This window comes from Amphiura filiformis, chromosome 11 (genome assembly GCF_039555335.1).
Source record: "Amphiura filiformis chromosome 11, Afil_fr2py, whole genome shotgun sequence".
NCBI classification, from domain to species: domain Eukaryota; kingdom Metazoa; phylum Echinodermata; class Ophiuroidea; order Amphilepidida; family Amphiuridae; genus Amphiura; species Amphiura filiformis.
In genome coordinates, this window is record NC_092638.1 from 5,140,513 (window position 1) to 5,284,691 (window position 144,179).

The following is a 144,179-nucleotide window of genomic DNA, read 5'->3' on the forward strand; positions in this document are numbered from 1 at the left end:
ACCAAACTTTTCGCCAAAAAATGAGATGAGGCAGCGTTATCCGCACCCTTGATTTCAGCACTGATTTCCTGTCAGTGGCGTAGCATCATAAGGGCACCTCCAAACGATTTGAAAATTTAGAAAATACCGTAGGAAAATTGCCAAAAAATGGCTTGTGCCCTCAATCAGGCCTGGTGGCCCAATCATGGTCGGTGCCGCCCCCATGATGGTTGGTGCCCATACCACAATATGATGGTTTATGCTACGTCACTGCTTTCCATCACCCATTGTTTAAACAGGGTAAGAAGCTGGGTATGTTGAGAGTAAACATACAAAGGTCAGCGGCGCTCTGCATAAAGCTTGTGTGGTCAAATTTTGTATTTTCTGTTATTTGAGAGCTGCATTGTTACTGCTAAAGGACGTGGAAGGTGTGTCAGAAATGAATTTGATCCAAAATGTAAAGAATGCATTGTTTATCTGTAAGTCTCTTTGTACTATCAACTGTGTAGGGCTGCACTGGCAATTTATCAAGAGCAGAATTATTTTCAATCAAATGGAATTGAATTGAACTACAGTGTCAGTGTCATGGTAACACCACTATTGCAGTGAATTATGGGACCATCCTCTGGATTTAAATCTTGTGATTTTACAATGACAGTTAAAAGCTGTTAAAGGCTCATTCAGCAATTCACAACTTGAAGGTTTTTGCCCCTATGTTAGTATCATAGATGTGGTAACATAGCCTGCTATAGTTTGTTCGGCTTATAATTGGCAAATATTATTTGGTTTTTAGTACTGTGCACGTCAATAAAGTCCCAACTAAATTCCCATAAGCATGCGGCAGTCATGCATTATGCCATTCTATATCATCTACATGATGTTACGTTTCTTATTTTTCGCCAATTATAAGCCAAATAACCTATAGAGTTTAAATTGAAAGCCGCTTATTAAAGACAAAAGATATCACATTGTACCTGAAGCTGTAATATTTCTGGAGTATAATTATGTTATTTCTTATCGCACAGCAAGCCTGCCAGATACTGAGGATATCAATTTACACTTTCAGGGCAGGTTGTTTACATGTTTTATGGAATATTGCAATACATGATATATTGTGATCAAATCCACCTGTATATGATAATATATCCAATTGTTAATCAGTTGGTTAGACAAAATATTGTGTACAGAAACTTGCTGAATGGGCCTTTACAAGGCTCTTGAGAAAGTGTTTATTGTGAATGATTATTGTAGCTATTTTATTTGACATGACAGTGTAAGATTGTAAGATTAGTTTGTAGGTGATAATTTATTACTCAGTAGTCAGCTTGTGTCATCAAAATTACGTTTGTTTTTATGACACAGACAATAAACGAGATACAAGAAATTATTATTGCTGTAAATCATTTATTTTTTAAAATAAAAGTTGTGTGTTCAGTGGGCTATTCCAGTTGAAATCCATACACCCCCTATGGAAGACATGACATTTATCTTCCACACAGGGAGTGTGAATTTCAAATGGGATTACTTGAGTGGGTGATTCCATTGAAATCTACACCCCCTGTAGTCAAGAGATTTCAGTTCATAGGCACTACAATCATGCGAATTGTGTTAAAGTTATCATATTACAGAGGTGATTCTAGCTATGGAGCCATTTCAAGAGCACCCCTTATTTTGTAGCTAAGGTCATTGAACTTTGCACAGGCGGTCAAGTTCAAAGTTATTCATACTTACAAGTTCACAACCCACACCATCGTCATCCTCTGGCCATGAGGATTCAGAAAAAATATACTTTGACCTATCTATGACGTATGGTTTATGGAGTTATGGGCAAAAGTGTAACATATGTCTAAATTTGGCTCAGCAGGGGGCGAAAATGAAAATGGATCTGATTTTGTTGAAAATGGTCTTAAATTATTCATCTTGTTACAAGAAATGAGAAAAAGAATAGTTATAACTATCAAAGAGTGCTTTACAATAACAAAACTGCATTTATATAGTGCCTTTAATACGAAACACCTCAAGGCGCTTTACAGAGAATATACTAAAGTACTTAACTTACAAAATAATAACTTGAATTATGCAGCTATATTACAAGACGCAATTTAAAATATTAGTTAAAAGACAAAATGTATGTACAAAAATTAGTTAAGAGATGAATATACGCATGAAAAATACATTAAAGAAACCAGATAACTGACCATGCAGGAATTCGATGTCGCTCAATCAGGAAGGAGGAAAATCTGGAGGCAAACACGATATGGAGAGCGCGCAAAAACAGTGAAATACCGTGACTGAAAGCGAAAACCACAAAAATGCAACCAGAAAATACACTAATAAACGACATCGAATCCTCAGCAGAAAAACAGATACATTATAAAATAGTAACCAGGTAACACAACAATTGTCAAGGTCAAATTGACTCTATATAGAATTCAATACAATTTAGTGGATATTGTCTTATTTTGCTTTATTACCATGGCAACGAAACATCCTACATAGGGGAAACTATTCTTTTTCTGAGTTCTCATGGCAAAACAAAGAGTTTGAGACCATTGACAACAAAATCGGAGCAATTTTCATTTTTGCACCTTGTGGAGACAAAATTCGATGTATGATGTAACAATGTTACCTATTTGCCCATAACTCCATAACTGTAAGTTGAAGGTATGAGGGGATATTGTAGCCTATATTCAAGATACTGAATGCTTAGACTTACTTGTGTTAACTCTTTGAATTTTGTGACTGCAATTGTAAGAAACCATGCAAGAATTGCATTGAAGTAAGAAACCATGCAAGAATTGCATTGAAGGAGTGAAAAACGAATGAAATAACAAAATTATAGAGTGAAATTTGAGTAAATTTCACCCTTCCTAGAATGTGCAATTTCACTTCATTGGAGGGATCTCTGTATAGGAATCCATAAAAGAGTCAAATTGAAATGCAGAGTGCAGGCTTTCATTTCCTTTGGAAGGAGGAGGGTTTCAAAATATATCAGTGACCATGGTAACCGGAGTAATTGTTTTGTTGAAATCCCCATACTCTTTTAATGTAAAAGAGTGAACCAAACGAGTGAGTATTTATGCACTCCAAAAGGAGTGAAAATCATTTTAAAAGAGTGATGACATTTCACTCTTTCAAGGAGTTGTCCCTTTATGGCTGCTTAAAAGAGTGGACATTTCACTCTTGGATGGACATTCACTCTTTCACTCCGAAATAATAAAAAATAGTAAATTTTACTGCAAAAGAGTAAAATGTCAGTTCTTTAAGGAATTCTTTAAGAATTCTTTAATGAAAACTCATTTTGGAGTGGCTCGGGAAAGAGGGAAATTTCACTCTTTTGGAGTGATTTTTCAAGGAGTTCACTCGTTTACATTAAGAGAGTAAATAATGACATTTATTCTCGATTCGTCACTCTGCCGAATTCATAACGAATTATGTAAAGGCAACCAAGTATTTTTGGTATATCTTTTGACAATTAATTGTGAGGCATGCGTCTTTATTTAGTTTTCTTTTTTTTTTCTTTCTTATAATAATAATAGATTTAGCTAATTTAACTTGCATTTTAAGATACTACAAATATTATATAATTAGTTCATCTATAAGACCCACGACTTTTAAGTCGTGCACATTATTACATTAAGATACATGTACTACTACAAATGGTAAATAATTAGTTCATCTAGAAGACCACAACTTTTAAGTCATACACATTATTGGCACATTAAAATGTAATAGATTTTACAATATTTTATATTTATGGACAATTCTTTTTTATTTCTTGAATGAATAACATAAACATTGGTACACGTTGTCTAATATCACTATATTATTCTAGCTGAAAAAACTAACGTATTATAAACCCTGGCTATAAACATTTTTTTACTAAAATCATTGCTAACATCTCTTGCATTCTCAACACCACCTGTATTTCATTTGACATCTCTACTCAAGTCATCACCAACATTATGTTTTACTTGCAACACTACCAGTATTTCTAATAACATTTCCACTACAGCCATTCGCTACTTGCACGGTTCCGCCATTATGCACTATGTGCGGGGAGAGCCTCGAACTGGCAGCATACATGAAAGGAAGAATTATGTAACCTTACACAGAACGTTATGACTAGTTCAATTCCCATTCATGTATGCTGCCAGTTCGAGGCTCTCCCGCACATAGTGCATAATGGCGGAACCGTGCAATAGCGAATTACCAAGAACCGTCACCAACATAATTATACGAGGGGGTATCAAAAAGTTTTAGAAATCGCACAGAAGTGAAAGAGCTATATCAATGAAATTTTGTCAGTGCTATCACTGATCCTTATGTACATTATGGTCCAAAAATGGTCTCATAAGTATGTTTACTTTTTTTACAGGTGGCACTAGATGCCAATAACCCGCTGCCCCAGTTACTGCGCATAAACTGCAAGATTAAGAAAATTGAGGCAAGCAGCGTTATTAAGATCCTGCTTTTGAAGGGTTGCAGTGCCTAAAAATCGATGATGAAATGAAAGTTATCTTCGATGGTCATGATGGTGATTGTGATATTGTCACTGTCGCTTTTTGGAAAAGGAATTTTTATTTCATCACAGATTTTCTGGGCACTGTAACCCTTAAAATGGAACTTAATCATGCTGCTGCATGCCTCAATTTTCTCCATTTTGCTGGTTATGCGGTTACATAGGCAGGTAGTGACATCTAGCTCCTGTAAAAAAAGTAAACATACTTATGAGACCATTTTTGCACCATAGTGTACATAAGGACCGGTGATTGCACTGACAAAATTTCATTGATATAGCTCTTTCACTTCTGGGCGATTTCTAAAACTTTTTGATACCCCCTCGTATTTCACGATTAACAGTGTTAATAACACCATCAATATTCCTAATATTTTTTACTAGGTGTCATTAACAGTTTTATGTTCAGCATCACACTAAACTAGCATTTTCTATAAACGGTTTCAATATCAGGCATGAATATTTTACTCTTTTTTTTTGCTGCTCAAATGTCCGTGTTTCATTTCTTTTTAGCCCGTTTTTGAGCATTTTTGCCATATTTAGCACTTTCGTAAAGTTCAACACTACTCGCATGAGGGGAGGCCGATCCAGGTTTTTGAAAACATTCTTGGGGGAGCCCCAGGAGCCGGGTAAAAATGAAGATCAAAATCGCTAAAAAAATCCCCCCATCATTTTAGAGGATGGATCCGGGCAGTAGGACCTGGATACGCTCCTGACTAGCATTTTTTAAATATTTTTATTACTATTTATGCTAGAATCATTATCAACACCAGTTTCATGTTTATCGTATAACACCAGTATTTTTAGTAACACTTTCTCAAGAATCAATTAACACCTACAAATGCTTTATGACGTTTCATGCAAGTCCCATCAGTATTTCAATAACATTTTACTAGAATCATCACCCGGAATCATCACCAACCATACAAGGACAAATTCACTCAGTATCTACAATAATAACATAAATACCTTTATCTTCCAACATGCGCAATAAATTACGATCAAATTAGTAATTTTGCTTGCTAAAACCAGTAAATTTTTACTTACTAATATAATATTTCGTCCATCTCGTCGGAGGACCGTCAGATGTGAGCATCTGATCCACTTTCCCGGGAAATTGGCTTCCGGTTGAGAGTAGTCTTACTTCCAGTCTTCAAAAGTGGGTCAAATACGTGACTTAGGAAATAAGTGCCCTCCTCTCTATTCATGGTCTTTGTCCCCCTCTTTCTGATCTCCATCGCTTCTCGTACTTCTCTAGACTTTCTGCTCACATCTGATGAAGTCCTCCGACGACATGGACGAAATATTAGTAAGTAAAAACTTACTGGTTTTGGCAAGCAAAATTACCGTATATGATTTGATGTACAAACCTGATGAATCTATTCACTGAAATTACAATCAGTCGAGTACCTTTAATTGCGTAATCTCCTTTGCATAAAGTCATTGCTATATAGTATGTACTATAAACATTGTCAAAAAATAAGCAGAAGCAAGTGCCAACGCTAGAACGCAGTTTAAAAGCCTTTTAGAAGTGTCTTTAATAAAACGGTTTAGGTCTAAAAAAAGAGTATAGCTTCAACCGCGTGTCATCGGTCTACAAAATTGCCCCGGAAAATTGCCTAACTGCCCAGATTCCATAATTTTATTCTCGACAAGATATTTGGAATTATGTAACAATGCCTCAATTTGGTTCGTTATTTTCTCCACTACTTTTCACCATAAATCATAGAGTGTCCGATAGGCCTATGCTATTGTGTTTGTGCTAAATGTACGGCAATCTAGTATTCAACACCGCTAATACACAGAATACACTACTTACTTTGACTTCAATGATCTCTGAGCTGGGACGGGGACACGTTCCCTTATATTTTTCCATGGGGACGTCCCCTCTAAAAAAATCTAATACTATACAATAAAAAAGCAATAACTGCCTTGCGCATCTTCCATTTTAGCTCGAAAAATACCGTGTTTTGGGCCAAAATAGGGTAAATTACACAAATGATATTGATCTAAGAAATATTAATAGTTTGTTGATAAAAACATACTTTTTTGTCAACATAAATTACATTCGTTAGAAATTATTTTTAAATTAATCCAATACTGATATACATGTTTTGCAACTCAATTTGCATCTGAGACAAAAACCGTCTCAGATTTGCATCCGACACCATCGGACCTTTGCAGGCATCTGATTGGAGGTAGTGTGAAAGATGTCTGATGAATAATGATGATATCGTACTCAACGTAGCAAAGTGAGGTACAAACAAATTAGATTAAAATAAACATAATATATTAAACTACATTAATTTAACAATTCTACATTCTTCAAACAAACTTTCTAACATTACTTTAAGTCCTTCATACCTCGCTCGACTCCAACTCCAGTTATTTTTAATCCCAATATGTCCAACTTACTGGACTCGGATATTTTGTAATTCACTCCACTTCAATTTGCGCGCATTTCATTTTGACATTTGACAAAATTTTTGAAAAACCCGCCTACAAATTTGTACATATTTGATGGAGAATAAACATCTTTAAGTAATTGTAAAATGAAAATATCAACAAATAATGTTTCTTCTCCTTAAACAAGACCAATGGCAATAACACTTTGGGTACTCCATTTTATTTCAATGCCAATGAGGTTAAGACAGTGGCAGTTGTTCCAAATCTACCCTACACAGAGTGGGCTGACATTCAAATTTTAGACGTTTTTTGGACAAACACTAAAATTGGGTATCGCTATAAAATGTGCCATAAAATCAAAAAGGTAAATGCCAATTTCTTGATTTTTTCACACAAGGGTCACTGATGGATATATCATATATAAAATGTTTTAAAACCTAAAAGGTTCAACTCGGTTCTTAAATAAAACTGGATTCTTTTCTCTATTGCACTTTTTTGACTCACCCTGTATTATGGAGCTCAGCTCAGTTCTGTTCAGTCAAATTTCACAATTTTGGTCTTGTTGCATATAAGCTGTAGAATTATCAAAAACAAATGACATATGATTTTTGAGTAGACATGTTTTGGCCAGAGGTCAAAAGGTCACATGGCCGTGAAAATTACTGCAAATCAGATGTCAAATGACATTTTAATCCTTGGTCAAGTCAGAGCTGCGCTAAAATCATATCTCATGTATTGTTTTTGTACCTTTGCAGTTCATATCTATGTAACAAGACCAAAATTGTGAAATTTGAATGAGTAGAACTTGGAATGCTCCCTGATATGCTACCCCTACCCCTATTTAGCAACTCAAATATCATCATTCTGCATACATACACGTCTTTAGCAGAAAATAATGGTAACCAATTGGAGATTGCTTGTTATTTGGTGATGTTCTAGAGGGTCCAAACAAACTACCCAAAGTGTTTAACAGTGGCTTTGATGTCATCTGAATGCCTACTTTTCCCAGGTTAACCCTACTGTTTTCTACATAATTATAGAGTCATACAGTAAGAAATAGCAAATAAGTAGGGATTTTGTGAAAATATACTGCCTGGGCGAAACATGCTATGATCTTACTGATATTTCAGCACAATAGTATGTACCCTAGTAAAGTTCTCCGAAAGTTCCAAGTCGATCCGAGAAAAAAAGTGTTTTTCGCCCCACCCTACTGTATAATCGGGTCTTAGCCTTGTTAGCCAAAAGCCGAAACTCGAATGTGTTCTGGTTTTCCAGTATATTCATCTATTGATTTGTTTCGTCTTCCTTCTTTCGTTTGGCACATGCCGTGTCTATTGCCATCTCAAGCTTCCTCTTTGCTGGTCCAAAGCTCGTGCTTGCTCGTCTTTCAGTGCCGGCTGCTGGTGTGAGGTTTTCGACATACCGTCGTACGGTAGGCTCAACGAATTTTTTAATTCCCTCCACGAGTGTGTCGTCAGCGATATACTCTTTAGAGTAGACATGGATAGAATGCGATTGAGCCGTTTCTTTGAAATTTATTGGTTTCTGTTTAGAAATGGAAGCAACAAAAAAGCAAACAGTTACTCGAAAAATATGTTGCCAATTTACATTTTGGCGACACATTCTGTAAATGTATTAATACACAAATAGGCTAGGCCTATATTTGAAAAAGGCGCAGAAGACGGCAAAGAAGATACAAAAGAAATGTTTAGGCCTAATGTATTTACGGTTCAGTGCGTTAAACAGTGTTAACATGGTTAAAGCAAGAAAAGTTTCAGGTTAACCTACAATCTTTGAAAAAAGTACTTGGAACACTTTGCACACCGTTTGTTTATGATCATGGAATGACGTATATTTTCTTTGGGAACAAACCTGACATCTATTACATGTCGCCTTAATTGACCAATGCAATGGGCTATTCCACTTGAAATGTACTGAAATGTACACTACCCCTGTGGAAGAATTTTGAAATATCTTCCACAGAAGGAGTATGTTTCTCAAATGTAACTGGTCATGGTTAATCATTTTGAAACCCATACTCTCCCTGTATTATGGTTTTACCTATTCCACAACTGGAGTGAGTAGTTCAAATGGAAGTTACCCAATTGTCTATTCTATTCAAAACTCATGCTCCCTCTTTGTTAATTCTTCCACAGGGTAGGGTGGATTTTAATTGGAATAGTTCAATTTACTTTATGGCCTACCGGACTCAAAGATCACCAAACTCCACCAACGAATTCAAAATTCTGCCGCCGGATTAATTTCGCTTACTAAGAAACATGATCACATTACTCCAATCCTCCATGATTTACATTGGCTACCTGTGAAATACCGCATTATATACAAAGTTCCCCCTCACATCCAAAGTATTCATGGTCTTGCATCTGTCTATCTTCAAGAACTCATTCAACATTATACGCCTCCACGTAGTCTTCGATATACAATTTCGACCAACCAGCTAATCACTTTATACGCAGTATGGTCATCGCTCATTTTCTATTGCTACCACTGAACTTTGGAAGAGTTTACCATTACATGTGAAAAACTTTCAGACTGTAAATCATTTTAAAACATCTCTGAAAACTTACTTATTTTTAAATTGCATAATGTTTCGTTATTTTGTTTTTATCTATATGTATCTTTGTAAAAGCGTCTAGGGACTTTGATGTTATTAAAGCGCTATATTATAAGCGTGGCTGATTATTATTTATTATTATATACAACATTGATTTTCCCTTCCCCTATCCCCATCATTGAATGTTTGAACATATTGGAAAACCGCTGAAGACATGACATTTCTTAACATTGTACGGGAGAGAGGGGTGACAGTTTTCCGTTCTTTACACGCAAGCGTTCCAAGACTTTTTGCAAGATTGTACATGTTGTAGGTCGACGTTTTTGGACATTCAAAGCTATTCAAATGCAGTTTCATCTGGTATTGTTGGCTCTGAACGAAATTAGTAACTTTTCCATTGAAAACTGTGTAATAGGATTCACCACAAACGTCTTTTTCGGCACCTTTATATTATAAGTTAACGATGTAGCAACAAACCATTGAATAATCTAGACACTACAGCTTCTGCGTTTTCATCACAAATAATAATGGTTTATGCCCGGGAATAAGGAATTCTGTGCAAATCTAATAGAGGACGCAATCGCAAAGACAATTCTCTTCATATTTTGCCGATATTCTGAAAAAAAAAATTAGTGTATTTCCCCGATCATCATTGTTTTGGTCTCGACGGATCTCTAGCGTAGCGTTAACAGTAAGGATAACAATAATATACACGCATTGCGACTGCTTAGTATGAATTGGGTATGAGGGGAATTATTTAAGAGACATGCAGATTATGCAATTTACAAATGGCACTGGTTGAAAACAAATCGGAGCCGCCAGAATATGATCACATACTCCATAGCCATGATAGCTTAATAACTTACTGTGACGTGCCCTGAGTAATGTGATTTGGTAATTTTAGTCTTTGTCAAAGACCTCGCGATCCTAGGGGGGCGAGCGGAGCGCCGAAGGCGCGACAGAGCGGCAATGGTAATTTAACTTTGTTTACAATAAGCTATTTCATGAGAGATATGAGAAAGAGGAAAAAGTTCAAGTGATCATGTAAGAGTTTATTATGTGTTATGACATGTTTTAGGGGAAACCCCTTTGGGTACAGTAAACAAACTCAATCATAGTTATTATTAATCATGGGGAATTCCCATATTGCTCAATCTAAGAACATGTTAATTGGAAAACCCCATTGATAAAATAAGGTGAATATGACAGAATGGTCTATAAATAGATGTGGGTTTTTGTTATTATAAAAACAAATGTTAACAGGTTTGCTGGACAGATATTTAATGATTATGAAGCGAGTGAGCTGTGTGATTAGTACAGCAAAGTATTCCCGAAGTTGAACACTGAATCAGCATTGGAGTTATATCGAAGGTGTCATATATATGTGTATTCGGCGCTGAACGAAGGAGATAGTGTGCAGTCATCCCGTAAAGAGGGATTTATTATTATCTTCGTCGTCATGCTGATAACTGATTCAATAAGCTTCTAAAGTAGCTTAAAGTCTGTCAAGTGAAACAGAAGGAGATATGTGACGTGTCATGTCAAAAGCAGACACTTTTGGGCAAGTTATCAATTTACACATATCTTAAATATAGAGAAATAATTGTGCTCCACAATGCCGTTTTCCCCAATGTAATCGGACTTTCCTAAGCGAAGATATTGAGTTCGTAAGTTATGGTATTATAAAATTGGAAATTGAGATATCGGCCTTTAAAAATATTATTGACAATGTTGTTACGAGTCGTACTGGACGCAAGGCCTAAATCACCCTTACCCGAACTCACACGAATGCACAACACGAATACACTGTTTGATTAAGCTGACAAAAAATTGAAGTTTTTAATTGAAAACAAAGTATGCTTGGTACATATAACAACAATATTGCATATACAATAAAATCACACAATCAGTTTTATTCTATCAGTACTTAACCAGCGGTCTTCTTGTTGGTGATCCTAGAGTTCTTACAATGTTCTGGACGACTGATGTAATATATCCTTATTCACTTGTCCTGCGAAAATCAGCGAAGTCCAGTGTACACTTGCGTTTATAAATATCCTTGCGTATGAAATCCTCACACGAAAATGATGCTGCTTTCTCCTATTACTTATCTTCTTGCGCTGCTTTCTCCAAAATATATCCCCTTGTGCTGCTTTCTCCAAAAATGGTGTTTCTTTCACCAATCACTTTTTTTCCAGGGAACAGGTTTCTTTAACACAGCTCCGCTGTTCTTGACAGATGCGTGGCCTTCACAAACCCAGCAAACTCCAGCAATTCGACAGAAGAACTTTAATCCTTTGATGAGGAAGAGCACTTTTGTGTGCTCGCAATATCCTTCGTTGCTGTATTAAAATAGCTCAATTATTGGCTATATAAACTGGTTAAAATGTACTTCTTTTTTGAAGCACAAAGACCATCACACACATGTGGAGTTTACAATCTCCCATGACATTCTGTGAAACCAAACTCCAAATCTTCACCTTTTATACACACAATCTAAACTGCTCAAATAAAGAAAGTCCGCAGTCATGTAACCTGTCCTACACCAAAACCTGATCTTGTTATGCCAATTTAATTGATAAGGTCGTGTGAAGAATCTTGTTAGCTCCAAGTTGATACCAAATTTGCTACCAAACACTCTAAATTCAGAGAGATTGATACCAGTATATGAAATTTGGTGCAGTTTCAAAAGTTGCAAATCAAAAACTGACCACGCGGACCTGTACAGCTGAAGCAGAGCGCGACCATTGACAAAGCCCGAAACAACCGCTAGGTCATATCGATCGTATCGTGCCCCAATTTTCATCGATAAAGCACTGTAGCAATTCATGCGTTTTAAATTAACAATTGAATGAAGCGCGCACTTGGGAAAGTCGACAGGGGCCATCGTGGGCAAGCAAGCTTGACCCAATTGCCACGCTAAGCAATTTCGACCGCGTGCATGGTTTTGATTTGCAACTTTTGAAAATGCACCAAATGTCATAAACTGGTATCAATCGTTGTTACTTATGAGTGTTTGATAGCAAATTTGATATCAAATTGGAGCTGACAAGATTCTGCACACGACCGTATCAATCAAATTGTCATTACAAGATCAGGTTTTGGTGTAGGACAGGTTACATGACTGCGGACTTTCTTTATTTGAGCAGTTTATTAATAGACCATTCTGTCACATTTACTTCCCGGGGGGTCTTTCCAAAATGATCTCCATTTCACAATCTGTTATCGGGCTTTCCCCTGGTGGTCCCGGCTGGTGGTGCAACTATGCACTGAAATTGAGTAATACGGAAAATCGCCTATGATATTAATAACTCTGATTCACTTTGTTTACAGTATTTAAGGTTTTCCCCCTAAAACATGTTGTAACACACAAACTCTTGCATGATCACTTCCAAGGTGCTTCCCCTGGTCTCATATTTCTCATGATATACTTTCAGCTTGTAAACAAATTTAAATAATTAAATTAAATTACTGGGGGCACATCACAATGTTGAGAGTAGGAATTACCTTGAAAAATGTCTCAAAAAATACAAGATGCCCAGTTATATTCCGGTCTGAAACTATCAGACAATACTTTTAACATTAATAACATCACAAATTCGCAACAAACCCAAATTGTGAAAAAATCACCCGGCAGATTTTTGGCTATTTCTCCATTTACGATCTGCCCAAAAATGTCTGCTTTTGACATGACACGTCACATATATGGAAATATTGTGTTGTGTGTATGCATAGTTCATGAGGTCCCCGGTTCGTTCGTTCCTTGTGGGTTTTTTCTATTCTTGTTCTATGTTTATATGACAGAATATTGTCCAATCATATTATACTTTTCATTAAATATTCATATTTTGTTAACTTAATCAAACAGTGTGTTTTGTTGTGCATTCTGAAGTGAATTTGGGTAAAAGGTGTATTTGGTCATTAACGACCAGGGCGGGATCTACCTTTTTGAAGGCCCTGGGCCAGGCCAAAATTCGGAGGCCCCACACTCACCGTGAGGAAGGCATGTACACTCAAATAGCCAAGTTTTGGTTTACAAATAGGAGGCCTACTATAAGATAAATTTTACTAGGATATTTTGCGCGCGAAGCGCGCGAAAAAATTTAATTTCAGACACTTTTAGCCCCAAATGATAGTTGAGTTTTGATGTGCTAAGGGGCAGTGCGCGCCACATTGTGCAATTTTAGCATATTTTTGGTCCAAATTGGGTTTTAGGCTAAAAAGAAACACGCACTATGGCCACATTTGGGGGCCCTGGGCCCGGGCCCATCTGGCCCAATGGTAAATCCGGCCCTGTTAACGACTCGTAACACGATACAAACCCGACAGAATATCACATATAATACTCCATATAGCCATGCTAGCTGAATAACTTACTCACCTCGTCTTCGCTCAAAAGTTTGACCGTTCCATCTTTCTCAAAGAAGAACGCTTCAGCCAGGGGTTCCTTCTTGCCATAATCAAGTCTGTGGGTCTTTAATCACAAGCCGTAAGTTGAGTTGATTACACATATAGAAAAGGTATTCAGAAGGAGGCCCCCGGGAAAAGGTATGGGCTCTTGATTTTGGATTGGTAGGTATGTGCGGCTGGGAAAACATACCTCAAGATTAAAATCGAACGATAAAAAAAAAAATATATATATACTAATTTTCGATTATTTCTGATTGATCAAATCCTGGCAAACAATTCCCAAGCATGAAAATGAACCTATTACATAGGGTCAATTTGCCAGCCGAAAGACACAATTGAGGGGGCCTCAAAGGCACAGGGCCTGACAGGGGCCCATCTAGCGAAGAGGGATGGGTGTCTATTCCCCCGCAATTGTGAGGGGTGGGTCTTTGGGAGCTGATGGCGTACCGGTAAAGGGGGGTCTTTTAGAGCTGCGCACAGATAAAAGAGGTCTTTTGGAGCTGCGAATAGTAAAAAATCAAGAGTCTCTCTTGGATTTCTTATTGAAAATCGCCTGAAAAACTAGAACTGTGAGGAATGAGCAATTTAGGGGTCTTTAAGAACTGAAATTATTTAAATCAAGGGTCTTTTGTAGCTCTGTTTTAGTAAAATGCAGGGGACTTTGGGAGCTGCGCGGTCCAAAAACACGGGTTTTTCGGGGAGCATACCCGTATGGTCATTTGTGTTGAGTGCCTCCCCCTCCCACAGGATTAAATCCGTAATCAAACACTACGACGAATCATGATGGCTTAGACCAGACTTCGTACCCTAATCTTTTCAACCCTGATGATTCACACAGGCCCGACGTCTTTAAGAATGTGTTTGATATCACGATGCAACCTGCAGTTACGTATAAACAAAAGTAGGTAGAGGTGGGGAGTGGGCTGGTGGGTTTGTGGGGAGACTACCCCTTCGGATAAATATTTTGGGGCAAAATCTGGACAGAAGAAAATACAATTTCTGTTCAAATAAAACAGCCTTTGTTGGATTCCCGTTGCCCTCATTTTCTAAAACAAAAACCGGGTTCTTGTCCCCTCAGAACGCCGAGGGTGGTCACGCGCCTTAATACTACAGATCTAATAATAATAATCTTGCCATTCAATATGGCATGGCCTATGGTGGCAAATTCGGCCCAAATATTTGCCAAGCTGATAGGAATTTGAATCAGGAGCTAAAATTATGTCGGGCGGGAAATAATGCTCCAGAAATGTTTTTTTTTTCAACCATAAAATCAGACTTCCTGCACTCGTTTACAGGTGAGCTGCAGTTTTCATTATATCAGTCTGTTCGGTACGATAATCACCTCTTGAGAATCTTGAGCCAATTAAGAGCAAATACCTAATGACTTCCAATGGGGTTAGGGCTAGGACAGTAGTGTTAGGATTAAGCACATTATCATACTAGTACTGAGCACTCACAGTGGCGTGCGATTAAAAAATCGCTGGTGGTCAAACGTTGGCAGCCTGCAAGTCAACTGGTTGCGATCTGACGGCTACATGCTAGCGACTTATATCGATTAGATATCGGCAATCGCTTTTCCGATAAGCGACGGAAGTTACATCGCAAATAAAACTCTTTGCGATTGCCATGCTTGGTATGCCTGGGGTAATATGATATGGGCACTAGGGTTAGAGTTAGGATTAGGTTTACTGTGTCGAATCGAACAAACGGAGGTCAACCTGTGTAAAACATGGATCAAAATAACTACAATGAATAGAAAGAAACATCACGAGCTGCTACTTACGATTACTACAAGATTATCCTTTTTGATATATTTTTTGTATTCTTCTTTCATCCCGCGTTTTTCAAGAATTTGTTTCTTGATTTCTTCTACATCAACCTTCTCTGATAGATTGCCCTTTAAAATGTAAAAATGTCAGAATAATAAATTGGTTGCGATTCCCATACGCCGTGATCGTACGCCCGTCTATTCAAAATCACTCTCCTGTAACGGAGTGAGGTCCCTTATTAAGTCAGTATTGACTATTCTGCACGTACGAAATAAACGCGCGAACAGCGCAAAAATGTGTACGATTTACAATATATTAAACACAGTCAAGGATATTAAACATGCGAAGGAAAGTCTAACTATATGTTAATACGATCTATTTTGTTTGTACGAAATCATAATAAGCAACAGTGAGGTACGAACATTTGGCTTCATTCATACGTGCGGTTCATATACGCGCAGATTGAAAAATGTGTGTCAGATCTGGCGTATAAAAAAGTGGCTGCGATTTGCATCTTCGATATAAACGTCAACTTGTAAAGCCCAAAAGACGTTGACATTGATATTATTGTACCATCACACGTGCACGGTTTATGCAACGCGACTAGTTTTCCCCACGAAAAAGCGATATAATGCATGTAGTGGTCCGTAATCTACCGAAATATATGCACATTATATATACATGTTAGCCCTGCATTATGCAGTTACTGTCCGTTTTTCCTATTCAGTGCACACACAGCGCTCCAATTGATGATTGACCTCTAGCTCACTCACTGTACTGTAGGTATAAGCAATAGGCTAGTTAGTGGGCTGGAGGGAAAACCCTTCACCCAATAACAGCCATAGCGGCTCACATGTGAATTATAATCTTCATCCTTAACATACTACAATTTGAAGTAAAAAATGTCACGGGAAAACTGTTGTCGAGCTGTTTTTTCCGAAGAGAGTCTTCCAAAATTTCATAACATTCGGACGTGTAATTTTAATGGCAAATTTTGCTCAACAGCTGACTCGAGATAGCTCCAACTTCGAACGAGCACCATCGTGTGATCGGTTTGATCAATTTTCGCCATAGAAGCTGTAAATAAATTTCAATTCTTTCTCTCTATGGTCATCTAAAAATGATTAAAATGCGATTTTGGGAATATTGTTGTCGAGCCCTCCCAAATATGGAGTTCTGACTGCCCGATAGGGAGCTAAAAAATGGAAAAACTGTTTCCAAATAGTGTGAAGACTAAAACCACAAGTCATTTACTTGTGTGATACAATCACAATAACTGTGACAAGTTTGACATGAGTTGTACCATCAACATGGCTGGATAACAATATGCAGACTTTTGTTCTCATTTCGGAAACAAAGGCCACGCTCAGTATTGTTACTGTGTGCTTGCTTTGTAATGGTGCATCCAACTGAAATTATAATACCTATTTCATCACAGCACATTGCGATATCGCACAGGTAAATCAGAAACATATGTTTATGGATTTAACCAGGGATATGAGACACATCCCTGATTTTCAATGAGCTGTTTTCAATGAGGTTTATCTTGGTGTAATGGGGGTTAAGTCCTGCAAAGGTCGTGGTGAATTCTGCTGTAGACATGACTGCATAATGGGTTTATAGTGAAAATCAAAAAGCCTGCTAAACATAAGACCGGGCATACGCCCTAGACCGTTAAATATCTTGTTAGTCGCCCTCCTGTGGCCAGATGTCCTCAGCACAAGCGTTGGTCTCGATCCCAGCCGGCTTGTGCTCCTTTCGTGACGGAGGAGCAAGTCCAGCTTGGAACGGAGACTAGCGGTATGTACGGCGCAAGGCGTATGGAACATCGCTCATAAATAATGGTATGGCGCCGGCTCCCATTACTTTGTAAACGCAATCTAAATAGCTCTAGATTCTTAGTCTCGCGCCCAGTGGTGGAACGAGTACAATGGGAACAATGGGAGCCGGTGCCATACCATAAACAACAACAAGGAAGGAGGTTTGGTGACATCGTCAAAACTAAACAAGAGTATTGCCGGTTCTAAAATAAGACCAATGTGAACAAGATTTTTGACAGGAAATTTGTCTGAATCAGTATCAATTTATTGGATCGGAAAAAAGAACCCCCGATACTTATCACTTCACTATCTTATCACACAATTTTGGTCCATCAACAAAAAGAAATTAGACTGATTTATACTGATTTGGATACTTCTTGATAAATAATACTATACTTTTGCAACTAGTACTAGTAGTCGAGTACGTGCGTTTTGTTCTTTTCCTATGTCCTTTTGTGTAAAGTTGCGTATGACTAACATTTTCGTGTTTAAAGTTGATGCCTAACATGTTGATAGGTAATAAATTCATAGGTGCCCTGTGGGAACCCTTGAGGGGGCGCAACACTAAATAAGCGTCCCATAGGATAACGTGTGATTTCGGCCTACTTCGAGCGCCATTCCTGGCGTCCCTGCAATACTTGGCAAAATAAATTTGGTATCAAATTAAAGCTGTGTTTCTGTAGATTCCAAAACTTTTGTCGGCATATATCGATGACCGTTGACTTTTTTCGCTATTTCGCGGTGCAAAAATATGGCCTAAAAATATACTAAATTCACCACTCACATTTCAAAATCGGAAGTTGTCTTCATCCGCCACAGAGAATTGCTTTTGAGATTAAATGTCCGGTTTTTTCTGCACCTTATCATTGAAGACACTTGTCGAATTCATATGAGCTGATTTTGAGTGATTTAAAGTGAACATGTCGGTAGATATGGTCGCTACAATCTTCTATTCACTATGGACTATATTAGCCGAATTTCGTTCTTACAGCAAATGCGTAGTGATTTAGTGTTACGCATCCTTATAAGGATTTAAAAGTTTTCAAAATCCACATTTGTCACTTGTTAATTAAACTAGAGAAAATTTGTAGCTCAACACCGAAGATTTCATGGCTCTGCGACTTTTCGTTCAAGAGAAATGTTGTTTTAAAGATCAGTGCCGAAACGCGGAAAATCGCATATTTCGACTTTTTCCCCAATATGCGAGAGTTTGTACAAAACTCACTAAACTGGTGACAGACAACAATTTAAGCACGTCTTTGAACCAAGTTTAATTTCTTTTCTAGATTATCTGTCTTGCCATTTTGTTTTGGAAAGCACTTGTTAATGAGTGTAAAGTATAAACACCCCCCCCCCTGTTTCAGTAGTAACAATTATGATCTTTTTTCTTATGCCTACTGAATATGCAGCAAAACAGCTTCATGCAGATTAACAATGTCTATTAACTTTAAAACCCGTTTTTGAGCCTTTTTGAAGATTTTTGGGTACAATTTCTAGACTTTGAAGGCGCCTGCTAGGCCAATAAAGCGTTTTTCCCAATAATAATTCATCAGGGTGACTTTTTGTAATACTTGTTTATCATCATGATTGAAATAGAACACATTTCATGAAACGCATTTCTTATTTTGCGCGAAGAATGTAAAAAGAACGCGTTCACAGCGACGGCCGTTACAAGGATTTAAAAGTTTTCAAAATCCACATTTGTCACTTGTTAATTAAACTAGAGAAAATTTGTAGCTCAACACCGAAGATTTCATGGCTCTGCGACTTTTCGTTCAAGAGAAATGTTGTTTTAAAGATCAGTGCCGAAACGCGGAAAATCGCATATTTCGACTTTTCCCCCAATATGCGAGAGTTTGTACAAAACTCACTAAACTGGTGACAGACAACAATTTAAGCACGTCTTTGAACCAAGTTTAATTTCTTTTCTAGATTATCTGTCTTGCCATTTTGTTTTGGAAAGCACTTGTTAATGAGTGTAAAGTATAAACACCCCCCCCCCCTGTTTCAGTAGTAACAATTATGATCTTTTTGCATAGGCCTACTGAATATGCAGCAAAACAGCTTCATGCAGATTAACAATGTCTATTAACTTTAAAACCCGTTTTTGAGCCTTTTTGAAGATTTTTGGGTACAATTTCTAGACTTTGAAGGCGCCTGTTAGGCCAATAAAGCGTTTTTCCCAATAATAATTCATCAGGGTGACTTTTTGTAATACTTGTTTATCATCATGATTGAAATAGAACACATTTCATGAAACGCATTTCTTATTTTGCGCGAAGAATGTAAAAAGAACGCGTTCATAGCGACGGCCGTTACAAGGGGCGCAACACTAAATAAGCGTCCCATAGGATAACGTGTGATTTCGGCCTACTTCGAGCGCCATTCCTGGCGTCCCTGCAATACTTGGCAAAATAAATTTGGTATCAAATTAAAGCTGTGTTTCTGTAGATTCCAAAACTTTTGTCGGCATATATCGATGACCGTTGACTTTTTTCGCTATTTCGCGGTGCAAAAAATATGGCCTAAAAATATACTAAATTCACCACTCACATTTCAAAATCGGAAGTTGTCTTCATCCGCCACAGAGAATTGCTTTTGAGATTAAATGTCCGGTTTTTTCTGCATCTTATCATTGAAGACACTTGTCGAATTCATATGAGCTGATTTTGAGTGATTTAAAGTGAACATGTCGGTAGATATGGTCGCTACAATCTTCTATTCACTATGGACTATATTAGCCGAATTTCGTTCTTACAGAAAATGCGTAGTGATTTAGTGTTGTGCCCCCTTGAGTATTAAAAGAAATATGAGGTCAGAGGTTATACATGGGTCAAAACTCAATATATTCCTCAGATCAGAAGGGTTCAGAAAGTTATCTAATGCCTAACATGTTGATAGGTAAAAAATTCATAGGTGCCCTGTGGGAACCCTTGAGTATTAAAAGAAATATGAGGTCAGAGGTTATACATGGGTCAAAACTCAATATATTCCTCAGATCAGAAGGGTTCAGAAAGTTATCTAAAGTCTAAAGTTATTAACGCCTTAGGGTTCAAACACATAAAATTTGTCCGATTTTGATTTAAAAAATTGTCTAAGATTTGTTGTCTTGTTATAATAATTCATAAAAAGAATAGTTTTCACTATGTGCGACATTCCGTTACCTATCGGCAACGCGGGGAAATACGACAAAATCAATTGGACTCAATGGACAGTAACTCATTTTGGTGTGTTACCATGGTAAAAAAAAACATAGTAGGTGGTGCAAACTATTTCTTTGTTGAATTATTATAGCAAGACAAACATTTTGAGACCATAACACTGTGTATACGTTCAGTCATCTGGGATTTGATCAATTAGTAGATAATTAAATCTGGTCAACCAGAAAAACTCACTTTTGGTCAGATGGAATCACCGACGTTTCGGCCAAAACCTTTGGCCTTCAGCTGGGTGGATGATTTAGAGTTAATCTGTCACATGGTTGGGATCGGGTCATCAAGCAACTTCCTCATCGATTGACCTCGGATGACCCTAAATCATCCACCCAGCTGAAGGCCAGTGCAGTAGTTGTAGTCCTTGCCCCTATAATATACATATCTTACTTGTCACCAATGCGCTATAATTTTTGAGAAGGAAAAATGCAAAAATGGGCATAAAAATTGGCCAGGGGTGTAGTACCCCCTTAAATAGTATTTCAGTAATAGAATTTATGCATGAGTGATATAACTGTCTTAAATTCGTGTAATGGTCGAAATATAATCACTCGATGAAAGACGTATTGTTCCATCTTTCACCTCGTGATTATATTTCGACCATCACACTCATAGACAGTTAATATTTGTATACTAATTGGTCGTAGGTAGGTCAAACCATTTGGACCCCTGTGCAAACGTTGACCCTAAATTTCTCGGAATGCTCAAGGGTACCCACGGGGCAAAATACACATCAGGTGTCAATATTAAAATTTATAAGACTATAGGTTCGGTTGATGGCAAAACTTCCCAAAAGTGCATTACCTTTGTTACTGATCCAATGAGTGTATACAGCTTGCGTATCTTAATGTGGTTTAAGATATCTTGCATTTCTTCGATAGCTTTATACGCGGGATCCTGTTTTTCAACGGCTAACTTCGCTATGTCATTCAGGATATGGTCAGTCATTTGCAAGTAATCCTCCATATCTTCTGGCCTGTCTTTGAGTATATCATCGATTATAGGATGTTTTGAAAACCTGTAAAATTTAAACGAATGAAACTCTGGAGAGTTACGATTTTTGTACTACACTGATTTTGCAAATGTGTCTGTGTATGCGTTGGTTTTTGCCTTCAATCGGGGATACATTCCATTTTTTTAACCTGTAATTGGGGATATACCGCCAGCCGGGGATATCCCCGATTTTTAAACGGACTCTATACAGGGTAACAGGGGATATAAAGCGTGTTAAGACACTCTACAGGGCAATAGGGGGTGATGTCTCCATTTGCCCTGTAGAAAGTCAGGAATGTTAGACATTTTCCTAGTCAACTGGGGAAGATCGGGCTCTATTATGTGCCAACTGGGTGTCCCCAGTTTCATGGTTACGCAACCTGTGTAAAATGTGTGTATCCCCGATTGAAGGGAAAAACCAGTGGGGGTGTGTGGATTGGGGTGGGGGGGGGGGTGTGTGTGTGGTTGTAAGAACGTACCGCGTATGAGGGTCTGTAGGTGTGTGGGTGGGATATGTAGTGATTGTTGTACGTGCGATGTATGAGGGTCGACTGTAGGTGTAGTGAGGCTGGATGTGGGGATGGTTGTGCGATCGTGTCGTATGAGGGTCTGTAGGTGTGTCGGGTGGGTGTGGGGTGTGTGGGTGGTTTGGCTAAGATGCCGCATAAGAAATGTATCCTATATATAAACGCATCCCAAAAAGAAAGTATCCAGTTTGATTTTGGTCCATAAATCAATGATGGGGTCTTCAATCAAGACCTACCAAATGTATGTTACAGATGACTTTATTCCGCACAGTTTGATATCTCATTTGTCCAAATCGATACAGAATTTATGACACAGTGATATTTTAAATGCAACCACCCCAATTTTAAAAGTTGCAATAATCCCTATTGATGTGGTTTTCCTGCTTCTCAAGATTCTTCATAAAGGTACACAATAACAGAGACGGTCTAAGACTGTTTGACTTCACTTCATGTGTTTTATTCAATACAGATACTCTTTTTCTCCTTCCTCAATGTTTTACCCTTCACACTTCACAGTCAATAGGCTATATGGTATGTCCTCCTGCCAGACATCTGCGGCGCATGCTCTTGATCTATCGCTACCCATATTGAGTAGCAGGACCAAATCAATAAGAACTTACTGCAACTTTTAAAATTGAGGCGATTGCATTCAAAAAGTCATTGTGTCATCAATTCTGCATCGATTTGGACAAATGAGGTAACAAACTGTGCGGAATAAATTCATCTGTAACATACTTATGGTAGGTCTTGATTTAAGACCCCATCTTTGATTTATGGACCAAAATCAAACTGGATACTTTCTTTTTGGGATGCGTTTACATATTGCAGTGTTCCAGTTCGGTGGTTTAGAGAAAGTAGTCAAATAGCTATTCACACTAACACCATCTTACGGGCCATCCTACACATGCATAATTTCGGCTAGCCAATTTCCCTAGACCATCTAGAAAGGACCCACTAGATAGCACAACAACCCCTGACAGCGTGGATGATCGTACTAACACACTCGTGGGGCCTATCCCGATGGACGAGATTTCCCTCAAACCCCGTTACTAGTGGGCCTCCGGTCTATTTTACTTAAGGAGTGTTCAGAAATACTTTGGTGGGGGGGGGCTGGTAAAAGGAGGGGGGGGCAAAAAAAGTTTTGGATCTTAAAAGAGGGGGACCAAAAAGTTTTAGGTGGTAGGAAGGGGGGCCAAAAAGTTATCCTCTTCAAAACCAAAATTTTTGCGCTTCGCGCGCATTGAGACTCTCTATATCACTTTTGAAATGGGCAAGTTTTGGTTTTCAGTGCTTTTGTTTGAAAAAAATGATGGCACTTAGTGTACACATTATCTATTAATTAATATAACATTAAAGATGATCAGCAACATGCAACATCTGGGTTGGTCTAAGAAATACTGGCACTTTTTATCATATAATTTTATATCTCTTCAAAGTATGCTACAAATATGATTATGTACCAATCTGATCAAAATACAACTAAATCAATAAAATAATTATTGCAAATAAATTGGATTTCTTTGCACGTAAACTGCACACTTCAGTTTGCTATTTCTCATTGCAAAATTATTTTGTACACATAGACCCATGGGTAGATTTACCATAGGGCAGAGTGGGCACAGGCCCAGGTACTACGGTTTTGGGGGGCCAAAACTGATGCCTGTGTACATTTGTGTGACCAAATTAATCTCATATTTGACCATTTTAGCTTTTTGCATAAATTAGTTCCAATTTTAACAATATTTGACCATTCAAGCTTCAATATGGCCAAATATGGCTGCGCATTTGTTCTATCATAATAGCCATGGATCCAAATTATGCTGGTGTGCATATGAACCTCCAAACAAATCCTCTATTATTTTCATTTATCCCTGTAAAATCAGATAAACACCCTGATTTGGGACAAATCGAAATTAAGTATAAAATGAAAATTTCCTTGTGCTCGTATTTCACGCGCAATTGTCCCACCGGGAATATTTCAAACATTTGCCTCCCTCAATGACATGTGACCCAGATACCACACCACTGGAAGCAACCCTATTAAGTATGTTTGTTATACGATAATGGGGGGGGGTCAAAAAGTTTTTCTGTCAAAAGATGGGGGTCAAAAAGTTTAGCGGTCCATCGAGGGGGGTCAAAAAAGTTTTCGAGCGAAAACTTTGAGGAAGACCAGCCCCCCCTACCAAAGTATTAATGAACACTCCCTTACCCTTTTCCTTAACTCCGCCACTGCATTTCATCGTAAAGGAGTAGCATCAATTTGAATTGATTTCACCTGAAGTTCCCTGAAATTGAAGCACGTTAAAATTGCGACAAGAAAATTACTGGTTTGGGCTTTGACTTACCGTTCGTTGTATCTGAAATACATGACCAAAACATCAGTGAACCTGGAGAAACAAATGAATATTAATGGTCAATTGTAATGATCGAAGCCTCGTTATCTGCATCTTATCCAGATGATGATGATGAAGATAATAATATTAGCAGTAGAGTTAGATCAATTGGTAAGGAGCTAGACTTTTAGGCCAATCAAATTAAGAAAAAGCAGGGCTTAACCCACCACTAATTGCAACAGAAACCATTTAATCACCATTCATTTCAGAAAAGTATATTACTACAACAACAACAACAACTACTACTACTACTACTACTACTACTACTACTACTACTACTACTACTACTACTACTACTACTACTACTACTACTACTACCACTACCACTACCACTACCACTACCACTACCACTACCACTACCACTACTACTACTACTACTTTCTGTAAATTGCATTGATCTTATGTAATTTATTGCCCTATATAAATCCGTGACAGGTTTATGATGACGACGACGACGCCGATAAAGATGATGAGCATTTTTCAAGTTTTGACCCCTGTGGAGGTCAAATCATGACCATCGACCTTTTTGCTTATAACTCCAGAAGGGTATATCACAGATATGTAAAAGTATACTTTTTCTGGATCGCCATGTCAAGCGGAATAATTTGAAATTTTTAACCTGCTTGTGAGCAGTTTGAATTTTGACCTCTGTGTGAACTTTGACCCGTCATATCTCAAAATGCTCAATGCTGACAGAGTTCCAGTAAACTTATTTTTGAAGTTAGTGGTCTTGAGAACCAATATTCATCAAAAACAAAACTATGGACACTAAAACAAGCTTCTGTGGCAAAATTAAGTTTGGCAGCCAGACTACTTTGGTTGCCATCCTGGAGGAAGTGAACCGATTATTATATATGTAACAAAAATAGCGCTTCCATAACAGAAGTGTAGGAGTAGTAAATACGTCTTTAGAGACGTCGCCACTTCCGGTTCCGGGTCAAAGGTCAACCCAGGTCAAAGGTCACGAGTCACTTCCGGGTCATGGGTCATGAGGTCAACCGGAAATGGTCAACGGTCAACCGGAAGTGATCAAAGGTCAACCGGAAATAACGCCATTTTGAAAGGTCAACCGGAAATGCCGCCATTTTGAGTCGAGAAAAAAATTGACTCATTTTACATGCTCATTGACTCATTTCCCTGCTCATTTTCCTGCTCATTTCGCTGCTCATTCACTCATTTTGCTGCTCATTCGCTCATTTCACTGCTCACTTGCTCATCAAAGGTCACGAGGTCCTGTCCGGGTCAAAGGTCATCCGGAAATAGCGCCATTTTGAAAAGGTCAACCAGATATGCACCCTCATTAATTCATTCATTCATTCATATTCAGATATGCTAATTAGCCACGCCCCATCATTAATATTCATATATGCATAAGCTCATGTATATTCATGTATATTTATTTATTTATTTTTTTTTTTTGAAAATTTTTTCTACATTTTTTCTACATTTTTTGGAATTTTTTTTCTCGACTCAAAATGGCGGCATTTCCGGTTGACCTTTCAAAATGGCGTTATTTCCGGTTGACCTTTGATCACTTCTGGTTGACCGTTGACCTCATGACTCGTGACCTTTGACCTGGGTTGACCTTTGACCCGGAAGTGGCGACGTCTCTAAAGGTGTATTTACTACTTGTAGGCCTAATATGTAGGGGTATATGTGTGTGTGTGTGTGGGGCGGGTGTGATGTGCAATATGTAGGCTTACTCGTACTTACATTCGCTCAATAACCATCACAACTCTGTGTTTGCAAGCTTGCTCATGATTATTCCATCTACTATTGAGCATCTTGGCAATATCTTTTGCTATCTGTAAAATAATATGAATTGTCATAATATAAATTTCCTGAAGAAAAACATTAATTTATTTGCACGTGGTTTTGCATACAATTTGTCAATACTGCCAGCCTGCCAGTATGTAGATACAGACTATACATTGTATTTGTAAAATGAAAGAAAAAAATGAAAAAGATTAACAAACTACCCAAAAAATCTTTCTTGTCCGAGCAACTCGGTAATAGGCACATACGCTGCGCATATTACCGAATTTTTAGTGTATTCACTTAAATGCTAGTCATGTTAAAACATTCACAACAAATGTACCCTTTAAAGAAGCGGGACAACGTGATACACGCAATAAGCGTCAATATCAAATACAAACCTTTGTACGGAAGCAAACTTCGGTAGTGTCAATGGATGACTGAGAGCCAATCTTCCTCTTGCATTTTTCCTTTTCGACTTCGTCAGGTACAATTTTGCGTTTACACGGTAGCACTTGCATGTATGAAATTACCCGATTGTGATTAAAATCGTTGGTAAGTCCGAGGTTGTTGCAATCGCGTCGAAGGTAGTCCCATTTGTCGACGTCAATGCCACTATCAGAATTGGATATTATCTGATAAAGAAACCGCTTCTTTTCGTAGTGGTCCCACCGGTCTCGCAAACCCTAACAATGAAAGGAAACAGTTGATTGAATCAAGCAATACATACACGCATGTGCAGCAGAATGAACCAGAAGAACACCTTCTTAGCTTTTCCATCACTATGAAAACACTTTGTTTTACATGAGTAGGCTGGATCCGTAGTTATCTAGTTGTTAATGTAATCGGAGTGCATATGAAATTGCAGTTTGCATCTTGAGGCTCGTTCGACACCAAAACTGACCTTGTTAACTCGCGGGGACGAGGACAAAGTAGTGTAAAAGGGCACATTGTTGCGCGCTTCGCGTACAATTGTCCAGGTTAAATCATTTTCGAAACATGACAGTGGAAATACAATAAAGCTGCTGAGATTTCTATTCTTAATCTAAACTAATCAAAACCACTCTCCGGAGACGGAGTGAGGTCGCTTAGTTACCAAGTATTTAAGATTTTGCACGTGCGGAACTAACGCGCAGACAAAACAGAATGCACAAAATGTGCCCGTTACAATATCGGCATATTAAAGACATTAGAGAGCTTGCGAAATGGCGTTACTTTAACTTTAACGTCTAGAGGATTATAGAGGATTATGTATTCAAAACCACGGTGGTTTTGAATACATAATCCTCTATAATCCTCTAGACGTTAAAGTTAAAGTTAAAGTAACGCCATTTCGCAAGCTCTCTAATCAAGGATATTAAACTTACGAAGGAAAGTCGATTCAAAATGCAGTTGCCCAAAGTCATTGAAACACAAGTCATGTTTCACCACTTTTTTACAGTAATTAACAGAACGCATTTGAATCACCAAGTGGAATCACAAAGTGGAATGGCCCCAAGATCTCACACCACTGGATTTCTTCTTTTGGTGCTATCTGAAATCAAAAGTTTTCACAAGTCTTCCTGCAGACCTGGATGAACAGGGCAGGAGAGACCTCTCATCGGTGTGAATGCCATGTAGAGGAGAGCTGAAATATGCATACAGAGGAATGGTGGCGTGTGGAAGACTAAGACTGTCAATGACCGTAAAGAAAGTGGTGAAACATGTGATTTTTATGTTCACGTTGTGTTGATTTTAATTGACTTTACGCATCTGCGGTTTTGTTTACTCGGCTCACAAAAATAGCCACTGAGTCCTTCCTTATTAATGGCCACACGCCAGTTATTATCTTGTGGGAGTACAAGATGACGATTCAGCTATCAAATAGAATATTTTTCCCAAATACCTCGTACTTTTTAATCTAGTGGAATTTTTCAAACTGCTTATTTTATTTCGACACACCCTTTAAGTAGTCAAGTTAGCTCAATCGATAAGGCGTTCGACTATGGTGCGAGAGGTTGCGAGTTCGAACCCTGGTGGTGCCTAGTATGTTCTCGTGGAAAAATTGAGTTAGCTTGAAATTCCCTTGGACAAGGAACTCACTGCTAATTTGTCTCGTTGTAACCCGTACGAAACTCGGGGAGCTGATCCTGGTTGCGATGGTTATTTGTGGAATGTCTAGGGTGTGCGCTCTTGAAGCTGCAAAGTCCCCGATTTGTTGTTTAATGGTTTATGGAATGATGTGGTGCCATAGTGGTCAGCGACAACCTGTAAAGTGTGCTGAGGCTTGTGGATCAACGTCTAGGCGTTGTGCCTGTGCGTAGCGCACTATAAATCACTGCGCTTTGTGTTTTTTTATACGCCTTTTAAGGAACTAGCCAAAAGAATAGGCTTATATTTTGATGTACATGAAATTATGGTTATAATGTTACCCAGCAAACACACAACGTTTTACAGAAACAATTTAAATGTCTGGTATTTCTATGATCAAGACCAAGCCAAGTAGTTTATATCCTTCTACAACAGCCAGGATTTTAAAGCTAGCTAAAACAAATCATCCATTACTTCCAATTCATAGACATGGGTTAAACGTTACGACTTACCTTACTTACACCCTTTGTCATATTCTCGCTACGGATGTAGTCACCACATTTCTCTCCATTTCCACATTTGTCGCTATGTCCATAAACCTTGACAAAAGAAACAAAAATGCAAAAGAAATACAGATTTGGTCCGACATTCCTACCACTTTATTTGGTGTTAATTTTTGTCCCCGAGATCCACAGGATGTCAGTGTAATCATGAAAAAAAAACTTGTGTCCCTTCGTCGTTCCCTTTGCGTACTCTTTTCCCCGGGGATGAAGTGAAGGAGGGGATTATCTGGATTATTCCCAAAATGTGTATCTGTTTGCCTAAAAACAGTGGAATTTTCAACGATTTTTATGTTCTGACTGGGGAAATGTCTAGGGGACAATGCCCAAACAAAATGTGCGTTACGACCATGGTCGTATTTCTTATTTACCTTTGTCAGACCCTGGACCAGGCTTAAATTTAGGGCCCCTTGGCCATCCGGATCCTCGTATTTTTTTCTTCTATTTTTTATCCTTCCAAATTTGGGACCCCTGGACCTTGAGCCCTGAACCTGAGCCTATCTGACCCTGTATTAAATTTGGCAAAATTGTGCAATTTTAATGCTAAAATGAGGAAAATTGTGGCCTAAAACCGGTACAAAGGAAGATGCATATTATTACAGAGGCAATCCATGTCAACTCCAGGGATGTGCACCGCAGCACCTCTTCAATTTTTTCTTTTTCTGTGTGGTGCTAGATATTGTTGAGAAAGTAAAATCCTGAAAATGTGATCTTCATACTCCACTTCGTTTTCCCGTGGTAGCAAGTTGAAATTTAGGGGGTTCAGCGTAAAAAATGTGTCGCTACGCGAAAGACGATGTTTGGAGGGCCATAAATGTATAAAGGGAACCCATACAATTTTTAAAAATATGTATCCTGGGGTACTTCTTTGTGTAGAATTCAAATCTGCCATCAGCAAACTTGTAAGTCCTTTACTTAAAAAGATAAAGGGCCCTCAAAATGCAACTTCATCCATCCAGGACCAACTTCGGGGGGGGTCAGAGCTCCGTAGCGACACATTTTTTACGCTGATCCCCCTAAATTTCAACTTGCTACCACGGGAAAACGAAATGGAATATGAAGCTCAAAGTTTCAGGATTTTACTTTCTCACCAATATCTAGCACCACACTGAAAAAGAAAAAAATTGCAGAGGTGCTGCGGTGCACATCCCTGGAGTTGACATGGATTGCCTCTACAACTTTTGGTCAATTTTGTCACGGAATTTCCAAGTTGGTGGTGGGAGGTGGGGGGTAGACTTGACTTCCCCTGCAAAATTTGTCTTTATTTATAGAAAATTGAAAGTTTCCTTTCATAGCTTAGACAGAACAAGCCTATAACAAATAATAAATATACTGCGCCAAAAAGTATCCCTACAAAAAAAAAAAACAATCTTAATTTTAAAACTAAACCATATTTGCGTAAATTTATCTTTTTAATAGATGCTCTATCCAATTCTGCTCATTATGACACCCCATTGAATCCAATGTGACCTCAAGAATTAAAGTTACACGCAATTGATTAGACGAAGGTCCATTTTTAAAAGTGACAAACTGGCCTATAACCATGATACAACTAGGCTAAAAGATTCCAACAAGCGCAACAAAGAGACAACACAGTGTCTTCAATGAAGCTTTATTTAAAGCAGTTTTTATTCCAGTTTTTACTTCTCTGCACTTTTTATAGCTTTCATTTTATTTGCCAGTCCTTTTGTTTCAGTTTTCTTTAATTCCCTTGTTTTAAGGGCGTACTACACCCATATATTGATTTGATTGGTCTAAAAAAATATTTTTTCATTTATAGCTAGGCGATATATGCACGGATCATTTGAAATAAAAAAAATTATGAAAAAACATCGTTTTTCACCTATTTGTCTTAATTTGTTGATTGGTTGATAAGGACGCTTATTCATCCCTTTTTAAGGGATTTTTTATTTAGCGAGAGTACGAGTCAATCTCCATAGGGATGGGCGATACCAGCTTTTGGTACCGGTTGTCGATCTAGAGCAGTCAGGGTGTGTGGGTCGAATTTGTAGAAAAAATAAAATAAAATGAAAAAAGGGGGGAAAAATGGCCGCGGAGCGCGCTTGCGCGACGCAGGGGGTTGTCTGAGGGAGGATGTTCCCCCCTCAGAAATAAAAAAAACGTGTGCAAAATGAAGATCTAATTGAAGCGATTTGGTGGACAATTTTGGCCGCACTATTATGCCTAGGCCTACTAGTGTAAAATTTTAGTTTGGCGGCCGAAAATTTGTGAAAGCCTTTCGTGGACAAGTTTCCCTATTATCGTAGGCCTATGAATTGTTTTAAACATAAATCGGCGAAAGCAGAAGCGAAAATGGCCACTTGTATATCGATTACGCAGGGAGGGTAAAATGAAGACTAAATTAAAGTGATTTGGTGGACCATTTTGGTACTAGTGTGTAAAATTTTAGTTTGAAAAAGCCGCGAATTTGTAAAATGACGGTCCATGAAACCTTCCGTGGACAAGTTTTCCCTATAAATTGTCAACATAGGAAATTAAATTTTAAAAAAGGGCCCGAAGTCAATTTGCAAAATTCGAGATTCGTAAACATGGTAAAAACATGCATAAATCGATGAAGTCGGTATGGAGTCCGTCTTAATAATGACTTTGGTCACGGTGGCAAAATGTGACGGACCCTGCATATCGGCGGGCCCGTATAGTAATTTTCACATGCTTTTACGATGCGGACCCGCCTTCAAGCAACACGGTGACGGCCAGGTGGTGGCCGCATTGCATTCTCTAAATTCAGTAAATTTTCATCGTCAACCTTGTAATTGAATGGGATTATTTTGAAATTTTAAAACCGTCACAAACAAATAGGCCTATGTTGATAAATAATATAAATACAAGCTAAATCCGTTGGGGTTCGATAATGAACCCCACAAAACTAACCGACTATATTGGAAAATGCCACACGGCCGGGCGGTTTCACAAGTTGCCGGCTCGATCATGTCATCCGCCGTCTGGTGACGGTGGTGAGGCCATTATTATGGGACCTACTTCCGATCGACCCGACTGTGCGGTTTTTATTAAGCATGGGCCTACTCAATTACGTGAAATTTAACCTTTTCTCTCCACCTTTTCTCCCTTTTCTCTTCTCCTCCCCCCCCCCCCTTTCTCTTCTCTTCTCTCCTTTCCTCTTTTTTTTTTTTTTTTTTTTTTTTGGGGGGGCTGTCGCTGCCAGTCGGCGCTCTCCACCCTGAATCCGCGCCTGATGTGTTGGGATGCGGGGTACGTGTGGCTGTAGGCCTACCGTACCACATTAACGAACTAAACTTACTCTTCGTGGGATTACGAATCGTATACACAAACAACACAGGTGATAATAAAACCAGTAGCAAACATCGATCACTTTACCAACAAGATGCAACAACTTTCTTTTAAATTAATGAAACAAAGCTTATTTTTGACTCAGAGTTTAATTTTAAGATGCTAGCCGAAGTCAATAACTTTGCACATTCTTTGCGTCCCTTTGTTTCAACTCTTGTTAAAAGATGACATAAAACTTGATGATCAGCTGACTCTTTCTGTTGACAATTTAAGTTTAAAACATTATTAACACAATTTTTGTGTTAAAAATAATTGTAAACAAAACCAATACAATTGGCTAGTTTCAAATCTTTCGTAACATTATATTAAACCGTGTTTTTTGTAAAATAGTTTGTAAAAGATTTGCAATTAGGCCCTACTTTTATTGGGATCGAACATTGCCACTTTACAATGATCAAGGACACCAAAACTTTGGGTGTGTGAAAAATCCTATTGTTAAAAATTTTATGAAATGAGAATCCCTAAGCGTAAACTAGTTTCTATACACTTTTGAATTTGAATGATAGGGCGCTGCTTTGTGACGTTTCAAGTACATTAGAAAACAATTGTTATTTAAAGTAACATTTTTCAAAATCGAGATTTTTAATTGTAATAGGCCTAAATATAACATAACAAACAGTGCACACCCTGAAATGTTTTATCGTGTACATGCGCCGCTAATGCTCGCCATGATGTACCGCTGAGTGCACTATCCCATAGACAATTCATTTGATTAATCGAAACACTATAGGCATACAGTGTACAATGCGACGTAGGCCTAGCTGCGAGATCTGGATCTGGATCATTTATACTTCAATTAAGCAGTGAATTCTGCATCAGACTAGAGTTGGAGATAGTCTAGGCCTACCACACAATTTATTCGCTACCTGAAGTCGCTAATGGGCTATTCCAGAAAATAGGTGCACACACCCTACAGAGGAGTAAATTTTCAATCAAAGAAATATCCGGATTTCCAAGTCTGCTTTCAGAAAACGACTGGATTTCCAGTTGCCAATATTACTGGAAAAAGCTTGGAAATCCAATCAATTGAAGAAAAAATCACGGAAATGTTGAAAATGAGCTCTCAAATTGAGGATTTCTGATTTTAAACTATTTTTCTGCTGGATTTTTTTGCCTTTGGGCACTTAAAAAGTCCGGATTTCCAACAGTCACGACTGGACAAAAAGTCCGGATATCCGAACTCCTCTATAGGGGGTGTGCCTCTATTTTCTGGAATAGCCCAATAGAGAATGAAAGATTAGAATATTCGTTTATTTTTTGTTTTCAATTTTCGAATATTTTTTGTCAATACGTTCCATAAAATAATATCGGAAAATTGACAGTGTCGAGTCCCTCCTCGCCTGGTTACGATTGTAGCGTTGAGGAGTAATTAAGCAGAAGAAGCAGAAGATACCGCCCAACCTTAACCAATTAGTAAATCAGTAGTAAATATGGCGTCGCGCATTTTTGCCTTCCGAGCTGTGAGTGCACTGATTTTAAGTGTTTTTCACCGTGATTTAAACATGGATTTTCTCAAATGGAAGGAATAATCGTAGGCAATAGGTAAGTGACGAAATATAAAGAAGTAAGGGTGTTCCATCAGTTTAATATCGAGTTGTTACCATTGTGAACATAGCCACACACATATAAATCGCGTTTCGTAAGCTTTTCTATTTTCTCAGAAAAATGAGCACAAATTCACCCTAATACTGAAAACCAAGGAATTGACTGTTCTTTAATTTCAACCTTATGAAATCTGAAACAAATGTGCTGCCTTGCGAACACAAATTTTGCATATCATTGTCAACTGGAAGGGGGAAAATAAGTTTAATTTCATTGATAACATGAAATTGATGCATAATTTTTCTTTTCAAAGCTGTGCATAATTAATGCATTTCCAAAAAAAATATATTTTGGTACTTTTAGAGTCTACCATAAGTGATAATATGTGTGTGTAAGTGGTTTCACGGTATCAGTTCTGAAATAGTTAAAATTATCAAAATTGTGACAAGGTCCTCATGTACCTCTCTTTGGCTTGTACCATTAAAAGCATGTAAGCTACATTATTATCAATGCCACCAATAGAACGAGAGGATTTGCCCCTTCATTTTGCATACCACTTTGACCAATTTTTTTTTCTCATTTCTTCGCAAAATGCAAAAAACCTGCAAAAAAATGTGATGGGTGTGTAGTACCCCCTTAAACTAAAGGCGCGCACAAATTAGCCATTCAGCACTCTCAAACCAAGTGCTAGTCTGTGGATTTTTAAATAGGCCAGTTTGTCATTTTTTAAAACTGGACTTCGTCTAATCAAATGCTTGTAACTTTGCTTCTTGAAGTCACATTGGACTCAATGGAGTATCATAATGTCATAATGTGCCGGATTAGATAGTGCATCTATTAAACAAATAAATTTACCCAAATATTGTTTAGTTTTAAAATTAGGATTTTTTCCCAAGTGTAAGGAAACTGTTTTGGCGCAGTATAGTTCCTACCTTTTCTGGCTTGCCCATTATGAAATCTCTGATCCTCATCGTCATTTTCTCTTTCGATTCTCCGAAATCAAATTTGTCCTTCAACCGTTCTAATATTAAAACAGATGCTTTTTCATGCTGCAAATGTAGAAAAGGTTTAAAGTTATAATATAATTGTTTAAAATATCTTAATCAAAATGAAGGTAAAGCTATACAGTCGACGTCAGTACAAATACAATGAAGTCCAAAAAGTACCAAATAAATCTTAAAATATGAAAACATAATGTATTGATTGAGGCATGCTCGACCTATTTGAGCACTTTGCGCTTCTAAACCTGTCGTAGGCCTATACAGTGAATATTCATTCTCGCACAGAATTAAACGTGACTTTTATATCCAAAGGTCTTACCGTCCACTTGTCTGCATCCGTTGTAGGCTTTCTCACTTCGTTTACAACATCTTCAAACTTGTGAGACAACGGTCCGTGACCTTGAAATGATAGTTTATACACAAAATAAGAATTATGAGAAAATTAAGGTAAAAAAGGATTGTGTAACGTAAGTTGAAATTGTTTTGTGTGACAACAGTGAGAACGCGTATTAAAGAGAGTCAGACTGTCAATTATACCACAATGCATTAAAAGAAAACCAATCCTATAGACACTGCCTCCAAAACAGCTCTGAGAGCTTTTATATTATACTTTGAAAAACTAACAGGTTGACCAAGTTCAGGTCTGTCAAAATCGAAAATCTTATACTAGAAGAGGCTACATTTCACGCCTAAGTTTAACAACAGGATTTAAAATAAATTTATATTATCGAGCATTTCGGTTTTCTTCTGATATTTACTGCATGTTTCATTTGGCCGAGAAAAGGCAGTAGCTCACAATAATTTTTGCTCATTTCAACACCGAGTTCGATCGATTCCAGTGCCCGTAAATGACCGAGTGAGCCTCGGCCATCTAGTGACCAGCGAATATTACTAGTACTCCAGAATCCTTGATTGCACACAAAGCGTGTTCAGTTTAACAACAAACCCCCATTAAAATTTCTTGGCGTGCTCTTCTGGCACAACAGTACTTGATTGCTGCCTAATCTGTTGATACTAACACTTTTCTACCCCAGTTTTCTACTTACCAAGGTCATGGCAAAGTCCAGCAAGAACGACGCATTTTTCATCATCCTCATCTATAGGATAATTCTTCTTCAATTCTTCTACAACTAGCAAAGCCAGATGGCAAACACTTTTGAATAAAACACAATGGACCGTATTAAGGCGTGGGGTATGAACGACCTTGAAGTACAGGTATCTGGAGAAGGGAAGCAACGAGTTACCCCAAATCACCGCGACAGGTAGTGACTTGGCCGCCGAGTGTTAATATATATTTATTTTGGAAGGTTCGTGTTTGTTTTAAATTTTGGGGCGTTTTTCCAAAATTTGATATTTTTGGTGATATTTCAAAAAGCGACATGCCAAAGACAAATCTTTTTGCACATACTTTGTTATTGCTAATACAACTCTTTTCAGCATACCTACGTTACAATTCGTTTTGGTGATTTAGTAATATTATAAATTTTGTGACTGCATTTTGGCGTTTTCGATGCGATTTTAGGCTTACCGTGATTTAACGTTGATATCTGGTCTTGCTCCTTTTATAATTTCACTTTGATCGTCGGCTTTTGTAAATAACAGAATGTAGATTGGCTCTGAATAAGTCTCGTAGTCCTCTTGGTGGGTTTTTCATGATATATTTAGTTTGTATTTGCATGTAACAACCCAAAACCGACCTCTGATTTCAGGGTTGAAGGCTGTTTTTGGAATGCCCGTGGACTCAAACAAGTGCACGAATGGCGACTATGGTTTTATACTTCCCGCATTGATGATTGCGTCTACGCCTAACAATATACTTCTTTTTATATGTTGACTGTAGCTGGTATATCACTGGTATACAAAGAATTGGTTACATGTCAATGACCACTAACTTCAGGGATAGACCCTTCGATTATTTATGCGCCTTTCTATCATGCAGTATCTTTACCCGCAGACATGTGCCCGTGCCATGTGACAATATTGCGTAACGTGTGATTCTATGGCCTAGCGGTCTAAGGCGTTGAGGTTTCTAAGTTGCTGTTCTTGGCGTCGTTTGTTCGAAACCGTGCGTCTGTCACTTTTCTTATGCTGCTTTATTTTTCCAACGTTAGGGCCTAGAAAAACTTTATAATTTCTTTTTGTATTATTTATTTATTTATTTATTTATTTATTTATTTATTTATTTATTCATTTTATTTATTTATTTATTTAATGACGTTTTGGGGCTCGAGAGAACGGACACATTTATTTATATATTTATCTATTTATTTATTTATTTATTTTTTTTTTCGATTGATTATTTGATGATTGAGTGAGCAGATTTATCGATTGCTACTTTAGTTGTGGGATTTCTATTTGATTTTGAATGACATCGTACATTAGTATTGATTTTTTCCGTTCAGAATTAATATCACAGGTTTTAGGGCAGTTAGAAAGTTGGCTTAGTGATACTATCCGTTGATTCAGAACCGGAAGGTTCTGGGTTCGATTCCCACCTATGCCTATTTTCTTAAAGACTTGGAAAATTTCTGCAGTAAGTTTATTTGGCGCGCGATCTCAGTTATTCATTTTCTGATGGCTGTGCCTCTTACAGACACCCTCCCTCTGGAATCCAAACCACGGTTCGCTCATTACACCTCCCTTAAGTTTTAATTTCCTGGTCTTATTTATTTCCTCTGGTAGCTCGCAATGTTTAGTTGGCAAGTCCTAGACTGATTCGTTTCCGTTTCTTGGCGGGAAAATATTTTCTCTTGATTGGCTAAATACGTGTGAATGTAACGCTAGTAATGCAACCGGATAAAGCAACAAAATTAAATACGTACGTTCACGTACAATTGAGATGCTCTAGTAGTAAGACAAACGATATAACGAGGTCACTGATATTGAAAATATGAAATGAAAATTCGTCTGTACAATCCGATATTGGGACATGTACATTTCTATCATATTAATACTCGGGGAGCTAGAGGCACGTCCTGTGCATCCCCCAGGACTAAACCAAACCAACCTTTTTAGGTTCCTGAGATGACCCCAAAACATAATCAGGATGTTCCCAAAAATATAAACTGGCCCCAAGTGGGTTTTTCCAAGATGGCGTCCAAAATGACCCCCAAATGCAGGTAATCACTATAAATGACCATATATGAATACTATTCCTGAATCAAACTAACTGTTTTAGCTTAATTAAAGAGTCCAGCATAAACTCAAGTTGATATAAAGGATAAAAGGTCCCAAAAGTCAGTGTATTTTCAAAATGGCGCCCAAAATGGCCGCCAAATGCAGGTAATCACTATAAATGACCATATATGAATACTATTTCTGAATCAAACTAACCTTTTTAGCTTAATTAAAGAGCCCAGCATAAACTTAAGTTGATATAAAGAAAAAGAATTCTCAACAGTCAGTATATTTTCAAAATGGCGCCCAAAATGGCCACCAAATACTAAAAAAAGACTATAAGTTATCATATAACGGAATTTTTCTGAACCAAACTATAACTTTTTGACTAGATTTAGGGCCTAATATACTTCTAAGATAATATAAAGGGAAAAAGCATCCCAGCCATCAGTGTCCTTCTGTGATAGCACCTAAAATGGCCGCCTAAATTGGCACCAATACTAAAAATGACTAAAAATTCTCAAATATTAATGCTTATTCAGTCAAATTATATTATAAAGTCAAACTTGAGACATCTTTGACTCTGAATGGAAAAATAATAACAAATATATAGCAAATATTGTTTCCTCCCTATTACATCACTAATGATATAAATAAATAAATGGGAGTTTCCTATAGCGGATGTATACTTCTCTCACTATTGCACAGGTTAACATCAGCAATGACATAAGGGTGGTGCAATAATTATGTGTACCCTGGGGGGTGAATTCTCAAATGGTCTGCCAAAAATCGCTTGCCCCCCCCTTTGGCCGTGCTAAAAACCTTTGCCCCCCTTTCGACGTGCCAAAAACCTTTGCCCCCCCCTTTTGACATGCCAAAAAATTTTTGCCCCCCCTTACACATGCAAGATTTTGGGGAACCCGAATTTAAAACCTTAAATTGTCTTAACATATAATGCGAGCGCAGCGAGCAGGAAATTTTGCATATTTGAACGTGTTCGTAACGTTTTCCTACGCTTTTTAGGGCGTAATATAGAAACGGTGCCCAAAATATCTGTGCCAAAAATTGCTTGCCCCCCCCCTTTCGACCTGCCAAAATCGCTTGACCCCCTTTCGACCTGCCAAAAATGCTTGCCCCCCTTTTGGCCTGCCAAAAATCTTTGCCCCCCTATAATTCACCCCGGGGGTACACATAATTATTGCACCACCCCTAAGTAAATTAATGGACATTTTCTAAAGCGAGTGTCCACCGCTTTCTACTCACAAACATGTAAACCTGTTAAAATGAATATATAGCAAGTATTCTTTTCTCACTATTGAAGAGGTTAACATAAATAATGACATAAATAAATAAATGAACATTTTCTATAGCGAGTGTCCACTGCTTTCTAATCACAAACATGTAAAGCTGTTTAAAAAAAATATAAATAGCAAGTATTCTTTTCTCACTATTGCACAGGTTAACATTAGTAATGACATAAATTATAAATAAATGGACATTTTCTATTGCGAGTGTCCACCGCTTTCTGCTCACAAACATGTAAACCTGTTAAAAATGAATATATAGCAAGTATTCATTTCTGTAATCCCAAAAGTCATATTAACTTCAGCTATGACAAAATTTGTAACACCTTTTTGTGTGATGTGTTGAAATCTTGGTTTAAATTAAGGAATATGGATCATGAAAAACAGATGAAGTTTTATGGTACAATTGTAACATAAGAATTAACCGAAAAACTTTATATTTTAAGTCCTGGAGTAGTAAAGGTGTCAATTTTGTATCTGATTTAATTATTGATGGGCATTGGATGTCATATGAAAATTTCAAAGATAAACATGATATCAATTGTAATTTCTTAAAGTATCTGAGTGTGATAGATATTATTTCAAAAGCCTTTAAAAGTCAGCTGTTGGAAAGTAAACACAACCGTGAGCTACAGCTGATGTCCCAAATCAAGAATGCAAAGAAAGTTACCTCATTTGCATATCAATTACTTTGTCATACAGCTCATCACCCAGTCCCTAAAGCACAACAGAAGTGGAAGGTTGAATTTGAGGTCAATGATATGAATTGGAATTTGATTTATGCTATGCCATATAGATGTACATTGGATACCAAAACACGGTATTTACAATTTCGTTTTATTCATAGAATCCTTCCAACAAATAAGTTTCTCTATAAAATTGGCTTAATTAATGAGTATAAATGCTCCTTTTGTAAGGAGGAAGAAGAAACCATGAAGCATTTGATGTGGTCATGTAAATTTGCCAAAGCAATGTGGAGTGATATTTTGGCTGGTTGAGAGAATTAAATATTACCGTGAATATTACCTATCGGGAAGTATGTTTTGGTATTTATGATGACAAATATGCCACTTTTTTTAACTTGATTCTATTATTGACAAAAATATTTATTTATAAATGTAGAGTTCAAGAAATTAACCCTATCTTTAATGATTTCAAAAACTGGGTTTTTTTCATTGAAAAAGTAGAGAAGGAAATTGCAAATAAAAAAGATACTTATGGTTATCATGGGAACCATTATTAATATTAAGATGAGTTCTGTCCAAAAGATGTCAGAAATAATTTTGGTATCGTGTTTGATGGTTGTTTGTAAACTTGTTTTATTTATTATTTATTTCATTACTGATGTTCAATAGTGAGAAAAGAATACTTGCTATATATTTATTTTTAACAATTAGTTTACATGTTTGTGAGTAGAAAGCGGTGGACACTCGCTATAGAAAATGTCTATTCATTTACTTATGTCATTGCTGATGTTAACCTGTTCAATAGTGAGAAAAGTATACATCCGCTATAGGAAACTTCCAATTATTTATTTATATCATTAGTGATGTAAACTTGTAATAGGGTAGCATGGTAGCCATAGGTCATATTCTTTTAGACTACCTTCACGATTGGCCTATACACTGCGCTATATAATTCGGCACATATAAATCAGAATTGTTGCGGAATTATTGTCAGTTTTTGACTCAAGACGCAAGCTACTGTCTGAAGACGCAAGCTAACGACTATCATATCTGTTCAAAATATATATTCATGTGCAAGGAACCACATCTGGTTTCTTTATACAAAATCATTTACGGGAGATATTCATCATTTTCTACACCGGTATCCAAAGATTTTCTTCTCATATCAAACTCGTGCATAGCAAATTCACGTGTATCGATCCCGGGTATTTATTTTAGTATCTCTGCTGACAAAGTAATTATTAGCCAGGCGATGTTGGTGTGGTGCTGGCCTCTATACTGTAAAGATTTTTTATACAGCTTGTTTACAAGCATATGAAATCACGAAATAGCCTATGAAATTCGAATTAACGCCGTGTTCACTGTCAACACATAATTTTGGGTCATGTGATACGCATACCCCATTAAATCATAATTATAAATTTATAATGAATCTTTTTACCCGAGTGAGTGTGAAAATCTCGTATGGGTGGCACCGGGGTACACATATTCTGCTCCGCCGAGTTGCTTGATGGATCTCAGCCGCTGAAACTCTGGTGTGTCGATAACTTTACAGCAGTAGTCGGGCATGGACATCGGTCCGTGAACTTCATCTTGAAAAACCTTCCCTGTCTATAACAGAAATCAATATTAAACCCAAGTTTGACAGATAATGAAGCTATGATAGTGTCAGTAGTAGTGGACGAGCTATACATGTTGCAACATCAACAGTTATTAGAGGTGATTGACCTTTTCGATAAATCCCATAAGCCTTTGCGAGTAGGCATGAGATGTCGTCATTTGACGTCACGTCGATGCGAATATCGTTACTGCGCACTTAGACATTTCGTTAGGTGTGGAGAAGTACGCTTCGTAGTGCTTGTTAGGTACCTAATCGCCTATTGTGAAAGTGTGACAAGAGGCTGGCACTTCACGGCTTTGAAATGCGCAGTAGCGATGTTCACTAAACGATGTGCGCATCGGTGTGACGACAAATGACGACATCTCAGGTCTACTCGCAAAGGCTTATGGGATTTACCGAAAGGGTTAATTGTCATTGAGCTGGGGCCATGAAAGGTTATACAGGGTCAAATTTCAAACTTGGTCCAATCTAGTCAACTTATGCTTTCCTGAATCCTTTTGATGAGATAAATACATTGGTATCAGATTGGACCCCTTGTAACAGTTTGGTGACCTTTTCTTACCAAAGGCTACTCCCGATTGCGGGTAGCGAACTATTTTACCATAGTTAACATTTGAATAGGGAGCCCGTTTAAGCAACTGTATACGTGGTGTCCCGCCTATTAGGGATAGGTTTAGGGTTAGGGTCTTATAGGCTTAGGGTTCATTATTGATCGGAGATTGTATACGTATTCATTGGTAATATACTAGTAATAGTATGTCGTGTGTAACAGACGCCTTTCTGGTAGAACGTCTCGTAGCACAGTGGTATAGCGTCTGGACTATCATGGATCCAGAGGTTGTTGGTTCGAACTGCGGTCGATCCTTGGTAGAATTCTTAATCTAATATAATCTCGTTTCTTTTAAAGTAAGAGGACATAATAATGGCATTATGTGGAATCTAGCCTCATAATACTATTGTACATTAATGTATGCGATGCAAATGTTAACTACGGAAAAAATATTGCACCCGGGTACTCGATTCAATTGCTATCACCAATGTTACTACCCACTGATATCCAGCATATATGACCTGCATAATCGAGTACGGCTTTAATAAGTATATCAAGAATTTAATATCTTATTTATTCAAAGATATTTTCTCTCTTTTCTGGGGTGGGGGGATGTCAAACAACTGTTTGTCTTATTGACGAATTAAGTCATGTACATACAGACCAATTCCAACTAACCTAAAACATTTCTAAACAATCTTCGAGAATTTACAATTTTCTGTTACCTTGCCTGGTAACGTTTTTCCGTATGACCAAAAACCGAACATAATCCGCCGTGTTACCACATGTGTACATCCGTGGACGTTTGTGACATCAGAAAAGAATGGCCCAAAGTTATATGGTTGTTTTGGTAGTTAGAAAAATTACTTTCCTTTAAAGGGATCCAAAATGAGCGTTTATTGCGTTTCGACAGTATTTTTTGTGGGACATGAGAGCACCTCAGACCTATCGAATTGCATTCTGAATACGAAGCATGTCTTTCTGATATCAAATAATTTTTTTTTTTAAAATCACAATATAATACAAATTTTATGACAAATTATAAAAATTTGATATTTTTCAAATTTTTGATATATAACACTCCTACAAGAAAATTATATAAATCTAATGATATGTGACCCGGCAGCACAAACGAGCCGTAAATTCCCTAAATTGTATTCTGAGTTATGGTGTAAAATGTGTACGAAGGTCGTATTCATCGGTCGCTTAAGCTGGCGCGACATCTGTCTTATTTGGATAGTCACAACACCAATCAATAATCCTATTATTGAAGTGGATAATAAGCTTCTACCTTAGATGGCTATATAACTTTTAATAGCTCTGGTCTTTGTTTGCTTTTGCTCAATCCTTTTCAAGTGGTGGGTTATTTGTATAGGTATGCATAACCAACAATTAAACCTCGTTGACTTGGGGATGATTTGAAATGACCGCCAATTATGACTGTTTGATATTTATTGCCAGCAATGTGGAAAAAGAGACACACATAGAAACCAAAAAAAGCTATAATTTTGTTGAAGGAGCAAAGTTTAACTAACCATAACTCCGCTTCTGGATATCGTTTAAAGTCAAATGATATACCATTTTTAAGTTTATGATGTTTATTTTGTAAACACGAAATAAAACAAAATTGACCGGGGAGGAATTTACGGCTCATTCGCCGTGGACGGTCATATATATTCTTAAAGTGTATGTAGCAGGGAGGAAAAGCCGACGGTCAATTGAAAATTTTGACCTTTCATATTGAAGATATGGATTTATTTCCCAAAAAGACCTAATTTTTTTTGGTGTTTTGGGAAAAAAAATCTATACTAAAGGTCAAAATTTTCAATTGATCGTCGGCTTTTCATCCCACCTACATACACTTTAAGTATAAATCATCAGATTTATAAAGTTTACTTCAAGTACTGTTAAATATCACAAATATCAATTTTTAATGATTTGCCATAAAATGTGTATCAAATTGGGAATTTCAAAAATCAAAATTATTTGATATCAGAATGACATTCTTCGTATTCAGAATGCAATTCGATATGTCTGATGTGCTCTAATGTCCCAAAATAAATACTGTCCAAACGTTCATACCACTTCCTTAAAATAGCACTAACTTAATTGAGATTATAAACTGAACTACAGGTTTTGATACTTACATTCATGATTCCAATCTGACTATGTCACAGCTATATGGGATCTACAAATCAATATTAATATGAATAAATTAATTTTCCTTTTCATAATTTAAAAAGATACTGCATGAGTCATTGGGTACAGTACACCATTTATATTATCATAAAATATAAACATATTTAATATAAAGTTGGTTTTAAACGCAACCAGTCTCTCGACTAAAGCGCTAACATTGATCACTTTAGTGCAGTGATAACGCCTTCTGTTGTTATGCAATTTATCCGTCTAGAATGAGCGTTTATTGGGTTTCGACAGTATTTTTTGTGGGACATGAGAGCACCTCAGATGTATCGAATTGCATTCTGAATACGAAGCATGTCTTTCTGATATCAAATAATTTGCATTTTTGAAATTCACGATATAATACAAATTTTATGACAAATTATTAAAATTTGATATTTTTCAAATTTTTGATATATAACAGTCCTCGAAATAAATTTTATAAATCTAATGATATATTCTTAAAGTGTATGTAGCTGGGAGGAAAAGCCGACGATCAATTGAAAATGTTGACCTTTTATATTGAGATATGGATTTTTTCCCCAAAAAGACCTATTTTTTTTGGTGTTTTGGGAAAAAATCCATATCTTCAATACGAAAGGTCAAAATTTTCAATTGATCGTCGGCTTTTCATCCCACCTACATACACTTTAATATAAATCATAGGATCTATAAAGTTTACTTCAAGTACTGTTAAATATCAAAAATATCAATTTTTAATGATTTGCCATAAAATGTGTATTACATTGCGAATTTCAAAAAATCTAAATTATTTGATATCAGAAGGACATTCTTCGTATTCAGAATGCAATTCGATATGTCTGATGTGTTCTAATGTCCCACAATAAATACTGTCCAAACGTTCATACCCCTTCCCTTAAGTGCAGTGTACAGGAGTAAAAATGCTAATGTAATGAATGACTGGCGTAATTTTAACCAATGGAAAGAAATATTTTTGTGATCCATCAAGAAACAAACATTTTATATGAATTTCGAATTTAGCTTTAAAAGTACAAAAAAAAACGGTTCAAAAAACTCTCCATGCTCTTTTTTTAAGTCAAGACCGTTTTTCCGTACATTGTATTCCCTGTACTAGGAGCTGGTGGTTGGAAAGAAAAACATACAATATGGATCCACCAGCTTCCACAACACATCTTATATTATCAATATTATGAATTTGCCGGATTTTTAGAAGAAGTAAGACATAACACAACAACAGAGAACAAATAATGGTTTGCAAATAAATTATTTCTAAAGGTCAAATTATTTATTACAGACAGGGCATGAGACGAAATGTACTCGCATAAAATATATGGCGAGGTGGCCTAGTGGTCTAAGGCGCTGGACCATTCAGGGAGAGTTGAGCGACGGGTCCTTGGTTCGAAACTTGGTTCTAAATTATGTTTTAAAGCCACCATTGTAATCAAGTAGATCATTCACTGAAACCAAATTTTTAGGTGTAATTATCGATGAAAATCTCACATGGAAAAACCATATCAACGGAATCTCAAAAACAATTTCACGGAATATAGGTATGATAAACAAGTTGAAATTTTTTATACCTGGGCGTGTTTTGCACACGCTTTATTGTACGCTTGTTTTGCCTTATATTAATTATGGTATACTTACATGGGAGAATGTAAAACATATCTTGATAAAATACATTTGCTCCAAAAATGGGCCATGAGAACCATTTCGAATAGCCATTATCGAAGCCATTCTGGACCACTATTTCATAAATTCAACATGCTCAATGTTTTTGATATATTCAAACTAGAACTAGGTGTATACATGTATAAATATTCTATTAAACAACTACCATGTACATTTGACAGTTTCTTTCTAAAACGATCCGATATTCATAGCTATCACACAAGAAACAGTAATAAGTATAATCAAACAAGAAACAAGAAAGTATTCACTGATCATTCAATCAGGACTACCGGCCCACTGTTATGGAATTCCCTGAACGATAACCTTAAAGTAGCAAACTCAATAAAACATTTTCGAAACAAATGTAAAACACAGCTAATCTCATCTTATAACTAGTTCTTGGAGCCCCGTTTTTGTTCTTGTGTGATAGGCTTAATACACTCTGTTTGTTTATTGTTGTATTAATTTAGTTCTGTAAGGGGATGGTCAATGCTGGCCTTATTGGCCTTTCGATCATCTCCTCCATAATTGTCTTGTTTTATTTAATTTTTTTGATGTTGAATTACTTTGTATTTTGTTGTTTTTTATTATGGAAATAAAGATTCATTCATTCATTCATTCATTTATCACTAGAATTCCATGTGAACTCCAATGTTTACAATGTTTATGATCGTTTTTACTATGAGCCAGCTAACCATTATTATTACCGATGCAGGTTCCAAACAAATAACATAGCCATATATTTTTGAAATATCTATCTGGAATCATGATTCGCAAGTTACAGCCATAACGGAGCAAATTTAAATTTGACCTGATCTTTGACCTCAGATGAAATTTGTGGTTTCATACTCCCCAAGGGTCAGTGATCATTTCCAATCGGAGCAACTTTGAATTTGACCTGACATTTGACCTCTGATGACCTTTGCAGTTTCATACTCCCCAAGTGCCGGGGATTGTTTTTCCCCGAGTTTAAGGGTTCATACCACTAAATCCGCATGTGAAGCGGTTTCCGGTAAAAGTTTATCACGACTATAGTCCCAACTTTGCATACAAATTGTGCAAAATCGGTGCAATATTAACAATTTTAGTGTTGAAAATCGTGTTTTACTAGAACCCGTGAATGTGATCTCTACTAATATGAAAAGAAAATGCAAAAATTTGAGCGATGTTTACGAGGATGAGCGCATGAACACACGAGGTCAAAACGCGGTTAGCAGTCGGACGTAAACACGGGAAAATCGGGCCTTTTTATATAGCCCTAATTTTCTCAAAAAGTAGACGGAAAATGTTGTGTCATTTTCAGATATGTTATGCAGAATTTTGTTCTGATTAAGATGATATCAAATATATATTTCAAAGTAAGAGGTAACTCGACTTATCGCCTAAAACGTGACCCCTATTTTGCACGTAAAGTCTATGGAAAGCTATTTTGTGTTATGTACCCTTAAGCCCGACCGGGAAGCCCGATCGGAGCAACTTGGAATTTGACCTGACCTTTGACCTTGGATGACCTGACAAATGCAATCTTGCTCTGGCGCGGACCAAGTCGCACCTACCACCAATTTTGACTCACAGACTCAAGCAGTTTTTTATATAGCATATGTAAATTGTTGACATGGAATGATTTATATAACTGGGATTTATGTATAAATTGTATACATTGTTTTTTCAAAGGTTTCCATGACTACTTGAGTCATGAGAATACACATGAATAATTTTCATAATGATCAAATGACCTGTGAATTCTGTATAGCACAGAATATAGTTCATTGCACATGTTTGATGTGTCCACTTAGGACTATCAAGTTTAGTTACGATGATAAAAATAATGGAATGATTACCTCTTCCATTTATTGCAGTCATTAAAGCTTCGTTTCAAAATTCATAACCATACATTTTGGTAAGGGATTATAGAAAACTTGGAAACATAATTATGAATGTACATAGTTTACAAAATTAATTCAGATAAAAAAGGTAGCAAATTAAATTATTGTAAATGATTTTAATAGTGCACTTTGAAAATAAAGTTTTTCATTGTTTATTTCTAGCCAGGGGCGTAGCCAGCTTTCTTTGTCAGGGGTGGTAAAATAAAATTTCGAGAGCACAGACGAAAAAACAATTGCAACATACATAACCGGTTTTGTTTTTTAGAGAGACTGTACATGTCTTGGAGCTTCCAAAAAGGCGTTACTGGGACGATGTGCGCGCATAATATTTGTATTTTACATTATTTTCGCCCATGATTGGGATAAAATGGGCTTTATTGTGACAATGTGCGTGCGCATCGCGCAAAAATTTTGTATTTGCCCTCTGCCCCCTACCGCCCTGCTGGCTACGCTTCTGTTTCAAGCCCGACGTGTTAAAAAGGTGGCCTACCCCTGCTTTAGATGAATAAGGATGACACGCTCATCACTGACAGATGAATGAATACGTGAACATGGCATTCCCAGTCATATAATAAACCAACACCCAGCTAACACACTACGTATTCACGACGTTCGCCTACGTTGGACTTAGGTTGTCATTTACGTTGTAAACACGTAAGTCTGTGAACTCGTATTCGTGTAGTGACAACGTTGTTTTGGACGTTGATTTTTGGACGTTGATATAATATCATTATGACGTTGTAATGACGTTGCGACGTTGATGCAATGTTTGACCAGACCTGGTGACAACGTTTGAATAATACGTTCAGAAAACGTTACACAAATACGTATCTGAAAAATAGTTTAGATGTTGACACCATGGAATGTAAATTCTTCCATTCCAAGGAGATTAATGTCCAGCCAAAATGTCTTCATCGTGTCGTTTGACGATCGCCTTTAGGCGTGAAACTCAAAGTAACGACTTCTATTCCTGAAGTTCTAAACTTTGAATTTTTATACCATGTCATAATCACGTTGTCTCGACGTATAAAGCACGTGGTTAAAAATCATGAACTGACTCAGATACAACGTCATCTACGGACGTCGTTAGTACGCAAATTTATGACGTTGTTTCGACGTATAAAGCACGTTATTATAACGCCGTATAAATGGCATGGTCTGACCCCAATACAACGTAATGTACGGATGTAGTAATTACGTTAATTTGTGAACTCGTATTTGTGTTGTGATTTTCGGACGTTAATATAACGTCATAGTGACGTTGTTTCGACGTTCACAACTTGACGTCGAAAAACGTCATAATTATGTTACATTAACGTTCGGGAATACGAGTTCACATATTTACGTACTTACAGCGTCCCATATATTACGTTTGTACGACTTTATATAACTTTTAGATAACGTTGTAACAACGAAAAATTGTTAGCTGGGCAACAACCGTAAAATGTTTGTCTCTTGTTTCCTGTGTGTGTAAATCTTAATCTACATGTATTTAACAGCGGTCTTAAATTTCATGTATATTAAAGATTAAATATAGAAAAATTTATTGGCAAATTTAAGGCAAATTATACCATATTACTTTGGGCTACTTAGTTTTCTTATTTGCCTAGAAATACTGGAATTTTCGATATTTCACATTTACGTTAGAGGGAAGGGAGGGGGGTTCAGCATCCTAACGAAAGGACTTTCATTTATACAAGCGCGTAGCCATGAAGAGGAAGTCTGAACAGATAACATGACTTGACTTTCAGCCTTATCAATAATATTTTGGTTCATATTGTAATGATCAACCATGCATGGTGAGAACCTTTTGTTAAGGCCGCTACCAGCTGCTATCAATGATTAGACAAGGGAATTTTCCCACGACTCTTGACTTACAGTAAAGTGAATTTATTTCAAATCAAGATTTTAACTTGAATTTTCTGGGCTCCATAAATGCGCGATATGCGTTCAGGTTTTGTGTGGAAATTACTCTTTGATATTTATTCCTGCTCTAACTTGTATCAACGGAACTTAAATCAATTTAGTATGGTATGGTGCCTAATATTTTAAGCACAATTATTTACATAATAATGGTGGCCTTTTTTGGGCAATGGACTGGTTAAATTAATACTGCATGGGCAAAATAATTTACTGGTGGGCATCTTTAAAAAAAAAAATTGTTAGAAAGTGGTCCATTTTAAAAATAATTCAAACTTTAAAATATTGTACACTCTAAAAGTACGCCAAGTGGCTTCAATTGGGCCTTCATAAAATTGCCAAATTCTTAGGGGGCATATGCCTCTCAGATACCACTTTCATCTTTATTTAATAGGTTGGTGATCCGACCAATCAAGAATTATGTTAAAAGTAGGTATGTCACAGTGGCTGCACAATAATTCTGCTACACTGTGCATGCAAGCATAACAGTGAATTGAAAAGGGCGCGCTTCAAATTTGGCCAATTTTAGAAAACATCCATGTCGATAAATGAATTTCCTCATATGCTTCATTTATCCAAATTGTTAATATTATTAAAATAATATTGTTAAAATTAAATTTTTAATATATGGTGTGTGAAGTCTTTCCGAGGCTAACACCGGGTCCTCAAAAATTAAAAATCGTTTTGTTTAAGTGCTACTGCCTGTTTTTATGGATTTTTGAAGATCGCTCATAAATCAGTAAATATAGGCCTATTGAAGTAAAGGGACCTACCACCATTTAGCTGAAATACTAATCTTTCTTAGCATGTAAATTATTTCCGTCGACAACAAATGAAACACTTGCCTAAAACTAGTTGAAGCAAAACATTAATCAATGATATTTTTAGGGAGTAATTTTCCAAACCACAATAGCTCTAAGCCATTGTGTGTGTCCAAGGCCATACTATTTTTGTATACGCGGTACAGTAGAATGGCTGTTCCTTTTACCGATTGTCCTCCCATGTTAATCCAGATGACAAAATGTTAATTTAAAGTCTCATTGCAACTGAATTTTTATTTTTACTTTTCGGACTTGGCTTTGAGTAATGGTGACACATACCATGTTTACAGTAAAAATGAAAATTATATTCCAGACACCGTCAAAATGTCAAACTTTTTATTTTTTATTGTATTGTTTTTAAATAATTAACTGCAGTTCATTTATTCAACCTCATAACAGGATCATACTTAAAACATTTATGATGAATGAACAGACGTTCATTAAATATTGAAAAAAAAAAAAAAAACCCCAAAATTACTCATGCCTAATTTGCATAATAATATCATTAATACATAATTAGCTGTAATTACCTAATTTGCATAATTAATTACTTTTTGTGTATTTTTTGTTATCAATTGAAAGAACTTTGTATACATATGTGTGCAAAAAAACCCGCACCTTTATATCATGTACGGTTTTCTATTGGCATAAATTTTGCATATTAATTAGCTGAACTTAGTCATTTTTTTGAGATTTAATTTGTCTGCAGATTGGCCGAAATTGCTAAAACAGTATATTTGGTTAATTTATTATAATTATTCAATGATAGATTTTTAAATTTTGTTTTCTGTAACGAAGTCAGGAAAGATAGGCATTTAACATGTGATATTTAAATTAACGCTGCTTTTTCAAGCAAGCGTCCAAATAAACCTTCAAAATCTCGAAATGTGCCAATTTTGTCATTACAGCCATTTGTGGCAGGATTTCATTCCATCTACGAGCATCTTTAAATTGACACTACATCACAATGCATTGACCGATTTCAATTCTGTTTTTTGATTTTTGATGCTTTAATAAAGCTCAATAATGTAGGAACATTAAATAACGTGTTTTTGCTGCGATTATTTTTGAGGTGATATGCCTATTAAAAGGGCCCCGTATTGCTCCTTGTCCATGGGCCCCCGAGGCTCTTGCTAGATAATCTGACTTATTTAATTTCTCCGTCTACCTTATAAATAATCAAGATATACCACTATGATTACAGTATAAATTGTGAACATTTTAATCACAACCACGTGGTCACAACTATTCTATACACATTTAATTCTTAACAGTTACCAATTTACTGTGTCAATGGGAACAAATAATTATGAAAAAAGAGGAAAGAAGGAAAGAAAAACTCGAAAGAAAGATTTGAAAGAAAGAATAAAAGAAATAGAAATAAATAAATAAATAAACAAAAGAGACAAACGAACATAACAAACAGAAATAAAGCGTGACATGACAAAAATCGGATAGAGAAATAAACATAACAAATTAATTAATAAATTAGCATAAAAATGCACAATAAATAATTGAGTAATTGACAATATAAATAAACAAATTAATTAACTAATTGATAACAAAAGATTAAATGGGTGACTCAACGAAATGTAATAAAATATATAAAATTAGAATAACAAAATTATAATTAATAACAACATGAAACGATAAACAAATTAGTTAATAAATAGGTACCTAAAAACGAATAAATAAAAGATACTTATGTAACACAATAAACTTTTGAATAAAAAACTATACATATATATAAGCTAATCATATATCACCTAATTATAAATGAGCGAGCGAATAATGAAAAAGATGAATACAAAAAATGATAATTTCGAATGTAAACAATACACAAACCAAAAGTCAAGATTTAAAATAATAATAACAATCAATGAAAATTTTCGCTTGACAAAACCAGTAAGTTTTTTACTTACTCTAATATTTCGTCCTACACGTCGGAGGACTTCTTCAGATGTGAAGCTTTAGATGTGGTTAGACAAAGACTGGTAGATGACAAAGATCTCAAAATGCGCACCAAACTGGAAGTTGAAGATATTATCGAACTCCTCGAATTTATTCTCACCACCACATATTTTGAATTCAGAGGTGCCATATATAGGCAACGGTTTGGCGCAGCGATGGGCAGCCCAGTCAACCCCATCATAGCGAATTTATTCATGGAATTCCTGGAACAGCAAGCTATCGCGACTGCCCCGATTGATTGTAAGCAACGGTTTTGGCGTCGTTATGTGGATGACGTGCTTGAAATCATAAAAACAGGTGAAGTCCAGAATTTAACTGATCACTTAAACCAAGTTGACAAAACGGACAGTGTAAAATTCACATACGAGGAAGAGAAAGAAGGGCAAATACCATTTCTCGACACGTTTATTGTTCGGAAACCTGATGGTACGGTAAAGCTCCTGGTATATAGGAAACCAACCCACACTGACCAAAATCTCAGTTTTAAGTCAGAACACCCTCTCCATCAGAAAATGGGTGTTGTCCGAACTCTATTTGACCGTATGTACAGCGTGGTCACGGAAGAAACGGATAGAGTAAATGAAGAAAAACATGTGCGTGGAGCCCTTAAAAACTGTGGCTATCCAAAATGGGCAGTAGACCAAGTCAAAGAAAAAATGAAACCAAAATCTAAAGCGGCTGTGAAACCTAGCACAATGAAAGATCAAAAGAATGAGGACAAAAGCAAGGGGGTGGTAGTGCTCCCTTATGTCAATGGAATCTCTGAACGAGTTCAAAGAATTTTCAAAAAGCACAAAGTAGACACTGCAATGAAGCCCCATCAAACCCTCAAAAAGATTTTGGTCCACCCAAAGGACAAGAGAGACAAACTAAAGACAGGCAATTGTATTTATGAGATCGGCTCCCAAAATTGCGATCTTAGTTACGTTGGTGAAACCTCTCGTTTGTTCGGGATTAGGCTCGCAGAACATCAAGCGGAGGTTAAGAAAGCGAATGAGAAAAGGTTCACTCGGTCAGAGCGAAGGGCATCAGAGCAAGAACAAACAAAGTCAGCCATATCTGATCACGTCGCTAGAGCAAATCATGTTGTCAACTGGGAGGACTCCAAGATACTTGGAAAAGAGCATATCAGAAGATCCAGAGAAGTACGAGAAGCGACGGAGATCAGAAAGAGGGGGACAAAGACCATGAATAGAGAGGAAGGCACTTATTTCCTAAGTCACGTATATGACCCACTTTTAAAGACTGGATACAAGACCAATCACAACCGGAAGTCAGTATCCCGGGAAAGTGGATCAGATGCTTCACATCTGAAGAAGTCCTCCGACGTGTAGGACGAAATATTAGAGTAAGTAAAAACTTCCTGGTTTTGTCAAGCGAAAATGTTCATTGATTCTGTATTACAAACCTGATGAATCTATTCACTAATAATAACAATAATAATAACAATAATAATAATAATAATAATAATAATAATAATAATAATAATAATAATAATAATAACACTAACAATAATAACAATAATAATAAAAACACTAACAATAATAATAACACTAAATAATAATATTTTTAATAATAATAACAACAACAACAACAACAACAACAACAACAACAACAACAACAACAACAATAATAATAATAATAATAATAATAATAATAATAATAATAATAATAATAATAATGAAAATAATAAGCAAGCGTCCAAATAAACCTTCAAAATCTCGAATTTTGTCATTACAGCCATTTGTGGCAGGATTTCATTCCATCGACGAGCATCTTTAAATTGACACTACATCACAATGCATTGACCGATTTCAATTCTGTTTTTTGATGCTTTAATAAAGCTCAATAATGTAGGAACATTAAATAACGTGTTTTTGCTGCGATTTTTGAGGTGATATGCCTATTAAAAGGGTCCCGTATTGCTCCTTGTCCTTGGGCCCCCGAGGCTCTTGCTAGATAATCTGACTTATTTAATTTCTCCGTCTATAAATAATCAAGATATACCACTATGATTACAGTATAAATTGTGAACATTTTAATTACAACCACGTGGTCACAACTATTCTATACACATTTTTAAATGTGTATAGAATTAAAATTCTTAACAGTTATAACCTGCTATTAATTAATTTAACGAATTTCTATTACAACGAACATAACAAACAGAAATAAAGCGTGACATGACAAAAATCGGATAGAGAAATAAACATAACAAATTAATTAATAAATTAGCATAAAAATGCACAATAAATAATTGAGTAATTGACAATATAAATAAACAAATTAATTAACTAATTGATAACAAAAGATTAAATGGGTGACTCAACGAAATGTAATAAAATATATAAAATTAGAATAACAAAATTATAATTAATAACAACATGAAACGATAAACAAATTAGTTAATAAATAGGTACCTATAAACGAATAAATAAAAGATACTTATGTAACACAATAAACTTTTGAATAAAAAACTATACATATATATAAGCTAATCATATATCACCTAATTATAAATGAGCGAGCGAATAATGAAAAGATGAATACAAAAATGATAATTTCGAATGTAAACAATACACAAACCAAAAGTCAAGATTTAAAATAATAATAACAATCAATGAAAATTTTCGCTTGACAAAACCAGTAAGTTTTTTACTTACTCTAATATTTCGTCCTACACGTCGGAGGACTTCTTCAGATGTGAAGCTTTAGATGTGGTTAGACAAAGACTGGTAGATGACAAAGATCTCAAAATGCGCACCAAACTGGAAGTTGAAGATATTATCGAACTCCTCGAATTTATTCTCACCACCACATATTTTGAATTCAGAGGTGCCATATATAGGCAACGGTTTGGCGCAGCGATGGGCAGCCCAGTCAACCCCATCATAGCGAATTTATTCATGGAATTCCTGGAACAGCAAGCTATCGCGACTGCCCCGATTGATTGTAAGCAACGGTTTTGGCGTCGTTATGTGGATGACGTGCTTGAAATCATAAAAACAGGTGAAGTCCAGAATTTAACTGATCACTTAAACCAAGTTGACAAAACGGACAGTGTAAAATTCACATACGAGGAAGAGAAAGAAGGGCAAATACCATTTCTCGACACGTTTATTGTTCGGAAACCTGATGGTACGGTAAAGCTCCTGGTATATAGGAAACCAACCCACACTGACCAAAATCTCAGTTTTAAGTCAGAACACCCTCTCCATCAGAAAATGGGTGTTGTCCGAACTCTATTTGACCGTATGTACAGCGTGGTCACGGAAGAAACGGATAGAGTAAATGAAGAAAAACATGTGCGTGGAGCCCTTAAAAACTGTGGCTATCCAAAATGGGCAGTAGACCAAGTCAAAGAAAAAATGAAACAAAAATCTAAAGCGGCTGTGAAACCTAGCACAATGAAAGATCAAAAGAATGAGGACAAAAGCAAGGGGGTGGTAGTGCTCCCTTATGTCAATGGAATCTCTGAACGAGTTCAAAGAATTTTCAAAAAGCACAAAGTAGACACTGCAATGAAGCCCCATCAAACCCTCAAAAAGATTTTGGTCCACCCAAAGGACAAGAGAGACAAACTAAAGACAGGCAATTGTATTTATGAGATCGGCTCCCAAAATTGCGATCTTAGTTACGTTGGTGAAACCTCTCGTTTGTTCGGGATTAGGCTCGCAGAACATCAAGCGGAGGTTAAGAAAGCGAATGAGAAAAGGTTCACTCGGTCAGAGCGAAGGGCATCAGAGCAAGAACAAACAAAGTCAGCCATATCTGATCACGTCGCTAGAGCAAATCATGTTGTCAACTGGGAGGACTCCAAGATACTTGGAAAAGAGCATATCAGAAGATCCAGAGAAGTACGAGAAGCGACGGAGATCAGAAAGAGGGGGACAAAGACCATGAATAGAGAGGAAGGCACTTATTTCCTAAGTCACGTATATGACCCACTTTTAAAGACTGGATACAAGACCAATCACAACCGGAAGTCAGTTTCCCGGGAAAGTGGATCAGATGCTTCACATCTGAAGAAGTCCTCCGACGTGTAGGACGAAATATTAGAGTAAGTAAAAAACTTACTGGTTTTGTCAAGCGAAAATTTTCATTGATTCTGTATTACAAACCTGATGAATCTATTCACTAATAATAACAATAATAATAACAATAATAATAATAATAATAATAATAATAATAATAATAATAATAATAATAATAATAATAATAACACTAACAATAATAACAATAATAATAAAAACACTAACAATAATAATAACACTAAATAATGATATTTTTAATAATAATAACAACAACAACAACAACAACAACAACAACAACAATAATAATAATAATAATAATAATAATAATAATAATAATAATAATAATAATAATAATAATAATGAAAATAATAAGCAAGCGTCCAAATAAACCTTCAAAATCTCGAATTTTGTCATTACAGCCATTTGTGGCAGGATTTCATTCCATCGACGAGCATCTTTAAATTGACACTACATCACAATGCATTGACCGATTTCAATTCTGTTTTTGATGCTTTAATAAAGCTCAATAATGTAGGAACATTAAATAACGTGTTTTTGCTGCGATTTTTGAGGTGATATGCCTATTAAAAGGGTCCCGTATTGCTCCTTGTCCTTGGGCCCCCGAGGCTCTTGCTAGATAATCTGACCTATTTAATTTCTCCGTCTATAAATAATCAAGATATACCACTATGATTACAGTATAAATTGTGAACATTTTAATTACAACCACGTGGTCACAACTATTCTATACACATTTTTAAATGTGTATAGAATTAAAATTCTTAACAGTTATAACCTGCTATTAATTAATTTAACGAATTTCTATTACAGCTTACCTTCCTATTTTCAGATTATATTTCCAATATGTATGCCATGGAATATGCAACAACGTTTCTTCTTTAAAAAATCCTGGAGGAAATTAAAAACCGAACTCAATGGAGCAAGGTTTTAAATGGACAGGCAATAACATTCACACGCAGATCTCACCCTGATACTGCTAGCCTCGCGTCCCAACGCCACGCTGATCATATTGAACTTTGAACTGCCAAGTTTAAAGGGGGAATCCCGAAGTTCATTTATGTTGATGCAATTTAAATGCATTAACATTATAAAAACTAATATTAGTTTACCAATATGCTGTGTCAATTGGAACAAATAACAAATTAAGTAATAAATTAGCATAAAAATGCACAATAAATAATTGAGTAATTGACAATAGAAATAAACAAATTAATTAACTAATTGATAACAAAAGATTAAATGGGTGAATCAACGAAATATAATAAAATATATAAAATTAGAATAACAAAATTATAATTAGTTAATAAATAGGTACCTAAAACGAATAAATAAAAAGATACTTATGTAACACAATAAACTTTTGAATAAAAAAACTATACATGTATAAGCTAATCATATATCACCTAATTATAAATGAGCGAGCGAATAATGAAAAAGATGAATACAAAAAATAGTAATTATTTCGACTGTAAACAATACACAAACCAAAAGTCAAGATTTAAAATAATAATAATAATAATAATAATAATAATCATAATCATAATCATAATCATAATAATAATAATAATAATAATAATAATAATAATAATAATAATAATAATAATAATAATAATAATAATAATAATAATAATAATAATAATAATAATAACACAATAATACTACTAATACTACTACTACTATACTACTACTAACAGAATAATAATAATAATAACTAGAGCAGCTGTGGCTCAATAGCCACTATTATTGTATGGATGTGGATTGCTGACGTACTACAATTTGTAGTTGTCTACTTGAAACGCATTGTACCTTCACATGTAGTAATTCATTCACATCTTCACAACATATGATTTAAACTGGGAAATTCCTAAGATCAATAAACATTGATCTTTCACATTACATTACTTCCTGTAGGGAATTCCAATATGATGTCATATCCACTTTACTATCTTGCAGATTCCCCATCCATAAATAGTCATGTCTTTGTTTTGATTACATCACAAAGGGGTTTCCCAAACATTCTTATACACCAACTCGTGCAAAGGGGATTTCCCATCTCTCATGGAAGTAGCTTTATATTGTAAACAAAATAAATAATCAAATTAAATTACTGGGCACATCACGACATTGTCTTTGCTTAAGTTTAGCAATTATTTTAAACTGTTGCGATTTGTTAGTTCACAGCATCTCTTGCCAATGGTAGTGAGCTTTGATCATTTTATAGCGAGTGTGTAGAAGAATTCAAATATTACAGATATACCTTTTGTAGGTCCTGTGGTTCTTGAGTTATATTGTAAAGAGATCTGAAACAACAACACTTGTAAAACGATAATAACAACAATAAATTAGTACAGGGCGCTATCGGGTGATGTTAAAGTTAGGATCTAGTTTTGCTACATTAGTAGAACCAATGTTTTTAGTTTTAATATTGTTGTAATATACCTCAAATTGTTCCTCTCATTACTAGGAATAAAAACGTTTATTGTCATTTTGCACTAGAATGCTTAGTTCAGGAGAATAGAGTAAACTAGGTCAAATGTCAAATATTTCATGCACAGAGGCCAACTTTTAAAATGCACCAATTCAATCGCAACATATCTCAAATTGCTCCTCTCTGCAAACGAAATAGGAAAATTTTAGAAAATGGCATGAATTCATGGGTCAAAGGTTATGCATGTACATATCTATTGGCCTTTGAGTGAATTTGAGTACCAAAATTGTGAATTGAGTACATGTTCGAGATTTCCTATATTAAGGGGAGTAATTTGAGACAAGTTTCGATGAAATCGGACCATTTTAAAATTTGTGTATGAAATTTTGGACATTTGACCTATCCGATCGCATTACAATATGATGCGACAATTTTTACGTTTTGGCCCCACTGTGACCTTTGACCCCTTTTGTGAACCACAGGGGGCATAGAAAAAAATGGAACTAATAAAATTTTTATCATTTGCCAAAGATGCCAAAAGACATTGGTTCGACTAATGTAGCAACAGAAAATCCCAAACCCATAGCGCCCTGTACTAAATGAAGCAAGTTTTCAAAGTACATGATTTGTAGAATGAACTTTTTCAAAACAAAGTATTATTTCTCAATATTATTGATTTAGATAATGCCGAAAAACCATTTTTTGGCTGCTTCGACCAACACTACCTCGTCTATCCTTAAAGAGTGCTTAGAAGTTGGTATGGAAAAAAATGTCCTTTTTGTATTCAAGATTCAAGATATATATGAGGTTTTCCAAAAGACCGAATAATTATCAGCTTAGCGGAATATAAGGTAGTATAATTGTATTTATTGAGAGCAGTCGTTATTTTTAACAAACCCGGTCGGGAATTCTTCATTATGTGTCTATCTGCCAACGGAGTTTAATATTCGGACTTCGAGGAATGTTAACCCTAGAACTAAGATTTTTTATCCGGCGCAAAAAAACCCAACAAAAACGCACACGTTTTGCCCAAACGACCTAAGCTAATCGTAGATCCATCCTTTGCGCTCATTTTAGTGATAAAATGTTTACCTCAAGACCTTACCCGGGGGTAGGACCGGACGTCACAGATGACCATAGAGGGAGGGGGGTGGTGAGGCCAATCATTGGTTTCTACAGTAAAATCTATGATTTTCATTTCTTTCCTGTGAAATTATTCCAAGAGCTACCGACTTTTTACTTGTTAGTCACATCTATTTGACCCCGCAAGAAAACCTCATTTGAACCCATCCCCCTCAGTCAGTGTTGCCGATACCTTACAAGCAGTGAAATAAGCACAAAGGCGTGGCGAATCAACAATTGACCTCCCAGTCCGAGCCAAATGTCAGCTAGAGAGGGCGTTTTGTTTGCACTGGGCGCCGCCATCTTGTGCGGTTTGCGATTTCTTCAAAACCGCAAAGACAATTATTTTATACCTGTGGTGCTGCCAATGAAAAGAAGGGATTATAAATAGAGAGGGCCTTTTAATAATTGGCAAGTTTCATTAATAAGAATAGAGAGAGCGTTTTATTTGCACTGGGCGCCGCCAGATGATGGTGGAAGCGATATCGTCATTTTTGACGTCGCCATTTAAACCTGCAAATTCACAGTTATTTCCAAAACGGCAGTAATGTAAGAAAACGGAGTCGGACGTGTATATCTGTGCACTGTATTGTTACACTTAAAATACCGTGTACATGTAAGAAGACAATATTGATATCTTCAAAACCTGTAAATTCACAGTTATTTCCAAAACGGTAGTATCAGAATGTATAACTACGGAGTCGGACCGTTACACATAATCATGAAATCTTCACAAACAATTCTAAATTTGTTATGTGGTGTCCAAGCAAAATTATGCTATTCTGAAACCGTTGGGGTACGACAAAGTATCCCACTGTAAGTATGTCAATTTTCCATTTGTAAATGCTAACCGTATATTTTGAATGGGGCTCTCAGCCCTGTATCTTAGTCAGCCTCGTACATCACGTGTCGCGTGACCTATACCACCTGGACGCCGCCATCTTGTGCGGTTAGCAATTTACTTCAAAACCGCACAGACAATTATTTTATAACTGTGGTGCTGCCAATGAAAAGAAGGGATTTTAAATTATAAATAGAGAGGGCCTTTTAACTGGCAAGTTCAGTAATAAGAATAGAGAGTGCGTGTAGAAACTGTGCGGTGCTCCCAATGAAAAGAATGGATCTTCAATTTGTGGCGCTGCTATTGTAAAGGAGGGATCTACGTCATTGTAAAGTGACATCATTGTAAAGTGACATAATAGATTAGAGAGGGCGTTTTGTTTGTACTGTGCGTCTCAATTTTGTGCGATTTTGTTGGGTAGAAAATACAGCAGAAAAACGTACCTTCCCATGCAGCCTATGTGGGTAGAAAAGTAATAAGAATAGAGAGTGCGTGTAGAAACTGTGCGGTGCTCCCAATGAAAAGAAGGAATTTTAAATTTGTGGCGCTGCTATTGTAAAGGAGGAAGAGAGGGTGTTTTCTTTGTACTGGGAGTCGCCATTTTGTGCGATTTTGTTGGGTAAAAAACCGCACAGGAATCACCGTGGTACCACAATCATTTGTACACTCGTGTAAAAGGTGGCTATTGGAGCCTCTAAATCGATAATGATAATTATCGTGAATTCTTAGGCGACACAGTGTCTTCGCTTCGTAGTGCTATAGTGTCAAAATATTAAGATTTCATTAATAATGAATTGTTGTTAGAGGGTATTCTGTTTTAGCAAATCACAGATTGTCACTTTAAATCATGTTGACTTACAAATAATGATAAGATTTTATCGCTTTGTTTATCATTCAGATACGATCCGAGGGTTACAATGTTGTGTTACAAAAGCGACGTAACAAGCAACGCTAAACACGGATATCATTTTACTGGCACACATGCAGACATATATTCCTTCATCAAATGTCGACGCAGTTAATTTTCTACTTTCTACATATCCCGACATATATATACATGGATATTACAAAATAGAAACATGAAGGAAGTTAACAACATTTCAGTTATATTTACTATCATACTAATGTCTTCATCATCAAACGCTTGTTATAATTCTGCCGCTTCGATGGGAACCGGAACTGATGAAGGATTGTATGATCCACCGAAACAGTCAGAACATAATCAGGGTTCATCTGCGTTTGATAGTCAAATCTTCAAGACTGTATGGAATCTACCCAGAAATAAGTGCGAATCTCACTTCGGTGTTGATTTGAATCTTACATCGTATGGGATAGAAGCGAATGCAGTTAATACCAAATGGAATGGACATGCGGTAACTATATTTTACAATGACGATTTAGGATTATATCCTGCGTATGAGGCTAATGGTAAAGGAGAGATTGTGAAGAAAAATGCTGGGTTACCACAGGTAATCATTTTGACCAGGTTTACTACGACGTTTCTTTATTTGCTGTATGCTGTTTTAAGGGGGTACTACACCCCTCGATAAATTAGTGTACCTTTTTGCGTTTTCTCAAAACTAATAACACAGTGGTAACAAAAGTTATGTATATTATAGGGGCAAGAAACCAATTACTACACTGAAATTTCAGTGACCCAAGACAAGTGGTTTGTTATTTATGATAAGAAAAATAAGGTACAGCTAGCATGTACCTCGTTTCCTATCATATATACTAAACCGCTTGTCTTGAGTCACTGAAATTTCAGTGTAGTAATTGGATTCCTTGCCCCAATAATATACATAATTTTGATTACCAGTGTGTTATTATTTTTTGAGAAAAATGCAAAAATAGTCACAAATTTACCACAGGGGTGTAGTACCCCCTTAAGAGTGATGTTAAAAGGTTGCAGTATTGATCATGCTCGATGATCATGTAAATTAACAAATAAAGGTGAAACTCGCTACAGGAAAGAAATTCGCACACTTAAATTGTTCACCTAATTTGTGGCCATATTTTCTGCTGCCCTCAATTCTTTTTTCCAAAGATTAAAGGGATTATAATTGAAGACAAAATTAAAAAGATTAGTATGCGTATGACCTCCTGACAACCAGACCAAAAATTCTGTACGGCGCAGGTCAGCAACCAATCACACCGCGCCTTTGCCCTGACGTCAGACGCAAACTAGTCTTTTTAATTCGGTCTTCAATAGTAGCAGAACTTTTCTGCACAAAATATTTTGCCTAACTGCACCACCAAACGATTAACAAGCACTATTTTGATCATAATAATTATATCGGGTCTGTTTTATTTTAATTTTAAGAGACACACAACAACCGTGTTGTTAGTGTAGTCTAAATTGCTCCAGAAGGCTCAATTGCAACCATAATGGGCCGCAACACTTAGGGTGAGGGTTATGGCGAGGGGTTATGGTTATGGTTATGGTTAGAGTTAGTATATTGCCATGATTGCGGCTTATTTTGGTTGCAAAAAATAATAAATATGCCTCCCGGAAAGGGTTCTACTTACAGTGATGTTGGTATATCGATGGTTGGGTTTTACGTGCCTAATGCGAGCACATTTATTTGGATGCCTCTGTGAACAATTGGTATACTGACGTGTTGCAAAAAACAGCAAAAAGTAGGTAGAGAAAGTCAGCATCTGCGTAAGGTTCTGTATTTCGAAGAACTACCCCCCGAAATTGATGTCTCCAGCAGCAATTGCAATTTCATGTAATTTCATGAACTTTACTGCTCTATTTTGGGAAATGGACTTTTTTCCATTAATTCTTAGACCCAAATAAATGGTACTGAAGCCACGATGCCTTGACATTGAACTTTCCATTGTGATAAATTTTGGAATAATTGTTTTACTTTCTCTTCAGCTCACGAATCTTACACAGCATCTTGAGAAAGTCGCAATTGATATCATTGCCGCAATTCCAGACCCCGATTTTACCGGTTTGGCCGTGATTGACTGGGAAAAATGGTTCCCGCAATGGGACTTTCCGGGTAGTATCATGGATCTTTATCGTGGTCCATCTATTCGACTGGTTCATGAAAGACATCCGGATTGGGATGACACTACAGTAGAACTTGTTGCTAAACTAGAATATGAACAATCCGCCAAAGCACTTATGGAAGGAACATTACTGTTGGGGAAGAGGTTTGTATTGTATTTGTTCCGCTACATGCGGAAACATTTAATTAACCATGATTTACTGTTGATGTTTCTGCTTTTGTACTTGTTGATGATGATAGTAAATTATCTGCATGGTATCGATGACGTCATTAACTAGCTTGCTAGCAGAAATTGACCTTCTTTGGGGATACGGGAAAGATGATGATAATAACGGTGTTGATACGACGCAATGACGATAATAACAGTGATATAGTGACGATTAATTAAACATTCAATATCCATTGTTTTCTTCTTTTTTTTTCAGATTAAGAAGAAAAGGTCAATGGGGTTTTTACCATCATCCTTACTGCTACAATAAACACGGCAGTGCCAAGGGTTGTAAACCGGAGGTCCAACAATTAAACAATTACATACCGTGGTTGTTTCGTCAAACAACTGCATATTACCCATCCATTTACATCAATGATAATGTTGCCAATGTTAGTGACTTTGTTCAGGCGAGATTCGAGGAAGCTTTGAGAATTCGAGAGGATTTTGGTGATGTTAAGAAGCAAGATATGTTCAGCTACTGCAGATTCAACTACAGTCACACAAGTCTACATTATAATCTGGTATTGTTTTCTTTCAATCTTCACATTTGAATTGTATGCTCTTTTTAAAAGTTCAACTTTAATAAAAATGATATTGCTTTATTTTGTTTATAAAAAGCAAATGAGATTTTTTTACTTATTATACTTCTAACTTTTACTTTTGAGTTTAATATAGGAAACAACAACGGTGAATGTCAAAACTTTACCCCTGCACAAGCAGGCACGACTTTGACAAAACAATTTTTTGCATTGTGAAGTTTGTTAAAGCCATATTGTAATATTGGCTGTGAAGGATGCCCTCAATATTTTTCAAAATTCTGCTTTTATTTGACACGATTGTAATGCACTTTAGTAAACTGGCATACCTTGCAAAATCAAGACTTTAGTTGCTCTAGTTTGCATGGTTTGGTTAAAATCCGATCTGACCAAGACGGTTTATAATTACGATGGAACTTTATTCGAACGCGTACGCGATGTTCATAACACAGTGCGTACATGCCGTGCGGGACAGTCATACACACATCAAAGGACCGTACCGTAGCACGACCGGTGGAGTGAAACGCAATTTTCTTTGCTTTACCTCAGTTGTTCGGCTTAAAATTAAAAGGGTACATCTGACAGTAAAAGCTAATATATTATGGAAAAGAAATGCTAATCTAGTTCTATGGAAATGTTACAATATGGCTTTAAGTCGATCAACTGTAATACAGCACCTCATGGTCGCTTCAGAGGGCAACATTCAGACTATCACTATGGACCACAATGGCATCATCCCAACAGCATAGTTCAATAACCACAATTAAACAATCATAGTGCATAATTTGACATCAAGTTTCAGAGTATGAGTTTTTTTACCCAAATTTTCAAAGGTCATTCAATGAATGTGCAAATTTATTGGGGTTAAAGAACTGTGCCTTGATAGATGAGCATGTTGTGGATCCTAGTGTATGGCGTACCGATTTGATCCAGGTGACTAAAAGCAATTCATTATATTTGTTATCACCATGCGCTATTTTGAATAACCATAAAATAAAAATCGTATATATCTCAATATTTGCTTTTCAGAAAACATTGAACGACACCATCCTCAAATCAGCAGAAAGTGGTCTTTCAGGTGTTGTGTTGTGGGGAGACTATAACGACACTGATAGCAGAGAAGCTTGTCAACAATTGAAGCAGTATGTTCGTGATGCTCTAGGACCTACTATCACGATAACATCAATGGCTGCAACAAATTGCAGTTTGCGGCTTTGTTCTGGCCATGGTCGTTGCAGTGGAAAGATTTTACAGTGTAACAAAGCGAGAAAGCAACACGTTTCAACGATGTTTTCTGAATCACAGCAGGATAGCGTCGTCAGACGAAACCGTAGAAAGCAGTTGATGAATATGTTTCAAAAGTCGGTTGATGCTATAAACGAAACTTCTGATTATCATAAAGCGTTCAATGACGTCGAAGAGGAATGCTCATGTATGTGTTTTAGTGGTTGGTCTGGAGATGGTTGTGATATGCCCTCTGAAAATGAATCTTAATTCCACATAGAATGAGCTACCGCATCCTACTGTCTTCTGTCCTATCCTCAGCAATGCATAAATCATGCTAGTTTTACACAAATGTTGTCCCTAAATACTAGATGTGGTGGTGCCATACAATGCAATCTAATGCACAAAGTTTTTGAGTTAAAACATGAGAGCTAAACATGAGATATAGTTATTTATATAAGGTTATTCTGCATTATGGGAGCTTCTAAATATTTTTTACCTGCTGTAAAAGTTAACATCAGAAGATGCATCTAATTGCAGTTTGCGGCTTTGTTCTGGCCATGGTCGTTGCAGTGGAAAGATTTCACAGTGTACCAAAGCAAGAAAGCAACACGTTACAACGATGTTTTCTGAATCACAGCAGGATGGCGTCATCAGACGAAACCGTAGAAAGCAGTTGATGAATGTTTCAAAAGTCGGTTGATACAATAAACGAAACTTCTGATTATCATAAAGCGTTTAATGACGTCGAATGCTCATGTATGTGTTTTAGTGGTTGGTCTGGAGATGCTTGGGATGTTCCCGCTGAAAATGAATCTTAATTCCACATAGACTGCATGCTACCGCATCCTACTGTCTTCCGTCCTCAACAATGCATCAAAAATGTTACACAAATATGGTGTCCCTAAATACTAGAAGGTCGTCCCAAAATATGTGGTGGTGCCATAAAATGGAATCTAATGCACAGCGTTTTTAAGTTAACAAATTGAATACATGATACAAAACCCACCCAAGTCCATACTTTGGCCAAAAAAAACCCCCTTTACGTGCGTCTAATGCGCATGTGAAATCCAATGCACACACTATTATAGTGCCTCGCAAACAGGGCAAGATTGCAGACCTGCTAAATTGAGGTGATAGCAACAGTGATGACGAAATAAGTGGTAAAAAACGCAGAAATGAAGCTGAATGGGCACAGAACAAGAAAAAAAGACTAGAAGACTATATATTTGTACACAAATACGGCTATACCCGCATGTTATCGGTTTACACAAACTTACAGTACTTATTTGCTGAGGACTTCGGTTGCTGTTGTCAGTCTCTCTAATTCACAGTGAAGCTATGCAATTTGATAGATTGAAATTCACAATGTGCAATTTGATTAGGGGAAAGCTATTCCAGAGAGAGTATGTAAATTAAATGGAACAGCCATTTCAGAGGGAGTATGTAAATTAAATGGAACAGCTTTTTTTGGATCATTTCAGAGGGAGTGTGTAAATTAAATGGAACAGCCAAAGGTATGTAATTTGAATGGAACAGCCTTAACGCTTCACACGTGGTATTTCCAATTATCATCATCTATAATTATTATAGGCCTAATACGCTATTGAAATTCACAATATGCAATTTGATTAGGGGAAAGCTATTCTATTCTAGAGGAGTATGTAAATTCAATGGAACAGCCATTTCAGAGGGAGTATGTAAATTAAATGGAACAGCCTATTTTGTGGCCATTTCAGAGGGAGTATGTAAATTAAATAGAACAGCCAATGGGTATGTAATTTAACTGGAACAGCCTTAAAGTTTCTGTCATCTATATTATTATAATTACGCAATTGTCTGTGAATGGGATGGGGTGGGTGTTATTAACAATATAATTCGCAGGTGCAATCTGTGTACAAACTCCGAGCCCTGAAGTTGCTTTAGTTGATGATAAACGGACAGCCCTTTTTAACATTTGGGGCCCTGGCCCATAATATTTTATTTATGAGGCTCATGTACACATGTTGAAGTATAATTCTCAAGTGCTATCAGTAGACTTAAGCTGGGCACTGTAGCTGCTTTATTTACTGAGTAACGGCTGTCCCTATGTTTTAGCGTTTGGGGCCCTGGGCCCATATTATGTGACATATGGGGCTCATATGTACATATAACAATATAATTCTCAGGTGCAGTCTGTGTACAAACTTTGAGCTTTGGTGAAAAATGGCCGGCCCTTTGCTTTAACATTTGGGGCCTGGGGCCCATAATATTTGACTTATGGGGCTCATGTGCATATGTTGAAATATAATTCTCAAGTGCTATCAGCAGACTCAAGCTGGACATTGTAGCTGCTTTATTTACTGAGTAACGACCGGCCCTATGTTTTAGCGTTTGGGGCCCTGGGGCCCATATTATGTGACACATGGGGTTCATATATACATAAAACAATATAATGCTAAAGACCTATTAGTGTACCAAATCTAAACCCTGTAGCTACTTTATTTGCTGAGAAACGACCGGCCCTTTGTTTTAACATTTGGGCCTCTGGGGTCCCTAGCCTTAAACATCTGGGGCCAAAATGGGCAGAAGAAACATTACAACTTAGGGCCCATACATGTGCCACATATGAGCCCTAGTGCCCTTGTAGTTTTATAGCTAGCCTTGTTAATCTGTTGCCCCTTATTTTAACATTTGGGGCCCATAATATATGACATATGGGACTCATGTATACTTGTATATAGAGTACCACTGGCTCTATCAGTGTACCAACTCAGGGCCCGAGGCTGCTTCATTTAATGAGAAACAACATGCTTTGTATTTTTACATTTCGGCCCCTGGGGCCCGTGACCTTTGACCTCTAGGACCAAGATGTGCAAATGATAAATCTACTGGGTAGGGCCCATAAGTGTACCACATATGGGCCTTGGGGCCCTTGTAGTTTTAGCGCTAGCTCTGTCAATCTATTATCCCTTGTTTTAACATTTGGAGCCCTGGGGCCCATAATATATGACATATGGGGCTCATGTATACTTGTATATATAGAGTACCCATGGGGCTATCAGTGTACCAACTCAGGGCCCTGAGGCTGCTTAATTTGATGAGAAACGGCATGCTTTGTTTTTTTACATTTGGGCCGCTGGGGCCCTTGACCTTTGACCTCTGGGGCCAAGATGGGCAAAGGATAAATCTACGGGGTAGGGCCCATAAGTGTACCACATATGGGCCCTGTGGCCTTGTAGTTTTAGCGCTAGCCTTGACAGAATGTTGTGTTTGATGGAGGAAGAGAAGAAGGAGAAGAAACCATAGAATGGCAATATACCCGTTCATGCTTCGCATGCGGGTATAACTGAGAGCAAAGGTCACTTATTATGTGATTCAAAAACCTCCCAAGTTCGGCATACAAAATGACCCCTCACGAAGTCCCCGAAATGCTAATCGTCAAACCCGTGCAGTTTGACCCACTCATTTCCATGTTTGCCCTATTTACCAGGTAAATCTAACTGAAGGAATTAATGATACACACAAGGGAAGAGGCCTACGTACCATACACTGGAACATGGAAACATTCAAACATTACAAACTAGCGCATGAGATCAAATTAATGGTGCTTAATCGTATTCTTAATATATCAATATACAGGGGAAAGAAGAATTACGCATCGCACGCTAGCACAATTAACGCATTCATGGGTTTTATATCTTATTTTGTAGCCGATCTGAACATTTTATTTTGTATAATTCTTGCATATATAATTAGAAAATAAGGCCTACCTGACAACATTGCATAACAAAAATAAAATAAAGTTTTTGCCTACGCGGGTTGCCAACTTCTTGGTTTCGCGCCATTTTGACAGGCCATATTTTGGTAACCGAATATCCGAGTCTTGTAATCAGGAGAGAATGGACTCACATATTTCAATCAGACAAAAATCTATATCCAATAGCGTTACCTATCTTAAAGCTAGCATTATTTGTAAGTGTCTCCTTTAATAACAAAAGGTGCCCACTGGTATCTTGGAGGCATTGTCTTTTTTAAAGACATTTCTTGTTCTTTTTCAAATGTGAGATTCTGTGGGATAACCCGCCTAGAGGCCTTTACTTTTCCTTATTCTGTAATAAACTTATTGGCCCATTCTCCGATAAAGCGTCCAAGTTTGGTCTCGCAAATTGCAAAATTCCAACCACGAAGAATTCATGAAAATCATTCAGAATCGTAAACTTTAATAGTTTCAGAGCACAAAACAATGCATGGGTGATTTTTCAACAATACTTAATTTTTGAGCAATATTACTTGTACGCATTGGTGGTAACGTATCAGTGGTAACGTATCTGTGAAGCCTTTTCACACTTTTGTCTTAATCGTGCAAGTGTAAAAACTTACCGACTTACATATCAAATCCCTTGTCAACCTTTAGACAAGAACTCTCCAGCACGAAATGTCCCATTGCAATTCATCCACAAAAGTTGCCAAAATGGGGTCATTTTTTGTATAATTCAACACAGCATGAACATTTTGGAATGTATAGGCCTCACCAGGTATCAAAATGGAGCTGAGAATATTCTCCATGCTGCGCTAGACTATTTATTAGGGGTGGTGCAATAATTATGTGTGCCCCCCGGGGGTAAATTATAGGGGGGGGGCAAAGATTTTTTGGCAGGCCAAAAGGGGGGGCAAGCATTTTTTGGCAGGTCAAAAGGGGGTCAAGCGATTTTGGCAGGTCAAAAGGGGGGGCAAGCAATTTTTGGCACAGATATTTTGGGCACCGTTTCTATATTACGCCCTAAAAGGCGTAGGAAAACGTTAGGAACACGTTCAAATATGCAAAATTTCCTGCTCGCTGCGCTCGCACTATATGATAAGACAATTTAAGGTTTTAAATTCGGGTTCCCAAAATCTTGCATGTGTAAGGGGGGGGCAAAGATTTTTGGCACATCAAAAGGGGGCAAAGGTTTTTGGCACGTCGAAAGGGGGGCAAAGATTTTTGGCACGGCCAGAGGGGGGCAAGCGATTTTTGGCAGACCATTTTGAGAATTCACCCCGGGAGTACACATAATTATTGCACCACCCCTTAGTCCAAAGGTTATTTTGTTAAGTCGCGTGAAATTTTTAAGTGCGAAGTTTTTTACTTCTTTTCAGTGAGTTTACTGTGTGAGTGCACTTTTTGGGACAAAAGTTGACTCTTTCTTCTATCCGTATGTGGTCTAGCGCCATCAATTCCACCTCACCAGGCTCATGGGAATTCCTGAATCATTTCTGAAACTAACAATGCCAAATATAGCATGATAGGTCAAATATCAGGGTCGCGTTGCTAAAAATAGTAAAAGTTTTGATGAAACCACCAGACAACTAAAGCCGCTTGCTGAAATCTTAGTGACTAGTCTCCAACACAGGCATTTGCAACGCGCATGCGTTGTATGTGAAACAGATCGTTGTGGTATGACTGCAGACATAGGTCCATTGATGTAATATGAGCTCCTCACTGTGAGCTGCACTGAAATCTCGTGCCCTCAAGGTTATGAGTATCACTATACATTGTATATGCATTTTGCTAAATAACTTTTGTTGACATTTTCAATAAAAGGATTTGATATGATACTCATACTTGATCAGTCATCACCCAAAGTACTAAAGTCTGGTATGGTATTTGGCTTCATTTATCACAGCGTTTTTTCCGAGGGGAGTAGAATTTAGGTAACGTATCTGTGACGACATGAACGTAACGTCAGGATTTTTGCCGTTAATAGACCTGATTTTTTTTACTTTGAAACCATTGTGTTATGTACCACATATATAATATAACTATGGAGCCTGCTTGATCCATCACATATGAGAACATTCATATAGCTAGTTATTTTGACAGATTGCTATCCATTAGAAATATGGTAACGTATCTGTGAACAATATTGGCGACATAGTCTCAAAGACCTGTTGGAAAAATTTAATAACCTGCGTTGTGATGTTTTATACTTTATAATTAGGGCATGATACCCGCTAATGAAAAGTACCTATAAAATCCATTATTATGCGCGCATGTATAGCGAACAGGGACACATTATACAGAACGCACCTTGGCTGGCGACATGGAGGAAAACAATGGATATGCATAATCAGCTTTATTGTTTTATACTTTCTAGGCATGTTAGAACCTCTAGCCCCACACATTTTAGAGAGCAACTCGTAAGTATTAGTTATATTTAAAAAAGTCATTTCTTTCAGACGAAACAAGTCTGAATACGACTTGAAACTATGGGCGACACAAATTTGGCTTTTTGAACGCTTTATCGGAGAATGTGCCTATTTACAGCTATTTATTATAATGTACACATTTTTCATAAAGCATTCCCGGGAGGAACGAGAAGCAAAACATTTTTTTCGGCCTGATATTATGATATACATTTATTAAAACGTCTGACTTTGCTTGAAGAGTTGAGCAGACTGGGGTCGAGCAAAGGTTCATCGCATTAGATGTCACCCCGGTACGTGTCACGGTCATACAGGGTGTCCCTGAAAGAACTGCATCGTCGGAAACTTAACTGAACTTAACAAAACAGCTGATATGGTTGAGAAATCGGCTACCATCCACTTACTTTTTGAATTTTGACAATTGACTCCCGGAATTGACTGCTCCGTTTTTTAAATAAAAGAATTTTACGAAACTACCTTATTTTCAGCCCGTTTATAACAATAAAGCTACAATTTAATAAACGCCCCATGCGCAAATGATGCACTCCGAATAGCTCCGAATAGGCCCTACTGATCATCGATTGATATTGAATCCGTGGAAAGGTTTGAAAATGAGGGACTTTCATAAAAATTTTATATTTCACGAACGGTGTAGTCAATTGTCAAAATTCAAAAGTATGTAATAGCTGATTTATTCCTCAACCACACCAGCTATTTAGTTATGCTTAGTTGTGGGCTGGCGTTAAAGTACCAAAACAATAAAGTTTCCGACGATACAGTTCTCTCAGGGACACCCTGTACAGCGCAGATCGGTTCGAACAAGTGAATGATCATGTTGCTCGATGCAGAAATAGCAACCATGTAAATTAAATGTGGAGCGGGATGTGGAGTATATAGTGAGTATTTTTGTTTGTTTGTTTGTCATATTTAAAAGAATATTTTTCAAGAGTAACTTATATTCTTCGCTCAGAACATATTTGTTTAAGTAAATTGTAAAATATTCCGTTATGAAGATGTACGCGTAGATGAACGTGATTTTTGGGTTATAATGGTGTAAGTACTAGTACTATACACATTTTATATTATTGGTACCTCGTGCACGGAAGTAAAGTGGCACAATAAAGTCATAATACCAGTTGCTAGAGCTTTCTAGTATATAGCCAACAGCAGGCTTTTCTCCAAGCCTTAGTTCCCCATATATGGGATAAAGGTCAACAGAGTAATTTTGAATTAATATCGTATTCAGACATTATAGAACCCCGGTATAGAACTCCACGTTAAAGGCCCATTCAGTGATCCCAGCGCCCCCGGGGGTGGGGGGTGGGGGCACTTCAAAATAAAATAGATATAGGTGTAGGGCTGGCACTTTCGCAGTAAGAAGCAATCGGTGAGAGCAAAATATAAAAAATATGGGGTCAATGGGTGAGAGCATGATTTATGGCATTTGGTGAGAGCAAAATGTAAAAAATATGGGGTCATTGGGTGAGAACATGACCTTTTTTAAACGGAACCTTTGGGTGAGAGCCGAAATTTCTAGTTCTAAATGTAAAATTCTTATTCTGTTAAAAAAATAAGTAACAAAATCAGTGATAAATAAAAGTTGCTGTTTAAATTGAAAAATAAGGGTCTTTGGGTGACAGATCAAATGAAAAAATAGGGGGCCTTCAGGTGAGAGAGTATGTGTTAGTATAATGGAGTCTTTGGGTGACAGCGACGCTGAAAAGGGGGGGGGTCTTAACTGCCCTATACGCGTCACCTCCAAAGTGGGAGTGCCCCCGGGGCACAGCGCAAGTTATCAAAGAAAAGTGTTAGCACAGCCTTAGACCTAACGTGATTTATACTTTTCAAATTCCAAAGTTCAAGTAAAAACCCCTACTTCTTTTCAATTTTGCCTCATTTTAGGCAGTTACTTGGGTCCACCAAAAGGGTTCGCGACCTTTTTACCAATCGAGTGGGACGGTCCATTCTCAACTTAGGGCATAGACCCTATCCAATATAGCAAAGCAATCTGTCCACCAATCTGTCTTGCCATTGCAATTGTTATACCGTTCCGGTTATTCTCGATGATGGTCCATCGGTTTTTGTTACACGAAATTATATAGCGCGATTACGTTTTATGAATAACATTATTCTGAGCATTATTTATTTCCTAAACAATGACATTAAAATCATGGATTTCGTTCTTATTTCAACTGGTTTACAATGTAAATTGAGTTTTGTTTAAGGGCTGGGGTATGAACGTTTGGACAGTATTTATTTTGGGACATTAGAGCACATCAGACATATCGAATTGCATTCTGAATACGAAGAATGTCATTCTGATATCAAATAATTTTGGTTTTTGAAATTCGCAATTTAATTAAAAATTGATATTTTTGATATTTAACAGTACTCGAAGTAAACTTTATAAATCTGATGATTTATATTTAAAGGGGGTAACCCTATTGGTTTTGGATATGGATTGTCTTTAAAATTACATAATAATATCAAATATCGCCCCCTTTATGCTGCTTTGTGAAAAAACGAGAGCATTTTCAGCGTAAATGTGAATAAATAGCCAAATTTGCAATCCAATACCTAATACGTGAATTGCATTCTGGGCAGGCAAGCAACAACAACAATTCCCGTTCGTATGACGAATGCTGACATGGTGTACAATGCCCGGCCCGTATTGAACGGAAAATATTTGTTGTTTTTTTTCGTACCGTTTCAGAAAAAAAGGAAACAAAATATATTTCCCCTTGCAATATGTACATTTCAAATGAATATAAAAGGTTTGGGTTAAAAATGGAGAGGAAAAAAATCTTCCGATACAGGATTTTGAACCGGGTACCTCACGGGTGAAATATGATGCGCTAACTAATTGAGCTATTCGGCCCACTACGTCCAATGTGGAAGTTTTATAAATATATACGGCGCACCGTCTCCTCAGCAGTTAGTGTGGTTCGCTTTTTTCACAGAATGTGTATGACGCGAAACCAAAGTAGCTGTTGAGGAGACTCATGATTCGCAATTCATTCCGTACCCACAAATCCGAAGTAAGTTCTAGTATTTACAAACTGGTAACCTGTAAAAGCCGCTGTGTTTCATGATTTCTCCGGAAATACATCGACTTGGAGCGTCAAATTTCAGGATAGTAATGAGAAAAATAGTATCTATCTTGTGATACCAAAACCTCATCAACAATGAAAAAAATCGGGGGGATGATGCTGTCGATCGGGTTACGGACCTTTAACGTGTATGTAGGTGGGATGAAATGCCGACGATCAATTGAAAATTTTGACCTTTCGTATTGAAGATATGGATTTTTTTCACAAAACACCAAAAAAAATTAGGTCTTTTTGGGAAAAAAATCCATATCTTCAATATGAAAGGTCAACATTTTCAATTGACCGTCGGCTTTTCCTCCCTGCTACATACACTTTAAGAATATATCATTAGATTTATATAATTTACTTCGAGGACTGTTATATATCAAAAATTTGAAAAATATCTAATTTTTATAATTTGTCATAAAATTTGTATTATATTGTGATTTTCAAAAAATGAAAATTATTTGATATCAGAAAGACATGCTTCGTATTCAGAATGCAATTCGATAGGTCTGAGGTGCTCTCATGGCCAACAAAAAATACTGTCGAAACGCAATAAACGCTCATTTTAGATCCCTTAATACCATCATTCCTTCCCAAGAATATCAGCATTCGCTTGACATTTTCAGATACAGTGACTTTACAAGAATTGTTTTCTGTAACCTGATTGTTTTAAATAATATTTTCTTGTACAAAAGTTCTTTTGTTTCCAAATGTCCTTCTCACAGTTTGTATTACAAATTGAAAATAAATTGTGTAGTTTTATAAAAGGCCTATAATAGGTCTACACTTTCTCAGACCCATTCGCAAAAAAAAAATAAAAATAAATAAAAAAATAAAAAATAAATAAAATAAAAAATAAATAAAATAAATAAATAAATAAATAAATAAATAAATAAATAAATAAATAAATAAATAAATAAATAATTAACAACATTTTACTCAAGTTAGACTATCTTTTGAATAAAGTGCTCAATCCCAAAAATAAATAAATAAATAAATAAATAAATAAATAAATAAATAAATAAATAAATAAATAAATAAATAAATAAATAAAAATCAATAAATAAATAGACAAGGAATGTATTTACATAAGCTGGGCCTATTTTAGAAAACATTCGTTCATAAATAATAACGTAATGTTTCAACAGTAAGGTTTCAACACAATTTAGGCATACTCATGTAGGCCTACTGGCAAATAGCTATTTTGTTGGACAATACTTCCTGATGCGGATGGTCGAATAAATACTATCTCATCGCATTATGACAATCGTCCCCATTGCTCTAAATGGATTGATTCAAAAAAGTTTATGGTACCCGACGTTCTACAGCTTTTTATAAAAATATCGCGGGAAAAGACCAAAATTGAAAAGAAATGGGGTTTTAAATTGAACTTTAGAATTTGAAAAGTATAAATCACGTTAGGTCTAAGGCTGTGCTAACACTTTTCTTTGATGACTTTGACCACAATTTTTTATTTTTTCAAATATCTTAAAAATTCAAGAATCTAATCTGATTGAACAGATACCACGCCATAGCTAAACCAATGCCATACGCATATTACTTTCGAATTAAATCATCAATAAGAATTATATTTTTATATTATTATTTTTAAATCAACATTTATAGTAAATGTTATCAATATTTACAGTGAATCTGATCAATATCCCTATAAAGATGCATTTTGGCAGGTTTAGTCATCAAAATATAGCTTATATTAACTTAAATTTACACTTGGTCAACTACTAGTATATAATCCCAGTTAGCTCAATTGGTATAGCATGAGGCATGTAAACCTAAGGTCTCTGGTTCGAATCCCGGTACATTAAGGTAAGTGTAAAATTAAGGTAGTTTTTGTATTCGTTGTAAAATAGAGACCTAGGTCAATCAAGACTTAAAGCCATATTATAACATTTGCTGAGGAAGACGCCCTCACTGAATTTTTAAAATTCCTTTTTTACACGATTAAATTGTACTTTATTAAACCAATATACCATGCAAAAATCAAGACTCTAGGTGCTGTAGTTTTGTCAAAATCCGAGATTTTGAATAAAACGCCGGAACCGGCGCTTTATTATTACAATGGAATTATTAGTCGAACGCATACACACAGTACGTACACGGCGTGCGGGACGGTGATATACACAACAAAGGGTCGTACCACAACATGACCGAAGGAGTGGTACGTATTGGCGTTATTGGCGTAGTTGTTCGGCTGAAAAATAAAAGGGGATATATCTGACAGTAAAAGCTAACATTTTATGGCAAAGAAAAGCTGATCTATTTTGTTTGAAAAAGTTATAATATGGCTTTAAGTTAAAGTAAGCACAGTATTATACAAGTAACTATTTTTTTTCATGATTTTTTGTCTCATTGGGCTTGTTTGCCAATGGTTGGATCAACGTTGGCTAATGGTTGGATCAATGTTGGTCAATGGATGGATTTATAACGTTGCCCAACATCAAAGATTTGAGGTTGGCCCAACGTCACAAGTTCCATCTGTATTACGGTTAGGGCAATGTTGGATCAACGTTGGCCCAACGTTATGGAGGTTGCGCGCCTGGCCAAAATCACGTTGGGCCAACGTCGAAAAACAACGTTGGCCCAACGTAGTAAGGTCAGACCCATACTGGGCTGCATCTACATGTATTGTACGATTGTACCGTATGTCAGATAAGATTACTGCCTGTCATGTGGGGAAATCCCATAAACAGCTGTTAAACCATGTTTGTAGCTGTAGTTTGAGCTGTCTCAAGACTAAAATCTGTTTATTTTTCATGTGTTGAATGCAGAATTATCGGCTTTATAATTAAAAGAAGAAAACGAGCAGAACGGATCAAACTCACCATGAGATGGCGCCGCGTGGTTCTCGCATCTGTTGCCATAGTGTTCATATGTCTTCTGCTCAATGTATTCCGAAATTCCAGTAAGTATGTTTGTTTGTTTGTTTGTTTGTTTGTTTGTTTGTTTGTCGGTCGGTCCATGCGCCCTGGTAGTCTCTCCGGGTAGTCTCTGTTCCAGCCCAGGGTCCCAGCCGGTTCGTGCTTCTCCGCCACTATTAAACAAATCATGAACAAACCGTCTGGCGACAACCTTAAAGTACGTCTTTTCTGATTGGCCGAATATAATATTATATATTGCCTATGGTAAAATTGTAACACATTGGTCTGGTTAGACATTCACTCTTTACTATCAATTAGTTGCCTCTTATAGCGAGCAATCGTACCACATTGTGTTTATATATGTGGCCGTACACTACGAATCAACCGTAAAGTCGACCCCGGTCAATTTTGTTTTGTTTCGTGTTTAGAAAATATATATCATAAACTTTAAAATGGTATATCATTTGACTTCAAACGATATCCAGAAGCGGGGTTATGGTTTGTTGAACTCTGCGTCATCAACAAAATGGTATCGTTTTCGGTTCTGCATGTGTCTCTGTTTCCACATTGCTGGTAATAAGTATCAAACAGTCATAATATGTAGTCATTTCAAATCATCCTCAAGTCAAAGAGGGTCAGGAATGACCTCTCATTGTTAATTGCTGGTTATACATACCTAGACAAAATACAATACTTTGTAACCCACCACTTGAACAGGATTTAGCCAAAGCAAACAAAGACTAGAGTAAGGATTCTATAGAAATAGGTAGAAGACTATAGGATTATTGATTGGTTTAAACGGTGTTTGAGTCGCGCTATCAAATGAGAAACATGTCGCAACAAATGGAGGTACATATGGATACGACCTTCACGCACATTTTACACTGTAACTCAGAATACAATTTGCCGACTTTACGGCTCATACGTAGTGTACGGCCACATAATTATTATATTCTTGTGCAGGATGCGAAACCCCATTGCCTACTAAAATTATTTTAAAAAGAAACAAAACCACAAGAAAATGTTAAATTGTTTTTCGTTTGTTTTCCGTTATCCGCGATGCAGTTAGCAATGCCAAACAATTTTACAAGCTTGATGTTCACGTTATAGTGAAATTGCTCCAACTCGTTTTCTACAGATATATCACTTACCAGGTTTTAGCCTGAATTCAGGCTTTCTGTGAATCCAAATTCCCGCGTTTTTATATATTTTCAGCTCGTTTTAGGGTTTTTTGGCCTGCATTCACATGCTTTTCTGAATTTTCTCACCAGTTTCAGGTTTTTTTAGTGAAACTGAGAGGCATCTCTGTTTCTAGACCCTGTCGATAATCGGACATAACTTTTGAAGCCGAGCACTGGTGGCCTAGTGGTTAGAGCGTCCGCCTCACGATCGGGAGGTCGCGGGTTCGGCCGGGCCATGCCAGGCGTTCGGCATTCAAAGAATGGAGTAGGGAAAGTTAAACACATGGCTACCAGTGGACTAATCCCCTACTGCAGCTTTTTCTGCTTGCAGACATGTGGCCTAGGGTTATGAAACGGAGATGGGCCAAAAGGCTTGAGAAGGATTTAACTTTTAACTTTCACTAAATGAATCCAACCAAAGTTCCCCTTATTAGCTACCTTAAATATTACTTACATACTAGTTGACACGATAGCTTGCTACTTGCTAGCAATGCTGGTAATTCTTTTGTGAATAATCAACCTTTATTCTTGTTTATAATATCTCTCGAATACACTTTTCTTCCAGTGACGTCTTATACCAACACCGTGGACAGAGTAAATAAGAACGCAGATACATATAAGAAGGCAGGATCACCACAGTCAAACTACTCGTCACTATCAGTAGTTAATATCGTAAACAACAGTAACACTCGCTTATCAACCCAAGTAGAAAAGTTACATCATGTCCAGGCACACCCAATCAAGAGCAGTACAGTGAAACCACATCGGTTCCAGCCACGCCCAATCCAAGACAATTCAGTGAAGCTACATCAGATCCAGCCTCGTCCAGTCCAGGGCAGTGCAAAACACAACGTCCATGTCATCATTATTTCACGATGGAAATATGGGTCTTCATTCACTGGTGATATTTTGAACAAAAATCCCGATTTTTCCTACTTTTATGAACCTCTTCGAGGCAAAATGTATGAGGATAATAATATGAGAGCTAAAGTGATACACCAAGACCAGATCACCATGTTACATGATATATTGAAATGTGAATTTACTGATCGAAATTACACGTGGTGGGATGCGAATGATACCAAGATGAATTGTTGGAAGAGTCAAAAATTTGACAAATCAGTTCTATGTGAACATTTTGTTAACACAAAAGGGACTGTACGGCGGTACGAGAAGAAAACTTCCCGTATGGTTGAAGAAATTTGTCGAAGCGGTAAACACGTGGCAATAAAAACTGTTCGGGTGCCAGATTTGAAGCACTTAAAAAGCATCGTTACGGATGATAGTTTGAATGTTAAGGTGATACAACTGGTACGCGATGTACGTGCGGTGTATTTATCAAGAATGTTATGGAATGGCGGGTGCGATATGGAACTTAGTGAATGTGATGAGTTGAAGAATAATTTAAACTATTGGAAAGACCCGCCATCTTGGTTGAAAGGTCGTTATATGTTGCTAAGATACGAAGATTTAGCAGACGATCCGATTGGGACGGTCCAAATTATTTATGATTTTCTTGGTTTACCTGTTCCAGTAACGGTGAAAACATGGCTGCAAATCAACTCCAAGGAAATGTCTCTATTTGTGGGATCAGCGTATACTTGGAGAGCAATAATAGACTACAGCACAATAATTAGAGTACAAAAGCATTGTATGGAGACATTACTGATGACTGGGTATAAGGCCATTAATTCAATAAAAGATTTGAAAGACTTCAAAGTACCAACAATAGAAAAATATCCTTACCCATTAATGCCAAATATGACTTACGAAGTATCAAATGAAATGACAGCAAACTGAACAAAGCGTGGTGGTTTAACCCCATGAGAACTACCTGCCGATTGGCCAAAAAGAAGTTTCCATTATCAATTGGACCAATCAGCAACATTGTTAGAATAATTGCACTACACAAAAAATTGGGGTGAATTATTTGCAAAACTTTCTGATTTGGTGATTAAAGTGAAGATATCATGTAATTGACCAATCAGAGGCAATGTTAGATCGGCATGTAGTGCTCAGGGAAATGAAAGGGCCGCTTCGTCTTCCACCGTCTCATCCTACCCAACTTCAAAAATTATTATTTATTATTTAAGATTTTTATTCCATCCGAAACTTCGTATCCTTGGACTACATGTTTTCTGTGTATAACATTTCTCGCAGTTTCGGTAGTTTGACAAAGAAAAACATGAAAATTTATATCTTGTGTCTGTATAGACAGACAGTGGTCAATTGGGTACTGTAATACAGGCAAATTATTTGTAACTCGCAAATTCAATTTCCGAATCAACTTGAAACGTTTTCCAGCCACGCCCAATCCAAGCCAAAGTAGTAAAGCTACCTCAGATCCACCCACGCCCAAGGCAGTAAATCTACAGGGTGTCCCTGACCATGCTGACAGAAACTGACAAAGAACGAATCTTTATATTGCACCAAACACAAAGAATTTTATAGGGCAATGCTCCCAACGCTAAAATAAGAATCAATGACTGAAATTGAATAGGCCTGAACATGCTAAATGTCGGCTTGATACACAGTGTATACATGGTATAGACAACAATATTTTTGCTAGCTCGCCAATACATAATAAAATAAAATAAATATAAATTCTAGTTTGCCATAAACTATAAATTAGACAAAACACAGTCTCCTTGCTGACCCTCATGCAGTCCATTCTTGTGATGAAAAATGCCGTAATGCAACTCAAAATAACCTTGTGTGTATAATGTGTGCGAATGTATGCGAGAAAAAAAATGCAAACGGAACTCCAAATAACATAAAAATATTGACCGAAAGGATTCTTCCACCACGGTATTCCATAAACGGTATTTTCGGCCTTCGGTCTTGCTAGGTTGTACCCCAAAGTATACTAGGTGTCTCAATAAAAGCACTACAAGTACTAACTTCACTATTTTTTCTGCCTCCGCAGGAGGTAGATTTGCTTTGAAATTGACACCTAAAATGCCGCACATTGCGCGGCATGTAGGCCGATTGTACAAATTTATATTCTGACAAGTACTCTAATTTCCGCCCAATATCGAGAGCCCAATATATATCCCCACCTCTCTGCGCCATACATAAATTCGCCTATCGCCATTTCCGAATGTTCAAAAAGGTAATCACGCTTCCTCAGCATGTGCAATAAATTAGCATTAAAATTAATCTTATTCTATAGGGATTCTAGAAACACCTAGCACGTGGCGACAATGGTGTGGGTCTATCAAGTTCATGAATTATGCATTAGAATTTTTTCAAGCTCATATGTTGTATAATTGAAGACCGAATTAAAAAGACTAGCTTGCGTATGCCGTCCTGCAGGACAGCAACCAATCACGGCGCGCCTTTGTCATGACGTCAGACGCAAACTAAGTCTTTTTTAATTCGGTCTTTAATTATTAGGTTGTAGCCTCAGCGCTCATCAGCAGCTTTATCGTTGAAGACAAGTCGGAAAACCGTTATGCTGTGACAATGGGAATACACATCAAACAAGGTTTAATTTCATGATTACATGAAATCTGATTATCAATGGAAAAACTTTGGCTGGAGAAGTTGAAGCTGACGTTCATGGCAACACTTTGGATGTGATAATTTGACATCATGGATTATTTTGTGCAAAATTTGAGGTATTTTTGTGCCATTTAATACGCGGTGAGTCAGCAGGCCGACTAGCATGCAGGCTAGGCTCGACTAGGCCGCAATCATCGTGCATGCGTGTCTACATCATAATAATAGGTTGAAATGATGGGATTGAAAAGACCGGCTAGCTATTTGATTTCTCTGCATACGAGATGTATGTGCTGTGCCGTGTTCAACGTACACACGGCATGTCATGATCATGATGATAGTGTTGCATTTGTATGGTATGATACGCCTAGCCGCGCCTATGGCCGGCTTCATTGCTGTTCAAATACACGTTGATATAATTCGGAATAATTCGTTTTAAAGTATTTGCTTCCCCAATTCCCATGCGTGGTTGGTCATGTTGGTGGTATGTATGTCAGTTTTTTACATTCTACTGAGTACTGTTGCAATATTTTTGCATGCATAGGCTACCCATGACCGTTTCAAGACTATGACTGAGAATTTTGCTTTTTGTTTTATTAAGATAAAAATAAAAATAAAATGCAAGAATCATCTTTCCCCACACAATACTTCTTACAAACAAGGTGTTGATATTGGCCCTTTCGATGCAAAACAAAGCACAAATGAAGGAAAGAAAACAAAACAATAATGTTTTTGATTTTTTATTCAATTACACATACAAAAAAGTAATGGCCTATGAAAAGACCCCCCTAAATATAATAATATTATTTTAGTCCTGAATACAAAATATAATAAACAAGCATAAAAGAATCTGATACGAAAATTTGTTACTCTGAAACGTTACAATCGTAATTTTCAGTCAAAAAATCCACAAGAAATGACTCTTGATACAACTTAGGCCTATATTTAAAAAACAGAAACGGCTGCCTGCATCTGGAACTCTTCATATCTGAAAGTTTGAAGGTCTTATTTCATACATCAGAATTATCTGCAAGATTGCAAGATGGCTTTAGGTGACCGTGGCCCTATTGGCTAATGCACAAATTTAGATTTTCTTTCTATTTAAATAATAGGCTACTATAGTATGTTAAAGCTTATGCCCTGTAGATTACATTCGGTTCTTGAGATATGGCCTGTCAAAATGGCGCGAAACCAAAACAAAAAATTGGCAACAACTTTCTTTTTATTTTCTATATTTTTGACAAGTCCAGTTGCCAGATGATTTTCTAATTACATGCATGAATTATGCAAAGTAAAGATTTCAGATAATCAGATACAATTAAAAGAGCTATGGCACTGAGGCATGGTACATGGGTAGAACACACACTATACTACAAAATTACGGTTGCGTTTTGGCAAATTTCAATTTGCATAATTAATTAGGGCCACTTATTAGAAAAGTTGATTAGGGCCCTAATTAATTATGCAAATGGAAATTTGCCAAAGGCATCCATGGGTTTTATATCTTATTTTGTAGCCGATCTGAACATTTTACTTTGTATAATTCTTGCATATATAATTAGAAAATAAGGCCTACCTGACAACATTGCATAACAAAAATAAAAGAAAGTTGTTGCCAACTTCTTGGTTACGTGCCATTTTGACAGGCTATATTTTGGTAACCGAATATCCGATTAAAATAAAATTTTCAGTCTTGTAATCAGGAGAGAATGGGCTCACATATTTCAATCAGACAAAAATCTATATCCAATAGCGTTACCTTAAAGCTAGCATTATAAGTGTCTCCTTAACTAATAAAAAAAGGTGGCCACTGGTATCTTAGAGGCATTGTCTTTTTTAAAGACATTTCTTGTTCTCAGATTTATTTAGAGTCAGGGGGCTGTCATTTTCTTCGGACAAAAGTTTGAAATGGGGGTGGGGGTCATGAATATACTGGGGTCATAGAATTTTTAGACCATACTTTTAAGGTGGTATTACACCCCTTGATTAATTTGTGACTATTTTTGCAATTTTCTCAATAAATAATAACACACAGTGATTGGCACTTAACATGAGGTATTTCTTTGTATAATTCCCTGCTATTCAGCAAGCCGGCCAATGACTGACCTTGTTGTTAGGTTGATTGGGTAATGTGATTTGTTATAAAGCATACAGTTTACGACTGAGTTGTGTAGGACCATGTCAATACATAATTCTACAGGGAACACAGTAGTTTGACAATGGACATGGAATGCTCTCCCAAAGTCTGTCAGAAACGCTGATTCCATATCCACTTTTAAGAAGTTTCTCAAAACTCAGTTATTTATGCATTAATTGTCTTTTTATTCCATTGTTCCTGTTGTTTCTTGTGTTTCCAAGCGCATCGTTCTTGATGTAGATGCGCTATATAAATGCTTGTAATGTTGTTGTTGTTGTTGTTGTTGTTGTTGAGTGAAAGACCCATTATTGATTAGGCGCGGATATTAACAGCACAGCCCCTTTGCGTGTATAGCAGAAAATTAGAAATAGAATGTTTGAATTTTGTAACAAAATTGCTAACTGCATTCTGCATTATGTATTCATTTATGCCTATTTATTTATTTGTTTATTTACTGACTTATTTATTTATTTGGTAGATCAGTAAGTAATTAGTAATAATCCATGATTCATCGGTTTGTTATTGATTGTTGAACTCTTTAAAACTTGATTGATTAACCGATTGATAGCCATTTCACATATTCCTAGTTTCTATGGAACGTCTATTTGAATACATGTAGCATCGTACATAAAAATCAGTATTGATTTATTCTATTCAGTAATACCAAGGATTACTATTATTAAAGGTCCGTAACCCGATCGACAGCATCATCCCCCCCGATTTTTTTCATTGTTGATGAGGTTTTGGTATCACATAATTCAGTATCGAAGTTACGTAATGTTACTATGTCAACGGGATCACGCGCTAGAGTAATGAACCACGATCGAAATGATCACCACATTGGCACTCGAAGGCATACCAAAGTAGCGTGATCCGGTAACCAAGAGAATTACGTAACCACTTCGATGCTGAATAGATACTATTTTTCTCATTACTATCCTGAAATTTGACGCTCCAAGTCGATGTATTTCCGGAGAAATCATGAAACACAGCGGCTTTTACAGGTATACCAGTTTGTAAACAATGGTAAATACTTTGGATTTCTGGGAGAGAATTATGAACGAAATATCAGTCTCCTCAACAGCTACTTTGGTTTCGCGTCATACACAAAAAAAAAAAAAAAAGCGAACCACACTAACTGCTGAGGAGACGCGTCTAGACGGTGCGCCGTATTTAATTATAAAATTTCCACGATGGAGGCAGCGGGTCGATTAGCTCAATCGGTTAGCGCGCGCAGTTTCTACCCGAGAGGTACCCGGTTCAAAATCCGATATCGGAATGTTTTTTTTTCCTCTCCATTTTTAACCCAAACTTTTTTTTATATTCATTTGAAATGTACATATTGCAAGGGGAAATATATTTTGTTTCCTTTTTTTCTGAAACGGTACGAAAAAAACAAATATTTTCCGTTCAATACAGGACGGGCATTGATTGTACAGCATGTCAGCATTAAATTCGTCATACGAACGGAAATTGTTGTTGTTGCTTGCCTACCCAGAATGCAGTTCACGTATACCAAGGTATTGGATTGCAAATTTGGCTATTTATTCACATTTACGCTGAAAATGCTCTCGTTTTTTCACAAAGCAGCATAATGGGGGCGATATTTGATATTATTATGTAATTTTAAAGACAATCCATATCCAAAACCAATAGGGTTACCCCCCTTTAAACTTCTCACAGCTAATAGTTAGTTGGCTTAGTGGTCATGCACTGAGTTTCACAATGGGGAGTTCCCGGGTTTGATTCACAGTTCAACAACTCTTCCTAATCCTTTGTACAGGAGTCAAGCGTTGTTAATCTGTGATGAATCCACACTTTTCCAGTAGCGTATACGCGAACGCAGGGTTACGCGTACGCGTTACCCGTGAGCGCGTAAAATTCGTCATGACTGGAACTTATGCGTAAACACCACAGAATTAAAACCAGAGAACCAGGACTCGACAGCCATCTTGATACAGGCATGGAGCAAAAATTGGGGGTATTCGGTTTCCCTCGGAATGCGCTTGAGGCATTCGTTGTCTCGGCAAGCGCGACATGGATGATGGGCGCATTTCAGAGACGCACTTGATGTGACCTGCACGCGAGTACCAAGATGCTTTTGAGACGCAGAGTTGTTTTCGTTCGTTCGTCTCCGCGCACCGTCGGCAAGGACCCGAATACCCCCAATTTTCTCCCCATAGCTGACGGCGCGATTGTACGTGGCGGTATAGGGTGTCCCGGTTCTCCTTCTCTAATTCTGTGGTAAACACTTTCTTAGTGTTATTTAAGTAGCAGCTAAACATTACCGCTTCATTCCTTTGTTTTATTGCTGATATACTATCAACATAGAAATCACCGATGTTAAGGTTGAGTGGCAATAACAAACGGATATTCCGAATGGAGGCATCATGAGAATTATACGATATTTAGCTTGTTTTCGTTGTCCGGCGCGTCTGCGTGGTTTACGTAGAACTGGCTCAGTTCCTCGGACTATGAGGCCGCGAGTTCACCACTTCAGAGGACTACTTCCAGCGGGTACTGGTCACGACACTGGGTCCAGGGCTAGGTTTACGTCGCTCGAAGTAAACCACGCAGACGACACGGACGCATCGTTGTTAATCGGTGATGACCAACGGTGAACCATGATTGAATCCCTAACTGAGCCTTTTTTTTTCAAGGCTGGGAAATTATTGCAATTTCTGAGCTGCTAACTCTTTTGGCGCGCGATCTGAGCTAGCCTTTTCTGATGGCGGTGTCTCTCACAAGCACACTGCCTCTGGAATCCAAACAAAGATCTTTTAGTAAAGCTGGATGAGAATTAGTGTACATGTTCACGTAACCTCCTCATTTGCATAATTGTGGAGGTAGCGGATCGTATTCTGATTCGTTGAACTCTAAATTAGCATACTTTTGGAGGTTTCCATATTTGGATTTACCTAATTAATTATTAATGACCCGGACGTTGTTTACATCATGACATCATTAGAGCTTGTCACTCGTCCGATTCGCGGAGGTGTTAGTTTCCTTTATTTAAGGAAAATATTCCTAGCGATGACCCCATGTTGACAATGGCTTAATATGCTGTATTAGTTCTGGAAAGAGTCCGGCAACGGTCCGCCATTTTTTCTTCAGATTTTGAGGTCATTTAGTAGACTTGCTTACGAGTCGTTTTCATTATCCTAAGTTTACACATCGAAAAGTGAACTTTGACGTACGTGATGCGAAAAAGTCTTGCCGTACCTTTTTTGATTCATTTTTCAGCCGGGACGGTTACGTTTGCGGCCACGCATCGGTATAAGGATGACCGGTATATTAGAATTCTGTGAATCCAAACTAGATTCCTGCCATCTATATATATATATATATATATATCCCTTATTACGTTTTTCATATGTTATAGAAATGTTACAATATGGTTTAAAATAACATATATGTGGGATATTTCTCGGCATTAATAAAAAAGACATATAATCATAATAATAGTGGTTTGTAATTTCACATAGAATACGTTTTGTTTTTCATAATTAGCATTACTAAGAGATGCTTTTCATCCCATCTGTTTACACACACCAATTTGTGGTAATGACGTGTTTTAAAGGTAAAATAGCTCGTAATGTAATACTAATAGTATATTCCGGCAACGTGTACATTGATTCATTGAATCAGTGCCCTGATTCCCTCTGAGCAGCAGAAAGAAGAGGTTTGCTTTGGCCTGTCAGAGTGAAACCAGTTCCATGTGCCATATGTACGGCGAGGTTTTGATATTATCCAGAAGCAATCACAACGTAACACAAGTAAGTCGCTACTCATATCAATTTGTAAGCGTTCTTTAGCAAAGTCATAGTTCATTGAATTTACAACCGTATGACAAAACAGTAAATAGTAACATTTTGCACAAGATTTGCAATTTAATCTAGTGACGCTAGTATACGGACAACATAAGTGTGCCTTTTCATTTAATGACATAAAATTTGGAAAATATTTTAAGGAACACTTGAGGTTTTGACTTTTAAAACCTACATTTTGGTCAAAAAATGTGCTTGGATAGGTAGTTTTCAACAGATTTACCAAATTCGCCTTGCTGTAACATTGAATTGCGTTATCTGTTGACCTAATGACGAAACATCTGTTTAGGGGTAAGTGTTAGCTTTCGTTTCATCTAAAGTAATTCTGATTGGATGAAGGGAACACTTCAGGTTTCGACAAAAACCAATCACAGAGGCCCATTTTCAGCTAGAAGTTCCACAGCTTTTACGATGCTATGCACTCAATCGTGTAGTGTAATCAAAGACTGTGTGGAAACAAATTCACTGCTTGCTTGGAAGCTCTTGGACGAAAATGTGTGCTCAGGTGTATCGAGGTGGAAACTGTGTGTAGATGGTATATAAGAGAATCGTTTTTGTATAGAAACCTTTCCATATGAAATTGTATAACTACGACCATGTTGATAAGTACAGAATGACTAATCAAACTTCACTATAATATCTTTAATGGAAGAAATATTAAAAGTAATTTCACATAAATCTTGTCTTGTTCGGGAATTAGGAGCAAATTTAGAATAGTAGTCGCCAACTTAAAGAGGGCCCTAGTGGAAAGCAGTACTTCACTTATCTGGGCTAACCTCGATGTCGCAAATAAAACTTAATAAACTCAACCCTTATCAGGTAATTCTAAATCCTAGTCCTAAGCCTAACGTAACCCTTACCCTAAGACCTATCCTAACTAAACATACTGCGCCAAAAAGTATCCCCCTTACACTTTGAAAAATAATCACAATTTCAAAACTGAACAATATTGGGGTCAATTTGTTTTTAATAGATGCACTATTTAATCCTGCACATTATGACACCACATTGAATCCAATGTTACCTCAAGAAGTAAAGTTACAAGCAATTAAATAGACGAAGGTCCAGTTTTAAAAGCGACAAACTGGCCTATAATACAGGGCGTAAAAAGATTCCAACAAGCGCAACAAAGAGACAACACAATTTCTTCAATGAAGCTTTATTTAAAGCAGTTTTTATTTCAGTTTTTACTTCTCTGTACTTTTCATAACTTTCATTTTATTTGTCAGTTCTTTTGATTCAGATTTCTTTTGTTCCCTTTGTTTTAAATTTAAATTAAAGGCACGCGTAAATTAGCTATTCACCGTTCTCAAACCTGATGTCTAGTCTGTGAAGTTTTGAATAGGCCAGTTTGTCACTTTTAAAACTGGACCTTCGTCTAATCAAATGCTTGTAACTTTGCTTCTTGAAGTCACATTGGATTCAATGGGGTGTCATAATGTGCAGGATTAGATAGTACATCTATTAAATAAATAAATTTGCACAAATATGGTTTAGTTTTAAAATTAGGATTTTTTTTAAGTGTAAGGATACTTGTTGGCGCAGTATAATTATAACCATTACTTACTCCTAGTCCTAGCCTTAATCCATACCATTTTCTCAAAATTGCTAATGTTTACAGGAATCTGTTATGCCATTTCCTTTCTGTAAATGTATACTTTTACATCATCATTATTTTTAGAGATGCAATAAAAAAAACTAGATATGTTGCGGTCTTGTAAGACAATAGTAAATTTTTGCACAAGATTTGTAATTGAAAGAGAATTGGCCATTGCTCATTCTAGTGACGCTAGTGCTTTTTCATTTAATGACATAAAATTTGAAAAATATTGTAAGGAACACTTGAGGTTTTGACTTTTAAAACCTACATTTTGGTCAAAAAATGTGCTTGGATAGGTAGTTTTCAACAGATGTTCCACATTCGCCTTGCTATAACATTGAATTGCGTTGACCTAAGTGTTTTGGGAGAAGTGTTAGCTTTGGTTTGATATATAAAAATTCTGATTGGATGAAGTGAACACTTGAGGTTTCGACAAAAACCAATCACAGAGGCCCATTTTCATTTTTCAGCTGGAAGCTCCACAGTTCTTACATTGTTATGCACTCAGCCGTGTAGTGTAATCAAAGACTGCTTGCTTGAGAGCGCTTGGACGAAAATGTGTGCTCTGGTGTATCAAGGTAGAAACTGTGCGCATGGTGGTTTATAAGAGAATCGTTTTTGTATAGAAACCTTTCCCTATGTTTTGGTTAAAATCACATTTTTAGCCAAAATTACTCATGCGTGACGTTTGATCCCAAATGGGTCAGGTCAAATATAAAGGCCAGTGGCGGATTTAAGCAATTGCTGACAGGGCCCCTTGCTATATATCTTGGCCTACGGGCCCCTTTGATATTTTGTAACAACAAACAACAATAGCCTATAAAAAACAATATAATTCTGCTGATATTTGGTGAAGTTGTAAAAAACTGCCGTTTAAAATGACACCAAACACCTTCGACCCTCCGCCGCATAGAAGCCGGGTTCAGAGGGACGTGTTTTTTCATGGGAGCGGTCCACCTTAAAATTCTAAAAATAAAGTAATTGCCTGTGCATGTGCATCACATCCTTTTAGCCCAACACCGTTTTGGGAAGGTCAAAAACATGGTACAGTTGCAGACGTTTGCGCACTTCACGAGCATTGGTTCATCAATCATTTTGTGCTACAATTTCTATTATTGTACATTTTTCTAACGCTTCCTGCGCATGCCCGTAACCAAGGCATGGGGCGGACGTTCCCCAAAAGATATCGCCAAAGGCCAACCTTTAAAGGTTTTTCGTCGTGCCTTTTGGTAAAAAAAAAATTGAAAAGGGTCCACTTTTTCGAAATCAGCCCTTCACCCCAAATAAATCCTTTACGGGTCTGTTTCTGCGCAAATTTCCATCTAAAACAGGCACAAAATATGCTCGCCCCATGATTTTAATACTTCCGCCGCCACTGCTAAAATCTGACTCTGATATACTTCTGTGCCAAATTTTACCCAATAAATGCAGGCAATTATAAAGTAACGCCTTCACAAAGAATACGGAGCCTTTACAAATACGCCTATAGACGAATCCAACGAGCCAAGTGATGGTCAGAATTCAGTCGGCCATTACTGGGTTCCGTCTGCACCTAAATGGTGTTGTTATTGCCCAGTTGGGTGGATTAAATCCGCTTAAAAATCGATGTTGAATAATTGTACTGTGTTGTAACCTTTCATCAGTCTTTTGTCTACATATCAAGACTTATGTTCCAAGTATGACGTCACTGTCCTCAGATCGCTGTTCCAAGTCTCAGGTCCATCGCATTTCGTGTTCCATATTCGTCCATACAATCTTTAGTGGTTCAAAAGAAATACCCCATTTTTCCAAAAATGATGCTTTCAAAAAAGTTGCACTTTTCAACATCCTATACATGTAATGTACAAAAACATTCTCGATATCAACGTGATCAATGTTTTAATTGATTCAATTGTTAATTTATTTTCTTAAATTTTATGTATCCGATTACTCAGTCATCCATGCAATCACCTTTCGTATAAAACACTGATTCATTGAGTGACATGAATTTTGAAATTAATTTTGACATGGGCGTTTCAGTCAGTTGACACACACTATTTTAAATCCTTGTTCCTCCTATGGACGGGCAGTGGCATAGATTTCTTTTTGACATGGGGGATGGGGTTGGAAAAAAATCGTGAAGTATAGTGAATCCAGCACCTTTTGGCGACAGAATAAGTTAATGGTACGGGTGCAAACTGATGAAATATGGTGCAAAAGCCGAATAAATACGCGCGAAACGCGCGACAATTTTCACTTTTGGGGATAAAATGGACAATTGGGGCAAAATATTGGGGGATTACCCCCTGGAACTAAGCCTATGTTGACGGGCCCCAGTGTTACTTTGCTGACTTTTAAATCAATGCAATTTGTTTCAAACTGCTTCTACGATGTCGCATGTAGAATGGTGATTTTAAGTGACAAGTAGAGTTCAAATTCCTTATTATTTTCTTTATTTATCGAGGCCGTTTTTCTTTATTATCTTTAAATGTGGTTTTCCGACAACTGCCGTGTTTCAATGTGATGGGTCACATATGCCAAAACAATTTTGCTTAATATGCTAGCAACAGCAGAAAATATTCTTAAGGCAATTAATATTTGTTAAATATCATAAATAATGTAATTATTTCTTTATACACCATTTTTAATTTTCATATTTGCAGGTGTAGACTTGATCCACCAGTCCTTCAACTGCTTACGCACGGTCATCGAACGAGAAACGGCCATTTTATTCCGCCATTTTGAATTGTTTCGAGGTCGGGGCCAAGGGACTCAGGCTACGGTGCGGGCCAGCAGCGCTCACAATACCATTACCAACAATGAGATTTTCACTTACTAAGGTTCTCTGGTCTGTTGTGCTTTTGTGCACTTGTCTTCTTTTTGGTTCATTACTATATTTGGGTATGTATATTCTGTGAATTATTTTAACATGTAATCATTTGAAACAAATATTTATATCATTTTGGCATACTTCTGCACTTCTGAAGAAGTTTAAAGGTGGGTAACCTGATTAACAGCCTCATCTCCCACATGAAAATATATTTGCGGGAAATCATCACAAAAACTGTCAAATTTGTCTCGACTGTGGTATACCATGTTTAAGACTAATTTTCAACAGTTTTTCGATGATATCTTCGAAAATACACCGATTTGGACCGCCTAATTTCAATATGTTAATGAGAAAAATAGGATAGCTCTCATTTGATATCAATTTGTCATGATGATTATAATTAATAAAAACCACCATAGACACCAGTATCACGCTGTATAAATTTCAGTAATTCACGAGGAATTAGTCACATTTACAATGAACATTAACGTGTTCTTTTTCGATAAATGTTTGAAAGGGACAACATTTGAACTTACTATAAATAGGGGAATGTTGTGGGTATCTATCTATGTGGGTAGCTATCTATACATGACCATAAATATACGTTTGTTTTCATGGCTTGTTTTGAACACGCTTTTCTTACAGGGAATTTGTACACCAATAATATAGAAATAGTATGCAAGAACGAAGAGTCACATGAGCCTAAAAACGCAGCCCAGACACGCCCAATCCAAGGAAGTATAGATCGCCAAGTTCACCTAATCATTATCGCACGTTGGAGATATGGGTCTTCATTTACTGGAGATATTTTCAATAACAATCATGATTTTTCTTACTTTTATGAACCTCTTCGAGGTAAACAGTATAAGGCGGATGTAGAAAAAGTAAGAAACAGGGTAATTAATGAAAGCCAGATAACCATGCTACACGATATACTAAAATGTGAATTTACCGATAAAAAGTACACATGGTGGGATGACGAGGACACGAACATGAACTGTTGGAGGAGTCGCAAATTCGAAGCATCAGTTTTGTGCAAAAATTCTAAACCATCTAGGCGTGTACGACGTAATGAAACTTCCCGTATGGTTGAAGAAATTTGTCGAAGCGGTAAACACGTGGCGATAAAAACTGTTCGGGTTCCAGATTTGAAATACTTGAAGAGCATCGTTATGGATGATAGTTTGAATGTTAAGGTGATACAACTGGTACGTGACCCACGTAGGGTGTATTTATCAAGAAAACCGATAGATTTTCCTGATATGGAACTTAGTGAATGTGACGAGTTGAAGAATAATCTGAAATATTGGAAAGACCCGCCATCTTGGTTAAATGATCGCTATATGCTGCTCAGATATGAAGATCTAAGGGATGAACCGATAGAGATGGTCCAAATCATTTATGACTTTCTTGGTTTACTTGCTCCGGAACACATCAAAACATGGCTATTATTGAATGAGTACTCACGGAGAACAAAAATAAAGAAATTAAACTATGATGAAATGGTTCATGTACAAGAGTATTGTATGGAAACATTGTTGATGATGGGTTACAAAGCTATGAATTCTACTACACGATACCAAAGAGACTTGAATACTAGTATAGGATTGAAAGTTAAGCTTTCTTATCCACTGATGCCAAATATGACATTCAAGCAGAAATAAAACTTCAAAGTAACTCTTAAGTTATGTATGGAAGTAATTCCACATTACTTGCCCATTAAGATAAAATCAAAAAAATATAAAGTGATATTGGTGATTGTTTTGAAGTTTAAACAAAACTGGATGTAAAATTATAAAATTTTAATTGTTAAACTGGTTTCTCTTTCGACGTTGAGTGCAGAAAAATGAAGTATGCCTTTCGCAATCCTATTCAGAAGTCCAGGTTATAACTTCTGCATAGGCAGACTACCAACTGAGCTAAGGGGCTGTGCAATAATTATGAGCCCTGGGGAGGGTAAAATTGGGGGGGAAGAAATTTTTGGCGAGCCGGGGGGGAAGCAATTTTGGCGAGCCGAGAGGGGGCTCCTTTTAAATAAAACGCTCTAAAAAGGCTTAGGAAAACAGTAGGGAAACGCTTTAATATGCAAATTTTCCTGCTCGCTGCGCTCGCAACATATATCTAGACCATTTAAGGTTTGAAAACTGGGAACCCAAATTATTTGGCATCATGTGGCCAGCCGAGAGGGGGGAAAGCGATTTTTGGCAGGCCGAGAGGTGGGGCTAGCGATTTTGGCGGGCCGCTCGGAAATTTTACCACGGGGGGGGGGCTTAGTAGATGAGGAACCCATACCGTACTTAGCTCTGCTAGTACGGTATGGGAGGATCTGTATGCAGAAAGCTAACGCAACGTAATTTCAATTAGAGCAATTACGAAAACATACAAGGCTCCAGAAGCTTAAATATCTGCATGTTTGTCATAATATTAATTACACGGGTTGTTGTACTTCTTACCTAAACGTTCATGTTTGAAATTGTAATTAATACTCCATTATGAATCCAGAAAAAAATAAGTTTTCCAGAGCACACAATTCCAATGCAACTTCAACTAAATATGAAATATCACATGATCAGATGTCACGTGGTACATGTCAGCTCTGTGGCAAAGCGATGACGTCACTCTGTTTAGGCTTTTTAGTGCCGTAGGGTTGCACGTACCGAATTTTTTAGATGCGTTTTTCATCTTTTTTGGTGATTGTACATACAATGCAGCATATGGTTCTTTTTTTATAAGGAATGCAGGATTAGTTTGATGAACAATTTAGAGTGAGTATATGTGCAATTTACTGACAATCGATGAACTAAAACTGAGATGCCTCTTCTGTGCAAACTTAAAATAGGGCAGCATCAATAACGAAAATGTCATACCGATAAATGACACGTCTGTTTTGCCCGGTTTTTTTAAGTTTTCCTTGCGAACTAGGGGTGGGGGGGGTGGGGGGCTCATAATTATTGCACAGCCCCAAATATTCCTGAGACACGAAATAGCCGTTAATATGCCACTGGTTCCGGAACCAGGGGGCCTGGGGGCCCGGCCACCTCAATAATTTTGGTGAGGGGGCTTCATAATGTAGGATAAAATTTATAATTTTATGATAAAATTCATAATTTTAAGGTACAATTCAAAATGTAAGGTATAAGTCATGTAAAAATGTACGCATTTCAAAAGATTCCGCGCTTGGCGCGGGAGGGGGATACCCGCCGCCTTTAGCGTTTCGCACCTCGGAGCGGACCAAAAATTTGCCCCCCCCCCCTATTTAAAATCTTCCGGAGCCTATGTATACAATAAAAATTAGAGATTACGATGTATCCAGAGAAGATGTAAAGAAAAGGAGATAGATATCTCAAACAAAATATGTGTGTTGCCGCTCATTCAAAAGCAATAACGCTATTTAGGTTTAACAATAAAATACAACAAAAGGGTTCGAACCCACGACGGGTGTGATACACAAGTTGCTGCTTACTAGTTTTAGGGAAAGGTCAGTGTCTGTATACCATCAATACTATGCATACCATGCATGCAGATCCTAACCTCCAGTTTATTTCAAATAAAATATGACCGAAGTTCCATAGCAAATAATAATTTTGCACGCTTGGTTACGCTTTCAACCTCTACGATTTATGATACAGACTATTTTCAATTATCAAAATATCTTTATTAGGTTTGCAGGAAATGACAGGAAAATACATAAAACAATAAAATATAGATGATCAAAAATCATTCCTTTTCTAACATAATTCTAAAACACTCTCCTAAATAATTAATATATATGTTCCAAAATGGGCGGATTTTTTTTGGAATCTTTACAAAACTACATTTCTTTCTTATAGTATCCACGTGTGGTATCCCTTCAGAGCAACATCAGGTACTTAACACACACGTGTCATACTTTTAAGGGATTCTCTATAGAAACATTGGATATGGTTTCAATTCTGGAGTGAAAATTAATCAACCGTAGTCGGCAACACACATCACATCAAAGGCTACTTTCAAGTAGATGTGTAACTACTTGAGAATAAAGGACTATGAATAGGTGCGACAGGAGTACCTACGGGATTATCTCAAGGATATAATTCCGTTCTCCCTCCTTTCTTTACATCTTCTCTGGATGTATCATACGTCCTGCGTGGATCATACGTGCGTACATATAGGTTCCATTAAGGTAGGTTGTGCTCCTTCGTCAAAAAAGCCTTAGCGCAATATGATATCGCTTTTAGCTATTTAAGCCTAAAATTGAGTTGTACATGGTGTTTTGTTTGAAAAACTAATAAATGATCACATCAAACAGCCGTACATAGGTGAAACCGGTAGAAAGTTTGGCACCATAGTGCAGTGTCGTCCACGGCATATTCACCGTGACCTTTCCAGCCATAAACCCGCTTATTGAAGATTAAACCGATATATGCAGTACTAAACCATTATATAGTAATCTATTGTCCAATGCAAATGTATTACCACCTGATAATATTGATCCAATGAGCGACCGAATTGTCCGCTACGGACGACTAATCCAATCGATAATGACGCTATTGACATGTACGAGCGGAACTCCACTGACCGAGTTTTGGGGTATTTTTCACTGGTTTGCAGCTGTTTGCTGTCATTTACTCATCAAGGCGGACCACCGTTATTATAAGGACTATGCCAATTATTTAAAGATTGACATGTAGAGAATAAGCCATAATTGATTGACAGAAAGTACTAAATTTGTACCTATGACGGTTTTATGACACCAATCTTCCAAATACGACCAAAAAATGGCTGCCAGGTGAAGCAAAATGTGCACTGGAATAACACGGCGAGCTTGGATAGATGGTAGGATTTCTTTTTAATAAAAATGTATGTTCCCCCGTTATTAAAGCTTGTACCGGGTTGAAGATTCAGATATTAAAGGAGACTTTAATAGAACAAATATTAAGTCATTATGTCTGGGAAACAAGCTTACACAAGTTGTCGATTTACCAACAAGAGAGGGTGCTATTTTAGATCTGATCATTTCTGACTTTTCGGAGTTGTACAAGCGCCCGAGTGTTAGATCTCCCATTGGTCGAAGCGACCACAACTGTGTCAGCTGGTTTCCCATTCAGTCTAAACCTATCAATATTATACAGTCAAGGACAATCCAACCAATTAAGGACTCTAATCTCAGAGCTTTCGGTCTGTGGATACAGAACCAGACCTGGACTGAAGTGTATGACATAAATGATGTTCAATCCAAGGCAAATGCCTTCTATCACATTCTAAGTGGGGGCATTGACACATTCTTTCCATCCAAGACTGTCAAGTTACACTCTCGTGACAAACCTTGGATGACGGATCGTGTTAAGGCCCTCATTGGTCTGAGACAGAGGGCTTTTGCTGATGGAAACAAGTATGCTAGAAATAAGCTCAGAAATAAAGTGATCCGAGAAATTCGGAAAGCAAAAGTTTCTCACAACATCAACAAGATCAGAAAGTTACAAAAACTTGAACCAGGTAAATGGCACAGGGAGATTCGTAACCTTGCCAACATGAATAAGGTCGAGAACACTATTCATGTCCCCAACATTGATCCTACAAATTATGTAGCGGTTGCCAATGAAATTAATATCCACTTAGCCAGTTTCTCTCAGTCTCAAACAGCACTCAAGCTGGATGATCTTCCTGCATACTTGCCCAGTAAAGATCCACCCCCTATCATTCAACCCTGGGATATTTATGGTGATCTTAAGAAATTATCAGCTTCAAAAGCAGGAGGTCCGGATAATGTTCCACCAAGAGTTCTGAAAGAATTTGCCTATGAACTCAGTAGGCCTGTTGCAGATATTATCAATTCTTCTCTCAGGCAAGGTAAAGTACCCTCTCAGTGGAAGGAAGCTAATGTAGTGCCTATTCCAAAGCAAACCCCCCCCCTTCCATTGACAAACTTAGGCCAATTTCTCTTACAGCTGGTCTTGCCAAGGTTGCTGAAGGTCGTGTATCCAAATGGGTCCTTGATGCTATTCAGCCCCACATTGATCACCGACAATATGGTAATCAGAAAGGAATGTCAACCACCCACTGCCTCATTGATGTTTACCATCATATGGTTTCTGGAGCTGAAAAGGCTGGTAATGTTAGCACTCTTGTCCTTACGGACTATACCAAAGCCTTCGACATGATAGACCACAGAATTGCTGTCATCAATTTGTTGAAGATGGGCGTCTCCCCTGCAATTGTGGAGTGGGTGATTGACTTCCTTTCCTCCCGTAAACAAAGGGTTAAGTACAAGCAAACCTTTTCTGAATGGGTTACTCTCTCTGGAGGTGTTCCACAAGGTACCAACATGGGACCTATTACCTTTCTTGCCATGATCAACTATGCATTGAATGATGTCCAGCATACAAACAGAGTCTGGAAATACGTTGATGACCTGACAATAGGTGAAAATCGGGCATATAGTGATGATAGTGCAATCCAAGAGAATCTTGATGCCCTGAATGAGTGGTCTAAGAGCAATAAATTGAAGTTGAACCCTTCAAAATGTCAGGCCATGCAAGTTTATTTTGGTAAGAAGGCTACCCCACATGTTGATCTGTCCATTGATGATCATAAATTAGCTGTTGTTGAGAAGGTTAAACTCCTGGGTGTTATGATCCAAAACAATTTATGTTGGGATGAACAAGTTGATTCAATGTATGCGAAGGCCAATCGTAAACTCTTCATGCTCCGTAAACTGAAGGAAGCATCTCTCTCACCCGAGGAGTTGTTATTGGTGTACAAGGGGTACATACGCCCTGTTTTAGAGTATGCCGCCCCACTTTGGCATTCTGGTCTTACTCATAATCAGGTGGCCCAGCTTGAGAAAATTCAGAGACGTGTTTGCAAATACATCCTTGGTAGAAAGTATACTACCTATGCAGATTCCTTAGCTACCCTTGAACTTCATTCGTTGTCTGAGAGGAGACAAAACATCTGCAAGGAATTTGCCCTGAAAGCAAGCACGTCTGTGAGGTTCTCACACTGGTTTCCAACTAGTAAGTATCACTCCCACATGACTCTTAGAAGACAACCAAAATTTGACTCTTTTAGATGTAGGACCAACAGATTTCAAAATAGTCCCCTACCATTTCTCACCAACATCCTAAAAGCAATGTAATTTGCTTTTATTGCCAGTCATTTTTGATATTGTTCCAAATCCAGTCAAGTGCAATTATAATGTGTTCTTATTTATTTGTATGTTTTTTAATGTTTGAGTGTTTTAATTATTAATGTATGTATTTTTCATAATGCTATTTTTAATGTACATGTCATGCAATTCAGCCGTTGGCTGCTATGTGATTTATAATAAAATATACAATATATATATTTGGAAAAGAATAAGCAATTGAAACATAGAGCAAGTACTAAAATCATAGCTTTTATACTTTTTGATATATGATGCTAACTAGTTCATCCCATATAGCTACAACACAGCGCTACCAGTAGGGTTCAATTGCCTATTGTGAGTGCCCCTGTGTTGTGTGCATACATGTAGTTAACAATAACTGCATGATACGAGACTTGAAGAGCACAAAAGTGAGGCAGAGACAATGAGCAACACGGTGACCACCAGAGCTGGTAGAAAGGAATCGCTGACAACTACGTACAAGCCTGCCATTACTGACCATGTCGTCGACCAGAATCACATCATTGGAGAGGGCGCAACACTAAATCACTACTCAGTTTATGTAACAAAGGAATTCGGCTAATATAGTCCATAGTGAATATGAGATTGTATCGACCATATCTACCAACATGTTCACTTTAAATCACTCAATATTAATAGCAAGCGCTGGCTACTGAGTCTCTGCCTAATTCAAACAGTCAAAATTGATAGGTAAATTTTCACGGGAAAATTTTCTGAACACGTGACATGGGCAGACATAATAGCATTATGGAATGTGACCCCGAGCACATTGGGTGGTCTTCCAATGTATTTGAATAGGAAGAATTCCTCCTTTGATGTAAAATAAGTTACTTGTCGCAAGTTAATTATATGTCCGTAGATAAATATTTTTTTCCGTAGATAGATATTTTCGAAATTACGTTTTGATGATATTGTGAAGAAATTAAGATTACATAATGTGTATATGTGATTTGTAATTGTATACCCCAACTGCATACATTAGCATCTAGTTTCATTGCCATTTTATAAGCCAGAGCTAGTGGCGTAATGGGTAGAGTGTGTGATGTGCCCTGAGTAATTTAATTTGATGATTTATCTTTGTTTACAAAGTTACATGAGTGATGACATTTTGGGGGGAATTCCCCTCTCAAATTGAGCAAAACAAGTTGAATCATATCTAATTTGGAATATTTGGAAACCCCTCTGAGGTTGTAAAGTGAAGATGACATCACGGGATTCCCCTCAGGAAATGATGTCATGTGAGAAGTTAATGTTATAATTAAGGCTTGGGAATTTCCAAGATCACATTTGGCTATTAATATTTGGGATTTCCCACTGCTTGATATATAAGAAAATGTAAACACAATTATTCACAGTTTATAGTGTTGATCTGGGCTAGCTAGCCAATATGCTTACAGTCTAATTCCTTCAAAGAAAGGAAATTGCTAACCAGAAATATTTTACGAAGTCAATGCACTACTGCCTGCCAGTGTTGTCGGAGAAGATTTAGAATACGTCAAAGAACGTACATCTTCCAAGAAAGGAATATATATTCTTCTGCCGATCTGCTGAAGTCTGGTTAATGGAGCAACATAACTGTCAATATAAGTGGGGACAACCGCATCGCAGGCCTGCTTCCTGAAGATATTGTGTGAAAGGTGGAAATAGCACCATAGCAGCGCAAGGAGTTTGGAGAAAGCAGCGCAAGGAGTTAAGTTTGGAGAAAGCAGCGCATGGAGAAAGCAACGCCATTTTTGTGTGAGGATTTCATACGCAAGGATATTTATAAACGCAAGTGTTCACTGGACTAATAAGGATATATTACATCAGTCGTCCAGAACATTGCAAGAACTTTATGATCACCAAGAAGAAGAATGCTGGCTAAGTACTAAATAGTTAAATAGTGATTATATTTGATTATTGTGTATGTGCATTTGTTGTCATATATTGTACCAATCATAACGTGCTTTCAATGCTAGAATGCTAGAATCACACTCCTTAACTGCTCCTTTTTCATAGCTTTTAGCTAGTTTGTTATATTTACATCAGGATTCAGACCACAGAAAGAGGGGAAATAAGAAACGAAATAGAGGGTGAGAAGAGGAGGAGGAGACAGAAGAAGGAAGGGGAATTGGGAAACAATGTTGTGCACATGAATGAGCCAGCGACAAATTTACCTATACACTATTCTGATTGAGAATATTCCCATTCAATACTAAAAACAAAACTTTATTTATATTGAATGCAATCAAAGCATGCTATGCCTATATCATGGTCAATACTAATTATTGCCAATCAGCATACATATGACTGCCATGCCAGTAATGATCATCTATACCTCCAAAATCAATTAACCATTGACTTGGTCGGCCACTACATGGCTATGTTTTTCCTCTCAACTTGATGCGTAATCAATGACATGCTCCGTCATGCAAAGCCGTCTATAAATGCCAAAATCGTATCTGGGTTCCGAGAGATTGGAAATTGCCAAGAAAAGAAAACACACAGGTAATTTGATTTGTAGCGATTGCATATCCTGCCAACGTGTAAATTTTCAGGTGTTTACATAGTTCAGGACTGATTGATTGGATGGTAAACACCCTACTACCTATTAATTTGAGATGCAGAATAACTTCCGCCATCTGACAATGACTATGAGCGTGTTTGTAGTGAGCCAGATTATCCGGTATTTAAGGCCCGGTCACACTATGACGGACGATAACCAACGAAAGGTGACGAACGTGAAAATCACAAAATGTTGACGGCAAAGCGACGGCAAAAAGAGGAAAAACAAGATTCGCCGACGAGTGGGAACCACCTTCAGCGACAACACGACGGCAAGGGACGAAAGGCTGCGACAGGAAACGGAGACTAGCGACCAAAACCGGACGTTGTCTGGGCGGCGAGTGACGATGTCTCGACAGAGCCCGACAACAAGCAACGAGGTCAGACGGCGGATTTGCTTGCCAACAATAATCAAAAATATTAAAATCAATATCAATACTAATCTAAACTTTAATTAATATCTATATAAATAATAATCAAAAATATTAACATTAATATCAATTATTATAATCAACATAATGCCTCTCTAAAGCTCTGGATGAACTCACACCATACTATGAAGATAACCACCTGCGAGCTAACTATCAATGACACAGGTGTGTGCCTTCCATTTACGCAACTGTGAAGCCAAACGCCATCTTAAGGTCACCTGGTCGGGTACAGCACTTGAACACTGCGAACACCCTGTTTATCTTGGAGTTACTCTGGATAGGTGTCTCTCCTATAAGAATCATGTTGAGAAGACAAAGATGAAAGTCAGTACAAGAAACAACATCTTGAGTAAGCTCACCGGAACAAGCTGGGGTGCAAGTGCGCACTCTGAAGGCAACAGCCTTAGCCCTATGCTACTCAACAGCAGAGTATGCATGCCCTGTATGGGAGAGATCGCCTCATGCAAAGAAGTTGGATCCAGCCCTGAATGCTAGCTGTCGCCTGATAACAGGGTGTCTTCGAGCAACACCAACTGAGAGCCTATACACTCTAGCAGGTATAGCTCCACCAGATGTAAGACGTGATGTAGCAAGCATGAAAGAACGCCAGCGCCAAGCCACTGATGTAAGACATCCCCTGTTTGGACATGTCCCTCCAGAAAGTCGTCTGAAGTCCAGAGATAGCTTCCTCAACAGTGTAACTCCACTTGAAACATCAGCCAACAGTAAAAGAGTGACAAAATGGGAGGAGAGATCTACCAATCACCCACAAAATTTAAATATTCCTGTTGGCGAAGAACTACCACCTGGTGCAGATGCAAGTTGGGTTGAATGGAAATGCCTCAATAGGTTAAGGTCTGGTGTAGGAAGATGTAAAGTCAACCTCAGCAAATGGGGATATCGAAAGAATACAGATGTAACCTGCGATTGTGGAACAGAACCACAAACAATGGATCACCTACTGTGTTGCCCTCAACTGGAGCAAACATGCACAACTGCTGACTTAGCAGTTTACAATGAGAATGCTGACAAATTTTGATAGGCCTATCAAATTTGTTATTATTAGCATTATTTTTGTGAGAAAATCACAAGATTGGAAAAGACCACATTGCTATTCGACATGCTTTTCACATCGTGTCAGTACAGTGTGTGTTGTGTCTATAATATTTAGAATTTAATTTGTATGAGGTAATCCTATAAGACAGGAAAGACCACACTGCTATCAGACTTGCTTACACAGTGTATGGGGTATGACTGTGTCCAATTATTATTTTTATTTGCATTGTTTTTGTGAGGAAATTTTAAGATCGGAAAGACCACACTGCTATAATAGGCAAGCCATGTGTTTATTGATATTGGACCAATCAAAACGAATGAAAAAAGCTATGAGAGGCGAGAGAGCAATAAAGAACGAGTTTTAACGATCACTTTAATCATGTTAATATTAAACTAGGCTTATGATTGACATGTATGGATTAACAAATTAGGAAACTAATTTGACACTGATATATCTGATATACTTGGTAGACGTATGTATGCACGCATTTGTTGTAAGTTTTAATATTTAGCCGTTTTTCCACGAAATAGAATTAAAAGTAATGTGTAATGGCCATGATGACAGAAAGATTATTTTATAAATGTATTTACATGTACATTGAACGTTTGGACAGTATTTATTGTGGGACATTAGAGCACATCAGACATATCGAATTGCATTTGAATACGAAGAATGTCTTTCTGATATCAAATAATGTTCATTTTTTGAAATTCGCAATGCAATACACATTTTATGGCAAATGATTAAAAATTAATATTTTTGATATTTAACAGTACTCGAAGTGAACTTTATAAATCTGATGATTTATACTTAAAATGTATGTAGGTGGGATGAAAAGCCGACGATCAATTGAAAATTTTGACCTTTCGTATTGAAGATATGGATTTTTCCCCAAACACCAAAAATAATTAGGTCTTTTTGGGGAAAAAATCCATATCTTCAATATGAAAGGTCACATTTTCAATTGATCGTCGGCTTTTCCTCCCAGCTACATACACTTTAAGAATATATCGTAGATTTATAAAATTTACTTCGAGGACATTATATATGTCAAAAATGTGAAAAATATCAAATTTTAATAATTTGTCATAAATTTTGTATTCAATATCGTGAATTTCAAAAAATGAAAATTGATATCAGAAAGACATTCTTCGTATTCAGAATGCAATTCGATATGTCTGATGTGCTCTCATGTCCCACAAAAAATACTGTCAAAACGCTCATTCCAGATCATCCCTTAAATAATGATGACATATTCCTTTCCGATGCATCATTTGTCATTTTACAACCACGTGAACGAAAATGTACTCAACCGGATGTTATATAAATTTATGATAATGGGAATAATACCTCCCTATACAAATGCTAAGAGTTGAAACGCTTCTATACTCATTTTCTGCAATTATCTTTCAGTGGAGTAATAAATTAGCTGGACGCAATAAGCTTTTTGCTTTGCCTGTAAATAATTTTATAATATTACTTTTGATCAACATTCAACGTTCAATTAACCACCTGAGCACTACCTGCCGATCTAACATTGCCTCTGACTGGTCAATTACATGATACCTTCATTCTGATCACCAATCAGAATGAGCGTTGCAAATAATTCAGCAACATTTTTTGCGTGGTGAAATTATTCTAACAATGTTGCTGATTGGTCCAATTGATAATGAAAACTTCTTTTTGGCCAATCGACAGGTAGTTCTCATGGGGTTAATAACTGAAAATACATGAAATAGCATTTATACAAGGTCTTTAGATATCCATTTTTTCTCAACCTTGGCGCGATTCAATTGCGGAATGGTCAATATTCATTACGATTATTGAAGGCCCATGTTGGTAGCCGATTATTTTAGCCATCCTTTAAGTTCGTGTTGTCGAGTTACTATTGTTTAAAAGTTAGCAAACTAATATATTGTATATTAATTATACACTGCAAAAAGCGTGTTTTGGAATTAGACACTTTTCTTGCACCACGTTTCTGAACATGTTTGATTCCTAAACCCCTAGTTTTGAACCGCTGTCCGCACACCCCTGTCAAGCTGAGTGCCCCCCCATGGAGCAGTTAGTCAAGGCTGGCTGCCACTACACTGCAAAAAGCGTGTTTAGAATTAAATGCTTTTCTTGCACCACGTTTCTAAACATGTTTGATTCCTAAACACCGATGTCAAATACCAAGACATGTGTTAAATTCCTAAACACAGCCCATCAAATTCTTAACATGTGTAGCATTTAAACATGTTTGAAAACGTGGTGCAAGATAGTGTTTTGAAAAGTGTTTACTTCCTGAACACGCTTTTTGTAGTGTATTTAAAACACATTTTATTATTGTTAAGTATTTGAAGGACAGCAGACAAATGAAGTAAAGACGAAATACAGTGTCACGTTCCATAAGCATTACTGGACAAAACAAAAGAATTAAGGTACCAGTTATGTTCACCTCTAAACAAAGACAAATCAAAATCAAAATTGATTCAAGGTTTGACACTATTTTAAAGTGTTGCGATTTGGTAGTTCACAGTATCTTGCGAATGGTAGTCAGCTTTGGCAAAAATCGCATTGCTCATTTCATAGCGAGTGTGTAGAAGAATTCAAATATCACAGATATACTTTGTAGGTCCTGTGGTTCTTGATTATGTTGTAGGAGGGCTGAAACCCCTGCAGCACTATACATAAACGTACATAACTCATTAACAACGATAAATCAAGCAAGGTTTGAAAGTATATGGTTTGAAGAATGAACTTTTGCAAAACATAAGTGTTATGTTTCAATAATATATTGATTTACATAATGAAAATCTTCCTTGCGTTTTTGGATAATCGTGTCTTTATTTCTTAAACGATTTCAACTATTGAATTGTTTAATCCGAGCTTAAAAGATGCAGCTATTGGCTGCTGGCTTCTCCTCTCGCTTTCTTCTCTTTCTAGTCTGTCTGTCTCTCCCCCTCCCCAACTCTCATCTGTGCCAACTTTTGAATTATGTGGATATCTGAATTATATTGGATGTTGTATTTCCTTTACCCTTCTCCCCCTCTCACTGTTTTAGCAGTATATAGGCCTATGATCAACGTGGAAAAATCAAAATAAACGGAATAAACTCCTCCCTGCTCTGCTCGCCCCCTCTCCTCTCCACTCCTCTCCTCTCCTCTCCTCTTCCTCTCCTCTCCTCTTCTCTCCTCTCCTCTCCTCTCCTCTCCTCTCCTCTCCTCTCCTCTCCTCTCCTCTCCTCCACCAGATCATCTCCTCGTCTCATCATCCCCACTCTCTCAAATAATATACATTTAAAATAGATTTGAGTCTGGCAATTTTGCCTGAAGCAATTATCAGATTACCAATTCCAATGAAAGAAATCCTATTAGTTTCACTTCAACGCACTTCTCTGGTGTTGCATATTACCAAGTTTTAAGGTGTATTTGGGACGAAAATAATTCCCCGTTTAATCGCTACATAATCATAATATGACCGATTTTTGCGCGATTGCACGAACAAGTATACGTAATTCTTGGCAACACTGATTACTATTGATTAATTTATATTAATCATGTTAATGTATATTTCTACGCTGGGCTATTTTCACGATCTACTCCCGCTTAGGCTGGAGTACCTATACATCCAACGCAAGTCAATTGAAGCCGTACAATTTATCGCGAGTTTACGACCGTAAAATTTAGACACTTCTTTTGTCATGTTTGTCTAGATTAGCATCAACCCTCTCATCTCACTTTTTTCATGTCAGAAATTAACATAACTCCCGAAACCGAAACAGAAGTTATCTTCGTTCAACTTTTCTGTAGTCAACAAAAGACTAGAATAAAAGGATTGTTCACACGTACCATGCTAACACTTCAAAATAACAATGAGATCCGAAACCGAAACCGGAAACCGAAACCGAAACCAAAAAGATAAAACGAGGGCTGGTCTGCAATCATAACACTATTATGCTGGGAGGACACAGTATAGGGTATCAGGAATAATAGAGAAAGGGATAAGCATCCTAGTCTGCTGCCCTCATTCGAAATATGTATCCTAGGTCTCACAATAGGCGGATTAGCGGCCATTTTGTCTTCGACATGATTTTATTCACGTGTTTATATTTACGTATTTAGTACACAAATATATAAGTTAACAGGTTTACTATTTTAAAATTATATTTTGAGGATACATTCCCTCATTTCAAATATATAGTTTTGGTTTCTCTATTGTTCAGAAACCAAAAATCAAGGGATTAAAATGTGGAGATGAACTGGTATGCAATCATAACACTATTGTGCTGGGAGGACACAAGAGGGTATATATAATCAAAAGTATAATGGCCTATAACCATACGTATATAATAGCCTATTGTGCTAACATTTTCATTATCGATATCTATCAACGCGGACGACTTTTGATGCTCTCTGCCGTAGCTGGCACACTTCCATGACACCATAAAATTACACCCGAGTTGCGAGATTCGTTTGATAAGTTATGCATAGACATCATGTGCATATAGGCCTATTGAGGGGTGGGGGTGGGGGTGTTTTGTTTATTTGTCTGAAATATAAATGATGCATGATGATGTAGATGATTTGATTATGAATTAGATTATTCCCCGGAAAGCAAAACCCATACCTCTTACCTATGTTCCCTCCGCCACCTATATATAACCTCCTCCCTCCCCCCTCCCCACACTCGATATCGACTCTTCCCTATTATTCCACTCCACTCTTGAGCCCCCCCTCTCCCCCTCCTTCCCTTCCCACTTCCAATGCTCTCGCCCCTCTGTTTCTCTCTTCCCGTACCTTACCCCCCTCCCCCTCACACACACACACACACACATACCCTCTTTCCCTGGCGATCTCTTCTATCTCTCTCTATTCTCCAATAAATAAATTGAATAAAAGTTAGTTTAAACCAGCTTTCTATGATATTGATCTTCCGTCATGCGACATGCACATAAATAGAATTGTGTATAATAGTTTTTATAGCACTGAAGTCATAATCTGTCAAGTGCCTATTGTAATGTCTGTGGAAATATTTCGATGGTCTATATATTTTCACAGTGAAATCAGCTTAGGCTAATTCGTAGTCTCAAGTCAATGCTTTCAAACTAAATCAATGCTTTCAAATGTAGACTGCTTTGTTCGACTTCTCTGCTCGTGAATATTGCACTGCGAAATTTAAACATTTCTTTTGTATACTTAGAGTAGGTAACTTCAAATCAAATAATTTTACGATCCACACCACTTATAAGAAACTGAAACCAAAACCGAAACTGACTGACACAAATGTTCGGTTTTAAACAAAAGGTAGAAACAATGAGTTCGATATCTTATGATTCAAGTGGTTAGGCAGGACAATAGGAAACCACGTGACCAAAACCAAAACCAAAACTAAAACTATATATTTGAAATGAGGCAATATATTCTGTAGTAAATAGATCAAATGACGATGATTGTTCAGGTATTATATGGTCGAATCCAACGAAAAGTGTACACGGCATGTTCAGGGCCATAACTTAAAAGTATTAATCAATTGGCATTCGTTTTTGTGTTGTGTTTATTCGCCTTGATCATACGCTTCGCGCCATATATAATAAGACCCCCTTCTGTGAAAAACTTAGACACAGAGACCCCAAAACATGCTATTTTTACCCATTTTTTCAAAATATTCAAAATATTTCAAAGTATTTTTAAAAACATCTAAATCAATTATGAAAAGAAGTCATTGGATTGAATCTAAATTGATTTCCTGAAAGGTGTGTATTCAGAGATTGCCTGTTCAATTTTTCACATATTTGTACATAATTATGAATTTTTTGTGATGATGTTTTGAGTGGTATTTTTTATATTACCTACGAATACAATTTTTCATATCACTAGATTTATCTTTATAAAATGGAAATCACTAATAAATGCGCATTTGATACAAGCTTTGATATGTCCAATACTGAAATGCATTGCATTCGGACATCTTTATTATTGTGTTTAGCTGCCAGAAATTCTAAATGGCACAAAGGTAGGTTTGGTAAAAAATATGCATTACCTCCGAATACATGTTAAAAGCTGTGTCATTTCCACAAACGGAGAGAATAGTAAACAATAGTTAAGCAATAGGTGCAGGGTAATACACTCTTTATTTCTACCAAGTTTCAATAGCCTGCGTTTAAATACTTCTGAGATGTCAACAATAAAAGCAAGTATTCGTAGGTAAATTTCGGTAACCGAATGTTACCTACGAATACAATTTGACATCATGACAGTATTGTGAAACACGGCTATTCATGCCAATGCCCATATTGGTACATAACGAAGGCCTGTATGTTTGCTATCAAATCATATGTCAATGAAAGTTGCGAAATCACATACATGCCCACCATGCAAAACTGAATACGGCTTAATTGTTGAAAAATATGTACTGAAATAGACGACGGTCTGCTCATTTGAAAGAAAAATCAGATTCGAAGAAGATTAGAAGGGGATAAATACTTGGATTTGTCAGCTGTCATGTGTGTTTCATTTTAAACGTTTACCGACCTTCTGGTTTCTGAGTAATTTGTGTCCAAATTGGTTTATTCGAAGGTAACTTTTGACATTTTCGCTAAGTTTACCTACGAATACCATGGACAAAAACGACTTTTCTCATTGTCTCATGATCTAGACAACACAGTGGTGGACCCTAGTATAAAGCTAATTATAGTTGCCCTCAAACGAAAGGCCACAAGACGTAACTGACTCCAAGATGGACTTCTCAAGTCTGCAATAACGGTTTTAAGCGATTTGTGTGCAATTAAGCAAATTTAAGTCACTTTAGTGCCTTTGTTTCTTACTTCAATCCTCTTTCAACCACTGTGAACCGACATTAAATATACATGATAGGGTCTCAAGTATCAATAAACGCACATAAAGAAAATAATACATTCAAAGTGCTTTATAAAATGAAGATTTGATTGCGATATCCACCAAAAGTCTAATTCTTACCTACAAATACTGAAATGTTACTTACGAATACAGCATAATACATGACATATGTATTGAAGTGTCCCTACCAATGGAAATTAATTATCAAAAACTTTAAGCGGTACCCCCGGACAATATTATTACCCATATACGGATTCATTCAACAATTATTTATTATGTAAATTTGCTATTTGACTACTTGTATATCAAAATGAAGTGTTCAAAATCTTGCTAAAAGCATCAAAAATGTTTGTTCAAATCGCTCATGTTACCTACGAATACCCGGGTTTCTTCACCTATAATTTTATAAAGCGTTAGGTGTATGCGTATAAATTCCTAGTATTCCTGAAAACAGATATCCCACTCGTTCTTATACAATATGTAAATTGATTCATACTCATTTGATAAATAAAATACAGAAACTGATCTAAACTTCATTTTCAAAAATAAACTAGCATAAATTGACTAAAATCGTATTGATCGCGTTATAAAAAATAAAAACAAATATTTTCTGGTTGAGCTAGCAATTTCCTGACACCCTGTGGTCTACATTACACGAAAAAAGCGTTAATGGGAATATTCCATTTGTTTTAGGTTGATTAGTATTGCGATAGTGAAAGCATCCTAGTGGTATTCGTAGGTAACATTGGGTTTTGATGTCACATTTACTATCACACGTCCTGGATTTATTTTTCAAGATTAGTGATGGCACTTTTGGTTCCTATAAGGCCAACATGCCATCAATCAATGGGCAAAAGGAAAAAATTGTGGAGACATTTTTATTTTGGACTTTTATTTTTGGCCGGTGGACACTTTTGGTTGGATTCGACCATATGCTTGATAGAATTAAACTGTTTGACCAGCTAGTATTCTCCTCCGCCGTCAGTGTGATTCCAGTCACTCCACGTACCGTGTTGCGAAGGTGGAGGAGTCTAAAGCTGTATTGACGAACACGCATGCGTTAAAAATGATGTAGCCTAGGTCGAACAATAGCGTGACGTAGTTTCCGGCATTGTTCCTATGCACTTTCACCCTCCTGAGGGTATATAACGAGAAGTATACAATAGCCTATTGTGCTAACATAATTATTATCATGATTGATATCGGAAATCTATCCCGCGGACGACAGTTGATGCTCTCTGTCGAAGGTGGCATATTACACTCACGAGTTCTAGGCCTAGAAATCATATACATGCGCGCATATTGAAGGATGGGGTGGGGTGGGGGCTTTGTTTGTTTGTATGAAACATAAACGATGCATTGAGATGATTTGATTATGAATTTGTTTATTATCCCCAGGAAGCACAACCCATACCTCTTTAAGAGGGGCTCCCTCCCTATATAACCACCCTCTTCCCTAAGTGACTCCTTCTCCCCTCCTCCTCCCCTACATTCGATATCTTAATCTCGAGCTCTCCTCCCCCTTCTCTTTCACTTCCAATGCTCTCTCCCATCTGTTTCTCTTTCTCCCGGCCCATACCCCCTTGCCCTCCCCCCACACATACCACACACAATCTCTCCTCCCCTCTATCTTCTACTTTTTGCAGTAAAAATTGCTTCAGGGTCGGTTCATAGTGAATATTCGAAGTCGAATATTCGGCTTCGAATACTTTTTGTGACGTCAAAATATATACGGCAACGAATAAAATATGAGTTGAATCGGATTAAATATCGCGCAACTGATAGCGAGATACTATTGATTTATATGAAATGCTCGAGGTCACCTGAATATCGTTCGACGAACGATGATTTCAAAAATCCCCAATGAAAATTAAGGGATCTGGAATGAGCGTTTTGAGCGTTTCGACAGTATTTTTGTGGGACATGAGAGCACATCAGACATATCGAATTACATTATAAATACGAAGAATGTCTTTCTGATATCAAATAATTTTCATTTTTTGAAATTTACGATATAATACAAATTTTATGACAAATTATTAAAATTTGATATTTTTCACATATTGATATATAACAGTCCTCGAAGTAAATTATAAATCTAATGATATTTTCTTAAAGTGTATGTAGCTGGGAGGAAAAGCCGACTATCAATTGAAAATTTTGCCCTTTCATATTGAAGATATGGATTTTTTTCCAAAAAGACCTAATTTTTTTTGGTGTTTTGGGGAAAAAATCCATATCTTCAATACGAAAGGTCAAAATTGTCAATTGATTGTCGGCTTTTCATCCCACCTACATACACTATAAGTATAAATCATCAGATTTATAAAGTTTAATTTGAGTACTGTTAAATATCAAAATATCAATTTTAATCATTTGCCATAAAATGTGTATTTCATTGCGAATTTCAAAAATCAAAATTATTTGATATCAGAAGGACATTCTTCGTATTCAGAATCCTATTCGATATGTCTGATGTGCTCTAATGTCCCACAATAAATAGGCCTACTGTCCAAACGTTCATACCCCATCCCTTAACCTGCCCAGTTGTCAAATACGCCTGGATAGTTCCAAAATGGCTGATAACGAACTGAAAGAAAATGCTATGGGCGCACACCACTAAATAATCTTCCCATTGAAATACGTGTAAAAACACCGGTTTTCTTTGCTCATTTTGAGGCCTTTTGGGCTCGTTTAAAATTTTTTATGATGACCAGTCGATTGTAAATCGATGAAAGTTTAACATATGTTTCAATGTATAGGGGTCCTTATTGTCCTTCCACCTCGTTTTCCCGCTACGAGGCCGCGAACAGCGCCCTCACTGTTTTTGACATGCTCTCAAGACTGCAATCCCGATTCTGCCATTTTTTAATTCGCGGACCTATTTTCTCAATAATTATAAAAATGCGACTTTTTTGGTGACTCAAATTTATTTATAGGCTTTCCACTTTTATTTAAGCTATAATTCGCCACTCTTTCTGATTAATAAGTCTAAAGACCAGCCCAAAATACCTCAAATAGTTTCTGTATTTTACCGGAACTCATTAGGGTTACACAAATGGCGCATTGATTTAGTGGTGTGCCCCTTATTAGTGCGGTACAAGCGTACCCATTTTTATATGATATGAAAGTAAAGGAAAATGCCTGGCAGGCAATAGCATTCCAATGCTGTAGTGATGGTAAGTAATGTTTTATGCAAATAATATGATATTTAGGCTTACAAACATAACCTAAATGTACAAGTGAATGTTTCCATATTAACGTAGCTCTATTTAAATCGACTGATGCAGAAAAAAGTCTAACTCCAAATTCAGATTTATGCCCCCACCCCGGTTTTACATAAATAATGTTTGGCCCCAGTTCTAGGTCCCCATATGCATCTGCCCCTGGCAGAGGATGTGTGAGGGTCTGGGTGGTAAATCATTGGTTATTCATATAAAAATGCGTTTGCCATGGAGGTTCACCCTTTTTTGTCATCTTTTCCGCACTAGCGGAATTCTTGACGTTTTTGGCACCTATAGGCCTAAACGATGTTATTTTGGGCGGAATAAAGATGTAATGCGTTGTTATCAGTCAAATTCATAATTATAATTAATAATTAAGAGGGCAAAATAAGTAATATGTAGGAATGGATATATAGCGCTTTGCAATGAATATCTTCATAAACTATGCAGAACAACCAAAACCACGAGCGTTGGTACCCTATCATTGCGTGCTCTTTTAAAATAAATTCTTGTTTATTTCTATGATTTGTGAATCAGGCATTAAAACACACTTAGGCCCTGTAGCAATGTAGGCCTACACAAGTTTGGAACGAGACTTTTTATCTTTTGACGCGTATTTCGGTCAAATGCCAAAATTGATTGCTCAATGAATCATGAAATGAGAGCAATACTACTTTGATAATACCGATCAAGTGGATATCAGCCAATGAAAAAAGTATTCACCGGAAATATATTTGTGGGAGTTGAATTTTGTTGAACTCGACAGATATATATTTGGTGGGTCACCGTGGGTGGTCTCATATATAACACTTGTGCGGGCTGTCATATTTGTCGTCGCTTCAATCATATCTTATGATATTTATATATTTATTTATTTATTTATTTATTTATTTATTTATTTATTTATTTATTTATATTTATTTATTTATTTATTTATTTATTTATTTATTTATTTATTTATTTATTTATTTATTTATTTATTTATTTATTTATTTATTTATTTAATTATTTATGTATTTATTGACTTATTTATTGACTTATTTATTTTTTATTTATTAATTTATTTATCTATTGACTCATTCATTTCTTGATTTGCTTTGCAGTTGAAACCTACAAGAAGGTATGGGTCAACCTCCGCTCCTGGTTTTTGGCATATTAGAAAATATCAGTGTTTCAGAGTACAAATTTCACAATGAAAGTAGTAGGCCTATAGATCTTCTTCTCTCTTTCTTTCCCTTTTCTCTTGTCCCTTGAGTCCCTTCAAGTTCAAGTTCAAGTTCAAGTTCAAGTTCAAGTTTATTTGTTTTCATCTCAATTCACAATAAAATTATACAAATGGAAATTAAAGATAAGGAAAACATAATGAGATAACTTATAGAAACACAATAAGAACATGAAAAGTGAAGAGATGTGGATGCCGCAAAAACGCAGAGCGTGAAACTTGTGGCACCCAATCTGAACAAGATGGAAATTTAACTTACGCTACAATATTAATATGTACAACGAATGTATCATGTGGCCGAAATAAGAATGAATGAAAATTAATTGAACGGAATCAATAAATCAGATAATAATACTTGAAAGTACAACAATAAAAAAAATATAATAAATAACATATTTTGACACAAGGCTGAATGAAACGAGAAGCGTATGATTCCCTCACTTGAAAGATAATTAGGATAAGATCGGAATCAAACATATTGTGCCAAATAAATTAATGGGGTATGGACAGGCTGAACAGTACAAGACAAGACAGAACAGGACAGAACAGACCCAAGTAAGACGGGCAGTTTGAAAATACCCTTAAAACGGAAGTTTAATCAGTTGTGGTATAAGAATCGATTAAATAATCTTTAAGTCTATGTTTGAAAATAGCCAATGTTGGAGACTGTTTCAATGATTGATCAAGGGAGTTCCAGAGCAGGGCACCCTGGATCCGAAGGATGTTTTCAGCCAGCTTGGTATTGGTAAGGGTTACGTGAAGGTCATTCGAGAAACGGGTGTCATGGGTGTGGATGTCTTTGTTGGTTATAAAATAGTCTGGGTCAGTGGTATGAGATGGTAGTAGGTCATGAAGGTAGTTGAACATAAATTGGGCAGTTTGGAAAATGTAAAGGTCATGGATTTTTAGCGTCCGGATAGACTTGAATAAGGGGTCGGTGTGGGCGAGCCAAACGGAATAGGTACATGTTCTGATAATTTTCTTCTGCATTAAGAAAAGTGTATGGAGATGGGAATTGTTTTTGTCAGCCCAGATCATGGCACAGTAATTAAGATAGGGGAAAACAAGGGTATTATAAAGAGGGATCAATGAGTCAGAGGGGAGAAATGGTCTAACCTTCCTAATGATACCATTGTATTTCGAGACAATTATTGTAACATGGGATGTGTGTGATTTCCACGACAGGTCGTCGTCTATTAGAATGCCAAGAAATTTAGTTACATTAACTTGTTCAATTAGCTTATCGTCAATGCAAATTTTAATAGTTGACGGGGGAAAGGGGGTATGTTTATTTTTAAATAACATGAAATTGGTTTTTTTGATATTTAGAGAAAGTTTGTTTAGTTTAAACCAGTCAGATATAACATTAAGTTCTTTGTTCAACTTAGACTCCAGTGATTTTTGGTCTTTATCCGAATAAATTATATTAGTATCATCTGCAAACATGATAAAAAGGAGATTAGGGGCGCATTTAGGGAGGTCATTTATATACAATAAAAAGAGTAGGGGCCTAAGATCGAACCTTGGGGAACCCTGCACTCGATTGGTAAGGTGGAAGAGCGATGTTGATTAAAAACGACAAACTGCTTCCTATCATTGAGGTAATTTTGAATCCAAAGATTGGCAATGCCCCTACTACCATAATTATCAAGCTTGTTAATGAGAATTTGGTGATTTAACGTGTCGAATGCTTTACTTAAGTCTAAGAAAATTCCTACCGTGCAAAGCTTTTCGTCGAGGGATGTGACAATTTTATCATATAATTTATTAATGGCCATATAAGTTGAAAGTTTTGGTCTAAAACCAAATTGGTCACTGGTAAGAATGTCATGTTTCTCGACAAAGTTAATGATCCTTTTGTAAATCAATTTCTCAAGAATTTTTGACAACGCAGGTAGAATGGAGATTGGCCTATAGTTATTAAATAAATATTTGTCGCCGGATTTAAAAATAGGGATTACTTTGGCAGTTTTAAAATTGATGGAACAATGCCAGTGGACATGGAGTTATTGAAAATATGAACAATAGGACCGACAATTTTAGGCATGATTTGTTTGAGGAGGCTTGAACTTATACCGTCGACGCCACAACTGTTGCTTGATTTGAAAGATGAAGAAATATCTAGCACTTCCTCTTCCGTGGTGGGAGATAGGAAGATACTATGATTAAGTGAATTTGGATTGCTGAATTTGGTGTTGTTGGGCGGAGGTATTTTCGCAGCAAGTGACGGACCAATGTTGGTGAAGAAGTCATTGAGTTTATTCGCAATTTGGACAGGGTCTTTGATTTCTGAACCATCACTATCAATGAAATGAGAAGGTGGCTTAGAGGATTTATTCCTGCCAAGAATGTGATTAAGGGTTTGCCACGTCTTCTTCATGTTGTTTTTGTGGGCGTCGAGCTCAGCAGTGATATGGTTTTTCTTTGCAACTCTCAGGAGATGATTGAGTGTGTTACGGTATTTAGTATATTTAAGTTTATTGTCGTGGCTGGGATTTGATCGGTATTTCCTGAAAAGTTTATCTTTGGTGATTATTGAATTAATTAGTCCTATGGTTATCCAGGGTTTCTTAGGTGTTTTACGTTTAGATTGCTTTATTGATTTGATAGGGCAGTGGATGTTATATAATTGAGACAACCTGTCGTGGAATTCATTAAATGCGGTTTCCGGATTGTCATCCTTGTAGACACAATCCCATTTTGTAAGCGACAGACCGTTCCCCTTTTCTCTTCTCCCTTCCCCCTTTTCTTCCCTCTTTTTTCTTTTCTTCTTCCCCTTTCTCTTCCCTCTTTCTTTCCCTTTTTCTCTTCTCCCTTCCCTTTTCTCTTCTTTCCCTTTCTCTTCCCTCTTTTTCTTCCCTCTTTTCCCTTCCCAATTTTTGACTCTTCTTCCAGGTTTTTGTGTCCGGGGGCAGCTTGCACCCCGCGCCCCCACTGGTTACGCCACTGCTCCTATTTAGACCCATTTATACAGACATTAAATCATGACAATAGTTCAATGGAGTTTACCTATTATGATTTTATTAACTTCGTTAAAGAAATTCTCTAAATTTTGCTTACCTTAGTCAACGGGCAATACTTGTTAACAGTCGGACAACGCTGTGAATTGTAGAAATATATCTTTCTCCGGTTCATAGTTTTATATTCGAAGCCGCATATATTTTGACGCCCAAAACGTATTCGAAGCCGAATATTCGCCTTCGAATATTCACTTTGAACCAGCCTTAAAAGTCATTAGGTTATTAGAGGTCATATAATGGCCTTCCATCGATTCTGGTACATGGGATTAAGGACATGAATCGATTATGTTTATAGCACCTATACAATTACAATAGTGGCCCCTTTTGTAATGTCGAATGCAAATATTTCGATGGTCTATATTTTTTCACAGGTGAAATAGCCTGGCTTATTCGATTTTGTAAACCACGTCTTTCAATGTAGATTACCATGCTCGATTTCTCTCCTCGTGAATATTGCACTGCGAAATTTAAACATTTCTTTTGTATACTTATAGAAGTAACTTCAAACCAAATAATTTTTGTGTCAGTTCCTGAAGAACTGACACCTTCTCCTACAGGTTTGACGATCATGTGACAAATCGAATCTGTGTCGTCAATATTAATATCGATATCAATTTAAGGCTGTTCTAGTTAAATTACATACCCATTGGAATTTTGGCTGTTCCATTTAATTTACATACTCCCTCTGAAATAATGGCCCCAAAATAGCTGTTCCATTAAATTTACATACTCAAATCCCTACATTTTATATCTCCCTGTGTTATAGACAAATTTTATACGTCACATTTAAAATCATTTAAAACGACTTATAAATTGCCTTATGCTATAATGGGGTCTTATACATTTGTATTGTGTGAACTTTGTTTTTAAATGCCTTTGGCTTCCAGGTTAGTTTCTCGGAGCTGGTGTGGTGTATTGGGGTGTAACTTGGTAGGGTGGTGGTAAGTGGCTGCCCTAAGACTTGATGCAATTTTTGGCGCAAAATATGCAAATTAGGTAGCTAATTTGCATATTTAACTTAAAAATTGTTTCTGGTTTTTTTTTGTCAAGAACCGGTGAGGCGTATAGGGATGTAATTTGATGAGGTTGTGGTAAGCGGCAGTCGTAAGATCCGATGCGATTTTTGTCGCAAGATATGCAAATTAGTCACCACATTTGCCTATTTTTTTATTTGTCGAAATGCTTTTCGCCATTTTTCGGAACTGGTGAGGCATATAGAAATGTAATTTGGTTGGGGTGATGGTTAAGAGCAGTCTTAAGATCAGATGCTATTTTTGTCACAAAATATGCAAATCAGCCACCTTATTTCCTTTTTTTCCTATTTGAAAAAAACGCTTTTTGCCATTTTTCAGAACTGGTAGGGGGTATATATAGATGTAACTTGGTAGGGTGGTGGTAAAGGGGCAGTCTTAAGATCCCACATGATTTTTGTGGCAAAATATTCAAATTAGCCACCTCATTTGCATATTTGTTTATTTAAAAAAAGGCTTTTTGCCATTTTTTGGAACTGGTGAGGCGTATAGAGATTTAACTTGGTGGGATGGTGGTAAGGGGCAGTCTTAAGATCCCATGTGATTTTTGTCGCGTATGTAAGTGTATAATTATTTAATGATAAATGCACTACCACTAAATGTTCCTGTCAGTGCTGCAGTGCAAAACTTCTCATGCAATTCCATCTTTAACATTACATTCAAATAATAATTACATTGTAAATTGGAACTGACACCAATTTTTTTCAGGAATTCTTGTTTTCTTCACACCACTTATAAGAAACTGAAACCAAAACCGAAACTGACTGACAAAAATGTTCAGTTTTTAACAAAAGGTAGAAAGAATGAGTTCGGTATCTTATGATTCAAGTGGTTGGGCAGGACAATATGAAACCACGTGACCAAAACCAAAACCAAAACTAAAACTAAACATTTGAAATGAGGCATTGCGATTTCCAAACGTAGACATCGGACGTACGTTGATCTATTCAAAACCACTCTCCTGTATCGAAGCGAGGTCACGTATTTAGCTATTTTTGAAGATATTCCACGTGCGAAATCGACGTAAATACATCGTTGAAAATGCACAAAATTAGTCCATTTCACAATATGTTAAAGACAGTCAAAGATAATGAACATATGAAGGAAAGTCTAATTATTATTATGATCCTTTTTGTTTGTAACAAATCATTATAATAATGGTACAGCGATGGAAATGGACTCAATTTAAACGCAATATTCACACGCAGAGATTGCCTATTGAAATGTGTGTGATACTTTGCGTAAAAAAATGACATTGCGATTTCCCATTTTGGATTCCAACGTAGAATAAAAACGCAGATGCTACGTTGGAATATGCTGATTTTACCTCATGTCTAAGTCCATGCAACGCGCCCAATTTTCAGGACGAAAAAGTCTCATTTTGAAAGTAAAGTCATGATGTATGTATGTAGTGATCTTTAATCTACCAAAATATATGTTTTTGGGCAACTATAATATTTGGGGAGCACAAAAAAGTAATTAGGTTTAATCAGCATGTAGGTTAAAATTTTAATCAAAATCAAAAGCGGTCTGTTTGAATTTAGGCAGAGACTCAGCTCACTGTTATTTTTTCAATCACTATGCCCTCTATCGGCCTAGATTAGATTAGATCAAATATTATAGTCTTTATTCTAGCTGACATGTTCTCCTTCGTGACGAATGAGCACAATCTATTCTGGAACCGAGACAAGCAATATTTAACACCGTATTAACGTACGTAAAAACGTACGCGAAAACGTATGTTCCACGTGCTGCGTTTGGAAAATCGCAATGTCTCTACTATGTATTGTGCGCACACGTATCGGGACGTATTGTTGTATTTCTATTCTATACCAGAGAAATGTTGGAGTTGCCTATAACCTATATGTTTAAAATTCAATCTGGCTACCAACAACTCATGTGGTCCAATGGATTAGCGCGCTGGACTTGCGCCGTGAGTTCGAGGCCCACCTCTGCAAAACTGAAATTCATTTTTTTTTTAAATTTTATATTTGGGAAATGGGACTGGGCGAAATTATGTATGGAGAAAGGAGGAGTGCTTAAAGTGTATGTAGCTGGGATGAAAAGGCGACGATCAATTGGAAATTGTGACCTTTCGTATTGAAGATATGGGTCCCCAAACACACAAAAATATGTCTTTTGGGGGAAAAATGTATATCTTCAATACGACTTTCGTCGACTTTTCCTCCCAGCTAAGGTCATATCTTAAAATCCTGTCAATGAAAATGAACCAAAATTACGCACAGGTTTATTTCAATACTCTACTCTAAACACATGTCAGTAACCAAGCAGTTATCCATCTGACACAAAAGCAAAATGCCCTGACATGGAATAGCTTCCTGGACCACATTCACAGCCCAATAATTGGCACCCAGCTCAAGAAATCTGTGAGAATGATTACAAGATCCTTGCACAGGTGATAATTCCCAAAGAGTAAGTGGAATTGTAAGGAACAAGACCTGTTTCTTAAAGAAAGTGTGTGAAAAGCATAAGGCAGCACCGTTTTATCATCTATGCAAGGATCTTGGGCTGTGAAAGTGGTCCAGGAAGCTGTTCCGTGTCAGTGCATTTTGCTGTTGCGTCAGTTGAACAACTGCTTGGTTACTGACATGTGTTTTGAGTGGAGTATTGAAGTAATCCTGTGTGTAATTTTGGTTTATTTTGATGGATAGGGTTTTAAGATATGACAAAGTTGTGAAAAATTATAAGTTTCTGTTTGAGGTCAGTTTTATATATCATCTTTAGATTTATAAAGTTTAATTTGTTATATAACAAAAATTTAAAAATATCAAATATTAATCATTTGCATAAAATTTGTATTATATCGCGAAGCGCACGAACGCAATACAAACGTTCTCATTCGAGTTAATATGATTTAAATTTCAATTACTACTACGGGTGTTTAAACATCTGTCAAGATGTGAAGACCATTGTTCACAAAAGTAAACATTAATGCACCAAATTAAATGGTATTCTATTTAACATCGAGTGATTCAAAATTTTCCACCAAGACACGTTCTCTATTTGCAAATAATTTGATGAAAATCCCATTTACCTTACATTATGTACCAGACCTACTCAAAGCAATTATGGTTTAATGTCATATTTTGACAAATGATTTGTAAATTGTCTTTCATGTTTATAATAATTCACAATGTAGTATTTCTCCGGATGATGTGTACCGTTTGTTGTACCATGTCTCCTACGTATAATTTAATTAATAATAGCCGAGCGGAGTAATACACCACATGAATGCTGACAATAAAGCAATACGTAATGCAAGCCTTGCCATATATAACTAGTTTCTTCCCACTCGTATGAATCACTTTAAACTGATCACTGTCGGCAGCAAGTCCTGCGCATGTAACCCAAACTTTATATCACACAGTTTTCTGTTCTACAGCATTCCGATTATCATGATTATGCGTTTGTTGTGATTGTGAGTGCTTCAAACGCCAACTAATATCACAGTTGACTACCAAAATAGTGACATAGTATACAGATTGCAGGCAGAACTGTCGATTTACTAGAAGATTTTCCCCGGATACGTTTGATCAAAAAACATGGAGTTCACGAATGAGTCATTAGTATTACCCACTTCCTGCGATGAAAACATGCGACTACTGGACTTCAGATTTGTGCCCTATGACATCATGAAACAAAACAAGATATTCGGCAATGGAAAACAATGGTTTATTCTCATATTCTCCCCTCTTCTTGCAATTTTTGGATTGATTGGTAATTGCACCTTCTTGCTCGTTGTTGCAAAAGTATCAACTATGCGTACATTTACTAATGCTTTCTTGGCCAACTTAGCAATCTGTGATATCACTTTTATATTAACAATGATCTACAATCATCTATCCGTTAACATCAGTTCACCTCAGCTGGATTCACATCCATATACAAATACAGGATGTACTCTCCTCTTCGGATTCATACATATTGCTCAATATACATCAACTTGGTTAGTAGTCCTAATGAGCTTTGAAAGGTATTTGGGGATCTGCAAACCTCTGAAACATCGCCATTTGGTCAGCAAATCACGAATTCGTTTTCAGATTACAGTGGCATGGTTGATCGGCTTTGCATCTGCTTGTTCCATTGTACCGCGTTTCGCAAAAATGCGTCACACCTGCATCCTATGGCCTGATGACGAACAGTTTCAAAACATGCCCAATGTTATCGGAAGATGTGGTCCGGCTAATGAGTTCTTTAAATTTATTCCCGTCATCATTCAATCATTCCCTTTCTTTATGGCAGCCATCGTCACTGCGTACCTGTCTGGAGCGATCATAATGAAGTTGCATGGTCGAGTCAACAGCAAAATAGTGCGCGACGACAGCAATAGCCAAAATGCCCAAACCGGTGACATGGGCGCGATGGTAGTGCGCAACCAGGTTGCTCGGCTTCTCGTAATAACCGGATCTGTATATATCCTCTGCTGCTTACCCTACTATACGTTAAGTCTCAATTCAGCTTCGTTAAGGGCATACGATATCGGGTTTAAGATTGAAAATTTTGAAGTATACTTCATGATAGCTCGCGAATTGCTAACTGTTAATGCAGTTGTCAATCCACTTATCTACAGTCTGAGTAATACGCGCTACCGAAAGGCATTTGCATTGGTCTTGAGTTGCTCTATCAACCAAAAGCGTCAGCCTTCGGGTTCTTCGACGTCGACTTCAAACATAACTGTCAGTACTGTCGCCGCTCAGTCAAAGTGACACTGTTTGTAGAGTGCATTGTAAGTGGTTATACATTAAAAGTTCAATATTGTCAGTATGCACTATGCATTAAGGGGTACTACACCCTCGATAAATTAGTGTCTATTTTTGCATTTTCTCAAAACTAATAACACAGTGGTAACAAAAGTTATGTATATTATAGGGCAAGGTATCCCATTACTATACTGGAATTTCAGTGACCCAAGACAAGCGGTTTGTTATTTATGATAAGAAATAAGGTACCGCTAGGATGTACCTCGTTTCCTATCATATATACTGAACCGCTTGTCTAGAGTCACTGAAATTTCAGTGTAGTAAATGGATTCCTTGCCCCAATAATATACGTAACTTTTGTCACCAGTGTGTTATTATTTTTGAGAAAAATGCAAAAATAGTCACAAATTTACCACAGGGGTGTAGTACCCCCTTAAGCAAAATGAATCACTTACGCAACTACATTGCAGCCCGTGGTGGGCCGTGTACATATTGTCCCAGGCAGCGAGAATCATCTCGCCATGTTCCAGTTCCTGATTCTCTTGGTATAAGCATCTATAATTTTTCTTAACATCACGCACACAATCTTCGACGTCAATGATCACTTCAAACGTAACTGTCAGTACTGTCGCCGCGATCAAAATGATACTGTTTGTAGAGTACATTATAGGACAACGAACAAATAGTATTGCTATTCAAAATTATTTCTTTATCTCTTTTCCATATCTATGATAACAGTTGAAATTGTAAATACACATTAAAAGTTCAATATTGTCCGTACGCACTATGCACCAAGTAAAATAAATCACTCGCACACCTATATTGTGGGATGATTCTTTTACTGTAGGTAGTATGATGCCATCTTCAGAAATCTGTCTGATGCATCCCGAGGTGGGGCGTGTCCATATTGTCCCAGGCAGCGAGAATCATTTCGCCATACGGTATTCCAGTTCCTGATTCTCTTGGTACATGTATAAGCATCTATAATTTCTTTATTATTTCTAAACGTCACGCAAAATTGCTACTTACACTACATAAAGGAACAAATTATTTTATCTCTAGATTAAAATAATATGTAGCCTAGTTTTTTAAGTTTTCTCATTGGTTCGGCCAATGGCTCTGGACTTTTTGGTGTCGGCTTCCTTGATCATTTTGACTCAGAAGTGACAGCTCCATGCCACGATGGCATAAAGGAAGGGCAGCTGCATTTTGCTTTCATTGTTTATTTGTTCGTTTTAACTTCATATCTAGATTCAACTATCTTTTTTTTGCTGATAATTGAACCTAAATCTATCCGTGGATATAGACGGATCCAATGGATTCAACACCTCAATGGCAGCCATTGCTGGGTCCCCGTCGGCTCTATCTCACCTAAAATGTGAAATGATGCGGCCTTGGAGGGTATTTTAAACTACATTCTATGAAGAATTATAAGAATGATGACAATTTACAACATAAACGAATCTAAATCGAATTTTAAACACCAGTTGGGTGCTGCGGAGACCCAGTAATGGCCTACCAAATCCTGACCATGACTTGGCTCGTTGGATTCGTCTATTGCATGGGCCCAATCGCGCAGCATTGAAACTAAAATAGGAAGTAAAACTCTAACATCAAACATGGTCGCAAGATCGCTTGACTACAGATTTCTCATTTCTATATTAGCAAGTCTCTATTGCAAGTTAAGATTCAAACACACAAAATTGAAATATATGCAATGTTAATATTTAATTATACGAGTAGTGTAACTTTTCGATTGTGACATAATTTCTTGCGCTAAAAAGCACATGAAACTACAAGCTACATTTTACTGACACAAAGCATCAAAAGTGTGGCAATCTGGTGTTATTGAGAAGAGATTCACGTGCGAAAACCTGGGTATATTTCAAATGCTTTGAATTTGCTGCGAGTTTATATATTATCTCGTTCAATTTACTTTAATGGGTTTGATGACATCATTAAGGGGTCATTTGAAACAGATGGTTTGAGATTCGTCTCCAAATGGCTATTTTATTAACGTGACGTGTATTTAAGAAATAAAGGGTAATGCATTACACCCAAATAATGTGTCCGAGGCAGTAAAAACGTAAATAAAGGGTGAGGTGCAGCCGAACCCATTATTTATACGTTTTTATTGCCGAGGACACATTGTTTGCGTGTAAAGGATAATGCTGCACCCTTTATTTCTATTCTATTACCAGAAAATAGTGCGATTTAAAGAGAAAATATAATTTTTTGGCACAATATTTTAAGTTGTTTACTTCAAGGTTCTCACGTGACGTGTTTTAACAAATCACAGTGTGCGATTTTGAATAATGGGTCGCAAGAGTAATAGAATCTTTTTTATTGGAGTGCCCCGGTGTCTGTCCTATGTGGCAGATTAATTAATTTGCGTTTTCTTTTTGTGACACAAAATAGTGGAAGTCCTTATACCATAACCACATAATTGTTATGATTGGGGCCCAATACGGAAGACATTCCGAAGCCATTGTTGCTCTCCGATTTCCCTACGACGTTTTGTACCACTGTTGAACTGAAACACCATAATTATCAGTTAAAACTGATAATTATAGAGTTTTTATTACTTGACACGCGCCATGCTGAGACTCGGCTTGGGCGGGTATTTATTAACATACACATCATAATACAATTGAAATCCATCACAACCACCATCAGCTGCTGATCACTATTATGTGACCCGTTACAACGAGAGGTACCTTATGTCGGCTGCTGCACGTGTCTCTTTTCCCGCATTGTTGGAACAAAATTTTCAAATAATCATGACGATATGAAGTGGCGGTCATTTCAAATCATCCCCAAGTCAACGAGGTCAAGAGGTCAAAGAATGACCTCTCAGTGGGTGGCCAATACATACCTACACAAATACAATGCAATGCTTTTACCACTTCAAACAGGGATTAGCCATAGTAAAAAAAGACTTGAGCTGTATGACAAACATTTCTATAGACTATAGGTACAAGCTTAATACCCTCTTCAACAATAGGATTAATGATTGGTTTAGAACGTGCTTGGAACTAGAAAATGAGACATATGTAGCACCGACTTAAGGTACGTTTTGCTGTAACGGGGTCATTTTTCTTATACCATTAGATATGGTTGTTTTGGGATCTTTTGGATGTTTCGGATGTTTCAATCGCGTCAATCTTCTTCATACATCCAAGACATATGAAAGTCTCGTCTGTCAGATATTCCACGATTTGAATAAAACTAAGAAAGCTTGCACCGAGAAAGAGCCCCAGGTATGGTTGTTTCAGGGGATGTTTTGAATGTTTCGGGTGTTAATCTTCTTCATACATCCAAGACATATGAGAGTCCCATCTGTCAGATATTCCACGATTTGAAGAATACTAAGAAAGCTTGCACCGAGAAAGAGCCCCAGGTTGCCGCTAATGGTCGCTGTAACGAAATTGGAATAAGCTTGTAAATATTTATATTGTGATTTTTGTGAGTGTTTTTGAAATGTAGATATAGCTCAATTTAGAGTTTATTTTAATTTTGCCAGCCCAAGAAGTATTTTTATGATATTACCCTGAAAATTACCCTCACAAAATCGGGTAAAAGGATGGTTGCAAATATGCACGGTCCAATTTTACTTTACTAAATTTATAAACTTGTTAAGTCTAAACCAAACATTCACAAATATACAAGACCTATGCGCATGCACGTTGAGGAGTTATATGAATTAATAAGGTAAAGTAAATTTTGTACAGAGGTTAAATTTAAATTGCTTATCGTTTCAAGTTGTTCCTCTAGCTTCAGGATTCAGAAAAAGAACAGTTAGCCTATTATAATGTGATGTATACTTAACTAATATTGGTCTATAGGATCAAAGTATAGCCATTGCCTTTTTTGTCCTCTATGGTAACGTCGGGGTGGTCAATTCTGGCCTTATTGACCTTTCGATCGTTCCCTCCATAATCGATTCGTTAAAGCTTTCTTTGTAATAATGTATCTAATAAGTATTTGGTGGAAAATGAAGTTGAAGTTGAACGTCACAACTTGCAAACTTTTCCCATTGACAGGTGCCTATTTCTGTCCAATCCATGTATACTAGATTTGAATGTTATTATTTAAAAAGCGCAGTGATTTATAGTGCGCTACGCACAGGCACAACGCCTAGACGTTGATCCACAAGCCTCAACACATTTTACAGGTTGTTGCTGAAAACTATGACCCACATCATTCTATAAACCATTTAACAACAAATCAGGGACTTTGCTGCTTCAAAAGCGCACACCCTAGACATTCCACAAAAACCATCGCAACCAGGATCAGCTCCCCGAGTTTCGAACGGGTTACAACAAGACAATTGGCAGTTAGTTCCTTGTCCAGGGGAATTTTAAGCTGACTCAATTCTTCCACGAGAGCGTACTAGGCACCGCCAGGGTTCGAACCCGCAACCTCTTCTTGCACCATAATCGAACGCCTTATCGATTGAGCTAACTTGACTGCTTTTAGTGGTGAATTTAGTAGTGAATGACTGCATTTAGTGGTAAGTATCTTCCAGATCTGCTCATCATGTCTTTTATCGGCATTTCCATGTCTAAAAGAGCCAGTTGTCAGAATCGACACAGTAAGCATGTATAGACCTTTTTCGTAATTGCCCACCTTTCGCCGTAGATGGGGTAAACATCGATATCATGTGACAAAGAATGTAATTTGCCCTCGCTTTCGATGTTTACCCCATCTATGGCGAGATTTGCCCTCGCTTTCGATATTTTTTGCGGAACATTTTCTCGATGAAAGCTGGTCGTGTGTGTAGGTGTGTGGGGGGGAGGGTAATGCGCAGGCGTAAAAATGTCTCTCCGGGTGTTTAAAAAGTTGCTTTATCGAGGGGTTAAAACAATTTGCTTCTCAGAGGTGCTAAAAAATTGTCACGACCCCAACTGCCAACCCCCTTGATATTTAATGGTGCGTCCCTTATCATCTATCATTGATCACGTTGAAAACTATTACATATCACATTTTGCGTTTTACAACCATCATCTGGAATGACACCAACCAGACTAGGTACCTCGACCAAACCAACTGTTCACGGGAAGTGTTAACTTTCAACATGTTTTTGAAACAATCTAATGATATTCATAAGTTCATTCATTCATAAGGATAAGTATTATTAATTGGAATAATTGCACATCCTCAGTTTATTCGGAATATTTGCTTTTCTTTTGTTGTATTCCAGTGAAAGTGGGTAATGGTGAATCCAACGGACGAGGACACAAAACACATCAAGGATCAATAAATGATACAAGAGGATAACTTGAATATGAACAACAGGAAAGAAAAAAAGCAAGGTACACCAACTTGATGAAGGGAAACAAGTAAAATGCAGACTAGGCAGTATGCAGGGGGACAAAAACAGCAAATGTAGGCATAAGCAATTGCTGAATAAAACACAAGTCGAGGAAGGTCTCAAATATTAAAGTGTAGTTAACTACTACACTTTTTTTAAACACGCTTGTGTAAATCCCGATATTCTTAACACCTGGTTCTTAACAGTATAGTTTTTAATAATAATAATTATAAAAAAAACCTAGCCACATAGACTTTAGAAATATTGGAATATTGTTATGGGGTAATGCCAGCAAAGAGTACCTTGTGAAAAATTTTAAACTTCAAAAAAGGTCTTTAAGAATCATCTCTAATAGCTCTTATCTATGCCATACAAAGCCTTTGTTTGAAAACTATAATACCTTAAATACTTTCGAATTGTACAACAAAGAACTGGGTATATTTATGTATAAGTATAAAACTGGTTTACTTCCTCAATCATTTGATAATTTATTTACTGAATTGGAGAGTATTCACAAATATGATACGAGAAACAAGACTGATTACAGACTCGAAATACACAAAATTAAATCTGTATTAACTTTGGGACCGAAACTTTGGAACTCGTTCCCCCATGATATTAAAGCGGCTCGAAATTTAAATTCTTTTAAAACGCGCTTGTCGTCTTTTCTCATGGAGCAAAATCTAAGAATATAATATATCTTTGTTGTAAATTATGTATCAGTATTTGGTACATGTATATAATTGGTTTAGGATTTGTTGAAACTATTTTTCTTATCACGTCCGTAATTCTGACTTATTGATCAAATGATTTATTTTTGTGAGTTATTTTCCTACATTACCTTGCTTTTGTTGCTTGAGACATCTGTTTTTGTGTGTGTGTAAATGTATGTATCTGTATTGAGTGTAATTCTTAATTCTAGTATTATATTAATTAGCCTATAATATTTCTTTTAAGGTGGTGTAACGCTCAATTCAGGCATTTGCCTTTTGTTACATCTCCGCCATCTTTTTTAAATTCTATTTTGCCGTTTTGTTAAATTTGCTTGCATGTATTTTGATATGATGGAAATAAATAAAATATGTATGTATGTATGTAAACAAATCAATGAGACCATTACAAGCGCTAGATGTTAAAATACGTTTTGAAACTATATTAAGGGAGGTGTAAAGAGCGAACCGTGGTTTGGATTGCAGAGGGAGGGTGTCTGCAAGAGGCACAGCCATCAGAAAATGAATAACTGAGATCGCGCGCCAAATAAATTTACTGTACATAGTAATTTTCCAAGTCTTTAAAAAAAATAGGCATAGGTGGGAATCGAACCCGGCAACTTTCGGTTCTGAATCCTTCTTGATAATGCTTTAATAAATCAATACTAGTGTACGATGTCATTCAAATAGAAGTCCCACAGCTAAAGTAGCAATCGATAAATCTGCTCACTCAATCATCAAATAATCAATCGAAAATAAATAAATAAATAAATAAATAAATAAATAAATAAATAAATAAATAAATAAATAAATAAATAAATAAATAAATAAATTATAAATTAGTTTTTCTAGACCCTACGCTGGAAAAATAAAGCAGCAAAAAAATACTGGACGCACGGATTCGAACAAGCGACGCTCAGAACAGCAACGAAAAAATCACAACGCCTTAGACCTCTCGGCCACGGAACCACACAGCCTACCTGGTGTCAAAGAAATATATAACCCTCTAACGTTACGCAATATTGGCACATGTGTGCGGGTAAAGTTTCAGCATAATATAAAAGCACGAAAGGCGCACAAAGGGTCTATCCCTGAAGTCATACTAACCAAATAAATATAAACGTCATTGACATGTAACCAATTCTTCGTATACCTTGATACAGTCAACCATGCAGTCAACATATACAAAGAAGTATATTATTAGGCGTAGACGCAATCATCAATGCGGGAAGTATAAAACCATATTCGCCACTCGTGCACTTTCATGAGTCTACGGCTATTCCAAAATCAGCCATGAACCCTGAATGCAGAGTTAAATTTTGGGTTGTTACATGCAATTCAAAGTAATTATATCATGAAATAACCCACCGAGAGGACTACGATACTTATGTAGCCAATCTACATTCTGTTATTTACAAAAGCCGACGATCAAAGTAAAATTATAAAAGCAGGAGGACCAGATATCAACGTTAAATCCAGGTGAGCTTAAAAACGCATCGAAAAACGCCAAAATGCAGTCATAAAATTTATAATATTACTAAATCACCAAAACGTATTGTAACGTAGGTATGCAGAAAAGAGTTGTATTAGCAATAACAAAGTATGTGCAAAAAGATTTGTCTTTGGCATGTCGCCTTCTTGAAAGATCACCAAAATATCAAATTTCGGAAAAAACGCCCCAAAATTTAAAACAAACATGAACCTTTCAAAATAAATACACATTTGCACTTGGTGACCCGGTCATTACCCGGCGCTGTGATTTGGGATTCCTCGTCGCTTTCTCTCTCTAGTTACCAGTACTTTTAGTTTGCCCTTACCCCAGCTCTTAGATCATGTAGATTGACAGCCTATATTATAGACCTTCTAAATATGGACTATTGCAATATATCGTGTTATGATAAGAAACTCATTTTTTGACATCGTTTATTTTACAAAAATGAAATGATTTAGCGACCCAAATTTTCTGAATATCTTGATTGTGAAAACAAATACAAAATATTTGCATACATCTCTTATGAGTTCGGAACTCTTGGCATTAGTGGATAAGAAAGCTGAACTATCGATGGTTGATTCAAATCCGTCAAATATCGTTTGGAATTTATAGCTTTGTAACCCGTCATTAACAATATCTCCATACAATATTCTTGTACATTGACCATCGTCTCGTAGTTTATTTTTGTCCTCCATGAGTACGCCGATTTGAAAGGTAGTTTCTTCGCGTTGATTAGCAGCCATGTTTTGACATGCTCCGGAACAGGTATACCAAGAAAATTATAAATAATTTGAACCATCTGTATCGGTTTATCAACTAGATCTTCATATCTGAGCAGCATATAGCGACCTTTCAACCAAGGTGGCGGGTCTTTCCAATATTTCAAATTATTCTTCAACTCATCACATTCACTAAGTTCCATATCAACAACGTCTGGCATTACTTTTCTTGATAAATACACCCCACGTGGGTCACGCACCAGTTGTATCACCTTAACATTCAAACTATCATCCATAACGATGCTCTTTAAGTGTTTCAAATCTGGCACCCGAACAGTTTTTATCGCCACGTGTTTACCGCTTCGACAAATTTCTTCAACCATACGAGAAGTTTGAATCGCATTTCGTTGCACGTGCAATCTATTATTAACCGTAAGGCCAGTACGCTTCTCATGAACGCGTTTATTCAATCTATTATGATGTTCGCACATAACTGATGCTCCGAATTTACAACTCCTCCAACAGTTCATCTTCGTATCCTCATCATCCCACCACGTGTAATTTTTATCTGTAAATTCACATTTCAGTATATCACGTAACATTGTTACGTGATCTTGATGTAGTACATTATGTGTTTCTTGATTCCTAGATGTTTTATGTCGGAGCGGTTCATAAAAGTATGAAAAATCATAATTTTTATTGAAAACATCTCCAGTGAATGACGACCCGTATCTCCAACGTGAGATAATAATTACGTGAACTTGGAGATCTCTATGGTTTGGGCGTGTCTGGATGTTATCTTTTACGTGTAGCTCTAATATCTCGTCGTTCTTGCGTACTCCCTTTACGTAGTTGGTATGTAAATTCCCTGTAATAAAAGCGAGTTCAAACCATGTTACAAACATGTATGGACACAACATTAACATGGCGGAGGAAGCGTAGGTGAGGGGCTTGTCCCCCCCTGAGCACTGGCCAATAAAGTTCAAAAATTTTACTTTATTTTGGGCAAGAATAGTCTGACATGGACTATTTTGCCTACGGTTTGCGCGCAAACGTCCCAGTAAGCATGGTAAGACCGACATAATCCCGGGGACATAATATGCTCAACAATATTTTGTTGAAGATCAACGCCATATTGTAACATCTACTGATAACGATGGAATTTGTGACACAATTTGAGATTTTTAATAAAATGACTCGGACACATACGAGGTGTTCATAACACTGTACGTAAATAGCGTATTGTATCAGGGACCGCATATGTCATAACCATCAACAGCGGGGCCAACATCAGTCACAACCAACGGAGTGACACGCATTGGGTACATAAGTGCTGAAAAATTAATCACAATTTTCTTTTTTTTGCCTCCTTTGTTCGGCTCAAAATTAAAAGGGAACATTTCTGAAAGATTTTGTGGAAAGGAAGTGCAAATTTGTTTCTTGCAAATATCCCAGCAAACACAAAAACGTTTTAAAAACGTTTTTAATAAGTTATATTTTGGCTTTTGGTTTACATAAAAACGTTTTAATGACATTAAAATGTCGGGTTATATAAAGGTCATGAAAACGTTTTAAAACGTTTTGTATGAAAACACACTATAACAATATTTAAAAAATGTTTTCAAAAATGTAAGTGTAAACTATTTTTGCAAACATTTTTTGCCAAATATTTTGTCAACACTTAAATAACATTATGTTAAAATATTTGCACTCAGCAAACACAGAAATGTTCTTAAAATGTTTTTTTCAAAACGTTTTAATAACATTTAAATGTCGTGTTATATAAAGGTCATGAAAACGTTTTTAAAACGTTTTTGCAAATATTTTGGGCAAACATTTTTCGCAAAATATTTTTTCAACCCCAAAATAACATTCTGTTTAGAATGTTTTGTATCAAGTTTTCAAGAATGTTTTTGGAATGTTATTAAAACGTTTTATTCCCTTTATATAACCCGACATTTAAACGTTTTCTCTAAAACATTTTCGTATGCTGAGCAGTAGATTATCAAAAAATTATTTTTAATGTTATGAACACGTTTTATACCCTTAATATACCCTTTATATAACCCGACATTTAAACGTTTTCTGACAACCTTTTTGCGAATGATGTCGAAAACGTTTTGTGTTTGCTGGGATAACATAACCCAACATGGCTCTCTGAACACTAACAGTGTCAGTGATTCGTGATACATTGTAATATATTCTATATTAAATTGGAGGGTTGTGAAAAGGTTAAAGGTATTGGACATTAATATTATCTTAAATAAGATTTCTTAAACTTTTCTGAACGTATGCAAATTTGGGATTCAATCATTTTTCACCTTTGCCGTTTAACAATGATACGTCGGCGTCGTCTGTGTGGTTTATGAGTTGTTGGGAGCACGGTGGCCGAGCGGAACGGGCTAGGACTCATAATCTGAAGGTTGCGGGTTCGAGCCCCGGCGACGCCATCGTGTTGTGCCCTTGAGTAAGGCACTTTATCTCGATTACTCCTCTCCACCCAGGTGTGAAATGGGGAGCTGTTATGAATACTGTCCATTGAGCGCCGCCCAAAGGTATGAGCATGCCTTGGGCATTGTATGGCAGCTGACATATTCTAATGACGGCGGAATAAATGTAAAGCGCTTTGGTACATGTTCACATGTGAAAGGCGCTGTATAAATACCAACATTTATTTTATTTTTTTAATTTAAATGGTGGTGAACAACGGTGAAACATGATTGAATCCTTTTCAACAACGACAACAAGCTAAAGATCGTCTAATTCACAAGATTATTTCATATTAGGTTGTCAGTTATAGTCATTGCCACTGAGCATTACAAGAAGATTGACGATTTTTCTATTGATACTTGAAACCACAGAATAAAATGTGAATGTTTAGAAGCTCCTTCAAAATAATGAATTCAACATCTATGCGTGTATACAAAGGCACAGGTTCCAAGCATGGCGAATTTTACGCGAATTTTAGCACTCTGCGTACACAGCGTACAGGAAATCCATAACAAATCAAAAGGACCAAACAGATTCACAATCGACATAGTGACATGCATTGGCGTCATCCCAGCAAACACAAAAACGTTTTAAAAACGTTTTAAATAAGTTATATTTTGGCTTTTGGTTAAGTTAAAACGTTTTAATAACATTAAAATGTCGGGTTATATAAAGGTCATGATAACGTTTTAAAACGTTTTGTATGAAAACACACTACAAAAATATTTTTTAAATGTTTTCAAAAAATGTAATTTTAAACTATTTTTGCAAACATTTTTGCCAAATATTTTGTCAATACTTAAATAACATTATGTTAAAATATTTGAACCCAGCAAACACAGAAATGTTATTAAAATGTTTTTTCAAAACCTTTTAATAACATTTAAATGTCGGGTTATATAAAGGTCATGAAAACGTTTTTAAAACGTTATTGCAAATATTTTGGGCAAACATTTTCGCAAAATATTTTTTCAACCCCAAAATAACATTCTGTTTAGAATATTTTGTATCACGTTTTCAAGAATGTTTTTAGAATGTTATTAGAACGTTTTATACCCTTTTTATAACCCGACATTTAAATGTTTTCTGTAAAATATTTGTGTTTGCTGAGCAGTAGATTATCAAAAATGTTTTTTAAGGTTATGAAAACGTTTTATACTCTTAATATACCCTTTATATAACCCGACATTTAAACGTTTTCTGACAACCTTTTATAACCTTTTGCGAATGATGTCGAAAACGTTTTGTGTTTGCTGGGATATGCCCTGGTTTCAGATAGCGATTTTCTTTGTTTTGCTTCATCTGTTCTGGTCAAAATTAAAAGGGGATATATCTGACAATGAAAACTAACTACTGCATATAGTGTGGTGTCAGTATCATGACACTCCAATTGAAAATAGCATCTGAACACAAAATAAATCGTTTTTTACTAGTTTAAAAAACCTTTTAAAATTATACATACATGTACACCAATTCAGAAATGCACCAAAAAGGAGGCAAATGGACACAGCATGAAGGACAACAGAAGATCGAATCAACCGGCGAAATCTCATGTCAGGTTATATGAACATTCCTCTTTCTGAGAGCGATGCTGTTCTGCACTTTCAAAAAATATGAAAATTAAAAACGATTATAAACATGATATATAAAATGTCGCTCGCCTCACATATGTCGAACGAAAGCTAACACTTTCCCTAACTTTTTTTCATTACGTCAACATATAACGCAATTCAATGTTTATAGCAAGGCGAATGTGTTAAAAATGAAACGACCTATCCAAGCACACTTTTTGACCAAAATGTAGGTTTTAAAAGACAAAACTTCAAGCGATCCTTACACTATTTTTCAGATTGTATGTCATTAAATGAAAGAGCACACTTATATTGTCCATATACTAAGCTTCATTTCAATGAGCAATGGCCATGCAATTGTCTTTGAATTACAAATCTTGTGCAAAAAGTTACTATTTTCGCCTGTTTTATAAATCCAATGAACAATGATTTTGCTAAAGAGCGCTTGCAAATTGATAAGAACGGCAAGGCCTGCCAAACACATCAAGGCCAACCAACCATTAAAGGACGGAGTGCGCTATAATCAAAGGTCTATTAAAACATCTTAAAAAAAGTAATGACCATTATTCAAAAACGGGTGATTGTATTACAAATCTGTAAAATACGTTGGAAGCAGAATTTATTTCTGCATTTATTTCTGCCCATTTTGACACCTCATTTGTAGCAATTGTCTAAATATTGACGTCACAGCGTACATTTGAATCAATGTAGCCCAAGATTTGAAAGTTGCAGTAAATTCTATTGATTTTGCATTCAGTGTATTGGAAGGAAATCTGTGAAATGATATCTGAGTGTTTTTGTATTGTAAAAATTTGTATGCAATTGCAACTTTCAAATCGGGACCTCACTACATTAAATTGACCGGTGCTTTATTGTTTTCTGGGCTATCGTATCAAATGAGGTGTCTAAATGCGCAGAAATAAATTCTGCTTCCAACGCATTTTACAGATTTGTAATACAATAGCCCCTTTTTGAATAATGGCCATTAATTAAGGGGGGGGGGGTTAAGTTACTTTTTTGAGATGTTTACATCATACATCAAGTGAGCAAGATCGTACGGGTCATTCCGCAGACGAAAGGAATGACCATGGTAACATCATCTGAAAATATTTCTGTATTGAGATCAAGGATAAAATATTATATGGATTACCAATATAGATGAACTTTTATGCTATAAATACTTTAATGTGTGAGGTAATTTTATGCACCTGGCACAATTTTACAACATCAATTATGGAATTTATACTCATTATGCATAGGCATCTTCACCCAGGTCTATGATTATGCATACATGCCTGATGTCACGTCAAATTGATACATCAACTTATAGTCCAAGCAAAACTAAATTTCACTTAAGCCATAATCGATCTTTTAAATGGTCACTTTTTACCAAACCTGATATTTTTGGCATTTTGTAATGCATACACATGTCCCAAACTTAAACCTAATTGGATTCAGTCAAATTCATTGTGTTTTTATGATAACAGAGCAAGTATGAATTAAAGTTATTATTATGACTTTAAATTCCCCATAGAATGCTATATCCATTAAGCGGTTACATAGGGAGTATACAATCATATTAGTTTAGCTTAAAATGACCAGAAACATTCCTGTCCGACAGCGCCCGTTGTTACTAATAAAATTATACAAATAATCAATTTGACCGAAGTCGTATATTAAGGGGGTACTACTGTACACCCCTCGATAAATTTGTGTATATTTTTGCATTTTTGTCAAAAACTAATAACACTGTGGTAACAAAAGTTATGTATATTATAGGGGCAAGGATTCCAATTACTACACTGGAATTTCAGTGACCCAAGACAAGCTGTTCGTTATTTATGATAAGAAATAAGGTACCGCTAGGATGTACCTCATTTCCTATCATATATACTGAACCGCTTGTCTTGAGTCACTGAAATTGCAGTGTAGTAATTGGATTCCTTGTCCCAATAATATACATAACTTTTGTTACCAGTGTGCTTTTATTTTTGAGAAAAATGCAAAAATAGTCACAAATTTACAACAGGGGTGTAGTACCCCCTTAAGGCTTTAATGGTAACAGAATTTATTTTACAACAATTCCTTTCTACGCGAATAATGCAATAATTATGAGCCCTGGCGGGAGAATAAAATGGGGGGGGCATTTTGGCGAGCCGAAAGGGGCCGGGGTAAGCCATTTTTGGCAAGCCGAGAGGCGGGAGGGGGCAAGCAATTTTTGGCACACATTCATGGGGCGCCTTTTAAATAAAACGCTTAAAAAGGCTTATAAAACAGTACGGAAATTCCTGCTCGCTGGTCTCGCAACATGTATCTAGACCATTTGAGGTTTGTAAAATTGGGATCCCAAAAATTTGGCATGCGCAAAGGGTTGAAGAATTTTTGGCAGGCCGAGAGGGGGGAACAAGCAATTTTTGGCGGGCCGAGAGGAGGGGGGAGGGGCACAAGCTATTTTTGGCGGGCTGAGAGGGGGGTGGGCAAGCGATTTTTGGCGAGCAGTTTGAAAATTTTACCCCCGGGCCTCTTAATTATTGCACAGCCCACCTAGGTTTCATTATCATTGAGGTATAGGACTTTTTATTTTTTCGGAGAAGAGCAGGTAGGGCAACTACTTGATTATATTTCTACATGTTCATACTACATAGTCTGAAAATTGTAGAAAATTCGCACGAGTCGGTTTTTTTTAATCACATTTTTGTTCCTAAAATGGGGGTTATAGCGCCCTCAACGGGCACTCTCTCCATAGGGCTACATGTAAAGACCAGTTATAGACAAATGGCCCTAAAATAAAACGGACTCGTGCGAATTTCCTCAAATTTTGCATATGATGTAGATTTAACATCTGGAATGTAATGCAAGTGATGTCGTTGCTGCTCTTCTAAATTCATTTTTAAAATGTCCGCCCCAGACCAAGGTGCTAGCCCCTTAGTTATCCAGTGCTTAAAATAATACAACTATAGAGGTTAATATATTTTTAGGTGACTTACTTGTTACGTTGCGACCGCCTTAGAAATTTTGGAAGATATCACATCATCGTCGTACATAATGGCAGGTGAAAATCATGCGTTGTACGGAACTGTTTTCAATGCAAGACGCCAAAGCGAGCGCCTTTTTTTCGGCTGCCTTGAGAGAATAGGCACACTGAATCAGTACTATGTACACGTTGTCCGAATATACTATTAATATTAGCTATTTTACCACAAATTGTTATGCTACATTCAACAGCTGTGATGAAATAGCATCTCGTAAGCACAGCTTTTTAATAACGAGAAATAAAGTATTTACGATATATATTACATTTATTTACTGAGAGAAGATGATTTATTTTGGTCACGGATTTTATATTGTATGGGTCGAGGTCGAATGGAACAGTCCCAAATTTAACGCGGTTCAATTTTTTATTGAACATGTTAAAGGACGAACCATTTGACTCGGGGTTGAGGTCGGAGCAAAAAATATTACTATTTTCATGCATTATTGTATACACATATTTTTTTAGTGTTGGCGCGGAAAGTTTTTCTTCAGTGATAGTTGGGAAAGTTTCAAACACTTTCATGCCTAGTGGTACATATTTATAGATTACTAACAATAAATAGTCTGGCCTGCATTAGCCTTTTCTTAATATGGCGTACACAATAGGAGAGCAGTCTTCAATATTGGTAAAACCCGGCAAATTCAAAAGACTTTACCCATTTCGTGTAGCGCCATCCTATCATACTGCAGTTACTGTCCGTTTTCCTATACACAATACACAGTGCTCTCTCCATTGACGCGTGACCTCTACAAACAGTGTATGTTATAGGTATATGGGCATTGCCTAGTTAACATCACTGTGTGAAAAATAACCAGCCAATATTTATACTATTCTCCAAACTTCTAGCAAATATATTTCTCTAACATGACCTAAAATTACAGCTAGGTTAGATGTTCAGAAGGGGTCGCACTTTCGTAGAATATGAGTGAGGGCAAAGCATAGCTAGCTCATAGCTAGCCAACTCCCCGTGTTAATTGAATGGAGATTTGACCGAAAATATTGAACTATATTGGTAACGGACCGCTCCGTTCTGAAAAAAAAAAAAAAAAAACGGTACAAGCTACATTTAAACTATTCTATGAAATTCTAGAAAATATAGTTTTGTAACATGTCCTAAATTTTTAGCTAATTTAGGTGTTTGGAGAGGGTCGCACTTTTGTGTTTTAGGAAGGATATGTAAACGACAGATAACACCAAAAATATGAAGAAATATTTCCAAACCGTGTTAAGTCAACAATCATTATGTTGCTCATTTTCAAGAATGCTGGTTTACAAAAAGCAGGCCATTGTCTCATTTCGTGAACAAAGGTACACATACCATTGTTTCCTTTCGTTTCCTTTATAATCGGTTACCCAACTGAAGCTATAATACCAGCTTTATTGCGATATCGCACATGTAAAACAGACACATGTAGCTACATGTGCACAACCAGAGAAGATCCGATTTAATCAGTTGAGCTGTTTCAATGAGTGTTATCTTGGTTTAATAGCTTTTAATGGGGTTTAAGTCCTTCAAAGGTCGAGATGAATTCTACTGTAGACATGACTGCATCATGTTGTTTAAGGCTAATTGTAATATCTCAACGACGCAAGATACTAATTTCACCATTTTACGACAAATATGTTTAAAAATAATTAAGATGTAAACAATTCTGACCATCGACTCTAAATAAATCTGACAAAAATGGTCAAAGTTGGGTTGTGCTTTTATTGAGACACGTAGTATACTCTGTGGTTACGGCGCTATATAAAAGCTGCTTCTTGTGGTTGTTGTTGTTTTTGTTCTTGTTGGTACAACCTAGCAAGACCGAATGCCGAAAACACCTTTTACCCAAGCTCATTCAATGTTACACAATTAAAAGGGGGCATCGATTAGGGTGTTGTTCCAATATGTATCCACGACAAAAAGCTTATTTCCATTTTTTTTAAATATTGAATTACCGAGTTAGTTAACATCAACTAAATGGATATAATATAAAGGGCGTCGGCTCTTATTAAAGTGGTTCCTTGTTATGCAAATGAGACAGTTTGCGTTTCATAGCTTTCACACATTGAAATTGCGGAGCTTGTCTTTTGTTATTTCCCTATTTCACGTGCTCAAGGACATTTCTTGAAAAGAATCTTCCGCACGACTTTATGGTGCGAGGAAAATATGACATTAGTTGACTCAAGAAATGTAATGATGTACGATTACAATACCCGATGATTAGTCTGAAAGACTAAGCATTGTTAAGAGTCGTAAATGACTTAAGGCCAAAACAACTTTTTGCCCAAATTCACTTCTCAATACACAACACAACACACTGTTTGTGTAAGTTAACAAAGTCTGAGCCTTTAATGAAGATTATAATATGATTGACAATGATCCTGCACACATAAATGCATACACTTTATGAATCGCAATGAAAAAGTTTATAGTTCAGTTGCACTCGATGTTCTGGACGACAGATGTATAAATAATAATAATAATAATAATAATAATAATAATAATAATAATATTAATACATTTATTGAGCGCTAAATACACATTTTCAAAGCGCTGTATATAATAAATCAATTTACCAAAAAGACAGTTTTACTAAATACAAAGATAAACTAGATGGCACAGCTGTTTTTGAGCAAACACGAATATCTATGCCCGTAATTCCCACCCTGACACCCTTTCACCACCTAAACCCACCCTGATATCCCGTAATTCACCCTGATGTCAACTTCTTAACCTACCATGACATCCCTCAACCCATCATGACATCCGTAATTTACCATTTGACCCTTTTCAAGCTAATTAGCTCATTTGAACATAACTCAAAGTGGAAGGGTCTAATAAAGAAATATAGATGCTCTGCAATGTTGCTTGTGAAATTTGCCACATTTTGGTACCAATTTATGTACACTTTTGAAAACATTTGAGCATTTTCGCCAGCCCATTCGGGGCTGGTACCTGTTTCAGGTTTGGGGTCAGTTTACTCAAGAGATTATATTTTAGTGGTATTGGAATGATTTTTTTTTTTTTTTTGTGGTTAAATTTTTTTAAAAATATTTTAATTCGATTTGTTAGGAAAAGTAAGTATGTTTTGCCGTTTCAACGAACGAAAACGAGTGAGTATTACCAAAGTTATGTTTGAACTAATTAATTATGACTTTAAAAGTTTAAAGGCCTAAATGTAACAATAATAGTTAATATATATAGCATCATATGGTCAGCAGAAGAAAATCTGACATCACCTATGATGTCATATCAGTGTCCTTGACCGGGGTCCTTACTCCTTGACCACTGAACAGCGTGATATCATGTTGATAACAGATCTATAGAATCAAAATCTTCATCATATCCCGGATCATATCACAGATTCTCAACAATCTGTGATCATATGGACCATATTGATGTGAAAGTAGTTATCTATCATATCCTGTGTCGTTTTATGGATAAAAATGACTCAAAATGTTATTGATGAAATGGTTGCTATCATAAACATCAGTTTTGTCTTTTCAACGGAAAAATCCGATGCAAAATAAAGTTTTTAGGGCCTAGCTATAATATGGGCATAATTTATGCATATAGTATTGAACAATGTACCCCATTTGACATGCACTTATAGATAAATAAATTGTCTTACTTTATTAATTTAATAACTTCTTTATTATAAATAAAATGACACATAACTATTTGATTCATAAAATTACATTCAACAAAATGATTGAAGAGAAAACACACAAGGCACTAGGCAGACTGTTATAGAATGGAGTATGTAAGATGCCATGTCCATAGCTTCGCAGGAGTTTCCGACTAGCAATCAACATGATCAGCACATTCAGAAAAACACAGTTTAAGAGTGAAGATTGTAGTGAGTAACCAGTCCTTTATAAATGTGCTGGCCACTATCTATTATAATATAGTAGGCTTAAACTATACATTGCGAATTAATTAAGTTATTTTAAAATAAAATGTACATGTAAGTTAACTCAAACCGGCAGTGTATATATCGAAAGCAGTGAAATCGGACATTCCTAAGCGAAGATATTGAGTTCGTAAGTTCTGGTATTACAAAATTGGAAATTGAGATATCGTGGGTAAAAAGCTGAAAAGACAAAAAAAACCAACGACAACAACAACAACAACAACAAAACAAACAGACCAGAACAATTTGGAGTACATGTAATGAATTAAAAGAGTTGACATGAGATTAGGAATTAATGTTTTCTGCTGTTTCAGTGTGCATGTTCTCATCGTTGATGGTTTGGTGGACTGTCATGTAGATGTAAGGCCAAGTAAAATAAAATACAAGTTTCTCGTCCCCGCCCGCCTCCTTTTTGGCCGCCGCCTCCTTTTTTACTATTTACTATTCAAAAAAAAAAAAAAAAAAAAAAATCGATTTTTTTTTTTTTTTTTTTTTTTTTTTTTTGAATA

At 36.8% G+C, this 144,179-nt stretch overlaps 5 protein-coding genes across 5 annotated transcripts; 3 read left to right on the top strand and 2 right to left on the bottom strand.

Annotated features, from left to right (window-relative positions):
- Positions 1-6,822: 6,822 nt before the first annotated feature.
- On the bottom strand, positions 6,823-57,567 carry LOC140164249 (deoxynucleoside triphosphate triphosphohydrolase SAMHD1-like). The gene is made up of 14 exons (XM_072187518.1): positions 57,445-57,567; positions 44,287-44,327; positions 41,410-41,579; positions 35,908-36,014; positions 35,181-35,260; positions 34,793-34,909; positions 28,941-29,027; positions 26,760-27,044; positions 26,317-26,408; positions 24,556-24,597; positions 21,495-21,708; positions 15,673-15,786; positions 13,861-13,953; positions 6,823-8,449 (listed from the first exon to the last, which is right to left on the bottom strand). The coding sequence occupies exons 2-14, from the start codon at positions 44,290-44,292 to the stop codon at positions 8,189-8,191; spliced, it is 1,668 nt and encodes a 555-aa protein (XP_072043619.1). The 5' UTR covers positions 44,293-44,327; positions 57,445-57,567; the 3' UTR covers positions 6,823-8,188.
- On the top strand, positions 33,633-67,221 carry LOC140164250 (hyaluronidase-1-like). The gene is made up of 5 exons (XM_072187519.1): positions 33,633-33,860; positions 61,919-62,489; positions 63,905-64,185; positions 64,466-64,772; positions 65,817-67,221. The coding sequence occupies exons 2-5, from the start codon at positions 62,100-62,102 to the stop codon at positions 66,279-66,281; spliced, it is 1,443 nt and encodes a 480-aa protein (XP_072043620.1). The 5' UTR covers positions 33,633-33,860; positions 61,919-62,099; the 3' UTR covers positions 66,282-67,221.
- A 10,838-nt stretch (positions 67,222-78,059) lies between these two features.
- Positions 78,060-84,875, top strand: LOC140164252 (carbohydrate sulfotransferase 1-like). The gene is made up of 2 exons (XM_072187521.1): positions 78,060-78,194; positions 79,897-84,875. Exons 1-2 carry the CDS (start codon positions 78,116-78,118, stop codon positions 81,129-81,131), a joined length of 1,314 nt encoding a protein of 437 aa, XP_072043622.1. The 5' UTR covers positions 78,060-78,115; the 3' UTR covers positions 81,132-84,875.
- Positions 84,876-88,587: 3,712 nt separating this feature from the next.
- On the top strand, positions 88,588-94,980 carry LOC140163906 (carbohydrate sulfotransferase 1-like). The gene is made up of 3 exons (XM_072187212.1): positions 88,588-88,745; positions 93,039-93,276; positions 93,851-94,980. Exons 2-3 carry the CDS (start codon positions 93,195-93,197, stop codon positions 94,867-94,869), a joined length of 1,101 nt encoding a protein of 366 aa, XP_072043313.1. The 5' UTR covers positions 88,588-88,745; positions 93,039-93,194; the 3' UTR covers positions 94,870-94,980.
- Positions 94,981-132,075: 37,095 nt separating this feature from the next.
- Positions 132,076-139,894, bottom strand: LOC140163907 (carbohydrate sulfotransferase 1-like). Its single transcript, XM_072187213.1, has 3 exons — positions 139,725-139,894; positions 136,629-136,762; positions 132,076-133,544 (listed from the first exon to the last, which is right to left on the bottom strand). Exons 2-3 carry the CDS (start codon positions 136,717-136,719, stop codon positions 132,478-132,480), a joined length of 1,158 nt encoding a protein of 385 aa, XP_072043314.1. The 5' UTR covers positions 136,720-136,762; positions 139,725-139,894; the 3' UTR covers positions 132,076-132,477.
- Between the last annotated feature and the right edge of the window lie 4,285 nt (positions 139,895-144,179).

Coding starts and splice junctions, on each gene's coding strand:
- LOC140164249 (XM_072187518.1), bottom strand. Junction 35,261..35,907: donor TGGACTTTGCCATGACCTTG/GTAAGTAGAAAA, acceptor TATCATTTCAAG/GTCACGGACCGTTGTCTCAC. Junction 34,910..35,180: donor CGGATGCAGACAAGTGGACG/GTAAGACCTTTG, acceptor CTACATTTGCAG/CATGAAAAAGCATCTGTTTT.
- LOC140164250 (XM_072187519.1), top strand. CDS start 62,100: ATGAAGGAAGTTAACAACATTTCAGTTATATTTACTATCATACTAATG. Junction 62,490..63,904: donor AAAATGCTGGGTTACCACAG/GTAATCATTTTG, acceptor CTTTCTCTTCAG/CTCACGAATCTTACACAGCA. Junction 64,186..64,465: donor ACATTACTGTTGGGGAAGAG/GTTTGTATTGTA, acceptor TTTTTTTTTCAG/ATTAAGAAGAAAAGGTCAAT.
- LOC140164252 (XM_072187521.1), top strand. CDS start 78,116: ATGAGATGGCGCCGCGTGGTTCTCGCATCTGTTGCCATAGTGTTCATA. Junction 78,195..79,896: donor CAATGTATTCCGAAATTCCA/GTAAGTATGTTT, acceptor CTTTTCTTCCAG/TGACGTCTTATACCAACACC.
- LOC140163906 (XM_072187212.1), top strand. CDS start 93,195: ATGAGATTTTCACTTACTAAGGTTCTCTGGTCTGTTGTGCTTTTGTGC. Junction 93,277..93,850: donor TGGTTCATTACTATATTTGG/GTATGTATATTC, acceptor CTTTTCTTACAG/GGAATTTGTACACCAATAAT.
- LOC140163907 (XM_072187213.1), bottom strand. CDS start 136,719: ATGAGATTTCGCCGGTTGATTCGATCTTCTGTTGTCCTTCATGCTGTG. Junction 133,545..136,628: donor ATTTCTGAATTGGTGTACAT/GTATGTATAATT, acceptor CTTTTATTACAG/GGAATTTACATACCAACTAC.